Genomic DNA, 144,179 nt, shown 5'->3' with positions numbered 1-144,179 from the left:
ATTTCTGTCTTTTAGTTTTTACTTTACATTACACAATGTAAACAATGAGTCAAATAATAAATTATGAGAAAAGTTACAAACTACTTTGATATGAATGAAAACGAAAGCACAGCATACCAAAACCTATGAGATGCAGCTAAAGCAGGGGTCAAAGGAAATGTAGAGCTGTAAACACACATTAAAAGATCATAAAAATCTCAAATTAACAATCTCAACTTCTAGCTTAAGAAACTAGATAGAGAAGAAGCAAACTAAAGTTAAGTCAAGCAGACAATAAACCAGGATTAGCAAACTAAATCCAAATAACAGTAGTAATGATACCATTAAAGCAGAAATTCATGTATAGAGAATAGAAGTACAATAGAGAAAACCTACAACATCAAAACTGGTTTTCAAAATGATCACTAACGTTAACAAATCTTTAGCTAGACTAACCAAGGACAAAAAAAGCAAAGACTTGAGTTTCTAAAACCAGGAATGAAATGGGGGCACACTATTGAATGAACTAAAAGTGTTGTAAAAGTTGATACTCTGGAAAATTATGAGAGAACGAATTAGTTAACCTTGATGAAATGGACAAATTTGTAGACACTACCAAATCTCACTCAATAAATACGTTTATATAAAATATGACTCAACCTATAGTAAATTCAGTGATGAACTAGAATTTGAAAATTTTCCACAAAGGAAATCATAGTCCCAGATGGCTTCTTTGATGAATTCTACCAAACATTTAAAGAAGAATTGAGGCTGTGTGTGGTGGCTCACGTCTGTAATCTCAGCACTTTGGGAGGCTGAGGTGGGCAGATCACCTGAGGTCAGGAGTTCGAGACCAGCCTGGCCAACATGGTGAAACATCATCTCTACTGAAAATACAAAATGAGCTGGGCATGGTGGCGCACATCTGTAATCCAGCTACTTGGGAGGCGAGGCAGGAGAATCACTGGAACCAGGGAGGCAAAGGTTGCAGTGAGCAGAGATAGTACCACTGCACTCCAGCCTGGGCGACAGAGCAAAACTCCATCAAAAACAGACAGGCAAAAAAGAACAAAATGTATTTGCATGCGTGACTACCAAATACAAATTGTTTAAGATATCTCACACACAAGTTAAATTCTATTGTATCTGCATTTGAGTCTGTCATTGTACACAATGAACATGAATAATAAAACTCAGACTGATAATTTGAATTTAAAATTTTCTTTAATGATATTAACTAGCAAATGTAAAACAGCATGCCAAGTTAAGAGGAAGACTGTGAAACACAGAAAAACACTTTATAATTTAGTACTTTCAATGTCACATTTTCCTGCTGTTTGAAGAGGGGCCCCACATTGTCACTTTGCCTGACATATCAAGGTGCCTGCTCTGACCGAAGGAGGCAGACATAAGAGCCGCATACCACAGAGTCACAAGAAATGTGTGGACGGACAACAGTGCAGATCAAAAGGCAGCTCTCCCTCTTTCACGTTTCTAGAGCACATTAACGATATTGTTTGTACGGCCTTTGCCGCATTTTGGGTTGAATTTTGAATATTTTGTGCTGCTTCTCCATGTTCCACCACCTACCTAAGTTCCTGGAGATCTGGGTGTGATTCAGCTCCTTGTAATCCCCATAGGACCTGCTGTAAGAGCGGATTCTCAACAAATGCATCTTGAAATTTTTCTCCCAAACCAGACCTCAGAATGCCTACTGAGGTTTCCATCTGCGTCCCTGATTTGCTGTGGTGCCTGGCCTGAAGTACATCACAGGGCAGACACTCAGGCTGTGTGGGCCCACTCTGTCTTCAGAGAAGGCTTCATGGGAGCTGCCATCGGGAATAGAGAGGGAGGACACCAGTTCTCTCCAGACCCCCTCCTTTCTGTTCCTGATGAAAATACCTCGGTTTTTCTCTGAAGAACTTAAGCCTCTTTACCCTCACTGCATGTTCAGGCTGAATTAGTTCCTGCCCCAGTTCTAGCAATGGGCACAGCACCCTGGCCTGGCCGATCAGCATAACCCATCTCACACCCAGAGAAAGAAGACTGATTCAGGAATGGGCATCAGACCCAGTTCTGCTTACTCCTGTGGCTTTTGTTGGTATGAATTTGTCCACTGGAATTAAAACTGGAAAGATAAAAACCATGGCATTGGAGCATGGAGTGGTGGTGGCTATAGAGAAAATAAATGTCTTATTAATGCAGACAACAGAGAAGGAAGCAGAACTAAGTGATGGGGTGATACGGAGTCCTGGAGACCCTCAGACTCCAACTTGGACAAAAATCATCACAACCCTTTCAGTTCCATGAACCAATAAACTTCTTTTAAGGAAGAGGAGGCTTAAGCCAGTTTAATTTGGGTTTCTACTACATATAACCAAAAGACTATCTTTTTTTTTTTTTTTTTTTCCAGTACCAGTGGGGCACCTATGTGGCCCAGGCTGGTTTCAAACTTCTGGCTTCAAGTGATCCTCCCATCTCAGCCTCCCAAAGTGCTCCCATAAATTATTTCAGGAATTTATGGTAGACTCGCCAGTACCCACTGCTTCTCTGATGTCGGTCCTTCCCACCAGTATCTTCAGTGGTGTCTTTATCTCATTGTCTAAGGCCTAGACAGGCCTCTCTGCAGGACTGCATTCAAGACACACACCACTTGCCATTGTGTTCTTCCTGGAAATTAAACCACTTAAGGAAACTTTGGTATGCGAGCTCTTTTGGCGCTGCCCCACATTTACCCAGGAAACACAGCTGTGGACAGAGGTGACGTCAGGCTATTCGGTGACGAGCTCCCTGCACATTTCTCGGGAGGTGGCAGGTAGCTTCAGATTTTGTCTAACAGCACATCCTGGGAAGACACTCAGCCTCACCTTATCCCCTCAGAACAAGTTTGGAAACAAGATGCTTCCATGGGTGCAGGGAAGGCTTCCAAATGTGAAATTTCTTTTATAAGTCTTAGGCATCTCGTTAGTGCCTAGTCCAGCTGATACCAAAAGGCTGCAGACTTAATTATGGCAGAGCCAAGTTGGCAGTCTCTATCTTCCAGAGTAGCAACAGGGTTTATCAATTTCTCTCCAAGAGTGAAAAGAATCGGGCCCTGTGCTGATGATCCTTGATCGACTTCTGTGTTAATTGGCAAACAGTACAGTTACTAATCACATAAGAGTATGAGCTCATCCTGGTGCCAGAAAAATACACTCTCAAAGGTCCATAATCACACCCTGGAAATCCCATTTCTCTTCTTTCTTGCCAAGTTTTCAAAGAAACATCATAGAAGAGAAGAAAACATGACTTATAGGTGATGTGTTTGAAAATACAAGAGTTTCGAAAATTCAGAAAAAGCTCATTCAGACTGACTAATCCCTTTGATGGGAAAGCAGGAGGAGGGGAACTTCCGAAGAATGTTCTATGTTGACACTACCTCACTGAATAGTAATTTAATAAAGCCCCCGTGCTGCTCAGTGTTAGCTCTGGAGCCACCAAGCGTCGACTCCCTGTAGGTACACCCCCTACGAGCTGTGTGACTATGGGTGAGTGACTTAACCTTTCTGTGCTTCTGTCACCACATTTGTTACATCACATGGTAATAGTATTATCTACCTGAACAACAGGGTTAAATACACTGGACATGCTTATAATAGTGCCTGGCACATAGTGAGAGCTATAAAAAAAATTAACGTTTTATTATAATTAGCCTCATTATAACACACAAAGGGCAGGAGACATAAGTTCCATCCTGTTAGATCACAAAGGTCTTCGTGCATCACTCTGCTCAGAGGACATCATCAGTCTCTACATTGAACAAAAGCATTCCATGAAATCAAAAGAAGACTTGGGATCATAATTCCTAAGGTCTCAAGACCGAGTTAAATCACCTCAACAAAGATATTGCAACTCAGGTCCTCTCCTTTTTGAAGCTTTGCAATGGCAGAACATTCACTGGGGATGTTTTAGCAAGGCTGGGTGTGGGTGGCTACTCTTAGAGGAGCTCACTGTATCTTGGAATAACTCTAATATTCATTCATTCTACATACACATTGAGTATCTTTCGGATGATAAGTATGGGTGAATAAAATGGACGTGCTCTACCTGGTGGAACTTAAACTTAAGTGAGGGTTAAAATTATAGAGATATATACCCCTACATGTACATACTAACTCATATATAAGTAATATTTCTTGACATAATAAATCATTATGCAATGCCTTTTATAAATATCATCTTATTTTCTCCTTCCCAAAACCTCACAGTAGAATTACATTATACACATGTTTAACAAATACGTCATTTGATTATATGATCTCGGAACAAAAGGAAGAATGAGAGAAAAATAGAATTACTCTCTGATCCCCCGACACCCTCTAAAAAATTGGATCTTGCTCTGTGTTGTAACAGGGAGTTTGGAGACAGCCCATGCAAAGAGAAACAGGAAAGAGTATTTCTTTATATTGCGAGTGTTTAGGGATTCAGGTCCTGGTAATCTCAGAGGAATATGACAAGTGCTTTCCAAGGGTTACCTTGACAATTTGCAACTTTTGCACTATATGGTCACATTGGAGCCAATATTCCATATAAGAATTAATTCAATTTTATGATTATCATCCACAGTTTACAGAGAATGGAAATGAGGCTCAAAGACTTGAGATGATATGGCCAAGATCAAAGAGTTAGAAAGTGGTGGGGCCAGGATTGGACCAAAATGCTAGAGTTTGAAAGTCTAGTCCTTAAGCTATGTTTGGATCTGGGATACTTTTTTCCTTCATCATCTCACTATGTTGCCAGGCTTCTTACACAATTATTTGCAACCATGTAAATCTTTCTAACCTCTCCCAACAATAGCATTTGTACTGATCTTTTTCAAAGTTCTCTATTAACTTCTCAGAAATTCCAAGCACTATTCTTGCCTACTTTTGATACAGGGAGAAACTATTTCTTCGTGTTAAATATTTTCTGTTTATCAACAGATAAATAGAAGAGTGGGCCTAATCTTTATACTTATTTTTGAGTAAGTACTTTACATATTATTTGTGTAATAAACAAATTGTGTGTGTGTGTGTGTGTGTCAATACAAGATAAAACAAAATAAAAACAAGTCATAATTCATCCAGAAGGGCTAATCAATCAAATCAAAATTTGAATTCATATGAGAGTTCTAAAATCTAGCTCTTCACCCCTACATCATATGGTCCCTCCCAAATTAATAAGACAGTAACAACACCTACAAAATGGTTATTTCTAGACATTTGAGTCAAAGACTTCTAAGGAGGGTCCAAGCTAGAAATCACAAAGCAGATCTGTCTAATTAGTCTACCTTGCCTTCTTGTCCGTAAGCTCCCCGTGACTCCCTTTGGTCCTGGGCAGGAAGAATATTGTAAGTGTTATTTGGCCTGCATTAATGTCATGGATGATTGAGGGAAACTTGACACCTCTTTCTGTCTCATATGCACCTTCATTCATTGAAAAATGAAAGTATTTTTTGAGTTCCTGCTGTGTGCAGCACAGAGAAAACAAATGAACTAAGACTTGGTTTCTGTTCTTATGGAGTTCAGATCATGAGAAAGGATTAAAAAAACAATTAACCAAACAAATACAAAAAATAATAATATGTAAGTGCTACAAAGGACTTAAATCATATCACTCAACTTTTAATGAAGCCTTAATTATTTGTCAAGTTGTGTATTAAGTAATGTACATTCATTATCTCTTGATGATACACATTCATATCACTATACAAAGCATATTAACATATGATGATAGTGCAGCACTGAGCACAGTGTCTGGTACTTTGTAAGCACCTCAGTAAGTAATCAATTTTCTTGTTATTATCTCATTAATCCTTATGGTATCCCTTTTAAGAGGCTGGTATTGTGGTACTCGTTTTATTAACAAAAGATTGAAGTTCAAAATAATGATAACTGCCTGGTGGCGATTATAGACTTTACCTTTTGAATAAAGTAATGGGTCAATTTTATGCGTTAACTTGTCCAAACTATAGACCCCAGTTGTCCAATTAAACTCTAGTGTAGGTATTGCTGCAGAGGTATTTTGTAGATGTGATTAAACTCTATAATCACTGACTTTCAGTAAAATAGATTATAGCCAATAATCTGGCTGGGTGAGCCTAATTTAAGAGCTGAGCAGAGGTTTTCTTGAAAAACAGAAGGAATTCCCCATGTCCCGCAGCATCAGTTCCTGCAGAGGGATTTGTAGTTCTCCTTCCTGAAAACCTGCAAATGGATTTTGGACTCACTTAGACAGCCCCTACTTTTGCATAGGCTTATTCCTTGCAATGTGTCTCTTAAATATGTGCATATCATACTGTTTCTGTTTCTCACCACCTGACGGATACAGTTGAAATAATGGCTACTTAGTGGTACAACCAGATTTGAATAGATACTCAAAAGTTAAAGTCCATAATTACCACAAAACAATTGCTTCATCAGTTATTTCATAAGATACAAAAAATTAAAATTTCATCTTATCTAAAAAAGAGTCTTCAAAAGTCAAAATTAAATTTCAAAACACTTGATTAAGCAAAATGTCCCAAAATAGCTGATTAAATGTATTTTACGTAATGTGAGGTTGTAAGAGTGGCAGAAATATCTCAGGAACCTCAAATCTCATAAACACTGACAACAAGGCTTATAGTTTATTATATCCTGGATTCTGCTGTATGCAAAAAGTCTCCAGCATAAGAATCAACTCAGAGGTTCATTTTCTTTATCTGCCGTCAGCTGGCATCCCCACGCCAGTCTCTGGATGTGTCTCTCATGATATTTTGTTTTCCTCCCTTTGCCTTCAGTTCTGATTTCTAAAGCTGTGAGACAGCTGTAAACGTCAGTGAAAGAAAACCTAGGGTGTTTGGCTCAACTCAAATGATAATTTGCCATCCCAGTACTAGGCATTAGATATCTCTGGAGCCTGCCTGGCCCAATATTTCAACTCTATTTTTGTGTCCCCTGATAACATACTAACATCTTGGTATATGCTTTCAAAACTCAAATACCTGTTGTTCCCTGAAGAAAATGAAGAAAGTCATTTCAGATAAGATAGTACTTGGTGAAAAATGCAATAAAAATTCAGTTCAGCTCAATGCATGACTTTTATGTCAAGGGGTTGATAGCCAATATGGGGAAGAGTGGAAAGTGTTTGAAAGATGCTTCCATTCTCTCTCTCCTTGTGGGCAGCGCATGCCCATCTGCACCGTAGAGAAACTAGGTAGTAACTTCCACCTACTTGACCCCCCTTGGGGTCACTACAGGGGAGATTCCTGGCCAATGGCTTGATGTTTGGCTCAGCAAGTTTTCTTGATCAAATATATCTGCAAAATATATGCAACAAAATATAAAATCGGTGTGTCTTTAACCTCTCTGTGGAAATCTTGGAGCTAGTGAAGCAACAATAAAGATAAAAGTTTATTCCGTAGAGAGATGGAGGAAATACACCAAGAAAAACTAAAGAGACCATAAGGCCCATGAAATAGAGGTCAATTTAGTGTCCAGAACATTAAGAGTGGTCAACCAGTGTCCACTGAAAGAATGTGAAGTCATCAAACAGTGCTGTACTAACCACCCCTCAGAAAATTCCCTTTTCTTAGTACCATCTCTATGGAAATAGCAACAGGGAAAGCATGGTCCTGCCTGCCCTGGAATGCTGACTGGTTTATAGGCGAACACCTGCCCCAAACTAGGCCAGTCCATGACAGGAATGAAATTTAGGCATCCAGTCTCTGTCTTAGCTTTAGGCATTGAGTCTCTGTCTTAGCTTTCTTCATGAAAAGAAGGGATATAAGCTTGGGACAGTTGGTGGTCATTGACTGAGACATGCAGTGAGAAAGAGAGCTTTTCTGTAGCAGAAAGAAGCAGAATAAAAGCATTGGTTCCAGCTCATCTTTAAGGGAGGGGTGGCTAATTTCCTGTCCTTGCTGTCCACAAGACGCTCTAACATTATCATAACTAAAGTCAACGCCCTTTTCATCTTGAGTCCTCCGGGAGGGTTGCTGGCCTGAAGTCTCTACAGCTTTCACATAATCCTGAAGAATTTAAGGCACCTTCCCTGGTCACATTTTTCACATCTAAGCCAGAGATCAGAATAGACCCTACTACACTCCCTGCGGCACATCCTTGGCCTCACTGCTGGGAAGGTAGAGGGGTCATCATGAGAGGCACTGAGCTAAGGGTCATAGATGAGGGTTCAACGCTCAGTTACGCTGCATGTTTCCTGAGTGATCCCATGCCAGCAAATCAGCCGTCTGACTGGTCTCCTTTTCCTCACCTCTAAAATGAGGAGTAATACTATGTCCCACTGGGGTTCACAAAGATGAACAGCACTTTGACCAAGACGAAAGATGAGAGGATGGAAGGCGTATTAATCTGTTCTCGTACTGCTATAAAGAACTACCTGAGACTGGGTAATTTATGAAGAAAAAAGGTTTAATTACCCCAGTTCTGCAGCTGTCCAGGAGGCATGGCTGGGGAGGCCTCAGGGCAGACAGTGCTGGTGTCTCTTCCCTTTTTATAAATAGAGTAATTCCAGCAGGAGGACATCACTGTCATGGTCTCGCCTAAACCTAATTATCTCTCAAAAACCCCATCTCCAAATAGCATCACAGAGAGGGTTAGGGCTTCAAAATATGATTTTTGGGAGGAGACGGTTCAGTCTATGGGATGGGCCAAAAGGGAACAGATGAGGGTCCCTCTGAAAGGTCCCCTTTCTTAGAGATGAGAGACAGAAGACACAGAAGACAGACAGAAACTCTCTTTGTGGTAGGTTGATGACTGATGTCCACACTTAATCCCTGGAACCTATAAATGACCCCTTAATGACAAAAAAAAGGCCTTCACAGATATGATTGAGTTAGGGGTTTTGAGATGGCATGACTATCATAGATTATCCAGGTGGACCCTAGATTTAATTACATACATCCTTAAAAGAGGGGGGCAGCACAAGATTTGACAGACCAGGAGAAGGCCATGGGACTATAGAGGCAGAGACTGGAGAGAGCGACCCTAAGCCAAGGAATGCTGCAGCCAGCAGAAGCTGGAAGAGGTGAGGAAGGATCCCCTTTAGAATTTTCAGAGGGAACACGGCCTTAATTTGGGCCCTGAAAAGCTGATTTTGGGTTTCTGGCCACCAGAACTGTGAGAGGATGCATTTCTGTTGTTTTAAGTCACCTAGTGGGTGGTAATTTGTTATAGCAGAAGCATGAAACGAATACACCATCAGGCAGAGAGGGATGGAGACAGATGACAGCAAACACATAGCTGAGACGCAGAGCATGCTGGAGGGAGAAAACAGAGAAACAGGAGAATAGAGGAGAGAGTGGAGGGAGAAGGTGGAGAACACCCTGGTTTCAACATGAATCGGTTGTGCATTTGTGTGCCCCGTGTTTCCACTCATTCTGGGTGGGGGGGGTCCTAGTTACTGACAGACCCCAGCAACTACACTGAATAATGAGTGCACACGTGCTCATCTCTAATTCCTTCCCTGTATGTGAATCTATTAGCACTTCAGTCAAGCTCTGCCTAATTACATCCGTAACCTGCTAATACAACCTTCTTTGTTGACTAAAGGAATCATCTTCTCCAGCTTAGGCCAAATTAGAATTTAATACAACACCAAGTTGCCACAGAATGAGGATGCAAATAGCAGTTATTTAATTAACACCTAAATCTGATTAGACGGCTCCACTGAAAGAAATTCTCTGGAAGAAAAACCCACAATAGTGACTTCATCAAAGCATGACTAAAATCTCATGTGCGGTCACTGCAAGCCAGGTTTTGGCAGGTCCTCGAGTTAGGATAGACCTGGCTGGAGTCTCTGGCTAATTCTCAATCCCTTGGATAGATCTGTTTTCTGGGTGTTTGGAAAGGAGATGAGAATGGAGAGGGAGACAGAGACAGAAACTGACAGAGAGGGGAAGACAGACAGAGAAAGAAAGAGTGAGAGCCTACGCGCCTAAATAAGGAGTCAAAGGCAGATAAACAGAAAGATAGAAAGGTACCAAAGACACAGGCAGAAATTATAACCATGAATGAAAACAAAGACAGAACAAAGCAGAGACAGAGAACAAGCCGGCGAGAGAGACAGCGGCACCGAGATATCCAGGTAGGGAGACAGAGGGACAGGGAGAAAAGGAAGGCAAGGGAAAGAAGGACAGGGTAGAGGAGGGAAGGAGAGAGGTGAGGGAAACTGAGTGGGGAAACCAGAGTGATCTTAACAACAGAGACGGGAAGTCCAAGAGAGAGCAGAGAGATAAACAGACAGAAAGAAAGAAAAGCCAACCACAGCACAGAGAGATGAAAAGACAGATGACTGGATACAGGTGAGCTGGGAAAGGAGGATGTCTCCAGGCTGAAGGAAGCCTTGAAGCACAACGCACTCACCCTTTGCCCCGGGTCTGCCATCATTCGCTCATCCACTCCCAGCTTCCACCAACAGGTAAAACTCATCTCAGGAGATTGTCAAGTGAGGACAGGTTTTTGCTGTTGTTGTTGTTGTTTTAGAAAACATCTATGGCTCACACCTGTAATCCCAGCACTTTGGGAGGTCGTGGCAGGCAGATCACTTGAGGTCAGGGGTTCTAGACCAGCCTGGCCAACTTGGTGAAACCCCATCTCTACTAAAAACACAAAAATTAACCTGGTGTGGTGGCGCCTGCCTGGAGTCTCAGCTACCTGGGAGGCTGAGGCAGGAGAGTCACCTGAACCCAGGAGGCAGAGGTTGCAGTGAGCCGAGATGGCACCACTGCACTCCAGCCTGGGTGACAGAGTGAGACTGCATCACAAAAGAAAGAGAGAGAGAGAGAGAGAGAGAGAGAGAGGGAGAGAGAGAACAGGAAAACATAAAGAAGGCTCTATGTCAAAGATGGGCAAATCTGATAGGAAACCTTGCTTTTGTTCCCCAAAGCCTGTGGAGTAGCTGTCTTTCAGAAAACACTGAAATAAAGTAGGAATGGCCAGAGTCTATGAAGACTAGATCTCATTTCCTACTGATCACTTCCACATTGACCCACCTATTGGAGAGGGGCTCTCAGAAAGAGTCTGGAAGAACTATCCTTTCTTTGTGTCATTCAAACATTGCAAATTAAAGAATGGAGAATGACTTGTTTTTCTTCTATTTGATAATTATTCACCACCTATTTTTTTTCTCCGAATGAAAGAGCAAGGAGACATGCCTATTGAGTCAGCTTAATATACAAATTAGATGATTTGCTAAATTATGGTAATCCAAAGCCACGCTGACGTGCTGCAGCAGCGTTTCAGAGTCCTACTTCAGGGCAGGAATATGTGTGAATTGACCTGACAGCAGCAAGGCTATTTTTGATTTCTCCTGATGTATTAATGCTCACCCCATCATTTCTTGTCCCGCATCTTAGACCACACAGTAGGCTCTTTTTCCAAGGTGATGCGAGACAAGACACAAGCCAATCAGTTGCTGGCATTTGTCTTGCTAGAAAAACACATACAGAAACCATGATGGGTCACACCTGTATTGAGAGAAAAAGCTTAATCTTTCTCATTCTCTAATAAGTACCCCAGTAGTCTGGGGAAATCATTTGGTTTTCTATTTTTGCAAAGAATTCTTAATTTGCAAGACAACCATTTTCTGGGCCCGCTTATTGCTAAGCGGAAACCTGACAGTCAATAACATATTGTAAATATCACCATGACGGGCCGGGTACGGTGGCTCATGCCTGTAATCCCGTGCCTGTAATCCTCTCCCGTTGGGAGGTGGAGGTAAACAGATCACGAGGTCAGGAGTTCGAGACCAGCCTGACCAACATAGTGAAATGTTGTCTCTACTAAAAACACCAATAATTAGCTGGCATGGTGGCAGGCACCTGTAATTCCAGCCACTCGGGAGGCTGAGGCAGGAGAATCACTTGAACCAGGGAGGCGGAGGTTTTAGTGAGCCAAGGTCCACCGTTGCAATCCAGCCTGGGTGACAAGAGTGAAACTCCCTCACTAAATAAATACATAAATAAATAAATAAATAAATAAATAAATAAATCATCATGAAGGTTGTGTGTTTGCTGCAGAAGGGTCTGTTCCAGAAAATGATTCTTGTCTTGTTTCTCTTCCCCTTCTCCTCCTCCTCCTCCTCCTCCTCCTCCTCCTCCTTCTCCTTTTGAAACAGGGTCTCACTATGTCATCCAGGCTGAAGTGCAGTGGCATAATCATATCTCATTGTAGCCTCAAACTCCTGGGCTCAAGGGATCCTCTCGCCTCAGCCTCTCCAGTAGCTGGGATTTTACTTTTATAATTTTTTTTGCAGAGACAGGGTCTCACTATGTTGTCCAGGCTGATCTTGAACTGGGCTCAACTGATTCTGTCTCTCCTCGGCCTTCCAAAGTGCGGGGATTGCAGGCATAAGCCACCATGCCTGGCCTCCTTGTTTATTTCCATGAGAGAAAAAGGATGTAAACTTTACTTTTTCCTCTGCAGTGCTGCCAGAGCTGTGTTCTTCTCTAAAATGCACCACTGGGTCTATAGGGATTGAGATCCAAGACAGATGTTCTCTAGCGCCCTGCTCAGGCCCTGCACAGATAGGTGACCACTGAACAGTGCTGATGACGTGTGGACAGGACTCTGAAGACCTCCTGCAGAGAAAGAAAATGAGACTATTTACAGATCCCTGGGAACAGAATGCCGTAGCAGCTCAGCAATTTATTCAGGTTACGCTGCTCCCGGAAACAAATGCCTCTAAATTCCATCTGGAAGAGGAGCCCTGGGATAATGGTTTTGGATGTTTGATTTGAGCTGATCCTGTGATGAGATAGAAAAAAAAAAAAAAAAATCCATGCTTTCATTTATTAGATCAATTTAAGGGGTGGCTTTCTTGATCAGGAAGGCAAGTGAAGCTTGAGGGAGAGTAGACATAAAGTTACTGAACTCCGTAATTTATACCAGCAATGCTCAAAGAAATTGAGGGTGCCCGGAGTTAATCTAATTTCCATGTTAATGTGTCATGATGGGATTTAGAAATGACTCTCAAAAATGGCGCTGTAAATGTCGAAGCTCACAGGGCCATGTAAACCCCACGGAACGGAAGACCGCTGAGTGACTCCTTATTTCAGGAGGGGAGCCTTGGGCCACGTCTCCGAAATCATTGAATTTACTTCCCCGTTGACAGACAGGAGCAGAAGCCCAGGAAACCTGGCCGCCTTCCTCGAGGGTTACCAGCTAGAAAATGAAACTCACACTGATTGGCCTCAAATTTATTTCAATGTCTTCTCACTCATGAAGGCAACCAAGTATTAAATTTTTCAGACTTTTGTGTAATTTGGCAGGAGACCCGGAAAAATGATATTCATAATCCCTAAATCCAATTTAGTTGCTGCTTTGTTTTACAAGAAGTCTTCATTTAGATTTCTGGTTTCATTCAGAGAAACAAACCAGTATTGTGTGTGGACACAGGGCCCCGTCGTCTACGCTTTTGCAAAAACAGCTGCAAGTAAACCTTTGTCCCAATGAAGTCTGTGATGCACCAGTGACAGTAATCCTGCCCGCCTGTCCATGGCATGGCAGGCCTCTGAAGCTGCCTGTGCAACAGTGGGTCGCACAGCCGCCTTAGCAGGTCAACGGGAAAGGGGTGATAATTCCCTCTAAATAGATGAGGAAATTGAGGCAGAAAGAGGTCATCTGGTTTGTTCAAGGTTAGGCATGAAGCTCTGTCAGAAGGTGAACCTAATTCTCATAACTTCTAGGACAATGATTTTTTCCCCTCCCTCCCCCATCTTCCTTCCTTCCTTCCTTCCCTCCCTCTCTCCCTCCCTTCTTCCTTCCCTCCTTCCTTCCTTGCTTCTTTCCTTCCTCCTTCTCCTTTCCTCCATTCCTTTCTTCCTTCCTTCTTTCCTTCCTCCTTCTCCTTTCCCTTCTCCTTTCCTCCTTTCCTCCCTTCCTCCCTTCCTCCCTCCCTTCCTTCCTTCCTTCATTCCTTCCTTCCTCCTTTCTTTCCTTTCTTTCATCTTTCATCTCTTTCCTTTCTTCCACCTTCCTTTATTTCTTCTTCTTGCCTTCCTTCCTCCTTTCTTTCCTTTCTTTTCCTTCTCTCCCTTCCTTCCTTCCTACCTCCCTTCATTCCTTCTTTCTCACTCTCTGCTTTCATCCTTCTTTTCTTCCTCCTTTCCTCCTTTTCTTTCTTCTTCCTTCTTTCCTCCCTTTCTCCCCTTCTTCCTTCTTCTCTTCCTTCCTTCCTTCTGCTACTGTGACTATTCAATATAAAGTTAATATAAATCATTAAACACATCAAACTTGTGCTTTGAACCATCATGTTTATCATTCCCCCTGCCTGAGACTATCTTCCCCCAGACCTTTGCTGGCTGGTCCCTTCTCACCTGACTGAAGTTCAGATATCTCCTCCTAGGTGGGCTATCCTAGAGTAGTCATCCCCTCTAAATGGCCCCCACTAAAACGGCCCCCTCTAAAATGGCCCCCATGCACCCCTGCCTCTCTATCCCTTTACTTGGTGGTGTTCTCTCCATCGTATGTGTCATAATCGCAACTTCTCATGTCTGTGTCTGTTTCCCAATCCAAACATCAGCTCTTTGAGGGCAGGGACTGTCTCCCTCATGGTGGCTACTGTGTCCCCAGGCTGAGAACAGTGCCTGACCCAGAGTGGTCATAGCAAAGCCTTGTTGAATGTATAGATCCAAAGATGAAGGTTGTTGATTGAATAATGAATAGAGGAAGAACCAAAGGAAGAAAATAAAGGAAGGGAGGATGGAAGGAAGGAGGGAATCAATAGCTTGGCACAGAGCCTGGCATATAGTAAATGCTCAATAAATTCCAATCATTGTTATTGTTAATAATAATAATCTTACCCTACATCCTCTTCCTGCAGGTTTTACAAATTGCTCTGGAGACCCAGAGTCTCTCCTATATGTAGTAGAGTAAGCACACTGGTTTAAGCACACTGTCCGGCTGTGGAGGTGGTGCCTGCACACTGTCTCAATGTGTAAGTCACGAACAACCACGTGTCCTTTCCCAGAGAGATCAGCCTTGCTGGGGAACAAGTCCTCAGGGGATTTGACCTGTAATAGGGTCACAATGGGACCATGCTGAGATTCCAAAGACCCTCCTCATCTTGCCACTAGCTCCTGCCTTTTCAAAGCTGCTCCTGGACAGACACCCATGCTTATCCAATACCCCACCTGGGCGGGAATATCCACTTCCTCTCATGTCTGCTGGAGGGGGCTTGGGGTTTCTTACCTGACATAAGGGAGCTGGAGCCCCTCATCCCCTGTGCTGAGGGAGGTGAGTGTCAAAGCTAAGACGGCAGTGGCCTTGCCTTGCCCCCTAAATGCATGACCACATTAGTGACCAGCCTATGCTTTGTGGGACCCAGGCAATACGGAGATGCCAATGTCTGGAAACAACCCAGAATTGATTTAATGGGAATAAAAAAGATTTATATTGTGGGTATTAAAACATGTTTCTATGTGTGCTAATTTGTATGGACATAGTGTTGCAGTCTTGGGCATGTCTCTCTCTCTCTCTCTGTCCTCTCTCTCCCTCTTTCTCTCCTCTCTCTCACCCTCTCTTTCTCCTCTCACTCTTTCTCCCTCTCCTCTCTCTCTTGCTCACTCCCCCTCTACTCTCTCTCTCCTTTCTCCCTCTCTCTCCTCCCTCCCTCTCTCTGTCACTCCCTTTCTCCTCTCTCTCTCTCTCACTCTCTCCCTTTCCTCTCCCTCTCTCCTCTCTCCCTCTCTCCTCTCTCTCTCTCTTCTTCTCTCTCTCTCTCTCTCTCCCCCTCTCCTCTATCTCTCTCTCCCCCTCTTCTCTCTCTCTCTCTCTCACTGTTGCTTTCCTACTGGACAGTACCACGCTATAGAAAAAGCTGAAAAAATATTTGCATTATCCAGAAATATGTTTACTAGGAGGCTCCTGTTGGTTAGATGGTTAGAATAAATTCAGACCCACACCGTGGTGAGGAAGACCCCATGACTCTTCCTCTCTCTGTCCTCCTACCAGTCTGGCTCAGCCCAATTGACTTTCTGTGTGTTCTCCATACCAGTTGAGGTTACCGCTACCTCGAGGCCTTTGCACATGTGAGTCCCTCTGTCTGTAATGCTCTCACCTCCTGATACTGGCTTGAGCAACACCAGCATTCTACATCTGGGTCTCTGATCCCACGCTGCCTGCTCAAACTCCCTTTCTATGACCACTTGCATAAAGCAGCCCCTGTCCAGTAGCCTAGTGGTCTCTTTCCCAGTGGCCGATTTTATATTGTTTTCTCCAAAGTACTCATCACCATCTAAAGGCTCATGGACTGCCCATACTCTGGAAAAGAACCATAAGGGAAGATATAGCATTTGTCTGGATGGCTCCCGGTTGAGAGCCAGGACCTTAGAACACTGCCAGGCACAGAAAGTGGATCAAGATTTGATCGATGATAAACAGAAGAAATGCAGGCAGACTACATGGGGATGAATCCATTCACAGGTCATTCGATGGGTCAGCCTACTGACTGAGTGATCTAGCATCTACAGTTCTACCGTGACTTGAACCTAGAGCAGGCTCTTATGAAAATGTTCCTTCTAACAACTGTTTAAAAACAAACACAAAAAAAACCTAACCATGCCAGTAAGTTTCCCAATAATTTTATTCAATTATTAATTTATTTCTTTTTTTTTTTTTTTTTTTTTTTTGAGATGGAGTTTCAGTTTGTTGCCCAGGCTGGAGTACAGTGGTGCGATCTCGGCTCACTGCAAGCTCCGCCTCCTGGGTTCAAGTGATTCTCCTGCCTCAGCCTCCCAAGTAGCTGGGACTACAGGTGCCAGCTGCCATGCCCGGTTAACTTTTTTGTATTTTCAGTAGCCACATGGTTTCACTATGTTGGCCAGGCTGGTCTCGAACTCCTAGTCTCAAGCGATCCACCCGCCTCGGCCTCCCAAAGTGCTGGGATTACAGCTACGAGCCACCGCACCCAGCCAGGAATTTTATTTTATCTCCCTACCATCTGAATTATGGGGAAATGAACTCTTTTTCTTTTTTTTTTATTTACTTTTTTATTATACTTTAAGTTCTAGGGTACATGCGCACAATATGCAGGATTGTTACATATGTATACATGTGCTGTGTTGGTGTGCTGCACCTATTAACTCGTCATTTACATTAGGTATTTCTCCTAATGATATCCCTCCTCCTTCCCCCTACCCCATGACAAGCCCTGGTATGTGATGTTCCCTGCACTGTGTCCAAGTGTTCTCATTGTTCAATTCCCACCTATGAGTGAGAACATCAGTGTTTGGTTTTCTGTCCTTGCAATAGTTTGCTCAGAATGATGGTTTCCAGCTTCATTCATGTCCCTACAAAGGACTTGAAGTCATCCTTTTTTATGGCTGCATAGTATTCCTGGTATATATGTGCCACATTTTCTTAATCCAGTCTATCATTGATGGACATCTGTGCTGGTTCCAAGTCTTTGCTATTGTGAATAGTGCCACAATAAACATACAGGTGCATGTGTCTTTAAAGCATCATGATTTATAATCCTTTGGGTATATGCCCAGTAATGGGATTTCTGGGTCAAATGTTATTTCTAGTTCTAGATCCTTGAGGAATTGCCACACTGTCTTCCACAATGGTTGAACTAGTTTACAGTCCCACCAACATTGTAAAAGTGTTCCTATTTCTCCACATCCTCTCCAGCACCTGTTGTTTCCTGACTTTTTAATGATCCCCATTCTAACTGGTGTGAGATGGTATCTCATTGGGGTTTTGATTTGCATTTCTCTGATGGCCAGTGATGATGAGCATTTTTTCATGTGTCTGTTGGCTGCATAAATATCTTCTTTGAGAAGTGCCTTTTCATATCCTTTGCCCACTTTTTGATGGGGTTGTTTGATATTTTCTTGTAAACTTGTTTAAGTTCTTTGTAGATTCTGGATATTAGCCCTTTGTCAGATGGGTAGATTGCAAAAATTTTCTCCCATTCTGTAGGTTGCCTGGAAAATGAACTTTTTTTCTTGTTTAGTAGGTATAGTGCAGGTATCTGCAGTTTCTCCTTCTAAATCGAAATAATACATGGCCATCTGTGCCAATGAATTCAGATCACAGAGAAGTCACCTCAAACCAGGCTCTACCTGGTTGATTTAGTTCTTTTGTAAAAACATAAGTCACATTCTTTGTCTGACTGTCAGTTTTGCCTCAGGGTAGACTTTGTGGTTCTTTCCACCAATTTCAAAGACTTCTGACACATTTCTCAACTCTAAATTTACTGGTCACTTCTCTTGAGGGGAGGATAAAACAGCCCTGGCTGCTGAGTTACTGAGTCACAGACGGCAGAGCAGACGGAAAGATCTAAGCTGATCTTGCGTCACCTGGCCGGTCCACACTCCTGCAACAGCCTTTGACGCCAATGCCAGAGGGGTAAGGAAGTTGCAGGAAGACAGGTTGGAAGCGATGGATCCAGGTAACAGATGGAATCAACCATCTGCAAAGAGTCCTGTCCATGAGAAGGTCCAGGTGGCTTCAGGACACAGAGTCCAGGCTCCACTTCCCCTGAGGGTTCTGCAGACGAGGAGCTTTGGTCAGTGGCCCAGCCCTCCATGCTCCTCCCTCGTGGGCTGGAGGCTAGGCATCATCCAGGTCTCTGTCCGCATGTCCCCCAGCAGGATCCTCCCCTCACTCCCTCACCTGCCCGCTGTGAAGCCAACTCCACCTCAAGTGAGTCTCTACCTTCCCATGCTGTGCTATTCCCATCACATCGTTTCTGTCTCTGAGATGATCTAGCTTATTTTCTGGTCAATTGCCTGTCTCTCACTCTACGTTGTGAACTCCATGGGCGTGGAGGCCTGGGCCACCTCCCTTAGTGTGGTATCCAGAGCATTGGGCACAAGGCCTGGAGTTAGTAAATGCTCAATAAATACTTGTGGGAAAAATAAGTGGAGCCAAGTCAGCCCAAAGCCAAGTGTCCTTCTCATCTCTGCAGATACAACCTTACGCAGGAAGGTCAACCGATTGGTGTCCTAAACAAAAAATCTCCCAGTCAGTTATTAACACAGATGATATAGAACAGACCCTGACTTTTGCCTCCATGGTACTTACCTGCTTGCTAACAGAGATCAAAAATTGATCAGATAGAAAGTGGAAGTCCCTGATGGCAGAAAAGACGGAGTCTCACAGAAGTAGATGAAAGAATGGGGGTTAAACATAAGACAAAATCTCCTAGAACTATACATAAGCACACACACACACAAGGACAAGGATTACCCACAAGTAGCAAGTTGGTGCAAAGGTAATTGCGGTTTTTGACATTATTTTAATGGCAAAAATCGCAATTACCTTTGCACCAACCTAATACTTACAAAATTGGTGAAATCTGACCAGGCTCCGTGGATTGTACCATGTCGATTCTCTTTTTCTGACATTAAACAAGGTGTTACCACTGGGAGCCTGGATGAATGGTATACAATATATATATATTTTTTGTATTTTCCTCTGAATCTATAATTGTTTCAAAATAAAAAGTTAAATAATGCATAATGAATACCTGTACCTTGTAGAGAGGGGATAGAGCAAGGTTATCAAGTATAAAAAGGTAATAAAGGTATAGCAACACCAACCTCAAATTTTCTTCTCGAACTGGTCTCAAAGACTTAAAGAGAACTGAGTACAGGTCACTCTCTTACTGTCTGATTTTGTGTTATGCCCCACTGTAAAATGGACGGCCTGAAATTATCATGCCATTAGGGCTATGTGTCTTCCACTTTGGGAACTTTAGACTATAAGGTAAAAGTCCACTCTCCTCAGTCTAAATTTCATGGCTTTCTCCAGCAGACTCCATTCACCCGACCTGTTCATTCTGGACCACCATGGTGAGGCTCCCTCTTTTTTGCATTCTCACGTAGACTTGGACTCTTCCTTGGCAGCGCTTATTACAACTGCAAACACAGGATCCAGTGTATCCCTGGTTGATGATCATCTACCTCCCCCATGACAGTGCAAGTCCCACGCAGTAGGGACTGTATTCTTTGTTCCTTTTATGCCTCAGGCATGTAATAGGGGCCCAGTCAACGTTTTAGAAATATAATGGAATTAATTACTGCCCCAGAGTAGCTCAGAAAGCAATACATTCAGTGACCATGTGGCCATTACTACCCCGTCTATTACATCTATGAATTAGACAAAGGCATCCCTTTCTCAAAATACTTTACGCCCATCTGTTAGCAAGCAAATCATCTGCTGATTTGGCGAGGACAGGACACTGCATTGCCACCTGCTACTAAGCTGCTTTGCTAGACGCTCAAAGCTACACCACCTACGATGAGAACAGCACCATTTTGATCATGATGCATCTGTATAAAGCACAATCTATGGCATCATTTTGGCACATCCGGGTGTGTGTTCAGGTGGATATTGGCTGGGACGCTCAAGCTTCAGCAGGTTGGGGGACATCCATGGTCTTCAGTTTCTCTTCATCCTGGGAGTTGCCTGCCCAGGGTGCTCCTCTGCTCTAGCCAGCCCAAACCCCCAGTGCACCCTTCCCTGACCCTACATGGGATGAAAACTCCATTACGACTTTTGCAAGACCTGTATAAATGTCACGTTCTAAGGCCCACAGAGGATTAAAAACTATATGAGTAAAGGAAAGAAAATAGTAAAGCTACTAAACTCTAAGTTAACCAACATCCTGAGAATTACGTAGTTGCTCAAAAATAAGCAGGGCCCAGACCTTGCAAAGAAAAAGACTCAGTGACTTTGTGGGCAAAGTGAGCAGGAAACAGAAGGAGTCCTTTCTGCAGGGCCCTAGGCACGGAGAGGAAGACTGAGAAGCCAAGACTATTGGTTTAGAAAGTGTTCATTGTGTTCCTCCCCAACGGGGTTACAGCAGATCTTGATCTGCTTATTCTAGACCAAGGTTCCCAGCCCACGGCACATTGGCAGAGTCTTGAGATATTTTTGGTTGCTAGTTTTCAGAGCAGGGGAATGGCACCTAATGGGCAGAATGCAGGGACACCAGTAAACATCCCCAAACCCACCGAACTCCCTCACCACAAAGAATTATCCCCCCCAAATATCAATAGTGCTGAGATTGAGAATCCCAGGTCACGAAAGCTCTAAATTTTGCTGAGCTGACAGTGAATGTACCAAGGGAAGGGGGGACATTGCCCTTTTATCCATAAAAATGTCAGTGTAAGGGCCAAGCAGACGTCCTCCCCTACCAGTTCTTCTCAGTGGCTTGGGGGGAAACCCACAGTCACTCCTTTCTATCAGCTGTGCTCAGTCTTCTACACCATGGCATGGATGCTACAGGATAATGACATTATCCACTATTGTAATCATTTTTTCATTGCTATTTGAAGAGAAAATTGCATAGGTTATTATATCAGATGGTATATAAAACGAGTCTGGGGTTCATATAAAATGCAGTGTGCCAAGAACTATTACTACAAGTAATGTGGGAGGAAAAATGGGAGGTTATTTACTATTCAAGAAGCCGGGCATGGTGGCTCATACCTGTAATCCTAGCACTTTGGGAGGCCGAGGTGGGTGGATCATTTGAGGTCAGGAGTTCAAGACAAGCCTGGCCAACATGGTGAAACCATGTCTCTACAAAAAATACAAAAATTAACCAGGTGGTAGCGGCATGTGTGCGCCTATAATTCCAGCTACTCAGAGGCTGAGGCAAAAGAATTGCTTGAGTCTAGGAGGCGGAGGCTGCGGTGGGCTGAAATCACGCCACTGCATTCCAGCCTGGGTGACAGAGTGAGACCCTGTCTCAAAAAAAAATAAAATATATATATGTAATATATATCATATATATTTAATATATATGTAATATATATCATATATATTTAATATATATGTAATATATATCATATATATTTAATATATATGTAATATATATCATATATATTTAATATATATGTAATATAGCATATATATTTAATATATATGTAATATATATCATATATATTTAATATATATGTAATATATATCATATATATATTTAATATATATGTAATACATATCATATATATTTAATATATATGTAATACATATTATATATATATATTAGACAGAAAGAGAAATATATATATATATGAGCCACAGGGCTCATCCACCCACTTCCTTCCATCTTCACTCAAATGCCACCTTTCCAGAGAGAATTTCCTAGGACTTTCTCTAAATTGCAAGCATTTCTCTTACCCATTTATATGCTATCCATTCCTGGCTTCATGGTTTTTTTTTTTTTCCTTTTTAGCACTTCTCATGATCTAACATACTACTTACGTTACTTATGTGTCTTATTTTGTGGCTTCCTATAAAAATCTAAGTCCCATGAAGACAGGGATGTTGTTGTTTTGGTCCTTGTAAAATTCCCAGTACCGAAAGTCATGCCTGGTATAAACAGGTTTTCAAAAAATATTTCTTGAATGAATTATTGAGAAAAGGATTGGAGATTTTTAGTTATGTGGCCTTAATACACCTACTGTTGCTAAAAAGTTCAAAATGTTTGAAATATGTATGTCCTACTTTTCAAAGGAATAAATATCAGGAATCAATAAGCACAAAAATTCTACCTTAGAAGTGATAGAGAAATACAAATAAAAACAAGATAATATTTTATCTGCCAAATTAGCAAGTATTAAAATAAATAAATTGGTACTACCCCGTTTCAGTGTGTATAAGCATTTTCTACACTACCAGTGACAACATAAATTGGCTCAAATTTTCAGCAAAAATATTTTGGTAATGTATAGCAAGTTGCTAAAATTATTTACAAAAATTAAACTAATCATTTAATTTTAATAAATAATCTAGGGAAATAACAAGACAGGAGGATAAAGACATATGAAAATATTTATGGAAACTGCTTAATATCAAAAATTGAGAAAGTTTTTTTAATTCACAAAAATAATTGGTTAAATAAGTTGTATTTCAGAAATGTAGTAACCTACTCTGGTCAATAAAACCCTGTGTATAAGCTTATTGAGGGGTGTAAGAAAAGCTAAAAATAGATTCTTATGGTAGATTAAATGTTGCTACAATTCCCTGCCTCTTCCTGTGTTTACACATGCCTTCAAGGTTGTTCAATCTTTTATTTTACTCCTGGCACACTGGATGTTCTAAATCAAGAGCTAATAGACCACTGCTTATATTTGAAAGAACTGAATAGTCATTGATTAGTCCATTCTCAGGCTGCTCTAAAGGAGTGGTCCAAAACTGGGTAACTTATAAAGGAAAGAGGTTTAATTGACTCACAGTTCTGCATAGCTGGGGAGGCCTCAGGAAACTTACAATCATGGTGGAAGGGAAAGCAAACACGTCCTTCTTCACATGATGGCAGAAAAGAGAAGTGCTGAGCAAAATGCCAGAAAAGCCTCTTATAAAACCATGAGATCTCGTGAGAACTCACTCACTACCACGAGAACAACAACGTGGAGTAACCGCCCCATGATTCAATTACCTCCCACTGGGTCCCTCCCACAACACGTGGAAATTATGGGAACTACAATTCAAGATGAGATTTGGGTGGGGACACAGCCAAACCATATCAGTCACTAAGGCCAAATTGAGGTGAACCTGGCCTTTCAACAGAGGTAACTAAAATGGAGAGGCTCAGCAGGGTGCTAACCCCACACAGCAAGTCTGTAAAGGGATGAGAAGAGGTAGAGTTGTCTCCCAGGTCAGTCACCAAGGCCTCCTTCATATCTGTGCTTCCCCTGGGTCTTTTAGGTGATGTCACAGGGTGATTCAGTCTCCCTGAAAGGTTCTAAAAGCACTGCGCAGCAACCCAAGGAGCAGGCTGACCTGACATCCATTTCCATGGAGGGGACTGCTTGCCCGTTTCCCATATTCTCTCCACAATAGAGCAGAAACAAACAGAAGTTTCTCCTGCTGGTGATGCCATGAAAACAGAAACAGAAACACACACTCCACAGTGAAACCAGTACCTTACACTGCAGAATGTGAGAGGGCAACAGAGGACACGTGGACACAACCCTCTGAAGCAGCCCAGCAGGGGCGCCATGGAGCTAGTTAGGCCCAGAGAAGCACTGGTTTCCATTAATAAAGGAGATCAACCTCAAAACAAAACCGCTTGGCAGCTGAGTCAACATCCTGCCTGCTAGCACAACAGGCGCTATTCATCTCCGCATTGAGAGCAGCACGTCACGACAGGATGCCAAGTCTATCTTCAGCAGTGGTGCTCCTGTTTATAGTTTATAGAAAATGATTTATTCCTGGAAACGTTCTAAGGGCTACATTTCCTGTTGGCTAAAAACATCTTTCAAAGGAATCGTAACTAACAATAAATGCAACTGACCACCAAGCCTTTGCTACCCAGAGTTCCCTAGTACTTCACTCAGGTCAATTCAGGCCACACAGAAAAACCAGCTCAGGGGCTGTGGGCTGCCCTTCAACATGATCTTAGCGTTTCCTCTGTCACCACCTGTTCCCAGCCACCATCACCCTCCCCTGAATCTGATGGCAGCCTGCAAGGTAGCTACTCTCCGTTCATTCTTGCAATCCCTCATCCCACTCCCCATACAGCACCTAGACTTCCAGTTTCATTTTTTTTAATGTACAAAAGTGAGATAATGTCACTCACCTGCTAAAAACACTCCAGTGACTTCCCACTGCTATTGGAAGAAAATCTAAACTCTCTCTATGGTCCTGGGAAGCCCTGCGTGATTGGCCATCTGTGTACATCCCTAATCTTCGTTCGTAAAAATTTTCCCAACATTCAATGCATACGAGTCCCACTGGCCTTTCTCTAGGTCCTGAAACATAACAGGCTCTTTCCTATTATAGACCCACACAGACACGGACCCCACGGCCTTGAGTGCTATTTCCCCTACACCCTTCAACTCCTCACCTTGCAGGACTTCACTTCGATGCCAAATTCTTGTAAAGCAGATCTTTTTTTCCAACTATAGATCGTAATCCATTATTGAGTCACGATCCCAAAATAGCTGGTATTCATGAGCAACGTTTTGATGACAGAATAGCATATTGTTCTTAGAGGTAAAGAGTTTAGCAAATAAAAATAAATACTTTTTAAAAGAAAAGAATACTGGAGGTCGTTAGAATTTAGCCTCAGTAGCCATATCTGTCCAGTTCTCCCCTCTCCAGAACGGCCTCCCTAGTCACTAAGGTATTAGTGCTTTAGATGCTCCGTGTTGCACCCCTCCGTCAATAACTGGGTATATAGAATTGGCTTTCCATTCCTATGACCTCAGGGGATCAAGAAGCTTTAGTGATGGTGACTGTCAAACTTGGAGGGCCCCTCAATGTCAGAAATACACCAGACGGATTGAAGATGGGGCAATCACACACATGCACACACACACACACACACACACACACACACCTCAGCAGCTGCTGACCCTAGTTTCCAGCAGATGTTTTCTGCTATTTATTCTCTGACACACTTGTGGCTGTCATTAATGCACAATGACTCCTGTTTTCTTGTCTGACTAGGCTAGAAACAGCCAGCGCCACACTGTATGAAGTCTTGAGACAGAGCTGTCTCTTCCCTATGAATCAGAAGGCCTCTTCCCACTGCCTGTTTGACCTTAAGGAAGTCACTTTTGGCTCTCAGATTTTCTCATGGGAAAAATAAAGGGGTTGCTTTCTGAGAACTTTTAAGTCCCTTCTGTGGTAGGGACTTAAATATAGATATAGATTCTTCTGGTCTATTATTTTCATTTCAATAATGTGTTTTTTCATCTTCCCGAATCCTCAACAAGTCAGGACATTTTTAGTTCAAAATGACAAAAATTTGCATTTTAAAAATGTAATATTTAAGTTAAAAAGAAAAGAAAAGGAAGCCATTGAATCTTATACATGAAAAGCCCAGGGGTAGCTCCAGGGACCTAAAGCGAGTCCTCAGAAAACTGTTCCTCTCTATTTTTTCCCTCTACTGTACCATCTTTTGTGTTGATTTCCGTCTTGAAAACATTCTTCTTTAGTAGACGCAGGATGGCATTTAAAAGCTCTGTAGTTTCAAGACAAATCCTGGGAAAATTCTCACTGAAGTCTTTGTGATTAGGCGATCATTTGTGAAGTGACTTTGGTAGCCGCAGAAATAGAATGCGTGGATTGGATGGACCGGGCATCGGCCCCACCCAAAGCTCATAGTTTGGGAGTCCAGGGGAGATGGTTCTCCAAGGGAAAATTGGTCTGGGGTGGACTAAAGGGAGAATGTATGTGTTTTTCTTTTTCTTTTCTTTTTTTAAATTTATTTATTTATTTTTTTAGATGGAGTCTTGCTTTTTCATCCAGGCAGGAGTGCAGAGGCACGATCTTGGCTCACTGCAACCTCCACCTCCTGGGCTCCAGTGATTCTCCTGCCTCAGCCTCCTGAGTAGCTGGCATTATACAGGCACGCGCCACCATGCCCAGCTAATTTTTCTATTTTTAGTAGAGACAGGGTTTCACCATGTTGGCTAGGCTGGTGTCAAACTCCTGACCTCATGTGATCCACCTGCTTCCACCTCCCAAAGTCCTGGGATTACAGGCACGAACTGCCGTGCCTGGCAGAGAATGCATGTTTTATAAGCAAAACAATAGCTGCCACTCCCAGTGTGTTCTAGCTGGAGAATCAACCTTCACGATCACCTTCCCCATTTAAAAAAATCTATCCACAATGATCTATGGATCCTAGTTTACTGGAAGCCAAACTTGGTGATTACAATTCTGAGCCACGCAATCATTTGACCCCAAGGTGACATTTAATTCAAACCTTTGTTTACTTGTTATATTTTGTTTTCTCTCAGTATTGATCTCTTGTCTGTGACGGGTCTTACAACCACTCTGAGATTGGGTGCAATTTTCTTGATTTTTTGGGCCCTACCTACTCCTAACTTTCACTCTCTTTCCTGATCCCAAGATTTTGTGCTTAGTGTTTTTCCTGCCCCTTCTTCCTTTTATTCAGGTCTTTGCCCAAATAGCATCTTCTCAGAGAGTCCCTCCTGGTGTACATAAAATTGTGGTTATTTCCTGGTTAGTTCATCCTCACTGTTGGCTTGACCTCCTTAGCTTCTACCTCCTGTCACAATATATGTGTTCACCTGTCTGTGTTTCTATCGTGTGTCTGTCTCCTCTTTCTTCTGGGTTCCTTCATCTGGGATCTGTGGATGGAATTTAGTTCTGTGGAATTTCGTTGACAAAAGGGAAGGAATCACAGTTTTCACTTTCATTAAATCAGTTTTTACTTTCATTCAGCATTTTCTTCAATTATGATTATGGTATGATTCGCAGTCTACTGCTCATACTATTAGGTTTGTATTATTGTGTAATCATAGGCCAGTGTCTTTATCACCAATGCAGACTGCACACATTTCCATGTTATTTTAAGCTTAGCAGATGATTTGAAATAACAACTTTTTTGCCACTGTAGAGAAGATTCTGAGGTACAACCTATAGTCTCTGTAAGGCCTGCAGCAAGATTAGTGCCCAGCTGCCTGGTGTTAACCTAACCGTTAACGCACTTCCATGGACTTCCCTATGTTACTTCCCCACTTCCCTAGAAAACTACTTTTATGTAAATTTTTGTCTTAGAGAACTTTTAAAAAAGTACAAATAAACCAGGTCATCTTACCCCACAGAGTATGATGTTATATTGTCATTGTCATGTGAACTTTTATCAGATAGTTCACGTAACAGGTGCGATTTATTTTGAAATACAATGAGACAAAACTAAACTGAAAAACGAATTAAAAAATCTCGAAGATCTGCAATCAGATGTTTATGTCTTCATAGTTCCTAGGGGGTAAGTTGTTAACTTTTGCATCAACTTATGACCCATGAAATTGACCCTAAGTGACTCAAGTGGGCTTAAACCCCTGGCTATTATCAGCGAGCACTCCTCCAACATAGAAAAATGAACACTTTTTTTTTTCTATGTGGGTTCACTTTACATTTGAAAAGTATTTAACATAAAATTTTACTGTATCATGATCTAAGACTCTATGGAATCATTCAAACAAAACAGATGTTGAATTGGTACATATAGCCCCAAATTTCTCAATAGACTGGATATAAAGAAACTCAGAGATACTTGCAGTCTCAAGAATGCAGACTCACAGGCTATGGGTGAGCCTCTGTCCCCTGTGGGTGGATTCCATCCACCATGCAGAGTCAGTCTATGGATGGTCCTCTCTGGGCCCTAAATGCGTCCTTCAAAGGAGCCTGCCCCAGGGCATGGGAACATTAGAAAGATGGTACCTGGGCTATGACGCGAATGAAGAGAGAAATTAGCCATTAGTAGTGAAGGAAAAGCAGGCTTCAGGCTGAAAGAGGAAGAACTAGAAACAGGAATGGAGATGTGCCATTAACAAGGCAGGAAAATAATAAACAGAGTGGTATTCAGGTGCCAAGTGAAGAAGGGGTTTGAAGAATAAAGGGATCATCAAACCCCGTTTAATGCTGCTGGAAGGTCAAGGCAAAGATTTGTACCTTTGACATTCAGACCTCACCATCAAAAATGAAAGAGCACAACAAGGCCCTTTGAAAATATAGATCTCAATAACAACAAAAAGGAACATTATCATTATACATTTGACAGGTGTTCGCTCTTTTCCTGAGTTCAAAGGTGTTCAGTTAAGCCTTCAGATGGTGGGATGAAGCGTCACTGGGTCGACACACAGGGGCAAAGTCTCCAGGTGGAGATAAAATGAAATGACACGTTGGGATGCCAGAGACCACACGTCAGTAGCTGCCCATTTCAATCGCTGTGCTGAGAATTCTCACCACTCTTGAAGAACCCGGGCAAGGCTTACTGAGGCCTCTGACTATCCAAGGTGATCTGGAGAGAAAAGGACTTCAGACCTCACTATCTCATTGGAAGTGTGTGATTACTTTCACCCGCAGGCCAGCTAAACTCCATATGCACATGGACCGAGGGTCACTCAGCCGGCCTCCTAAAGGCTCCTCAGTCTGCCGGCCTCCTGAAGGCTCCTCACTCAGCCGGCCTCCTAAAGGCTCTTCAGTGAAGGATGTCCCTAAACTGGGGTCACGTTTCATTTTATGGAAATTAAGTAGATGTACAAGTTAAACTTGAATGCCAATTTTTAAATAAAAATTTTATAATAGAATCTATTTTTGTTATTTGAATATCAAGTTTATTCTTGCAAAAATGTAGTCACCTTTCTATGAAGAAAACTGGTGGCCAGGTGCAGTGGCTCATGCCTATAATCTCAGCACTTTGGGAGGCTGAGGCGGGCACATCATGAAGTCAAAAGATGGAGACCATCCTGGCCAACATGGTGAAATCCTATGTCTACTAAAAATACAAAAATTAGCCAGGCCTGGTGGCAGGTGCCTGTAGTTCCAGCTACTCAGGAGGCTAAGACAGGAGAATCGTTTGAACCTGGGAGGTGGAGTTTGCAGTGAGCCGAGATAGTGCCACTGCACTCCAGCCTGGCAACGGAGCGAGACCGCATCTCAGAAAAAAAGAAAAAGAAAAAAAAAAAAAACCCAGAAAACTTGAAACTCGTTAGTAAAAATGATTCTGATTTCACTGAAAGAATAATAAATCTACCTACTGAAGACCTGTGTTTTTCAGTCCTGATCTGCTGCTAAACTAGCATGGCAGAGAAAGCAAAATCCAAATCCTGGCTCTGCCAGTTTCTGGCTGCGTTGCCTCGGGCAAATCACCCTCAGCTTTCTCAGCTGAACAATGGGGATAATTATATCTTCAATATGGAAAGCCGAGAGGATTTAAAGAGAAAAAAGATGTCAAAGACACAGCACAGGTGCTGGCACACATTAAATGGTAGCATTGAGGGCAACTTTGTGGGTAACATCATACATTTTCAGGTCATCTTATTCCAAAGTAGATTTTGGTCTTTGGAATGGGATGACCTGAAATGGTATCAGGTTGCTGGAGTGCTATATGATTTGTAACATGTGACAATGAGGAATTTCACTTGCCTGCTTGACCTTCTAGAAATTAAATGGCTTAAAGAGCTTGAAGAAACATACCTAACTGTGAAAAGATGCCTGAATATAGCATCATCATTTAGGGTATCTTGCAATGCTTGGACCCTCACTCCATGCTAAGCACCATGCTAAGAACTTTACATATAGTAGTATCTCATTTGATCTTCCCAATGGCAGTGTGTGTTAAAGATGTTTATCATACCCATGGCTGCAGGGATAGGGATATTAGCAAAACATGATTTTTAATTTTTTTAGTTATAAAGGAAATTTGTCATGAACTTCACTCACTCAGTGTGTGTGGATACATTTGTTCCCTGAAGAAGTTAAGAAGAAAAGAAACAGATGACAAAGTTGAAGCATATTCAGTTTTTAATAATGGGGAATGAAGTGACCACATCTCAGCTATATTGATCAATGGAAGAAGATAGATAATTAAATTTTCATTCAACATTTGAAAAGTGTGTTCATAAAACAAGGTATACCATTTATTAATTTAGAATTTGAAGTAGTTTTATATGTAAGAAAACCCCAAAATAACAGTGGCTTAAGTAAAATAGAAATCTATCCCACTCTCATGTAAAGAAGCCTGAAGGTGAAAAAGTCCAGGACTGATACAACAACTTCATCGTTATCAGGAAAAAAACCCAGCGTGCTTCTACCTTTATCTGTTGCCATTCCAGCCTGGAGCCTACATTTTCAAGGTTCCTTATTGTCCAATATGGCTGCTGGAGCTCCAGCTATCTCATCCAAGTTCAAAGTAGCAGAAGGAAGACAGTAAGGAAAGACAAAAGGGTTAATTTGCAAACTGAATCAACTCCTTTTATTTAGCCACTCTGAAAGCAACCCATACACAACCACCAATATTAAGTTACAAGGCCATACAGGAGATGCTAGGAACTTTGAGAACATAACTGCCCCACAGGAAATCAGGTGTTATTAAAGAAGTAGAACATGGTTATTGTGTAGACAGTTGGCCATCAAAAGAACCTTGAAAAAATTACACAGTTAGTGCTCAAACAGAAATTTGAAATAGATGATCTCCTGCTCTTCCACCAAAGTTGTAATAAAATGTTAAGTTCACTCTGTGGACATCTGGACCAAAAAACAAACAAACAAACAAACAAAAAAACAAAGTCAGGTGCCCTCCTCCTTTTCCCATCCTCCTCTCCTCCAAGGTTTCTACTGTTCTCCTCTGCACCACTGCCTGAAAGTGGTGTCCGGTCACTACCCTGAGTCCATCAAAGCTTCATGAGTCTGCACTGGGGTTTCCTGTTCACGCCTTTAGAAGACACTGGATGTCACAAAAAGTCTCCAGTACAGAGGAAGCAGTGATGACATGGAAGAGCCACAGTGCAATTTCCCTGCAGATTTTACCCTTAATTAGGATGAAGGGTGTGGTAAGCCTGATAACGGCCCCCAAATGTGTCCACATCTTAGTCTCCAAAACCTGTGACGTTAACACTTTATGTGGTAAAAGGAACTTTGCAAATATGATTAAATTAATAATTTTGAGACAAAGGGATTTTCCTGGATGATCTGGGGAGGCCCCCAGTATTCACAAGAGTCCTTATATGAGGAAGGAGCAGGAATCGTGTGGAGAAGGCTGTGATGTGATAGAGACAAGGCAACATCAGCCGGAGGCAGAGGCTCAGCCACGAAGAGAAGAGAGCAGAGTTCAGAGGAGAGATCTGAAGACGCCGCAACGCTGTCTCTGAAGATGAAGGGAAGGGGCCGTGACCCTGCACTCACAGGAGGCCTCTAGAAACAGGGAAAGACAAAGAATGAATTCTCCCCTAGAGCCATCAGAAGGAAAGCAGCCCGATGACCCATTTTATATTTGTGACCTCCAAAGCTGTAAAATAATAAACTTGTGATGTTTTAAGTCACTTAGTCTGATGATTTGGCACAGAAGCAATAGGATACTAACATAAAGCGTATCTCAAACGTGGCACAGATGACTCTGCAGTTGGTGCTGGATATAGTTGGGCATCTGGGTCAGGTAGATTTGCCATCAAGGGCATATTTGTGGTTGACTACCGTGTGGCAGCTAGCTTTCCCTGAGCAATGCCAGGTGCCCTCTGCACCCTGGTATCACAGGCTAGTGCAACAAAACTGGCCTTGAGGGAGTCCTAGAGAAAGGAAAGCACACAGAGGAATGTCAAACAATAATAAAAATGATAACAGTTACTTGTCATAGCCACATGTGTTGGATGCTTGCAGAATGCCAGGGTTCTTCTAAGCACACCCTGTGCATCCCCTCACTTGATCCTCAGCCTTGGGGTAGGTGTTGGAATGTGTCCATTTAATAGAAGAGGAAACCAGAGCACGGAGAGCTTCAGCCACTAATATGGTTTGGCTGTGTCCCTACCCAAATCTCTCCGTGAACTGTCAATAATCCCCACGTGTGAAAGGCGGGGCCAGGTGGAGATCACTGAATCATGGGATCTGTTTCCCCCATTCTGTTCTCATGGTAGTGAATAAGTCTCATGAGACCTGATGGTTTCATAAATGGGCATTCTTTGACACATGCTGTCTTGCCTGTTGCCATGGAAGATGTGACTTTGCTCCTCATTCACCTTCTGCCATGATTTTGAGGCCTCTACAGACATGTGGAACTGTGAGTCAATTAAATCTCTTTCCTTTATAAAATATCCAGTTTCAGGTGTGTCTTTATTAGCAGTGTGAGAAGAGACTAATACAACCACCTCCCCAGGGTCTCAGAGCTAAAAATGTGCTAAATCAAATTCAACCCACTGGTGTCTGATTCTAGAGCCAGGGCTCCTTGCTTCTGTGCTGTGTGGTTGCCCAGGGATGGGCTCATCTTCTTCCCCTGCCTTCATTCAGTCATGCAAAATGCAATTGCCCCACACTTAGAGGAACAGAAGGTGGAAGGCAAAGAGATAGTGTAAAAACTAAACACAGAAGAGAAAAGAAATGAAGCAAAATGATGGGGAAGGAGGGAGTTAGATGGAAAGAACACCCCTCAGGTTACACCAAGGATCGGCCTCAGAGCTGAAAAATGATTCTGAGAAACAATCTTCTCCTTTTCCCTTACAACATACAATATCTTCGCCTCTCCACACTTACCTGCAACTGTAGTTTAAACAAGACTCATGGAGGGGCTCCAGACACACATCAACTCTGCTATTTAGGTCCATATCCATGCCTGGAATGTTGTGCTTTGACTTCCCAGGATAGAAAATGCCTGTGTGTCCCTCAAGACCTCATTGCCTAAGGCCTGGCAGAATGACTCGGTTTCTTTCTTGCCTCCCCAAGCCCTACCCTAAGTGTTCCCACAGCATGTGGTCCCCATGGTTCTCCAGCTTTTCCTGGCTGGACTGGAAGCATTCCTTTTCATGTGACTGCTAATGCATCTAGTCTGGTGGGTTGTCAGACTCATCTATTTCCAGTGCCCATTACCTCTTATCTTGCCCAGGGTTGGGATATAGGAGACACACAATACATAATCATTACGTTCTAGCATTTCCTTCTCATTGCTGCAAGGATTTCAAGAAGTAAGCTGTCTGCAGAGTTAGAGCTGCAGTGAATGGTCCTGTGCCTGCCCCCACAGCCTCTCACCTGACAAATGTCCCAGCAAAACCACAACCCCCTCCCCACGTACTAAGTTCCTTGAATGCAGTAAGAGAGTAAATAGGGCTAAAAGCAGAAGGGATTACATTGTTCTTTGTATCTCAATTTGTGCACCTTTTCCCCACCAATGTATTTATCAAATATCTACCATGTATCAAGTACTATTTTAAAGAACTTTATTGAGGCCTACCTGATATAAAATAAAATAAACATATTTTAACAGATAATATTTTTTAAGTTTTCATGTGTATGTAAACCTGGGAAACTATCACTACCATCAAGATAATGGCCAATCAAGAAAACATGCTGGTGAGGCTGCAGGGAAAAGGGAATGCTTCTACACCGTTGGTGGGAAGGTAAACTAGTTCAGCCACTGCGAAAGCAGCCTGGAGATTTCTCAAAGAACTTAAAACAGAACTACCGTTCCACCCAGCAATCCCACTACCGGGTCTATATCCAAAGGAAAATAATGTATTCTATCTAAAAGACACACAAACCCATACGTTCATTGCAACGCTGACATAGGATCAACCTCAGTGTCCATCAACAGTGGATTGGATAAAGAATATGTGGTATCTGAACACCATGGCATACTATGCAGCCACAACATAAAACAAAATCATGTTCTTTGCAGCAACATGGATAGAGCTGGAGGCCATTATCCTAAGTTACCTAACTCAGGAACAGAAAACCAGATATCACATGTTCTCACTTATAAGTGGGAGGTAAACACTGAATACACTTGAACACAAAGATGGCAACAAGAGACACTGGGGATCACTAGACCAGGAGGGAGGGAGGGAGAGGGCCATGGCCTGAAGCATCACCTGTAGTTGGCAACTATGCTTACTGCCTGGGTGATGGGATTGCTGGGACCCCAGGCCTCAGCGTCAAGCAATTTATCCATGTAACAAACATGTACATATATTAAAAGTTAAAATTTTAAATATATATAATGACCAAAAGAGCTCGTTTGTCACCCTGAGGTCAGGAGTTTGAGACCAGCCTGGCCAACATAGTGAAACCCTGTCTCTACTAAAAATACAAAAATTAGCCAGGCTTGGTGGTGCATGCCTGTAATCCTAGCTACTCAGGAGGCTGAGGCAGGAGAATGGCATGAATCCAGGAGACAGAGGTTGCAGTGAGCTGAGATCGTACCGCTGCACTCCAACCTGGGTAACAGAGCAAGACTCTGTCTCAAGAAAAGACAAAAAGGTTCATTTGTGCCATTTTGTAATCCCTCCTGCTCACCTCTCCCTGGAGTCCCCACTCCCCATCGGCACACAGTTACTGATCTACTTTCTTACACTGTAGATTTGTTTGCATTCTCAATGATTTTTAAAAATGCAATCATACACTTTCTGCATAGCTTCTTTGATTTAGCATATGTCCAGATCTATCACTATTACAGCATATATCAAAAGTAACTTCCTTTTCATAGCTTAGTAGCATTTTGTTATGTGTATTAACTTTTTTTTACAGCTTCATAGTATTAGTTATACCATTATTTGTTTATCTAGTCACCTATTGATGGGCATTTGAGCTGTCTCCAGATTCATGTTAGTTCAAATAAAGCGGTTAAGAACATTCATGGAAAGTCTTTGTATGAACATACAATTACATTTCTCTTGGGTAAATACCTAGAGGTAGAACGGCTTCATCACAGCAAAGTTATATGTTTAATTTAGAAAAAGTGGCTATACTATTTTACCTTCCACAGCAGAACATTCTAGATTCTCCAAATACTTACCAACACTTGCAAAATCTTTTTTAAAAATTTAATAGATTTTTTTTAAATTTAAATTTTTAAAAGGTGCCATTCTAATTGGTATGTAATGGCATCTCATTGCAGTTTTAATTTGTGTTTACCCAATGACTAATGATGTTGAGAGCATCTTTCTGTGTTCACGAATCCATTTGCCGTCTATCCATTTTGCTATATGAGATGTTTGTTACAAATGGTGCCCTTTGAACTGGAGCTCACATTGAAATTACGGAGCAATCAGCTGCAGCCTGGGAGGAGAAAGCTGAATAGATTGGCAGTAACACGAGAACGAGCCTTGTGGTGAAAAATGTAAGTGGCTTCTATCCAAATGACTTCTTAATTGTTAGTCATTTGCGATGAATGAGCTGTTCTGCCACTAACAGGAATGGGCTGTGTGTCCTGCCTGCGATGGTGACAATTGCTGGGGCATGGTACCAAAATGAGCAAAGCCTTCCTAATAGAGGTCATTACCCTCCTCACCGAGAGGCAAAAAGACTACACAGGAAGGAGCTGGAACTCCAGCGGTACCGGCTCTCCGGTCATTCACCTCCCGACTGGCTGAGTGATCATCACTGGAACTCCAGCGGTACCGGCTCTCCAGTCATTCACCTCCTGACTGGTTGAGTGATGATCAGTAAATGCTCTCAGAACTCCGGAAAGAGCCAGATAACAACCTGAGCAAAATCTCCCTCTCCACCTGGGTCCCGGAGGTTAAGACGGACAAGGTGATCTACAAGGTCACCATCCAAATCAGGCACGATGAACTTTTATCCCATGAATTTCAGCTATTTGAGGCAGGGGTAAATGTGAAGGAAAGGCAGGTGGGTGGGTAAATGACAGAAGCCAGCCTGGTTGGGGTGGAGGGAGCCACAGAGCTAAGTATCCTGCTATGGAGAAGAGGGCAGTGGTCGAAGTGTGGATTCTGGCCAGCACTCCTCCTTTATTCTCTCAGTGGTGTCATCTCCACTTGGCAGACAGAAAAGTAGAAGCTCAGAGAGGCTCAGGGATTTGGCCAAGGTCAGACTGCCACTACCTTGATGTCTGACCTTGGCAAGTTCTTCAAACTCTCTGCCTCAGCGTCCTTGCTTATAAAATGGAGACACAATAGCACCTATTCAGGAGACTTTTGCAGAAGCCTCCACGAGAAAATACATGTGTGAGTGATGATCGTGGATAATCTCCAGTATGATGGAGGGAGGGTCTGGGGTTTCTGTTTATTGTTACCAGTGAGTAATGTAAATCCACTTTTGCTGAATGTTTTCTTTTCTTTTTTTTTTTTTTTAATGTTAATCCATAATGCTTGACTCCAAATAAAATTCCTAAAATCAAACCTTGAAAATTAAGTCAAAAATAGAAAACTATTTAGTGGGCCAAAAGATGTTGTGTCGAGCCCACAGGTTTACAGATTGCAATCACATAGGCGTGCCATGTGGAATGAGGCAAGCTCATAATTTTAGTTCTCCAGTAGTAACCACATTCCTGCCACTTTTCCTCTGTTGCTGACCATGTGTTTACTAAGTGCAGGACTCTCTGATCAGCACCACTCTTACTCTCTCAGAAGCATCACAAATTTGGTAGACGAGAAAATAGAGGCTCAGAGAGGTTCAGGGATTTGACCAACGTCACACAGCCAGTAAGTGACTAAGCAGGGATTTGAACCTAGACCTAGCAGTGTCCATATGGACTCTGCTCTGGAGCCTCTGCTCCTGCTCTTTCTGTGGACTATCTGCTTCTTCAACCTCCCTGCTTGGGGACAGATGATGGCCAAACTAAAACTGGACCATATGTCTTCACGCAGTATGGAACAGCCTGGTGAGGTGTGGACAGACATAACCCCAGGCAGGAGGGTAAGCTTCCCACCTTGGCCCCTGCTGCCTTGAGTGTGGGGAAACAGCCAGCGATGGCCTGGGCTAAGGCCCAGGTAGCTCATTTTGTCAATGTTTCTGCTTAAGCATCATTGAGTAAAAGCTGTTGTTTGTCCTACTGACGAGGCCGTTTCGGCTTGTGTATGTCCTTGTCGAGGTCTAGAAGTCCCATTCAATTTAAATCTTGCAAGGTGGCTCAAAATATTCTCAGTGACTCTAAGGATATGATTTCGCATCTTCATCAGCATTCCTGCTGCAAATTCCCAGGTAGGCATTGACCATATCAGAGTTTCCTCATCCTATCAGGTGATACTCAGTGTTCTAAAAAGTCAGTGACTTATTACAAGGTCTCTCTCTCTCTCTCATAATTGGAGTCAAGGTCATAAGACTGAATCAGGCAGGATAAAAGTGGTGGTTGGTGCATATGTGACTTGAGCAGCTACAGAGCTGAGCCTACTTGTCAATGATGATGCCCTTTCCTGGGGGCCATTTCAATGGCAGGATGTCCACCCTAGGATGTCTGGAATGCTCCTGGCCAGCCACAAAGCATTTGGGCTTATTAACGATGTAACACGAGGCAGTGGCGATAATGATGACCTTAGTTCCAGGGAGACTTAGCTTCACATTATGTTTCAGCCTTGGTGTCATCTTGGAAAAATAAATTTTTATTTGGTTTGTTGGTTTGCTTTTGCTTTGAGGGACTTATTCTGTTATAATGCTGCTCCTTACTGAGATATATATATTTTTCAATTTCAAAGCATTTACTGAATAGGTAATACATGTACCTAATAAGACAAAGAGTGTTAAACGGCCTGTGTATAGAGAAACAGATCATCTTATGCTGGTAATGCTTCATTTCTTAGGCATTTGTTAATTCCATGAATGCTCATTTGCTGTTATTTTTTCAACACTTATTTGGATTGTGTATATTCTTATGTATATATATATACTGATATATATATACCTATATAAGTGTATATGATATATATAAGTATATATATAGAAGTATACATAAGTACGTGTGTGTATATATATACACATAAAAATATATATACATATATTTTTTTTTTGCAAATTCATACTGCCAATCTTGAATCTTAGGGCTCTAGTTTCCATCTTCCCTTTCTTTTTTATCTTTTCAGGAACAGCCTATTCATATACAAATATACATACACTCACACACACTCACAGACATGTAAAACACACATGTACGTAAACATAGCCTACCTTTTACACAAACAGCAGCATATGAAACAAAGTGGTTTGCACTTTGGTTTCCACTTGAACAAAATATATTGGTGGATGTTCCATATCAATAGACAGAATACTCTATCTCATTTTTAGTAACCATTGTACTGGTATATGATTACTTATTCCATATTTTACCCAAGATGTCTCATAAAGGTAGAAATTTTGGTTGTTTCCAAATTTGCTACAAAGAATAATGCTAGCTGGGCGCAGTGGCTCACCCTTGTAATCCCAGCGCTTTGGGAGGCCGAGGCGGGTGGATCACAAGGTCAGGAGATCGAGACCATCCTGGCTAACACGGTGAAACCCCGTCTCTACTAAAAATACAAAAAATTAGCCGGGCGTGGTGGTGGGCACCTGTAGTCCCAGCTACTTGGGAGGCTGAGGCAGGAGAATGGCGTGAACCCGGGAGGTGGAGCTTTCAGTGAGCCGAGATCCGGCCACTGTACTCCAGCCTGGGTGACAGAGCTAGATTCCGTCTCAAAAAAAAACAAAAAAAAAAAAAAAAAAGAATAATGCTGTGATGTATATTATTGGAGATGCACATCTTTGTCCTTGTAATTTAGACTATCTGTGGGATAAAAGCCTAGGAGTGGAAATGCTGAGTCTCTAGTATACTTCCTTTCAGCTCACTCCCGGGCTAGTTCAGCTCTCCTGCCGAATGTCTCAGTAACCAACTGAGCAGATCCTCACTGTCTCCACCCACACCTGACAGAACATATTAGGTTGGTGCAAACATAATAACTTAGCAGATTAAGGTAGCCTGGTTCATATATCAGCAAAAACAGCCCCTTTTTCACTTTCCATAAAGCTCTCACCACTTCCAGGAATACCACAAAAACATCTTAAAGCTGTTCTAATGGGAAGACATTAACCAGTGTTGTCAAGGGTGTGGAAAAACAGAAACACTTATCATTGCCGTGAGGAGAGTTTATCTGTTTCTGAAAACATTACACGGCTATTTACCAAATGACCCAGCAATTCCACTCATAGGTATCTACCCAAGACAAATGAAAACCATCAGTGCACACATTTGCACAAGAATGTTCATAGCTTCATTTTTCATCAAAGCCAAGAAGTGAAAACAATTAGATGTTCACCAACAAATAAATAGATTTAAAAATCTGTCGTGTATCCCCACATGGAATGTTATTTGGCCGTGAAAAGGAACAAAGCACTGACACATGCTACATATGACACGGATCATGACATGGATGAACCCTGAAAACATGATGTGAAAGAAACCAGATACAAGAGAACACACATGATTCCACCAATATGATACATTTATAAAAGGGAATTCTAGATAGAGAAAATAGGTTAGTGATTGGTAGGGCCTGGGAATGGGAGCAGGGATTAATTCCAAAAGAGTTTGAGGGAGTCTTATTGAGTGACAAAAATGTTGTAAAATTGGATTAAGATGATGATAGGGTACCTTGGAAAGTTTGCTAAAAATTGTTGTGTTGCACACTCATGAATACCAGGCACTCGTTAGGCTACACAGATGAAAAAGATACGATGATCTCTTCCCTCCCAATGCTTCGGATCCAACAAGGACCTGAACAGCAATGAATATTCCAAAGTTCTTTATTTATTATTTATGGACTCGGGCTGATATTTTAAAGCATAAAGATTTCACAATGAAGAAAATGGAGCTTTCAGACTGGTCTTGCAGTCTTGGTAAGTCTCCCGTACTATTTGCACACACCCACATGACAGAAGCTGGGTGAGGCTGAGTCGTGGTGCCCTTGTTAGTCGGAAAGCAGCCTTCCAGTTCCCCAGGCTCCCCTCCCTCTCCCCTCTCCTCCCCAGCCTATGCACACATTCACTTTAGAAACCTAGTCTCCTGGAGACATTTTCAGGACCTTTGACTTATGTGTTCTTGGCTCTGTGCCAGGCATCATGGGAGTTGTGTGACCTTAGAACACCATGGCTGGCATTGGGAGGCAAATGACACCACAGGTGACCAAGGGTAAAGACGCAGGTGGGCGTTCTTTCCACTCAAGCTTTCCATGTTGGAATTCAAATTTCTATTTTTCTTCCAGGCGATGTCTTCTCTGCATTTATAACAGTTTCATTTTAGCTTTATCTCACTTCTGTCTTTATCAGTTTGGTGTCACCTTGCAATGAAGAAGCATGCAGATATGGCCTCAGTTTGGGGGAGTCTGTTCAAGACACCCTGTGCCTTCACCCCTTGGTAGGTCAGAAGGACAGCACAGTCAGGGCAAAGCTGACCTCTGACAAGCAGATAACAAAGGCAGCCTTGCATAGCCAGACACAGCCCCTCTCCCTGCAAAAGTGAACCGGCTTCACAAAGCTGCCTCTTAAACGGGAGTTCTGAACAGCCCACAGGGGACATCCAAATGGGAACTCTGATCGGATGTGAAAATCACGAGGTGGCTGCATAGCTCTCTCAGAAATTAGACTGTGTTCTGTCCCATTAGGTTTTCTACTGCCTGGGCAGCTCATTGTGCTGAGTAACTGCCTTCATCTGCAAGCTCCCGTCCTCTGGAGAGAGATCAGGACCTTATCATCATCAGCTATGAATGAGCTGCCTCATCGGCCAAAGGTAAATATTTTCCAGAGGTAGTGATAATTCTGGGGAGATCAGGAAAGGTTACCAAGTCAGTCCCAAGGTCCACAGAGGCCCCTTGCATGGTCTCTTGCAATTTTTCTTGCTCCTTTTCTGCTGTCAATTAAAAACTCTAGTTTTCTTCATGTAATTTTGAAAAGGTTATTTTCCTCAAGGATCTCAGGGTCTTAAGCTTGCTATTTAATTGTGGAGTAAAACCTAAGGTAGATTGTATTTACCAAAAAGGCTGTGAAGACACGTTTTATATTATCTTGATGTGACATTAATGCTCTTCCCATCCCAAAGTGAGGTCTACATTTCATTTCTCTTGAACTTGGCAGATCTGGGACCATAGTACAAATTATTCTATGTAACATGTGAGGTGAGATCACAAGAGGAAACACAACTTCCACTGGGTCCCACTTGGGACCCTCACTCTTGAGATATGGCCACCATTCTGTGAGGGACCCCACACCACATGAGGAAGCCATATGTAGGCGTCTGGCCAATGGTACTGGCTGACAACCAACAGCCAGACATGTGAGCCAATGACCTTTCAGATGACTTCAGCCCTGACTATGAGGTCATTCCTACCTCCCACAACTGTCCCACGTTCCTAGCTGCGGCCTCACGTCTTGTAAAGCAGAAAAACATCCATGTCCATCATTCACCTCAAATTGAAGACGCATGAACTAAATAAATGATTGTGCTTGTTTTAAGCTACTAAGTTTTGTGGTAGTTTATTATGCAGCTGTAGATATCCAGAATGAAATCCCTCGTTTCCTATTAAAGCGATGTCCTTAGGAAAGGTGGAAAAGTCTGTAACTGGGCAGAACACACTTCCTAAAGCCCTATTGAGCTCACAGATGCTGAGCTCTGGGCACTGCTCATTGCTCAGGTCCAGCCAGAATCCCAGAGCCTGGGGCACAGGTCTCAGTCAACACTTGCTGAGAAAATGACTGACTGTTCCTTAGAGCTGCACAGCAGCTTGCAGTTTATAAGGCAGAGTAGGACTTCCCCATTGAATTCTGCAGACTGATCACAGGGTAAAGTCCCTTCTTCTCCTCCATGATTATATTAAAATGATGGAAAATAATAAGAAAGTTAAAACCAACCATCAACAGATCAACACCACCAAAGCATTTTGGGAAGAAGAGAAGCAGAAGCAGATGAATGCGTGACAAGGTGAGTGATATGGTTTGGCTGTGTCCCCACCCAAATATCATCTTGAATTGTGGTTCCCATAATCCCCACGTATTGTGGGAGGAAGCACTAGAAGATAATTAAATCATGGGGTTGGTTCCCTCCATGCTGTTCTAGTGATAGTGAGTGAGTTCTCACGAGATCTGATGGTTTTATAAGGGGCTTCCTCTTTCAGTTGATACTCATTCTCTCTCCTGCTACCCTGTAAACGGGTTCCTTCTGCCATGATTGTACATTTCTTGAGGCCTCCCCAGCCATGAGGAACTGTGAGTCAATTAATCCTTATTCCTTTATAAATTACCTAGTCTGAGGCATTTCTTCATAGCAGCATGAGAACAAACTAATACAGTGAGCTTTGTATAGGATAAATACAGACACAAGACTAAATGACTGCAAAAGCTAGGATTCCACCACAGCAGGCAAATATTCCAAATGTTAAACAATTAATGCAACTAATGAAGACATAGGGTAAAAGAAGTGGGAAGACTGCCAACTCCTTCATCTTTTAAAAAAGAGAGCCCATCCATACTATTATAACTAAAATTAAATCATGGAATTTTAAACAATAATAGCATCAATAACAATTATAACAATGACTCTAGAAATTGAATTGCTTTTTAGCATAAACACTTTTTGTACCCTTAATGAAATATTTCTCAAAACCCATATCTACTGTAGTCAGTTAGACTTTGTTTGTAGTTGAGTAATGTCACTTCAGATTCTTGGTCTCCTGTTAAATGTAAGTAAAAATAAATTTAGCACATTTTCATCAAAAAGTGCATTCAGAGTACAAGTTGCAATTTTATAATGTACTATTGTCATTCATTTGATGGTTTCTTTATGTACCTCATGCTTAGAATGATGTCTGGAATGATGAAGATGGTCTGATATTTAAAATAAAAAACTTTAATGATTTTATGATTTGAGATTTTTTTTGTTTTCATGCTTCTACACATCTTGAAATTTTTATAAGCAGCATTATTTTTAATAAAAACTGAAGTTATTACCAAAACACATAGGGCCTTATATCTCCAAGGAGTTGGCAATGGTGTTGGATGATGGAAGCTAATGCACCTTTAAGGCTGCAAGCCTCCATGTGACCATCACTGAGCTGGTGGACGGGGAGGCTCCGGCAAGGAGACTGAATTTATTCACATGCTGCTGGTGGGCTGGAGAGGTGGGGAAAGTGGAGGGGAGTAAAGAGTGTAATCCAGCATGAAATCCACAAGCAGGGAGGGTCAGATGAATGGCTGAGTGCTGGCGAGCAGGGCAGACATCACCGCAAGGTTGACGACAGTAAGTGTCCATCAGCCAACGAGTGAAAACATAAAATGTGCATCCCATAAAGGAATAGGATTTATCCATGAAAAAAAAGGAAGCACCAATACATGCCGCAACATGGATGAGCCCTGAAAACATTATGCTAAGTCAGACATAAAACATTATGCAAGAAGTTAGACATACTAGCCACAGATGGTTTGATTCCACTGATGTGAAATGTCTGGAACTGGCAAATTTACAGAGACAGAAAATAGATTAGTGGTTTCCTGGGCCTAGCAACAGTGGAGGATGGAGGGTTGGGGGGAAATAGGTACAAGATTTCACAATGATGAAAATGTTGTAAAATTGGTAGCAGTGATGATTGTACAACTCTGTGAATGTAATAAAAATCACTGAATAGGTGAACATTGAAAATAGGTGAATTGTATGGCATGCCAATATATTAATAAGTATACATATACACATATTTATATAACAAATATGACTATTTGCCAGAGATTTGCAGTAGAAAGGGCTTAACATAATTTTAAATATCTTCTTGAGAATAGGTTTTAATAAAAGCCACTAACAAATGCTAGAATCGGGAATATACTATGCAAGGTATGAACCCCGAATATCTGAGACAGGCCTCAGTTAATTTAGAAAGTTTATTTTGCCAGAGTTGAAGACACACCCGTGACACAGGTTCAGGAGGTCCCGACAACATTTGGCCAAGGTGGTGAGAGCACAGTTTGGTTTTATACGTTTTAGGGAGACATGAGACATCAATCAACATATGTAAGATACACATTGGCTCATTCTGGAAAAGGCAGGACAACTCAAAGCGGTGAGGAGGCTTCCAGGTCATAGGTAGGTAAGAGACAAATGGTTGCGTTCTTTTGAGTTTCTGATTAGCCTCTCCAAAGGAGGCAATTAGATATCCATTCATCTCAGTAAGCAGAGGGGTGACTTTGAATAGAATGGGAGGCAGGTCTGCCCAGAGCAGTTCCCAGCTTGACTTTTCCCTTTAGCTTAGTGATTTTGGGACCCCAAGATTTGTTTTCCTTTCACAAAGGAAGTATGTAGCAACTGGTTCCTGCACCTCTTGGAGGCAGGGTGATGCAGACACAGCAGCTATACTCAGCCTGGGCCATGTGCTTGGAGCTGGTGTCTGCTCTGATTGGTCAGTGCTCCAGACATTCTTCTCTTAATCATCTTGAATATCAATTTTCTTAAATGTCTCCTTCTCTCCCTTTTTTAAAACATATAGGCCTAAAATGAAGGGAATCATTCATTTCCATTCTCTTACTGTGCACCTAGTATTTTGTGAATTAAATACTTTCAATCTTTCAAAATACCTGGTGAAGGTATTTGGGGTAGGATTTGTTTTACCCATTACAGATAAAGAGCCTAAGGTCACATAATCCTAAGAAAATTGTCTAGGTTTTAGCGCTAGTCAAAAGAGAGCTGGAATTTGAACTCAGGCAGTCTGAACACATTATATTATTATGCTTCTAAGGAAATTGAAGAATAGCAAGACGGACACAGAGCTACAATCATCATCTGTATTCAGCAGCATAGAAGTCAATAAAGTCTCTTGAAGGCAAAGAGTATGCTCTGGCATTTCCGAGCAGGTGTCTCAGAATTGGAGGGGTGGGGAGCAGAAATTTAGAAGCAATCCTTTGTCGTGTCTCTCATAGACAACTTGGTATTCATGACTTCATGTTGTGATAAATAACCAGTTCACCCAACAACAGGGATGGTGCTTATTTTTTCAGAGGACCTTATTGTCTGAGAACACAGCAAGCTGGGGATGTTCCCACCTGTAAGGGCTACAAAACAGCAGCCAAGCACCCTCCCATCATCCCTCTCCCCGTCATTCAGCACTCACCACTGAACAAAACAGAATGATTCCAGTTTACAAGTCTGCTGTGGAGGTGACTGCAATAGCTGCTTTTGAAGTATATCATAAATATTAATGGTGTTGACAGATCTCTAAAAATTTGTCACGACCTATTCTTGCCACAGAAACACCCAGAATTCTGTTCATGGCTGGTAAACATCAGTTCGTTCTTGAACTTTGATGAGATGCAGGTCAATTGAATGAAATACCTTTATCTTTTATTCCTCCCTCTTCTTTTACATTTAGTAATAAAAGTCTGCTGTCTGGGATCAATCCTTTTGTACTTCTATATTTCTGAATGTGTGCTAGGAGATGTCATAACATATAAATGCCGTTATCTGGCAATCGTAGTAATAGGCTAACTGAAGATGCTTGTCAGTGTCATCGGCCATAGCACTCAGCTGTGGGTGGCCGCCTTGCATCAGGCACCTTGGAAGGGTGGCCACTCTCTCAGCAGCAAGTGCATACAACCTCATTTACAAAGTGTCTGGCTTTCATCTTATCCAAGAAAGATGGTGATTTCTGGTCATCTGCACAGTGTATTCACTGGGCATGCATTCTCCTTGAAATCTGCAATTGCTTCTTTCGGGTGGGGACATGATGATCAACTAGTTAGAACAATCGGTACATAACTATGAGGACATCTGTTTGCAAAATACCTTGCTCCTTCACTTTATGCAAAAGCATGCAGCATCCACTTGCCTCAAGTTCATTCTGGAAGCTAACGGCTTTCAAGCAGGCTACCCTGGGGTTCACAGCTTCAAACAATACTGATGATGTTGCTTTGGGAGGCATATTATAAAATCTTACAAAGTTAGAGATAATTAAAGATAACTTTTGAAGATATGGAAATCTATTTCTTGTCCTAATAAATAAAAACTAATCACACTACATAATGTGAAACAGTACTGTTCTTAATCACGATGAAGATTTATCAACCCATGGGAGTCAAAGTTCTATATTTCAGAGGTCACTGGAAATTTGAAAGGAGCAGGAAATTTGGCTAATTCCATCATACAATTCAGATCCAAGAAAGCAAGACAATGATACACCTGCTATCCACTCAATGCCTGCACTCAAGGCAGACATTGTTAATCAATCACACACACTTTCCATCAGACCAAATTTATCTTCTGAATTTTAACTTTTAGTTTAGGTTCAGAGACAGGTGCTTCTTTATAGCAATGCGTGAACTGACTAATACACTCATTATGCTATATTCACAATACTCAGTTATTAACTGTGGTCAACATAAATGAGGAGGGCTAAGTGTAATCTGTAGAGTAAATTAATGGACAGATGAACAAATGGTTTTATCCTTTCACAAGAAAGATGGAGAAACAGGCCTAAAAGAATGAATCCAACTTGCCGAAGACCATATCCCTTTCTCAGACACTCAGACTCCTCCCCGCATCCATTCAGACATTCTCTTACAGAGTGTCTTATTCTGTTTTGGTTGTTAACCCAAACCAAAATACTGGGTGGCATAAACACCAGAAATTTATTTATCACAGTTCTAAAGGTTAGAAATCCAAAATCAAAGTGACTGCCAGTTCAGTTACTGGTGAGGGCTCTATTTTTGACTTGCGGACAGCTACTCACTGTGTCCTTACATGGAAAGAGAGAAAGAGCAAGAGAGGAAGACAGAGAGAGAGAGAGAGAGAGACAGATTTTTAGTCTCTTCTCATAAGGACACTAACCCATCAGATCAGAGCCCCCAGCCTTTTGAAGTCATTTAAATTTACCTCCTGATAGGCCCTATCTCCAAACACAGTCCCACTGGGGGTTAAGAATTCAATGTATGAATTTGGTGGGTGGGTGCTATTCAGCCCACAGCATTGAGAAAAGAGAAGTCATGACTGCAGGTTCCATAAAAAGCAATATCACCAGCCGAATCACTTCCATTCTTCCTCTTCTCTCTCTAATTGCTTCAGCCAACATTTCAGGACAAGAAGGCCTCAGGACTGTCCCATCAATCACTGCTCCCCAAGCTGGTGCAATAAATGTTACCTAATGGCTGAGCACATAGGAAGCCACTACAGGCTTAACCTGCACCCAAAGTTCCTTGCCCACCAGTTCCCATTCCTGTGCTGGATGCCGGAAGGAAAAAGGAGACAAAACCACAAAGTGAAATGTCAATTTCACAAATTCTCAATAAACAGAATTAGTGCATCAGGATATGGACAGAGAGCAGCCACATCAACGTGTAAAGCCAAACAAGCCTGCGCCAAGTTCTTGTCTCTCCATCTCCAGCCCTGGCCGGCATCACACGATAGGAGGCAGGTCTGGGGAGAGGAAATCACACATATGCTGCCAGACATTGGATGTGTAATTCACTCTCTAAAAGGCAGGAAGCAACATTTAGAGGAGGTTGTAAGGAACAGACAAATACAAATTTCAACAGAAGCCTTTGGAGGGGATGGAGGCAGACAGATGAAGGACGGATCTGTCATCGCTGAGTCTTAACTGGCAGATCACAATTCTGGCAAAAGTGCCAAAGAAAACCGTTCAGTGCCCCATTCCTGTAAGGGGTGTGGGGAGGGAAAGCAGGACGCTTTCATAAAACATGAATACCCAAATTCCCACAACGATAGCCGTTTTCAATCAAAAGGATTCTTGCTCTTCCTTGATTGTATTTCCCCCTTTTCTTGTAACTTTCCTGCCATTCCATGTTTTCAACTTGGATCAATTGTCATTTTGACAGCTGTCTTTAGAGTTCTCTTTTTATCTGGACCATGTGTCACAGAAAAAAAATATATATATTTCTGTTTCTATTCTGACCCCTTTAAAGTGGTCTGTGAAGTTTTGTGTTGTTTCATCCACTGTGGGCTCAGAAAAAAAATCCACTCTTCGGCTCTGATGCAACCTACAGAGACAGGCTGGGTAGCTGAATCACCAAAACAAGTTGTTGATCCATCAAGTCAGCTAGATAGGACACTTTACTAATGGGGCTGAACTCAATTAGCTTCACTTGTCCCCAAGGCCCAATCATGGAGCCCCCCTCTACTCCACTGAAGGTCTCTAAGGGCCATTGGCCCTGAGAGAGAAGGCTGTTGTCTACACTGTTCTTTTCCTCTGGAGAAGTAATTTGAGATTCCTGGTTTGCAATGGCATTACCACAGTATATAATGGTACCTTACCATTACCACAGTATATAACAAACTAACTAACAAGACCTCTCTTAGGATGAGAAAAGTCCAAATCAAGATTTTGGTTTGTTGTGTTGTGGCAACATATTTACAGGTGAACCTTACTTTTTACCAACCCTACTAGCTTGAAGTTTATGATTATTTAAATGGACTTGGAAACTTTTAGCTAGATTTGTATTTGAATCCCACTTCTGCCGGGGAGTAGTTCTTTGACCTCTTCACAACTGAGTTTTCCCATGTGTAAAGTGGGGCTGACCATATCTAACCTGTTATTATGAGGATTTAATTAGATAACAGGTTCTCAAAATTGACTGTACATTGGAATTACTTGACATGACATAAAAGCTGCTGATAAATAATTCTGCTTTACCTGGTCTTGGCAACAGCCTAGATTTTGGTAGTTTATAATCTTCCAAAAGATTCCAATGTAATGCTAAGCTTGAATGCCAGTTGATTAGATAATACATGTAAAGCACTGTTTTTCAGCCTTAGATTAGAATCACCTGAAGTGCTTGTTAAACTGAATTGCCAGACCCACCTTCTGAGTTTCTGTTCTGCAGGTCTGAATGCACGTGTATCTAAAACTGTGCCCAGGTGATGGAGATGCTGCTGATCCAGCCATCACACTTTGAAAAGTGTGAAATATGATGAAAATAACTCCTCCAGAAAATATAAAAGAAAGAAATAACTTTCAATTCACGTTGTGAAGCCTGTAGTACCTTGACACCAACACTAGATAAAGATAGTGAACACAAAAATGAAACTAGACCAATATTAATCACCACTATAGATGCAAAATATTTATTAAAAGACATGACAAAAACCACAGTTACTTTCGTACCAATCTAATAATTAAATATTTGCAGATAAATTTCAGTAATCTATATGTGATTATACACCTAGAGCAGGTGGGATTTATTCCAGGCATGCAAGGCTGGTTCAATATTTGAAAATCAATCAATGTGATCCAGTGATAAAGGGAGGTTTCCGCTAGCTTGAGAAAGGAGTTACAAATAAAAAAATAGAATGACTTCTGCCATGCTGGAGTGGAATTAGAGCTATCAATTTGAATTCATGGTTTTATCATAGAGGGGTGACAGTATAGAAATGGGTCAAGTTGTACATGTGCATAGACATGCACTTGCACATATATGCATGTGTGTATGTACATAAATACCTCTATTTTGCACTTATTCTCCCTGAGAAAGTCTAGATTCAATAATGTTCAATAGTCTAAACCCAGAAGACAGCATCTGATTGGCTGAGGATGGGTCACATCTTCACTCCCTACCCAGTGGAGCATGAGAAACATTGACTTGCAACCCTACCAACATTGTCTATGTTCAGAAGTAAGTGTCCAAAAGGAAAATGGTAAACTGCTTCCAAAGGAAGGGGATATGGATGGGGGGTTGGCTGAACCCAACAATACCCTGTTCATGAGGCATGTCACATGAGCAGACTTAAGGTATGAGGAAATATTTTGAGGGGATGTCTTCAGAGTAAAAAACCACACTTTTTCTTTTTTAATTTCTTTTGAGATAGGGTCTCACTCTGTCACCCAGGCTGGAGTGCAGTGGTACAATCACTATAGCCTCGACCTCCTTGGCTCAAGCGATTCTCCCACCCCAGCCTCCCAAGTAGCTGTGACTACAGGTGCACACCACCACACAGGCTAATGTTTTTTCATTTGTTTGTTATTGTAGAGATGGAGCGTCACTGCACTGCCCAGGCTGATCTGTAACTCCTGGCCTTACATGATACTCCCATCTTAGCCTCCCAAAGTGCTGGGATTATAGGCTCCAGTCACTGTACCTGGCCTGTAAAAACCACACTTTTCTAAAAATAGCTACATAGAAATAGACTCCAAAATGTCGATTATACTATATTAATCTACCTTCTTGGTCTTAGGAAATTAGACCAAAGGTGAACCACCAGCCCACTGAGAGACATCCACTGGTCAGCAAAAAGCCAATCAGATGCTTTGCCTCAAGAATTTGAATTGAGAAGTGCAAAGACTGATGTGGAAACACTGGGTCTTTATTAATGACAGAACATTAGTAAGAGGCTCCAGGAATTACTTCTTCCCAGGATTTTAGAGCTACTCTCGGCTTTTGTCTGTTGTTGCCTACTTATTCAATAACTTTTGATTTCTTGAGCTAATCCAAAATTTTTAATAAACTCCACTTTTTTATGTACTAGTATGACTGGGCTCAATTCTCCTCCAGGATTCAGGCTCTCCCTGTACCAGAGTAAGAGTTTTATGAAGATTCCCCCTATCAGCATAAGTAGATGAGAGTAAATTACTCTCGTCTTCATCTTCATTTTAAAAGAAAGAAAATTAAAAGTCCAGAGTGCCCACATAATAATGTTTAAATTTTCCCCCAATGCTCAAACATTTTCTCCACAAGGGAAAATGTAAATTTATGTGCTAGAAGAAAACCGCGCGCGCGCGTGTGTGTGTGTGTGTGTGTGTTTTTCCTGATAAACCAGGTGAAGGAAAGAGTTACCTACTTCAGTTCAATAATTCTTCTGAATTCTCTCTCATGAAGCAAGAGACTGGATTGAGTGAGAAAGCAAGAATATGTACCATAAATCAGAATAACTGCATTGTTTCACTATCTCTTTGGCTCAGTTTTCTTTTTTTAATTAGGGGATTGTTTTTTGCATTTAAAAACCTTTTATAATACACTCAGCCTCCTCTAAAAGATAGTAAAATATATATCATTCTAAAAAGAGGGATACAAATTCAAGTTTGATTCAAAACTCAATGAGAAATATGGAGTTGAGGTCATTACCATATAAATTATAATTTGTGTGGGGTTGAAGAGAGACTGGTTCTGAAAGGAGTCATAGTAAATCATAATTAGAATGGCCCCCCGAGTCTGATTGTAAGTGAGCAGGCATCCTCTTCTGAAATATACTCAGTGTTCCACATGGAATAAATTCCTCTCCACCACAACTATAAATTTGGGTGAAGATGAAGATTAAGTTTTATTATATTCCACACAAATCATTTCCAAATCCTAAAATGATTCAGGTAATTAGGTTGAATTCTCAGACTCTTCCCAATCAACTGGGGCTATGTTTGTGAGAAAATCAAGTTTTCAACATCAGTGGATCATAGAAGGTATGTGTTTCAGCAGGTATCTAGACCTGTGTATTAAGTCCTTAAGTTTTACAACTTTTTCAAACACGCTTTGTTTTTAAAAATTTTTCTTTTACATTTTTTAACTAAATAGGTTCCTTTTATAGTTCTTCTTTTTACTCCATTTTTTATTACTCATTCTCCAAATCTTAAATGAATTATGATTGACTTACAAAGATATAGAATATATGACATTTTTACATTCCCAATCTATAAACCAGAGCTAAGTCAATTTATAGGTACTTCATATTCAAGATTTATGAAAGTGATATTGAAAAAAGTTTTAATTAATGACACAAATAAAACCATAATGTTCTGGAGATATTTAACTCCAGCCATCTGCTTGGCACAGGAAGAAATAATTTCTTCTCACCATCACAAAGAAATGTACAGAGAAAATTAAGATATTTTTCAATCTTTCTTCTTGGTCTGGCATCTATTTATAGACAATCAGCAACTTTGAACATGGAAGCTGTTAAAATAAAGAGAACTAACATTTATTACTTGCTAACTATGGGTCAAACATTGTGGTGAGTGCTCTGGATACTTCCGTCTTCTGATGCACCTTTCCTCTGAACACATATAAGAGAGGCATGGTGGACATCTCTACAGCATTCATGCGCAGCCCTGCCCATTTCTGTTTCAGTGTTACAAACACTGAGGTAGTTTGCATCACTGACCTCAGTTCTTACCTCCTTTGCCATGGGGAGATGTGGATTCATCCCACTAAAAGGCCCCAGTATTTGCCCATTTTCAAATGGCTATAAAGAACTACCCAAGGCTTGGTAATTTATAAAGTAAAGAGGTTTAATTGACTCACAGTTCTGCATGGCTGGGGAGGCCACAGGAAACTTACAATCATGACGGAAGGTGAAGGGGAAGCAAGGCATGCCTTACATGGGGGCAGGAGAGAGAGAAAAGGAAGTCACACAATTTTAAACCATCAGATCTCATGAAAACTCATTTATTATCATGAGAACAGCATGCGGGAAACTGCCCCATGATCCAGTTACCTCCAACCAGGTCCCTCTCTCCACACATGGGGATTACAATTCCAGATGTGATTTGGGTGGGGATTAAAAGCCAAACCATATCAGCCTCTTTGCTTGGCATTGAAGCACATGTCTTGCTTAGGCCAATAGAAAGACAGAGAGGTGTTGAAGTTCCCCTTTATACCCATGAGCGTTCTGATTGCTCACTCGGGCCTCTCCCACCTCCTTGGGAATGTGCTGCTGGGCTGGCCAGCTGGTGCCAGAGGGAGTTGAGGGACACTTGAAGCAGAGCCACCCCTAGCAGGAGCACAGCTTATGCCAGTGGGGACCCACAATCAGAGATGGTTGTGGGATAATGCATTAACAATAGCAATATATTCTTAATTTGAAATAGTCACAAAATAACCAACAGTAGTAAGTATAGTACAAGGAACTTTTCCCCCCGGAACCAAGTGAGAATAAATTGCCAATCTGATGTTCAATCACCCCAAATTACTTAAGTATTTCCTACAGTAAGAACAAAACCTACAAAACTTCCAGACAACCATTACAATCAGGAAATTCACACTGGTATGTTACTGATATATAAAAATCAAACTTCATTCTAATTTCACCAAAATTCTCAATAATGTCCTTTACAGCAAAGGAGCTACTTCTGCATTACAGGCTGTTGATAGAAACCTTTGGGTTGTTCTCTATTAGGGTTTTTAGGCTGGTGGAATACAAACCCTCTGATGCTGGTCATCATGTTTCTCAATGCATGAGGGAAGCTTGACAAGGAAGAAGCTGGCACACAGAGTAGGAGAGCTCAGAGGTGGAAAAGAAGCAGCGTCCTAGCTCTGAGCCCATGAGGTAGTAACTTCACCTCTCAGCGCCTCTGTTTACTCAACTGTAAAATGGATGCAGGAAGGACTGAATGGTCAGTCATATTAGCAAAATGCCCAATTCAAAATAATGTTCTATGTGTTACTAGTTATTGATCCTTAATGTTCCTCATGTAATCTAAGTAACCCACAAAGCCACAGAGCCACCATGCACACAGAAAAGAAGAAAATCCAGCCTCAAAATATTCTGATATTTACTGTAAATTAAAATGATTAAACCAGACATTTCTCAAATCAAAAAGCTAAATTTGAACTTTAATTATCTAGAAGGACAGTCTCCTGTGACTTATTCTGTGTTGCTAGATGAGAAAGTTTTCTGATTAAATCAGTTTTCCATTGAAACAAAAATATCAGTCTGAGAGGGAACATTAAGCTTGTCACTTAATACTTTTGATTTACATAACAGAAATAAATAAGTGTAAATGTGTTGGATCATATTCCTTTCGGTAACTCCATTAAAATATTTATTTCTAAGTTAAATTAATTTAGCTCATTTAATTTTTATTGCATTTTGATGAGTTCATCTATTAAAAAAACCTTACTTAAGCTTTAGAAATCAGTGTATTTCATGAGCTGAAATTTTTTTAAAAGGCTTCCAAGTTTGAATGCATGGCCAGGTCATCTTAAAATTCAGCAAATTGTTACTTTCTCAATGCCTGGAGTGTTCACTAATATCTCTCTAGGAACCCAAATTAATGGTGTCCATGCCACGTGTTCCAACATCACCTTAATGTTCCACTACCTTTATTCCTTTCCATTTTCACAAATGATTTATCAGCACTTGATGGCATCAAAGATTTTAGATATTTCTTAACTTCCCCTCATCATGGAAGACAGAAGATTCATGATTCCACAAAACCTAGATCTCCCCTGTCCCTATTAGCATTTTTTGTTTAATCTGAGCTCTGCAGAGTACAAATGGTTGCATGAACCACTTTGTCGCACATGATTTGGGCAGGAAGCCCCCATGCCATACTACGACCATGTCACATCTTATCACGTACTGAGCATACCAGAAGGATTCCATTTTACAGAGCTGACACTGGTCTTTGCCCATGAGATGGCAGTTTAAAAGATAGATCCAGGCTGGGCGTGGTAGTTCATGCCTGTAATCCCAGCACTTTGGGAGGCCAAGGCAGGTGGATCACCTGAGGTCAGGAGTTTGAGACCAGCCTGGCCAACATCGTGAAATCCTGTCTCTACTACTACTACTACTACTACTACTACTACTACTACTACTACTACTGCTACTACTACTACTAATACAAAAAATTATCTGGGCATGGTGATGGACGCCTGTAATCCCAGCTACTTGGAAGGCTGAGGCAGGAGAATCATTTGAACCCAGGAGGCAGAGGCTGTAGTGAGCTGAGATCACGCCACTGCACTACAGCCTGGGCAACAAGAGTGAAACTCTCTCTCAAAAAAAGATTAAAAGTTAAAATAAAAGAGAGACCCAAATTCTTTTTGAACTCATTCTACAACTGTGAACATTGAACATGCTGGAAAGAGATAAACAGTCTTCCGGCATATTTGATCCATCCCAGCCATTGACCTGCCCATATATTTCTACCTTAGCCACACAGCAGTGAATAGACTGTGAGAATAATGATTTGTTTAATTATCAAGCATTTATTGAGAACCAATTGTATACCAAGCGTGTATCTAGACACTAATAATGCAGCATTTAGGAAAACAAGACCCCTAAAATCATGGAATTTATTCTCTTTTGGAATGAGACAGACCACAACCAAATCAATGCATGTCATGTCAGGAGAAAATAAATGCAAATAAGCCAAAGCAAGCAGGATGAGGAAACAGGGGAGAAGGCAAGAGTTATAACTTTAATTAGGGTGGCCAGAGAAGACCTTATGGAAAAGGCGCCATTTAAAGTAGAGAACTGACACTGATGGAGAGGAGGATGAAGACAGCAGCACTGACAATGACCACAGCTGTCCTTTATTGTATTCACCACTTGACATACATCATCTAATTCTCACAACAATCCTAACAAGTAGATTCTGTTATACTTCCTATTTCAAAGGGAACACAGAAGTAAAATTATTTTTTTCAAGGTCACGTAACTAGTCACTGGCTGATGATGCAGGAGACTAGAGCCATCATCTCTGCGGAGAGTGGCCACTGCTGCATCCCTCTTGTGTCCCGTGCCCCTGGAGAGGTGAGACTCAATATGGCCTTTTCCACTTGATGGAGAATTAAAGACCTGGACCTTCCCTGAAAGTTCTTACAAAGAGGCACAAGAGGTTCTGTCATTCAAAGGTGCTATTCTGCTCACTACCTTTGCCCGCTCTCACATTCTCCTGGGGCCCAGCACAAATGTAACCATGAAGGGCTTCCTGCCCTTGTCATGGTTAGCTACTGAGCTGAGCCTACACAGAGAGCTAATAGTTACAAGCAGGTGGATCCAGGCTTTGCAGGGCCTGAAGAGTTTATAATTTACGAAATATGTTTTAAGAAAAAGAATACAAAACTATGAACACAAAATAAGGTGTACAAATATTTATTTGTAAATCATAAAATAATATCTTTATTAACATATAAGAAATATCATAAGCATTGTCTATTTTTTTAATATGCTAATATTTTACTTATTAACTGTCTGATCCACCTTAATAATTTTCTTACTTTTGACTGAATACTCTTTGATCTTTTTGCAGATTCAAAACTTGTAATGACATGTATGTTTTTAGAACTGTGGTCGAATTTTGGAACACTTCTAAAAAGTTTCTTTTGTAGGTGTGCTGCAATATGAAAATATTTTCCATAGACCAGCAATGGTCAGATGAGCCAGCGAAGTGAAACCAATATGGTGGTCATGGTTTTGACAAAGCATTTGTTTGAATCATGGACCAAAACAGAAGGAGCTCATCAGCTGGCACCAGGTATTGAAATGATGGCAACCAGACTCTGATGCTTCCTTGTTGACTGTTTTGGAGTGAACTGAGTTGGACTGGACATTGTTATTGATTGGTACAGTCCTAGACACCAGTTAGACCCATCAATGCGTAATATATTCCTTCATAGAGTCAATGCCTTACCAGATGAATGTGTGAAATATACATTAGCTGTATTGTTCTAACTTATCTTTATTAACATCAATCTTATCGGCATTAGGTAGAAGTGTTGAAACTTTTCATCTTAATACTCTGTTGAAAATTCCATGTAAATGACAACATTTAAATTGGATATTTTTTCAAGACAATTGTTGATATCTGGGAAGGACTCTAGATACAAGAATCTTTAAGAAGACTGGAGCAGAGATGCCATCTCACGCTAGTCAGAATGGTGGTTATTAAAAAGTCAAGAAACAACAGATGCTGGCAAGATTGTGGAGAAATACAAATGCATTTACACTGTTGGTGGAAGTGTAAATTAGTTCAACCACTGTGGAAGACAGTGTGGTGATCCCTGAAAGATCTAGAACCAGAAATACCATTTGATTCAGCAATGCCATTACTGGGTATATACCCAAAAGAATATAAATCATTATATTATAAAGATACGTGCATGTGTATGTTCATTTCACCACTATTCACAATAGTAAAGACATGGAATCAACCCAAATGCCCATCAATGATGGACTGGATAAAGAAAATGTGGTACATATACACCATGGAATGCTATGTATGCAACCATAAAAAAGGAATGAGATCATGCCCTTTGCAGGGACATGAATGAAGTTGGAAACCATTATCTTCAGCAAACCAACCCCGGAACAGAAAACCATGCACTGTACGTTCTCACTTATAAGTGGGATCTCAACAATGAGAACACATGGACACAGGGAGGGGAACAACACACACTGGGGCCTGTTGGTGGGTGGGGTCAGGGGAGGGACCACATTAGGAAGAATAGCTAATGCATCCTGGGCTTCACATCTAGGTGATGGGTTGACAGGTGCAGCAAACCACCATGGCACACGTTTACCTATGTAACAAACCTGCAGGTCCTGCACATGTACCCCGAAACTTAAAATAAAAATAAAAATTAAAGAACGTTGGAGCAGCCGAATTTTCTTGTTCATCTGTGTGTTCATAGCCACTGGATGGTTACACTGGGAAACCAACAAGGAAGGGGGGTGTGCTAGACTGGCAATGATGGAAACAAACCCCAGAAATCTGTTGGGGGAGAGGGTCATAGAAACATTAATTAATTAGAATTGGCCTCTGAACAGCATGAGGCTGAACTGTGTGGGTCCACTGATACATGGATTTTCTTCCACCTCTGTCACCCCTCAAACAGCAAGACCAACCCCTCCTTTTCCTCAGCCTCCTTAACGTGAAGACGATGAGGATCAAGACCTTTATGATGATCCACTTTTACTGAATGAAGAGCAGCATAAATTTATTGTCTTTTCCTTATGATTTTCTTTATAACATTTTCTTTTCTCTGGTTTACTTGAGTTTCTTTTATTATCCAGCTTGCAGAACACAGTCTATAATACACATAGCATTAAAATATCTGTTAATTGACTATGTTATTCATAAGGCTTCTAGTCCACAGTAGGCTATTAGTAGTTAAGTTTTTAGGAAGTCAGAAGTTACATGTGGATTTTTTGACTGTGCAGGGGACAGAAAGGTTGGTGTCCCTAACCCCCAAGTTGTTCAAGGGTCAACTGTACATACACTGAATTTATGACAAGATAGTATGAAAGAAAGCTAAGCTTATATTTAAAAAATTAAGTCTAAACCCTGGCAACCAGTAAGTGGCACACTTCTGAAGTGGCGAATACAGAAATCATTGAAATTTACAGCTGAAGATACTTTGAGAAATCAGTACGTTCCCACCTCAGCAAACTCTCTGCCATTCCCTCTGCCTGAAATGTATTTACTCCAAGGTTTCTACAGCTGAACCTTTCTCATTATTTAAATTGTCATTCAAATGATTTACCATCGTCAGAGAGGTGTTCCTCCCAAAGCCACTCCCCCAGCACTGTCTGAATTGTATTATTTGATTGTATTTTCATCATCAGTGTATCCCTAGTTTATATTGCTAATTTGTTTATTTATCTATGTGTTTGTTGTCTTTTCCACTGGGATATAAGCTTCTAGAAATTGCCGCTGTTTTCCTAACACCTAGAATAATGTTTGGCACATAGTAGATATTCAGTAATAGGGTGAATCCACTTATTCTGTAGATGAATAAGCTGAAGGAGAGGAATGTTAACTTGTCTACAATTATGTGAACACCCCAGGGTCAGAACTAAGCCTCAGAATTAAGAGGCTTCACTCCTGTTAGATTCAGCTTTCCAGATCCCGATGAAACAACTCAATATCTGGATGTATAGCGGTGGATATTATTCTGATGTTTTCGAGACATACAAATATGGGAAAAAGTATAATTATGTTTGTTTTGAGTGTGTAGTCAAGTCTTGTCACCTGGGGAAATTTAGCATTTAGACTTTTCTAAAGCATACACACTTCAACTCCAGAAGAGAAGTTGGAAATGTTTTTCTTACAAAGATGAAATTAGCAATTTAGAAAATGATTTGAAAGGTAAAGGCATTTCACAGTATTGCCAAGAATAGTTTGCAAACCTCATTAATACTAACTTGGAAATTTCCACCTTCTACTCAACAGTAAAACTATTGTAATTAAGTCAGAGCTTGTCTATGTTACTTAGGAAAATAAGTAATTGCATTATGCCCTTGAGGGATATTGCTAATTTGACTCATTGAACTAATACTCTTGCAGTCTTATCTGAAGCTAAATTTGATAATCAGATGCCTGTGCTTAGGACAACTGACTGCCTTCTGTAAAAACATATTACTGCTTCAGCCACACTGCCCAGTGAGCTGAGGCAGCACAGAAAACCAATATCTGACATATGATCAGGTTGTCTTTAATTACAAAAGCAAAATGCCAATCTCTTGAGGCCAGGAGTTTGAGACCAGCCTTGGCAACAGAGTGAGACCCCAGCTCTCCAAAAAATAAAAAAGTAATTGGGCATGGTGGTGCATGCCTGAAGTCCCAGCTACTTGGGAGGGTGAAGCAGGAGAATAGCTTAAGCTCAGGAGTTCAAGGTTGTAGTGAGCTATGATTTTACCAGTGCACTCTAGCCTGGGCTACAGAGCAAGATACCATCTCTTAAAAAGAAAAAAAGAATGAAAGAAAGAAAAAAAAAAAGAAGGAAAAACAATGCCATGAAATCAACAAACAGGACTAAGCAACTCCTACATACCGACTCTGTGAGAAACACTGGGACTCCAAGTTCCTCACTGCAGAGCTTACCAAATATGAATATCATAAAAAATGAAAATATAGGCTCAGAACCACAGTGATATCACAAAATATGGGATCTGAGAGCATGAAAGGGTAATTTATTTCAATATTTAAACTAGCTATGGCAAGCACAAGGGAAGTCAAATCCAGCCTTTTGCCCAGTTTGAGGTTAAAGAGGTAGGTGACCCAGCCAGGGATCTAGATGACGTTTGACTTTCTGGACTGGTCAAAAAAACAAGTTCAAGACCAACTCTGGTCTTGCTTCTGCCCAAGGCTTTCCAATGTCCTGTGTCCTGGTGAAGATGATCTCTGGGGGTAGAATGAGTTAAGCCAGTTTCTGATAGATACATTTTACCATTAACATTGGAACAACATCTCAATGAATGGGTATCAAGATTATTTATCTAGGAAGAAAGAAGAACGAAATAAATAGCCCTGAATTCACCACCCCCCTTCTAATTAGATTTCTCCCAGTGAAGGAAAGCTTAAGGAAGGTCATGACTCAGAATCTCCTTTCCCACAAAGGAGCAGTTGAGATTTCAGTGACCCTGCCTACGTGGCAGTGGACTTTCTCAGTTACTAATTTTCCTATGAATGCACAGTTAAGGTTTCTCAAGACTAGGCAATCACAATTATGTACAGAGGAAACTGTTTTCATAAAGAAATATGAAAAGTGCTCAGATGGACGAAGGGAATATCTATAAACAATCGAGAGTGTCTTTATCTTTAAAAAGTGAAAGGAATGTGATTCTGAAATGCCCATCATATTGTAAACACATCCCATTACCATCTATTTCTATTATGATAATATTGATGAGGGGATATAACAGCTCAGAATGTTGTGATTTCTCTAGTCACTATCGTGAATTTTGGCACATTATAAATATACATTGAAAATTCATCCACTAACAAAAACCTACTTGTTACCCAAGAAAAATGTGGCAACCATTCTAGGTCCCGAGATGATTGGAAGAGCTATTGGAGGGAAGCTGTATTTAGCTCATAACAATAGCTCAGTTACTTTTTGCTATACTTAGTATTTAAAAGCTAAATTCTTACTTTACTATCTTTAAGACAGGTCAGGCATGACACTCCTGAGAACAGGTTTAAAACTGCTATCTCTATCGGGAGCATTTAGCTTTGCAGAAGAGAACTCAGTCCTGCGACACAAATTCTACTCTTAAACCTGGCTAGTTAGTTCATTAAAATTGAACTCTGAGCCTTTTGCAAGAAGACTTAGATAGCTCCACAAAAGGAATCACCACCATCACTGGAGGCCTGATTCACAGAAGACTGCCTGCTAACAGTGAGACGTTCAAGCCCTTCTTGCAGAGAAGGAAAGCATAATTTTCTCAGTGAAAACCGTATTTAGGGAGTTCTCTAGGGTCATCTAGTTTCTTCACTTCCTGGCGCTAAAATTAATATATGATCATAGCTCTGTCAATGTCCATTCTGAGCTCCATGAAGACACAGAGATGATGCTCAGTCTCCCTCATTTATACATGCTTCGTAGGGTGATCCCTCCTCATACTTCAGTTCTGAGGTTTACCAACTCTTCAGGGAAACTGTTGACTTCTTTCCATACTATATCGTGTTTTTCTGTTTTACATTCTGGAGTAATCTTTTGTTACACTTCTCAGCCCTTATCATAATTCAATGTTATTTTAGTTTAGTTTAGTTTAGCTTTTATTTTATTTTACTTTATTTTATGTTTTTGAGATGGAGTTTCGCTCTGTCCCCCAGGATGGAGTGCAGTAGCGTGATCTTGGTTGACTGTAACCTCTGTCTCCTGAGTTCAAGCGATTCTCCTGCCTCAGTCTCCCGAGTAGCTGGGATTACAAGCACCCACCACCATACCCAGGTAATTTTTGTATTTTTAGCAGAGATGGGGTTTCACTATGTTGGCCAGGCTGGTAATGGACCCCTGACCTCAAGTGATCCGCTCACCTCAGCCTTCCAAAGTGCTGGGATTACAGGTGTGAGACACCGCACCCAGCCAATGTTTTACTCTAAAATAATTTTAGACATCTAGAAAAGCTGTGAAAAAATAGCACATGTCCATATATCCCTCATCCAGTTCTCCATTAAAGTTAACCTCATATACAACCATGGTACAATGATCAAAACCAGAAAATTACATTGGCGTATTACTATAAATTATCAACCCTAATTGATTATCACCAGTTTTTCTGACTAAAGCCCTTAGCCTGTCCCAGAACTCAATCCAGGGTCCCATACCACATCCAGCGGCTGTGTTTCCTAAATCCCCTCCGATCTGACAGTTCCCCATTTTTTATGTCTTCCATGACTTCAGCATAATTCGAGAGTACTTTGCAGTTATTTTACAGAAAGTCTCTTCAGTTTGGTTTAGCTGATGTTCCCCCATGATTAAATTAGAATTCTGCATTGTTGGCGGGAAGGTCACCAAGGTGATCCTGTATCCTGTTCAGTGCATTATGTCAGAAGGTACATGCTTTCAGTACAACTTATTAATGGTGGTGCTATTCTTGTTCCTTTGCTTACGGGTCTATCTTCATGGTCTCTCCACTCCAAAGTCACTATTTTTTCCCTTTGCAAATTGATGCATGTGTTGGGGGAGATTTGAAACTATGGTAATATATTACAGAAGAAATGATTTATTTTTTTAAAGAGATCCAGATTTGGCCGGACGTGGTGGCTCATGCCTATAATTCCAGCACTTTGGGAGGCCAAGGCTGGAGGATCATGAGGTCAGGAGTTCAAGACCAGCCTGGCCAATATGGTGAAACCCCGTCTCCACTAAAAATACAAAAATTAGTCAGCATGGTGGCGGGCGCCTGTAATCCCAGCTACTCAGGAGGATGAGGCAGGAGAATTGCTTGAACCTGGGAGCCGGAGGTTGCAGGGAGCAGAGATCGTGCCACTATACTCTAACCTGGGTGACAGAGTAAGACTCCATCTCAAAAATAAATAAATAAATAAAGAGATTCAGATTCATATGTAAAATATAATAAGTTTTTTTTTTTTTTTTTTTTTTTTTTTTTTTTTTTTTTTGTCAGGCTCTCACTCTGTTTCCCAGACTGAAGTGCAGTGGTGTGATCTCGGCTCGCTGCAACCTCCGCCTTCCAAGTTCAAGTGATTCTCATCCCTCAGCCTCCCAAATAGCTGGGAATACAGGCACATACCACCATGCCTGGCTAATTGTTGTGTTTTTTGGTAGAGATGGAGTTCACCATGTGGGCCAGGCTGGTCTTGAACTCCTGACCTCAGGCAATCCACCTGCCTTGGTCTCCCAAAGTGAGGGGAATACAGGAGTGAGCCACTGTGCCCGACTGAATCTGGATCTTATTACAAATTTATTATATATATTTTACATATGAATCTGGATTTTATTACAATGTGTGTGTGTGTGTGTGTGTGTGTACCTACACCCTTGGAGTTACCATTTCTGCTTCCCTTCTTTTTTTTTTGTGCAAATCCATACCACTTTTTTTTCTCACTGAAAGATGACCTTTACAATCTCTTGTAGTGCATTTCTCCTAATGATAAATTTATTCAGCGTTTGTATGTCTGAAAAACAGCTTATGTTGCCATAATTATTGAAAGACATTCACTGGGTAGAATTCTAGCCTGACAGTTTATTTCGTTTGTTTTTTAACCTTTTTAACCTTCAGTGCTGTAAGGATAATGTTCCCTGCCTTCTCACGTGCAATGTTCCCAATGAGAAATCAGTTGCCTTCCTTGTCTTTGTTTCTCTGTTTATCATGTATCCTTGTTCTCTGGTTGCCTTAGCGATTGTTTTTATCATTGGTTTCAACAATTGGATCATTATGTGTCTTCTAGTGATTTTCTTCACGTTTCTTGTGCTTGAAGCTCATCGAGCTTCTTGGATCTGTGAGTTTATAGTTCTTATTAGGTTTCGGAAAATTTTGGCGATTATTCCTTCAATTACCCACACTCCCTTTCATTCTAATTGCATTGCTGAAGTTTTTATACAACTCATTTAAGTGTTATTCATATATATCATACGTATACACAATCATATAATCATATGCATGTATGTTTATAGTTCTTATTAGGTTTCGGAAAATTTTGGCGATTATTCCTTCAATTACCCACACTCCCTTTCATTCTAATTGCATTGCTGAAGTTTTTATACAACTCATTTAAGTGTTATTCATATATATCACACGTATACACAATCATATAATCATATGCATGTATGTGTGTATATACATAGACACAAATACTATGTATGTGTCTGTATATAAATATTTATATATAATTTTATTTTGTATGATTTCCATTGCTGTGTGTTCAGGTTTACTAATCTTTAATTCTGCAATATCTAAGCTGCCATTAACCTCAACAAGTACATTTTCATCCCATTGTAATGTTCATTTTCAGACATTTGAATGGAGACTTTTAAAATATCTTCTATGACTTTATTAGCTTGCAAATGTTTGGAATACACTTATAACTATTTTAATAGTAATAAGTAATAGTAATACGTAACAATATAATCATTGTCTGCTAATTCTAAAGTTCTGTGTCCATTTTGGCTTTCAGTTGATTGGCCATGTTTTCTCAGCATGTCAGGTTATAATTTCTTGCTACTTTGCATGCCTGGTAATTTTTCAATGAATGCCAAATGTGTATTTTATCTTGCTGGGTGATAATTGTTTTGTATTTCTACAAATGTTCCTGGAGATTGTTGTGTGAAAAAGTTGTTACTTTGAAATAGTTTTATCATTTTATGTCTGGTTTTTATATTTATTAGGCAGCAATGGTGTGATGCTCAGTCTAGAACTAATTATTCCCCAGTGCTGGGACAAGACATTTCTGTATCACTATTCAGTCTCCATGACTCGTTAGGTTTTCCAGGGTATCTAGTGGGAATAGAGACTATTCTCAGCCATGTGTGAGTGTCACCCCTGTACTCACTAGTCCTTTCCGGTAGTTATTTCTGTAGTCCTGGGTGGTTTTCTCATATCTTTGCATTGGTCCTCACTGCTGAATAATCAGGGGGTCCTGTTACATATTTCTGGAGATTTCTCCCTGTACTTCTTCTCTCCCATACTCTGCGAACTGTAGTCCTTTTTGTCTCCCTGGACTCCATCTGTATCTCTTCAATTCAGGGCATCCACTGGCTTTCCCCTTTATAAACTGGGATCTTGAAACTCCCTAAAGGCAAGAATCTGGGACCGTCGTAGGATTTACCTGTCTTGTTTCCCTTTCCTTAGGGATTACTATATATATTAACTGATGTCCAGTGTCTTGGAAATTACTGTTTTTTATATATTTTGTTTCTGTGTGCTTCAGTTTTGTTTCTTTTGAAGGGTAAATTCTGTCCATATTACTCCATTCTGGCTAGAAGGATGTCTTCTTATCATAATTGTAATTAATTATTTATGTCTTTAAAAACAATATATACTGCCAGAATTATAATGTCTTGAACACAAGAACAATACCTGAATTTGCTCAGCAATACACACTATAACTCAGTAGAGGGTGTGGTGCACAGGAATACTCATTAAAAAGAACTGAATGAATCATCAACAAGATAATACATGATTTCATATCTGTTTGGGAACTTAAGGTTCCTGATTAAACATAGTCATTTATCAAATCGAACCTAGCACTTCTGATTTAGGTGATGATTTAAGTTGATGAACATCTCTCGTTTTAGCCAACTTGGTATCTGCTTTCTCTTCTTCTAATAAAAGTGCACTGATTTTCCTGTGGCAAATAACCTCATCTTCATTCTCTGTCCATGGGGGCGGACATTCTCTGAAATGGGGGTGATAGCACTGCCAGCTCCAGGCATAGACTTGAAACCCAGAAGGAGCTAATCAGTGCATCCCGTTCTGTAATCTCAGTGAAAAGAGAGACAAAGAACTCAACTGGGTCAGTGAAACTAAAGTGTATACTTTCATAGCTACGTTTTACAAGAAGAGCTGTTTTTGCTGAGTATATGGAACAAGTTGATTGGCATCCTGGAGCTTCTAGGGACCTAACTTACTGCAGCAAGGAAACATCATAAACCCAGATCTGGGCATGTAGACATCATAATAATGCTATTTCAACCTCTGGAACCATATGAACTTCTTGTCATGTGAGCTAATACATTTTCCCTGTGTATTCCCTGGGCTTTTGTCACTTGCAGTCTTAAATAATACACCAAATGAAGCTAGAGAATATTTTGAGATGATATATCAACTCTTTCTAAACTACGCTGTACACATAGTGAAGGGTAAGATGATGTAAGAGGAGGTAGAGATCACCATGGATGACGCACCAGTCAGCTACTACTGAATAATAAATCACCCCAGCATGGAGGGCATCCATAGTAAGCACCTGCTGTTAGACTCGCTGGCATTCACACCAGTCAGGGCAGCTGTTTAGGCTGCAGGTCTATGCACCTGCGGGGCAGCTCTGTGTTGTCTGTCTCCTTACTCTGTAACAAGCACACGACCCGCAATAGCAAAAGAAAAAGCCAATCAGACAACAATAGTTCATCCCTCTATCCACCATGCTTGATAAATTTAATAAGCCAATGCAAGTAATATGGCTAAACTCAAAGAAGTATTCTTCACCCATCAGATGATCAAACATAAACATATGGACAAACCCAACATTAATAGAATGAGGCTATGTCTCCTTCCATACAGATATAATAGAAGAGTAGAAGAAACGCTTGAATATTTCAACGTAATCTAACCTGTCAGAAACCCTCAAAGGAAGTGAGGCTGCATTTTAGAAGGTGTACAATTATTATGTGTCCATGAAACATAAATAAAGTAAATTTTTAAGACTCCAATAAATGCTGAGGTAGGAAATCTATCTGTTTCATGAGATAACTGACATCAGGCCTCAGGAGAAGCAGGAATGCTCAGCCACTCAGCATGGTGGGCAGGGACCCTCGCTGTCACAGCGTCCTCATCAGTCAGGGGTATTTTAATACATATGTTTTATAGTGGTCAGATCAGGGCGATTAGCATCTCCATCATCTCAAATACTTATTATTTCCTTGTCAATATCCTCCCTCTAGCTGTTTAAAACTGTATATTATTGTTAACTGTAGTCATCCTACAGTGGTATAGAACACTAGAAATTATTCCTCCTGTCTAGCTGTAATTTTGTATTCTTTAACAAATATCTCCCTATCTCTCCTTTTCTCCAATCCTTCCCAGCCTCTAGGATCTTCTGTTCTACCTTTTACTTCTATGAGATCAACATTTTTAAGCTTCCACAAATGAGTGAGACAATGAGGCATTTAACTTTGTGTTCCTGGCTCATTTTACTGAACCCAGTGTCCTCAGGTTCCACCTATGATGCCGTACATGACAGGATTTCATTCTTTTCATGGCTGAATAGTATTCCATTGTGTATATACAAATTTTAAAGAAAATGTGTATATATACATTCGATTCATGTATATACATGGATAATTCATTCATTCATCTACTATTGGACACCTAGACTGATTCTGTATCTCAGCTATTGGAACTAGTGTTAGCAGGCTCTTCAATAACCCAAAGTTCCAGGCTCCACCTGAGGCTGCTCCAGGGTCAATTCACACCATCATGTTGAAAATTTTTATCACTCTTTTCATCCACATAAAAAATTATTATGACAAATACTTAAAAAAGATGCTTATAAATTATAATGGTAATTCACATTGGATAAGGACCTATCATATGCCAGCCAGTGTTCTGAGTGTTTTTATCTGTATCAGTCCTCTCACGAGCTCTGTGAGTTAGGCCCTACTGTCCTCCTCCCCATTTTACAGGTTCAGGATGTAAAGTGGAGAGGCCAGGGGCCTGTGGGGAGGGAGCTGCCTAGGTAATGACTGGGCCAGGGCACAAGCACAGAGACTTACAGTCATGTCTGTCTGCTCGACATAGCACTGCAGTACTAAAGACAGGAGAGAGAATTCCTCCACGAGAAACGGAAGATGGCCAGGGACTCACAGTCATGTCTGTCTGCTTAACACAGAGCGGCACTTTTAAACACAGGAAGGGAAAATTCCTCCACGAGAAACAGAAGATGTCCAGGGACTCACAGTCATGTCCGTATGCTCAGCACAGCACTGCACTTCCAAAGACAGGAAGGGACGATTCGTCCATGAGAAAGAGAAGATGACCAGTCAAGATTTGAAAAACTATTCAGTCTCCAAAGAGAGAAGAGTAAACTTGGTCATATACCATTTCCGATTTATAAAATTAGAAAACAAAACAATAACAAGAAAAATAGAAAACGAACACACACAAAAAGCTGCTCTGCAGGAGTTCACAAGGAGAGAGGTCATTCCGCAACCCCTTCCGCACTGCGGGTAAGTGCAATGCGAGCTTCAGAGAAAGTCCCCTCATTGTTCCCACTCACAGGCCTGGACATCTGAGCCAGCCACCTTCTCTGCACCACAGGTGACTACCTGGAGTTCAGCCATGAGGAATGTGACCTGAGCTTCCTCTTCCTGAAAAAAACCTTTGTTTACTGAATTCTTCCATCCTTATCCTTTTGCTTACTGATAGAAAAAAAAGAAAAAGAAAAAAGAAAAAAGAAAAAGAAGGCCTATAATAATCTCTATGTTTTCTCATGGCTCCCATAAGACTCACAGGTGACTTTTTTTTTTTTTTTTTTTGAGACGGAGTCTCGCTCTGTCACCCAGGCTGGAGTGGAGTGCAGCGGTGGGATCTCAGCTCACTGAAAGCTCCACATCCCGGGTTCATGCCATTCTTCTGCCTCAGCCTCCTAAGTAGCTGGGACTATAGGTGCCCGCCACCATTCCTGGCTAATTTTTAATTTTTATTTTTTTGTATTTTTAGTAGAGACGGGGTTTCATGGTGTTAGCTAGGATGGTCTCGATCTCCTGACCTCGTGATCCACCCGCCTCAGCCTCCCAAAGTGCTGGGATTACAGGCATGAGCCACCGCGCCCAGCCACAGGTGACTCTTTTACTTACCTGTGACAGGGCCAAACACAAACCATCCAACGTCTCTCTCATTTCCTGAGTGATTGGCTGAGACCAGAATTGTCTCCCTGAAACTCTAAAACTAGGTAGACACCGAGGTAAGCATTGCCTCTTCAGCTAAATGATTGAGACTTGCCATGATTAGAAAATAATCTCAGCTGTTAGTCACTCTCTTTGTAGCTTATCTCCTCTTCCCTACAAAAGGCTAAGGCAAGACCAACCTGCTAAGGACTCTGATCTTTGGATGTGGGATGCTGTCTCTGTGCACTTCCCCATATAAAATCAATTTCCTGGCCGGGCGCGGTGGCTCAAGCCTGTAATCCCAGCACTTTGGGAGGCCGAGGCGGGTGGATCACGAGGTCAGGAGATCGAGACTATCCTGGCTAACATGGTGAAACCCCGTCTCTACTAAAAATACAAAAAAACTAGCCGGGCGTGGTGGCGGGCGCCTGTAGTCCCAGCTACTCGGAGGCTGAGGCGGGAGAATGGCGTGAACCCGGGAGGCGGAGCTTGCAGTGAGCCGAGATCACGCCACTGCACTCCACTCCAGCCTGGGAGACACAGCGAGACTCCGTCTCAAAAAAAAAAAAAAAAAAATCAATTTCCTTGCATGTTTGCTTGTCTTTTTCTTTGACAAGTTTTTTTTTTTAACAATCAAGTAATCCTTCACCCTACATCTTCTTCTCCTGTTATTTATGGTTAAATCAAATAGTAACTGCTGCAAGCTGCTTTCTGTCCTCTGTTGGAGCTGTTGGATTGGTCCACTCACATTTGCCATCATGTTCCTCCCCACCCTCAACTCTAGTTTGTTCTCTGGCATGTTGCGCGAGGTGTGGCAGGATGGAGACCTTGTGTTTGCAGATTAATCATGTACAGATATTCTTCATCTCCATGCACACACAAAAAAGTGTTCTCTCATTTTTTAAATGCATGTCTCTTTTGGCCCTCCCTTTTGAAGTTACATTTAAAAAATATGACTATAATAGTTAGCATGTAGAGAGTCCTTACTCTGTGCCAGGCACAGTAAGAAGTCCAGACATGGATGCTTCTCTCACTGGCACACACAGCGTCATGGACACTGGAAGGGACACAGACTCCTCTTACAGAGAGAGGGAGCAAACAGTCTGGAGCTGTAATAAAGTCTACCACACAGCTCAACCTATGCTGTTGATCAGTGCTGCCCAGCAGCAATACTCCCATTTCTATCCTGGGCCCCTTTACTTCTCCAAGCTACCATCGATTCCTAGCCACAGACTGAACAAATGTACGTACCATCATAGGCCACCTGAAACACCACGACATTCTCTTAAAAAAAAAAAAAAAAAAAAAAAAACCAGCAAACCTGAATAACTCAATAGGTTAAAACATTCACTGCACATGTAATAGGCTGCTAATAAGCTTGCTAAGCACATATTTCTGCCATTAGTGGAGAGGGCCCCCATAATCACCTGGGGAGGGAGGGAGGGAGGGAGGGAGGGAGGAAGGAACGAAGGAAGGAAGGAAGGAAGGAAGGAAGGAAGGAAGGAAGGAAGGAAGGAAGGGAGGGAGGGAGGGAGGGAGGGAGGGAGGCAGGCATGGACTGATATGAAGGAGGAGAGAGAAGAAAAGGAGAGAAAAGGTAAAAGAAAGGAAACAGGAAAAAGGGGGGAAAGTATAAATTTAATTTTTCAATCTTCAATATAAAATAGATATTATAAGGGGAAAATCAGAATTTATTTGACTGAGGCTCATGTCAGAGTTCTGATTGGTTTTTGTTTTGAATTATGGGTAAGAATGGAGCTGTGGGGAAATGCTATATATTTTTTTCTCATGCTTAGCTGTTAATTTCATCTAAATGGAGACAATCTATCCATGCTACTCTAAATATTTATTTGTTTCCAAATTATTCACAGGCCCAGAGAAGCCTCAGTAGCAGTTACTGGTTCCAAAAGAAACGGAGTGAAGTGGGGTCGGATGACCCCAACAGAAAAGGTGGTGGCTACCTTGGCAGAAACCCCTGTAATGGCCATCTTGTCCCTGCCATGTCCTTCTCCCATAAAGAGGAGAAGTGTCATTTCAGATGTCAGCTCCTGTACAGTATTGGACAGAAACACTGGATAAAGATAGAAACATTGGAATAACACCGGTGTGTCATTGAATTAAAATAAAACAAAACAAGACCTGGAGCCAACCACCTCTGAAATGCTTGCTATGCAATATGATAAGCTCCTACAATCTCAGCCACTTCTACATCCTATTCTATGTATGGGCAGGAGGGAGCTCCGGACGCTGAGCAGACCCTTGAGCTGTTATGCCCCTGCTCCCTGGAAATCCCATCACTTCCCTCCCCATAACTTTCTCTTGGCTGAACTGCACCAGTCAGACTTCCCAGAAATTCAACTTTGCCAATGAGCAGGTTGGGATTCACATGTTGACATAATGAATAAAAAATGAAGCAGATTAGGTCGAGTTAAAATAAAAAGTCATACAGATATCATTAACCTAAAAGTTTAGAAAATTCTGCAGGGGTAAATGACCTTTGGCCTAGGTAAATTAAAAGAATGTAGTTTAGCTTCTTCATCATCACTCATTTCAATCAACGTCATCACATTATACAGAGACATGTACGTGGGAATTGGAGAAATATTTACCATCGCTCGTTCCATGACTAACACGCAGGATATGGGCCGAAGATCTCAGTGTTCTGGGTTCCCTTCTGCAGATGCACCTCATATCTCTCTCAGAGTCTCCTGTGGGCCCCACCTGTCCGGCAGGTCCCACAGGTCAAGGCTCTCCTATATTCGGTGGGTCACAGTCATGTGAAGAATGGGGAATGGCTGGCTATTTGATGTGTTATTCACAGAAAAAACAAATGGCCAGTAAACGTGTAAGACAAAGTCCAACTTCACCAGCAGTCAGATAAACATAAATTTAAATGAGATTGCATTCCATGCCTATCACATTGTTCAAAATAACCAAGACTGAAACCAGGAAGTGAGGATAAGAGCATAACAGCTAAAAGTTTAGCCAGGCGAGGTGACTCACACATGGAATCCAGCCTTTGGGAGGCCGAGGTGGGCGGATCACTTGAGGTCAGGAGTTCAAGACCAGCCTGGCCAACATGGTGAAACCCTGTCTCTACTAAAAATACAAAAATTGGCCAGGTGTGGCTGTGTGTACCTGTCATCCAGCTTCTCAGGAGGCTGACGCAGGAGACTCCGGGAGCTGGAGATTGCAGTGAGCCGAGACGGCACCAGTGCAACAGGGAGAGGCTCCGTCTCAAAAAAAAAAAAAGGAACTGAAAATTCTCCACTTTGCCACTTTGCTCAATCACTGATAAGAAGCACTTGGCAATGTTTAACCAAGCTGAAGACGCACATGCACGCTGACCCAGTAATTTTATTCCTAGGTATATTTAAGTGCACATAAGAAAACATGTCTGACAGTGTCCACTTAGGAAAGAGCCTCAGCCTCAGCCTGAGCTGTCTGGGTATATCCAGTTCCCATGCAAGGATCTCTCAGCTAGCTTCTGTTTCCTGTGGCTTGGCATTAGCTGTACGGACACTTCCAAGTTTGCTTATTTTCCAGTGTCTTCTTTTCCTCTCATAATCACGTGATTCTCACCTTCAGTCCTCACACTTCCTCACAATGAGCGTTCACTGAAATATTTTACATTAAGACCTTCTCTGCCTTTCTCACCCAGTGCATTGGGTCTTTGCATGCATCAGCTTTTAAAATTCTTATCACAATATTTCAGGCCTTTTGTACATTATATTCTAGTAAAACGATTCCACCCAAAGTTGTCACAATTCAGAGATTACAGCTCCGTGTGATGTTTTGTTAGAAATATATTCATATATTCACTTTGTTAGCTGTCAAACACACCCCCGAGCCTGCATTTAACATCTCATTTGATAGCATAATTCAACACAAAGGATAAAAAGAAACGCTATGTATTTACATTATGGAATGGATTTTTACAGTCGTATTAGATAGGCACACACTGCCACGCCAAGGCAAAGCTTCCTGCACCTCTAACACCATAATCAAGGTCAAATAGGAAAAGGGAAGGAATAGAACCAAGGAGAAAGAGGCATTGGAATGTGAGAACTTCTCCTAATTATGTAATCCTGATTATATGATTACTTTTTCTTTTTTCTTTTTTTTTGAGATGGAGTTTCGCTCTGTCACCCAGGTTGGAGTGCAGTGGTGTGATCTTGGCTCACTGCAACCTCTGCCTCCCAGGTTTAAGCGGTTCTCCTGCCTCAACCTCCTAAATTGCTGAGAGTACAGGCACACACCGCCACGCTCAGGTAATTTTTTGCATTTTAGTAGAGACAGGGTTTCACCGTGTTGCCCACACTGGTCTTGAACTCCTGAGCTCAGGCAATCTGCCCGTTTCCCTAAGTGCTGGGATTACAGGTATGAGCCACCATGCCTGGCCCGTAATTACTTTTTCTGAAGCAGTCTCTCTTGTACTTTCTAAAAATAATGCAGAAGTTATTCTCACAAAACAAAGGTGATAACCACCATCTGTGTTGGTATGTCAACTTGAAAACATCAACCCTTGATCAAATAGTTTAAGAAAATATGTGCCCCATGCCAAATCCACAGATATTACTGTGATGTACCCAGACAGTGATTTCTGAGGGCAGGGAGCCATGCAATGCAGAGAATCCAACAGATGCCACCTGCAAAGAGAAGGGCTGACCTATGGCTGCTTACCCATCACTCATTCTCTCACACCTCTTCCTTGACCACAGGACCTGCTCCCATCTATGCAACCTAATCATGTCAAATATGCACTCCCCAGAGTCTCTCAAACTAGGACCCACTGTGTACCAGTGGGATCTAAAGAGAAGACTGGTGATAGGATTTGTGGAAAGGTTTTATTCTTTGGTAAAAAGACATAAATGAGGAGAAAGATGCCTTGTCTTGCCTTTGGATATAAATGGTTGAGTTTGTGGTGTCTGGAAGAGCTGCAGCTATATTGTGACCGTGAGGAAACAAGCTGGACTATGACAGCCAACGCACTGGGCATAATGGAAGGGAAAGATAGAAACATTGGAGTAATGCTGGTGTGTCACTGAATTAGAAAGAACCTGGAGACAACCACTTTTGAAATGTTTGTTATGCAATACGATAAACTCCTATAATCTCAGCCCACTTTTACATAATATTCTACTAACTGCAATTGAAATCATTCTAATTGACACACGAATCTCACATCCTCTCCATGTATTCGCAGTTGAGATTTGGAGGATGCTTAGCAAGTGTATGCAGGTTTCCAAAAGCCCTGTGGGGATAAAAAGTCACCTCAAGAAATCCTTTCTGGTGGCTGTCATGGAGTGTTACCAGGACATTGAGACTGGATTATTTAGTTTCATACCTTCATCAATTGCTATCTGCCTAGAAGGCTTTGACCATTCAACCACAGTAACTTTATATTCATTGGAAGAGATCTTCAAAAGTGGGCAGAAAACAATTCCAGATAAGATTTTCTGGGGTCACCAAAAATGTGGCGCTCCCTAATTCCATTGCAAAAGGAAGTTCCAACCCAACCTACCTGCTCTCACTCACTCACTTATACTTTCGTTAGACAAAGCCTTTGTGCCTAACACTGTAAAGCTCAACTTTTTAAAGAAGTAAAGAAAAAAAAAAGAGAACAGGTGATAAAAACACAAGATGATCAGTACTAGGGCCTCAGAAGGAGAGCTAAGTTTGGGTCTCACCGACAGGTATGAGGTGTCAATCTAAATAACAAACAAAGAGAGGTGCTGAAGATTTTGAGTTTAATCAGGAATAGCAGGGCCTTGCAATGCAAAACATGCCTGGCATGGTAACCATGGGTGCATTCAGGAAGGCAAAGGGTGACAAGGGTTTTTAAAAGTAAAATGAGGAAGATTACATAAGTTGTTTAAAAATAATCATCCTTGGCTACAAGAATTAATCACAGGGGTGGCAACAGCCCGAGGCTGCTGGGCAGATGTCCCTGCAGGAGTGTGTTGTGTGCAAGGATGCAGTGGCCTTGGTGCAGGGCTGTGGTTTCTGGCGGTCTCCTGAGATGGTTCTGATTATCAGCTAAATATGCATGAGGGGCTCCTCTCATGGTTTTCCCTGGCTCCATTTTGTCAGGGTTTGACAGAGTGAGTATTTTAAATCTGACAGCTTTCCCAAAAGCAAGGGAGGGACACGTCCGGAGTTGTGCATTATACAGACCCCTTAAACAGCCCCATGCAAGACGCATGCCAGTCAAAGGAAAGGTGGCAGGGGTAAGAAGAGGGATGAGAAGCAGAGACTGTCTAGATCAGGCTGTTGCCATAGGAATGAGCGTTCCTTCTGCAAGTTGCATGTCTTCATGGAAGACTACTCCAAATGAACTCTCTCCACTTTCCAGGGAAGTTCAACTCTCAAAATTCTAAGTGGCTTCTAAACTGGAGAAACGCAGACAGCTTGCCAGCCTCATCAGGCTTAATACTGTGAGATATGAGATGTGTTCCGCCTTATCTATAGTTTATACCTCAGCTGTGGTATTTACAAAACAATTGCAAGCAAGTACTAAGGGGTCATAATCCAATAGCTACCCAAGCCCTGGTTTTACACATTAAAAAGTGCATTCACCTAGGAATGGCTGAGTAGGGCTGACACAGGAAAAGAACAAGATGAGCCTGAAAACTTTTGGGGGAACCAAAAAATAGGGAAAGACTAAAAAATGATGGAGATTCGTCAACAGGACCCGAAAGCCAGCTTGAAGGCACTGCCACTGGGCAAATGCAGAACCAGTTAAGCATAAAATAATGATAATCAAGGAACAGAAACTGCCGAATACAGTAAGAATGCATGAGCCCATCCTGGTATCAATGGATCGACTGATGATGTCTTAGTCAGCCTGGACTGCTATAGACTGAGTAGTTTAACAACAAACCCTTATTTCTCATGGTTCTGGAGATGGAAAGTCCTAGATTAAGGGGGCAGCTGATCCCTTTCAGGGGAAGCCTCACTTCCTGTCCCGCAGAAGGCCAGCTTCTCACTGTGTCCTCACAAGGCAGAGAGAATGAGCAATCTTTCTGGTGTTTTTTCTTATAAGGACATGGATCCCCTCATGAGGGCTCTGTCCTCAGGACCTCCTCTAAACCTGACGGCCTTTTAAAGGCCCCAACTCCAAATACCATTGCACTGGGCATGAGGCCTTCAAAATACGAATTTGGGGGCAACAGAAACATTCAGTCCATTATAGAGAGATAAACAGTAAATAAATACATGGAAAGAAGGGAAAGATTCTCCCTGTTGTAGAAATCAAGAAACCTTTTATTCTGATGAATGTTGAAGCAGTGGTGGAGTTAGAAGATCACCATGTATCGAGCATTAAAATTCAGTCCAAAAGAGTCATCTGTGGATTGGAAAACGATTCAATTTTCAAATTCACTCCTGTGACTCTTCACAGGATATTTATTATTTTGTTTGGGAACTGGGTCTCATTCCGTGTCGCCCAGGCTGGAGTGCAGTGGTGTGACCATGGCTCACTCCAGTTTCCACCTCCTGGGCTCCAGTGATCCTCTCACCTCAGTCACCCAAGTAGCTGAGGCCACAGGCATGTGTCCCCTATGGGATAATTTTTAAATTTTTGTAGAGACAGGATCTCACCACGTTGTCCAAGCTGGCCTCAAATTCCTGGGATCAAGTAATCCTCCCATCTTGGCATCCCAAAGTGCTTGGAGTACAGGTATGAGCCACCATGCCTGGCCATGGGTGTTTATATTGTCTCAAAGTATCTTCTCAAAAGATACATACTGATGACAAATAATACATGCTAACCTGATAGTGGATAAACCTGGCACTCACTGCCTTAACCGAATGACCAAGGTGAACATCTCTGGCGACAGGACTGTTTACAGCATTCACAAATGGAAAAATACTATAAGCATTGTTTTATACTTCACTCTTTTTTTTGAGACAGGGTTTCACTGTCACCCAGGCTGGAGGGCAGTGGCACAATCATAGCTCACTGTGGCCTCAATCTCCTGGGCTCCAGTGACCCTCCCACCTTGGCCTCCCAAAGTGTGGGATTGCAGGCATGAGCCACAGTGCCCAGGCTTACTTCGCTTTTTTAACTTGGCCATACACCTTAATTATTCCTGGATAATTTTTCCCTGGAGATTGTTATATTTCAGCAAATGCAGAGCTACTTCATTCTTTCTAGTGGCTGTATACTACCCCCTAGTATGGATGGTACACAATTTTTGTTTGATTTATTTAATACAAATTACATTTATTTAACTTGAACAATGTAATGTTTACATACACACACACACACACACATTGTGAAATAATTACTCCATTCAAGCCAAGTGACATATTGACATATTCATTGTCTTATGAAGTTACCATTTTTTCTTTGTTGTGAGAACACTTAAGATGTACTCTTTTAGCAAATTTCAAGTTTACAAATAGAGTATAACTACCTATACATAGTTACCATACTGTACGTTAGACCTCTAGAATGTATTCCTCATACATACTTGAAATTTTTCATCCTTTAACCAGATCGACCCAGTTCTTCCCTGCACTTGACCTAGTAGCCATCATTCTACTCTTACCATGAGTTAGACTTTCAGAGGCGCCACCTGTAAGTGAGCTCATTCAGTGTATTTCTGCTTCTGACTTATCTCACAAGCAAAATGTCCTGAAACGTCCGTGCTTTACAAATGGCAGGATTTTCTTCTTTTTAAAGGTGAAATAATATTCTGTGTGTGTGTCGGGGGTGGTGGTGGTTGTGTGTGTAAACAGAGAGAGAGAAGTAATGTGATTGTAATAAGAGTTACATTTGTGGAATATGGGTGAAGAGTAACTGAGAATTCTTTGTACTATTCTGATAACATTTGTAGATCTCAGATTGTATCAATAAGTTGTATATAACATATAATATCTATGTAAATAGATATTATATTTAATATATAAATATAACATCTATGTAAATATATATTATATATAAATCCTATATACTAATAATATATATCTACGTAATTATATATTACATATAACTGATATATATATGAGACTTTCTCCTGCCTCTTACAGCATTTCTGTTTTTCCCCATGTTAACTCTCAGCTGTTTCCTGTGGAAAATAAAAAGTAATATAATGGCATAATAATACTGGGGGTGCCTAGGAAGAAGCTGTGTGGCTGAAGCTTGCCCAAGAGCAGAGGGCCTGCATCTCCTATTACACCAGAAGCACCGATTTCCCAAAACAGACACCTGGTGTTGACAGGGATCTTGCATCCCACATCCACTCCCAGCACCTGAGGCTGTTTCTGCTCACCTGCTTGGTGTCTGGGTGATGGTCCCCAGAGGCGAGGGTGGCACTTGTCCCATGCCACCTTTATCTCTTTCCTGCTGGACTGACCACTGGTCTTGGATGCTGATTCTCAGGATCATTATCTTCTTACTTGCTGTTGCCATAATTCTGTTGGATGGAAAAATACACACACACGTAGGTAGGTAGGTATGTATGTATGTATGTACATGTGTATGTACCTATATACACACACACCTCTGAGTTTACTTTCATTTTTATTTTGTTCCTTCTCTCAAAATATAATAGCATCATATATAAAAATGTATATATACACACACACCATACACACGTACATATGAGGCCACACGGATATATGTACATACAAGTAGGTAATACAAATATTTTTATATTTGTTTGTATGTGCATGCATATGTGTTATGTATGTATGTATGTGTACACACACACGCGCACACACACACACGTATATATATGAAATGAGATAGCGAGAGTGTATGCACCGTTGAGCCAGTCCCCAAGGAGAAAGATACAAATCTCTACCTTTCCCTTTGGGGAGTTGGGCTAAGGATTTTGGTCAGTGCTTTTCCTTTACAAAGCACCTTGTAGCCCCATCATTTTTCCAAGGTCATGCATTTTCTATTTACAGATATTGACTGGGAAGAAGATCCCTTTCTGCTTCAGGGTCTCCGGTGTGACATAAAACTCACTTAACGCATCTAGGATGTGTTGGTGTGATGTGAGCCCTAGGGGAGTCTCTGGGTGCTGCAAGGCAGAGCTGGGGAAGCCATGCTTGCCTTGTCAGTTCAGGGGCTATGACAGTCAGAGAAAGCAGGCAAATGCTGAGCATACAGGTAAGGAAGATGATGGTGACCACACACTTGAAAGAAACACAAACAGTGTTGTGGGATAATGTGGACGGTTGATGCTTGGGTATAAAGTATGCAGACCTCCCTCCTGTGAGGAAGATCCAGGAAGGGCAGGTCCTTCTGCCATAAAGAAGTGACACGCCAGAGCTCAAAGTCTGTACACGTGGCACTTAGTACCTGATTCTAAAACTATGGCCCCTGGGTTATGACAGAGGCCTCCTGATGACTGCGGGAATTCCAAGGGCAGCCTGAGGACCTGCCCCAGTGCTGTGGATGTGTCTGGAGAACCATCAGGGTGATGGCAGGGCTGTGGAGTGCCCACGGCTTGCTGTGCCTTAATTACATGGAAGTCCTACCCCCATGACAGGCTGGACTTTCAGGGGCATAAATCAAAACTACAGAGAGTTGGCATGGTTTTGGCTGTGAAGGTGATCAATTCCCTTCTGCTTCCCAGAGGCCTGTGTACCAGTGAGAAATGTCCCGTGAGGCTCTGGGCACCTCTGCGTTTATTTTAATTATTATTTTGTTCCTTTTACTACCAAAATATAATGGCATCATTCTTTGTGTACTTGCAGACAGAGTCCACTGAAGGCAGGTGGCAAAGCCTCCCTACAAGCTGCCCTTCTGTGCTGTATTTTTCAAATCCACACAGAGAGCAATGAGATGGGTGAAATCTCTTTGGAGATCGCAAAGCTCTTTGGCACTTGCAAAGGCAGAATGTTTCTGCCTAGGGATGATTTTCAAAGTATTTAACAACTGGCATGGTGGGCCAAGAGCTGAGAGTTGATTCTAGATCCACCTGCTGTGCTGGCCACTGACACTTCTACTGATGGCCTTGCGGAGTTGGGTGCAAGTATCCCAGAAGTGGAGCCTCACAAGGAGACAGGAGATGATTGGATGACACAGCCGGGCACCTGGGGTAGCAGCTGCCACCCAAAAGCAGCACAGATCGTCCACGTGTGCTTCCGGGCGGCGTCACCTGAGGGAGGCTGCTGCATTTGAGTAGAGGCAGGGGACAGCCCAGGGTGACTTCTAGGCGATTCTTCTTGGCAGGGTTATTGTCCACATGATGCTAAATATGCCTTCCAGCTATCTGCTGCTGAAGTCTCAGTTATGCACCTGCCTCTTTACTCTTTCTAGATTCCAAATGAAAGTCGATCCCAGTAGCCACCCAGGGGCTTGCCTTCCCGAGGCATCTTGGTTTTCTCTCCTGAAACTTCACTGGCTCTTGTTCTCTATCCCCACCTTTAACACCCACCCCACAACATGTACCCTAGCACTTTACTTAGAGCTAAAAGCTCAAGCACAACTGCTCTTTTTTTCCATCTTCACAGCAAACATTTCTGCTTCTTATGCTTTCCTAGAGAACAGTCACTCCTCCCTGCCCAGGAAACTCCAAGGCAAGAGACAGATGAATCTCAGGAAGAAAAATTGGCTGCCATAGCAACTTGGAACATATGGAATTCTGACACTTTGGCTGGGTACATTTTCCAGGAAAGAGGGTCACTCCAGAAATCAGACCCTCTTTCCTTGTGGCTGGTTGCATCTAGAATTCCAAGGATAAATTCCTCCCAAAGAGTGATGCTCAAATAGGAACATCATTTGGAAAGAGCGCAGCACAGACAGACCTTCGCATGTACCAAGGAGCCCACATCTACGCAGGAGAGTCATTCATCAGCTACCGCAGCACTGACCCACTTTTGGATTTTTTGAAAAATAACTTTTCTATGTTTTCTTCTTATTATTATTATTAATCCATTCCAGCAGGTCTCAACATCAAGTTATTTTTTTAATAAAATGCAGCATTATTTCATCACTCACCACTCAATAGTACAAAAATCAAACAGACACATATCCATTAGAATGGCTGAAAAGAAACTAAAAAAGCAGAAAACATTGAGTGCTGACAAATATCTGAGAGAAATCACAAATATCGTCATTGGGAGGTTAATTGGTACATTTATCAAAATGTCTACTAAAGTTGAACTGGGATTTACCCCATGTGGCAGATAGAATACTGGCCCTCCAATGATGTTCTCATTGTACCCGAAGCCTGGGAGTGCGTGATCTTCCAGGGTACAAGGTCTCTGCAAAGGTGACTAGCTAAGGACCTTGAGATGGCAGATGATCCTAGGTTATCTTATTGAGCTCAATGTCATCACAAGGGTCCTTGTAAAAGGGAGGCAGAAGGACCTAAGTCAGAATAAGGGGAGGTGATGATGAAAGAGATGAGAATGATGCACTTTGATGTTGGAGGAAGGGGCCAGGAGCCAAGGAATGTGGACACCTCTAGAAGCTGGAAATGACAAAGAAACACAGTCCCTTAGTGCCAGAAGGAAGCAGCCCTGGCTACACTTTGTTTTTCACCTTGTAAAGCTAAAGTTCTGGCCTCCAGAACTGTAAGGTAATACATTTGTATTACTTTAAGTTACAAAGTATGTAGTAATTTGTTATACTAGCAATAAGAAAGTAATATGCCCTCTGACTCAGCAGTTCAAACTCCTAACTCTGAAACAAACAAAACAAAAAAACAAACCCCAAAACTATACCCAAGAGAAATGCATGCAGGTGTTCACCAAAGACACCCACAAGCCTGTTTGCCCAAACTGGAAATGACTCCAGATGCTTGTAAACAACAGAACAAACAAATATAATACGATACAGTCATATAATAGCATACTGTTTAGGAATAAGAATGACCAAACCTGCAACTATGCACAATAGCACAGATGATACTCCTAACAAAGGTATCATGTTGAAAGAGGGAAGTGATAAGTTTTGGCTGTGTCCCCACCAAAATCTCGTCTTGAATTGCAGTTCCCCAACGTGTGGTAGAAAGAACCCGGTGGGAGGTAATTTAATCATGAGGGTGGTTACCCTCATGCTGTTCTTGTGATAGTGAGTGAGTTCTCACGAGATCTGATGATTTTATGAGGGGCTTTTCCCTGGCTTCACTCTGCACTTCTTGCTGCCACCATGTGAAGAAGGACATGTTTGCTTCCCCTTGCACTATGATTATAAGTTCCCTGAGGCCTCCCAGCCATGCTGAACTGTGAGTCAATTAAACCTCTTTCCTTTCTAAATTTCCCAGTCTTGGGTATGCCTTTATTAGCAGCATGAGAATGGACTAATACAGGAAGTCAGACACAGAATAGAACAAAGTAACCTCTAAAGCTGACAGAGCTATGCCATGGTGTTGTAGTCAGTACCATGTTACCCTAAGGGGGAGGGTCATAAATAGACATAGTCATGAGGAATGAGTCTGGTATTCTAGTAATATTCAATTTCTTGCTCTGAGTGTATCACTTTGTGAAAATTCATCAGACTGTACATGTATGTGCACTTTATATTATATTATAAATGCACTTTTTGCATCTATTTCGGGGTTCAGTAAAAAGTTTACAAAAACAGACACCAAATTTTAATATGGATTCAAGTCAAAGACACAGGTCACTATGGCTCCACCTCTGTGCAGGCTCAGTGGGAAGCCTGGTGGTCAGGTGCAATGACACTATTTGAATCCCTGAAGGGTCTCTTCCCTTCACATCCCATTATCCCTACACTGTTGAATTTTGGGTTTTTGGGTATCCTGGAAACCTTGAACTTGCCTATGATGGAGGAGGGGGCTGCTTAACAGAGCCTCAGAACCCAGGCGGGCATCCCTGTTTTTGGACCAAATATGGGCAACCTGTTGGCTGTCAATGAGAGGTGGGCCTCCCCAGAGAATAAGGAGAAGGACATCAGCCAAACCACAGTCTTCCCAGCTCCCTGACAACGGTGATAAGAGAGTGAAGGGCTCAGACTTAGAGTCTACACTGCACAATTCCCTCCTCTTATTGCAAGACAACAAGACTTTTATTTAGCCTGGGGGAAAGCAAAGAAACAAAACCAACAACTCACTTCATGAGGATGCATCTGAATTTTTATGCCTGATCCTTGGGTCACCAGTGTTTGAAGTGCCTTCAGTCTTTGTTGTGTGTTTTGCACTCAGTGGGTAAGTCCAGTTTTTGTTTGCCTTGGGAAGAGAAGGGAGGAAGAAGAGCACCAGTTAGAACCTTAAAAGAGGCAATATGAAAGGACTTTCCACTCATTCCCAGTATTTAGCATTCCCTGAGTGTCCAGTGTTGTGCATGTGGCACTTGGGAATAGGCAGAGGAACAGGCTCTGTCTAGACCAGTGGGTCTCAAATTGATCTTGCCACAGGCCATGAGTGTGGATCACCTTCCCTAAGTTCCTGCTTTGCGGGAGAAAAAGAGCTTCCTAACACAAGTTCAATGAGCAACTCCTGCATGGTAAGTACCTGTCCAAGCACCACACATTTATTAGTTGATTTAATCTTTACAAGACACCTTAACTTCTCTGAGTCTCAATTTCCTTGCATTTAAATGGGAACTATAACAATGTCAGCTCCGAGAAGTTTTTGTAATGCGACAAAAATAGCTTAAAGTACAGAAGGATTGGTACATTTTAGGTTCTCAGGAAATTATAGCTAATATTTTAATTGCTCTATAAACTAAATGCCACATATAATCCAGAGACAATACACGCAGTCTCAGCCTTCTTCTCTCTGTGAGTGTCCTTCGGAGCATAAAGACTTCTGTAGAATGTCTTTGGTAGAATTGCTTTAGATGTTTTGTTGGTTTATTTGTTTTTGAGTCATTCATGCAGCGTTTATGTTTCTTGGTGTGACTGGCTTTTCTTGCCAGACATCTCTCTACAATCACTTCTGTATGGTTTGAAAAGAGTACTTGATTTCACTCCTAAGCATGCACTTGATTGGTTTAAGTTACTGGTTCTCAACTGGAGGCAACTTTGCACACCCCAGGCATTTAGCAGTGTCTGGAGACAATTTTGGTTGTTACAATTGTGGGGCTGCAACAGGCGTTAAGTGAGTAGAGGCCGGGAGTGCTGATAAACAAGCTACAATGCACAGGTCAGCCCCTGCACAAAGATTTATTTGTCCTCACGTATCAATGTCATGAGGTGGAAAAGTGCTCGAGTGAACAATCTACTCTTAACCCTTTAAGTGAACAGTACACTAACATCTACTAGACATGTTTTCTCAGAACTTATTTGGAATATTTTCTGTACAGCCTCTTGCCACTTGCATTGTGTTTTCATCTCCCTGGAAACCCCACCCGCCCTGTCTATACTGGCATGATTCATTCACTCATCGCCTTCAGATCATTGGGCAAGTGGCGCTTTCTCCACGAGGCCGGCCCTCCCCACTCTCCATCATTTCTATCCTCCATTCATGGTCTAGTTCTCTCTTCAGTGCTCAACAACAACATTCTGCACAATTTTACTCTCCTTTTTTCTTATCTCTGGTGTGTAAGTCCCGCCCTGGTGCCGAGAAATGTGCCTGGCTCATGAGGAACTGAATAAATATTGTTTTAATGATGATCTATGAGATGGCAGTGCTCTCTGGACACCTTGCGAGTCTGCAGGTAGAGTGACAAACTCTGCTAGGTTGCAGAGGACTGAGGAGGTTCTTCATATGCAGGATTTCCAACTCTAAAACACGACAGTCCCAGGCAAACCAGATGACTAAGTCACTCTAAGGACTCTAAGGGTTCAAAGTTCAGCAAGAGACGACTAAAAACCACCAAGACTGGGGAAGGGGAGGCATGAAAATGCTGCCTACCAGTGGCCATCACACCTTCAAACATAGCAGAATAATTTGGCAAGCTGGTTGTATTAGTCAGGGTTCTCTAGAGGGACAGAATATATATATAGCCTAGCCTCCCAGCCTACATCTTTCTCCTGTGCTGGATGCTTTCTGCCCTCAAACATTGGACTCCAGGTTCTTCAGTTTTGGGGACTCAGACTGGTTCTCCTTGCTCCTCAGCTTGCAGACAACCTATTGTGAGACCTGTGATTGTGTGAGTTAATACTTAATAAATGTGCCTATATATCGCTTGCATTATATGTATTAATATATAATATATTATATAATTATATATTATATATTATATGTTTATATATTATATCATGTGATTATATATTATGTATTATGCATATTATAACATATAATCATATGGTTATATATTATGTATATTATAATATATAATCATATATTATATAATTATGTATTATATATTATGTATATTATATATAATCATATATTATATGATTATATATTATATATTATGTATATATAATATATAATCATAATATATAATATATGTTTTGTATATTATAATATATAATCATATATTATGTAATCATATTTTTATATATTTTATATAATGATATATTATATGATTACATATTTATAATGTATAATTATATATTATATAATTATATGTAATCAGATATTATATCATTATATATAATAGGATATAATATATATATTTTTGTAGCAGGACGAGCCACAGACAAAACCCCTCAGACAACCGGTTAAAGAAGGAAGAGGCTTTATTTGGCCAGGAGCGTCAGCAGACTTGCATCTCAAGAACTGAGCTCCCTGAAGAAAGAGTTCCTGGCCCTTTTAAAGGCTTACAACCCTAAGGGGTCCACGTGACAGGGTCATGATAGATTGAGCAAGCATGGCGTAAGTGACTATGTCCACATACGTTAGCGGTGGGGGCAAGCAATGCAAGTATTTCTCCATACCATTGTCTGTGATCTATAGATAGCAACAAGCGATTAGGATGGGGGTTAATCTTTAATCTACAGACCTGGCTGGTGGCTCCAATCATTCTGTTGTTTTTCAGCTTTTACTTCCTCCATCTGTTCGGAGACAGGAGATAGTAAGAGAAATGGCCTCTCTCCTCATTCCCTCCTTTGAGAACCTCACTCACTAGTGGGAGTTCTCACTCTCATCCTCGCTATCTAGATCTTCCTGTGAGACAGATTGATAGTAATTCATGTAATACACTTGTGCTGAGGTCTTTTGATGAACTAAGGTAGTAACAAAACCTTTTAGTAACTGGAGAAATATGCATAACATATAGAGGAGTGACATGCAGGTTCCTAACACTATTATTATTCCTATTATAAGAATTTTAAATCCTCCTAGAGCTGAAAATCATTTTCCAAACAGGGATCCAGGATCAAATCCATGCCAAACCTGCACATGTGCCAGCTTTGTCATGTCTCTAACTATATTTTTGACTACTTGTCCTTGATCATCTATTTGCAGACAGCAATTGGTCAAGTTGAATTTTTCAGACTCCTTCTTCAGCTGCCAGCAAATAGTCTAAGGCCAATCTATTCTGATAGATGGCATTTCTCATTTGGGTTTCCTGCCAGGCTAAAAGAGTCAAAGCTCTGCCAGTTTCATTAGTGATTATTTCTAAGATGGCCTGTAACCATATGACCCAGTAGAGCATGTAGATGGGGGTTTGGTACCCCCATGAGCCATTTTGTGTCCATGTGGCGCCTATAGTACTGAATGATTATTTCGGGGTATCACTCCTCATCTTTCCAATTTCCTATAGCTATGCTTCTCTTTTCTCAGGAGGCATAGACAGGGAAACCTAGGAGCTCACCTTTTTTTTACAGGCAGTAGGAAAAGCATGACTTAACGGTGCCAATGACACAACTACCTGCCCATTGGTCAGGTAACTTGGTGTAGGCTCTGTGCCCATATATCCTGTATAGCCCAGCGGGAGTCATCCAGTCTCGTTGAGATTCTGGATGGGCCCAAACAGTCTGTAACTTGGGAAATTTGCTGAATGGACTCTTTTCAGTGCAGTTGAGACCCCACCAGGTGACTGTCCCTGTCATGCTGTTATACAGCTTTTGTTCTAGGCAATTGAGCCTTCCCACAGGGATGGTGAAGTTCTTCCCCTCTCTACCTACACAGTATTGTCCAATAATCGAGGTTTTCAAGACCCAGAAGTTGCTAGTTTGGGCCTTCGGTACCAGAATTATATCAGGAACTGGATCAGTAGGCACCAATTCTCGGGCTTCCAAAGGCCATCGCTCTCCTATAGTGGTTCCCAGGACCGGTCCTACCATATTCCAGGTGTCAGGACTCCAAGCACTGGTCCCTTCTCGGTGTTCAGCCACTGTGTTGATCCTCATGGGACCTGCCCTGCACCACTCTGACGAGGCATTCCACCAGGGCAAATGCCTACCCAGGCGTGCTCTTAGGATCCATGTCGCTCAAGCTTGCCAGAGTCCCCCGCAGGGATGCACTGCAGGGCAGGCTTAAGCCACCTAAGGGGCTGCCTCGACTGTCCATCAACCACCTCACTTCTCAATCAGGAAACCAAGAAATGTAGCAGGATGAGCTGCAGACAAAACCCCTCAGACACCAGGTTAAAGAAGGAAGAGGCTTTATTCGGCTGGGAGGTCGGCTGACTTGCGTCTCAAGAACTGAGCTCCCTGAAGAAAGAGTTCCTGGCCCTTTTAAACGCTTACAACCCTGAGGGGTCCACATGAAAGGGTCATGACAGATTAAGCAAGCATGGGGCATGTGACTATGTCCACATACGTTAGCAGTGGGGGTAAGCAATGCAAGTATTCTCCAAACCACTGTCTGTGATCTATAGATAGCACAAGCAATTAGGGTGGGGGTTAATCTTTACCCTACAGGCCTGGCCAGTGGTGCTGATCAGTCTGTTGTTTTTCAGCTTTTACTTCCTCCTTCTCTTCAGAGACAGGAGACAGTAAGAGAAATGGCCTCTCTCCTCATTATCATATATATAATATATAATTATATCCTATTATATATAAATATGTTATATATAATTATATCCTATTATATATAATATATAATTATATCCTATTATATATAAAATATATTATATATAATTATATCCTATTATATATAATATATATTATATATAATTATATCCTATTATATATAAAATATATTATATATAATTATATCCTATTATATATATATTAATATATAATGCAAGCAATATATAGGCACATTTATTAAATATTAACTCGCACAATCACAGGGTTCCACAATAGGTTGTCTGCAAGCTGAGGAGCAAGGAGAACCAGTCCGAGTCCCAAAACTGAAGAACTTGGAGTCCAATGTTTGAGAGCAGGAGGCATCCGGCACCCGCTGGAAGACCAGGCCAGTCTAGCCTTTTCACATTTTTCTTGCTGTTTTACATTCTAGCCATGCTGGCAGCTGATTGGATGGTGGCCACCCAGATTAAGGGTGTGTTTTCCTTTCCCAGCTGACTGACTCTAATGTTAACCTTTATTGGCAACACCCTCACAGACACATTGAGGATCAATACTTTGCATCCTTCAATCCAATCAAGTTGACACTCAGTATTAACCATCACAATGGACAATCATACAGATTTCTGGACCCAATTTCCCCAAGATTCTGATTCAGATTTTCTGGGACAGGGCCCCAGAATTGGTATTAATGTATAAATCAACAGCTCCTCAGTGGGTAGTCTGGATAGGCCTTCAGACTACTCCTAAAGAAATTCTACTTGGGACTAAACCCTTCACCAGACACAGTCCATAAAATCGCATTTTGCCAAGGAGACTATGACAAAGTAGCATCTGAAATTCAGCAGGCATTCTGAGACAGCCCCAGCCCCGGGAAGTGAAGCACTTTCAGGATGTGATTAATGACACCAGGCGAGACACTTTTAATTTGGATTCTTCAGCAAACCGAATTCTCTGTGATAAATTAATCACGAGGAGAAAGAGAGAGGCGTGCAACTCCCCCCAGGGAGCCAAGAGGCTGGCAAGGCTCTCTCCACAGAAAGCTTATTCCAGAACAAGACGCACAGTGTTGGGGGAAGGTTCCAGAGAGCCACACCCAGAGGAGAGGAGGCCCAGGGCACCAGACTCACCTGCACGCCTGCGGAGAGCAAAGGGGATGTCTCTGCATCCCACACTGCCAAGGTAGCCCCCTTTTCTAATCACACAAGCACTTGGCTCTTGGAGATGCCTAGTTTTGGTTTCTGAAGGATGAAGTGAACTAGAATCATCTTTAAAAAATTAATGCTAGAAAAGCATATCCACTAGGAGTACACATGATAAAGTACTCATTTTAATTCTGAATATTCAGCCTGTGAAAGAGAAACTCTGTGTACCTGCGAACTTTTCCAAATGAATGGCCGGTGACATCTCTGAGATTTCTTGCCCTTTCTTTGTTCATTCACTTCTCTTTTCGTTCTTCTAAGAAAGCTGAACTCTAAACAAATTTGTACCTTGAGCTATATATATATATGTGTGTGTGTGTTTGTATAAAATGTTAAATTTTTAGATATAATATAAAATCTAATAAATATATAATGTTAATTTATACGGTTTTTCTGTCAAAGGTATATACGTGCGTGTGTGTGTATGTATATATGTGTGTGTGTATGTATATTTATATACACATACATATCTTTTTCTAAAGTATCAATTTAATATTATTGTATGAAATAATTATTTCAGTTTTTCTACTAGTAGAGCTGCCATGGAGTTTTTGTTGTTGTTGTCATTTAATATATATCCTTTTTTAGAGGCCGGGTCTCACTCTGTCACCTAGGTTGAAGTGTAATGGAATGACCTTGACTCACTACAACGTCTGTCTCCCAGATTCAAGTGATCCTCCCACCTCAGCCTCCTGAGTAGCTGGGACTACAGGTGTTAACCACCACACCCGGCAAATTTTTTTATTTTTGATGGGACAGGGTTTCCCCATGTTGTCCAGGCTGGTCCCAAACTCGTGAGCTCCAGTGATCATGCGACCTCGGCCTCCCAAAGTGCTGGGATTACAGAAGTGAGCCACCATGCCCGGCCAAATCTCTACCATTTTTTAATGTGGTTGGTTCTTGTCGAGTTTTAAGACTTGCTTTCTGTATTTTTGGATACAAATCCTTTGCCAGATGTGTTTTGCAAATATTTTCTCCCAGTATTTGACTTTTAAAAAATTCTGTTAACTTTCTGAAAGCAGAAGTTTTAATTTTAATAAAGTCAAACTTATCTTTTTTTAATGAATCATGCTTTTGAAGTGTTATCTAAAAACTCATCATCAAAGGCAAGTTTGTCTAGACTTTTTCCTATGTTATCTTTTAGAAGTTTTATGGTACTCTATTTTACATTAGATCTAAGATCTGCTGTAAGTTATTTTTTGTGACAATGGTAAGTACTGTGTGCATCTGAATTCTTTTCTCCAGCCCCCACACCACTTTCTTTTATGCATAGAATTGTTCCAGCACCGCTTGCTGAAATGACTCTTCTCCTGCATTTGTTCCTCTATCAAAAGTCAGTTGATTCTATTTGTGAGAGCCTATTGCTGACTCCCTCTTCTGTTCCATCCATCCCTTTGTCTTTTCTTTCTCCAATACCACAGTCTAGATGACCTTTGGGGCTTTGGGGCTTTGGGGCTTCACAATGCCAGCAGCGTCGGTCAGCTCACTCTGTTCTTCCTGGGCACTGTATTGGCTACTCTTGCTTCCTGGCTTTATGGCTCCTGGCCTCCTGGCTTCCTGGCTTTATGGCTTTATCTGCCCCACGTAGTCACATTGGACATTAATTGTGATTATCTATATTTCCCTGTCTTTCCAGATTTGGGAGTAACGGTGCTGTAACCTAAAGTCTCTGATGTGCATAATAAAAGTTGTGGATTTTCAGTTTGTTGAGCTCCTTTCTTGTTTTATGAATGGGAGTGGTGACTTTTAAGCGATTCCCATGCTGGAGGTGAAACCAGCAGTCCTGGATGTTGCATTCAGAACTGAGCAAGCTCACTGGGATTGGACAGCAGATTCTGAAGATGAAACCTAGTTTTGGCTTTTTTAAAAAGCAATGTCAGGCTAGATTGATCGTATGCAAATGGAATTCCGCCATTTTATCTTAGTTCATACTATATTTTATGCTTTTTGTTGGCAACAACATTTCTGAAATAATTTTTATAATATGTAAAATTTACATACAGAAGAGAAATAAATGAAATCTTCTCTTGGTGGCTTTTAGGGTCAGAAAATTCTATTAGGTATTGTATTAATCTGTTCCATGACAGAAATGTCTCATCTGCTATCCTGAATTTAAACCATGTTACATAATGTAATTTGCTCCCTGTGTTTTTTTCTGAAACATGAAGCCTTCATAAAACAAGATTCTTCCATTGGAAAACATTAAAAAAACAACTCATTTTCATTTTTTTCATTTATAACTTCAGATACAATTCTTTCTTTTTTCTTTTATTACTATATTTAGCAGCCAATAATTATAATAAATTATTGAGCAACAAAAAATCACAGATCGATTAGCACAGTTTCACATACTTGGCAAGCAGGGAAAAATCCAGGCTGAAATGAAAGGGCAGGGGCACAACACTGATAAGAACTGGAACCATCAATTGAATCTGTTTTAGTAAATTATTTTGACCTTTGGAAATCTTCCAATTGGTGATCAAATCTCTCTCTCTCTCTCTCTCTCTATCTATCTATGTATCCACACACATAAATGTCATAAAAAGTAGGATGGGGATGACAGATTCTGACCTTAGAATTAACAAGACACTTCTGAATGAAGAGATACAAGTTGTAATGGTCATCTGTTGCTTCATAAAAAATTACCAAACAATGAATGCCTCAAAGCAACACACACTTAACATCTCAGCCTTTCTGTTGGCCAGGAGTCTGGGTCTGGATTAACTGGATCCTCAGCTCAGGGTCTTGTTGGATTGCAGTCAGAGTTGCAGGACTGTATTTCCATTTGAGGCTCAAGGAGCCCTTCCAAGCTCACATGGCTGTAGGCAGAACTTAGTTCCTGTGATTGTAGGACTGAGGTTCTCAGCTCCTAGAGGATGCCAACAGTTCCCCATCACGTGGCTTCCTCTATAGGCAGTTCACAATACAGCAAGCATAGCAGCACGCTTCCTCAAGACCAGCAGGGGATTGGGTCTGCTTATGTATACACGTGTGTGTGTGATTAAATAAATTTACATATGTAATATATAATGACATGCTTGTATGCATTATAGAGGTGGATAGATATAAATATAGATTTCTCTCTACACAAATGATATATGTATGTGTGTGATATCATAAAAGTAATAACCCATCACCTTTACCATATTCTATTAGAGCAATTAATAACTCCCAAGCCCCACACCCACTCAAGGAGAATATTAATTAAAGGAATGAAAAGGAGGCAGGAGTCACTGGTGGTCACCCCCCTTGGCTTATGCCATCACATGTATAAAATAGCGTTTTATCACTTCCTAAAACAGTATCAGCCTATACCCTTGATCCATGAATTAACTGTTGGATCTAGCCTCAAAAGGCAAGGTCATTCAACAACACTGCAGGTACTGTCCTGGGTGCTAAAAATCCAGGGGTGCCTTCTCTGGCCTGTTCTTTGTTCTCATGGTGCTGATAGTCTAACTGGGAACTCAGGTAATAGATGCATAAGTAACTTTAAAACATAAACACAACTGAAATTATTTCAGATGGACAATAGTACTCTGAAGATAATAACAGTGGATAGTGACTCAAAAAGGAGCTGAGGTGGGATGTTCTCAGAATGTTGAGGGAAATGATCCCAGGAATGGAAGTGCTTAAGTTGAGACCTGAGAAAAAAGGAGAAGCTGCAGGCTGTGGTGGCTCACATCTATAATCCAAGAACTTTGGGAGACCAAGGTGGGTGGATGGCTTGGGATCTGGAGTTTGAGACCAGATTGGGCAATATGACAAAACCCCATCTCTACAAAAAAAAAAAAAAAAAAAAAAAAGAAAGAAAGAAAAGAAAAATTAGCCATGCCTGATGGTGCACACCTGTAGTCCCAGCTACTTGGGAGGTTGAGGTGGGAGGATCACCTGAGAACAGGAGGTGGAGGTTGCAGTGAACTGAGATCACACCACTGCACTCCAGCCTGGGCAACAGAGTGGGACCCTGTCTCAAGAAATAAAAATAAAATTAAGAGATGAGGAGAGGCCATTCACAAAATATTGGAAGAAAGAGGCTTAAAGCCTGATAGCACAATGAAAACAGTGGTGATACGGAAATAAGTCTGGTTTTTCAAGAAGCCAACAGAAGTCCCTTGTGACTGTAAAACAGTGAGAAGGGATAAAGGCATAGGAGGAGAGAGGAAGAGGAGGTGATGGTTTTGAAGAAATTCTTGTCTTTGGGAGCATTCAGCTTGACATTTTACTCATAGAAAGAGCAGGTCCTTTCATTCACAGGCAAAATTCCTGCAGATTTTCAGAGAAAAATATAGTGCCTTTCTATATTTCACTCAATGAAAGCTATAAATAGCATCTATAAATCATCACCAATTTCCAAACCCAAGAAATCTAAAATGACCAGCTTCACTGGCTGATCATTTAACTTTTCACCTCTGGAGAAAGTGCTTCTGATATTGATCCTGACATTCAAACCTCAGGGCAGGAAGGAAGCTCCTCTATCAAAACCCAATAAAGCACAATTACTGTGTAAAGGTGTGATTTTCTATTTGGATAAAACACTCAAATACACTTATTAAGTAGTACATGCAACAGCATTGCCACGAGGGAAGAAAAATCATAGCTAGAGACTCTGAAGGTACCTGGCAAATTTTCTTATACTGTGTTACAAACTTATTTCAAGTCAACATATACTTAATGAGTGCTTACAAGCTGACAGTCCTGTGCTAGGTGCTGTGGACACAGACAGCCCTAAGTCAGAATCCTGCATGCAGAGAGCTTACCATGGGAGAGAGGGCCATGCATGTGTGAGGTGTAATATACTAGCTCAAGGGCTAGCCTAGAAGTTTACATAAAATAAGAACAAAAAAGAAAAGTTATTAATTCCCTGCAAAGAGAATTGTGAATTTAGAAAACTGAGATAGAAAGGATCCCAATTTTGTATAATTAAAAAAGAAAGAATACCTAGGTTTGCAATTTTAGAGTGTACAAATGACACCATTCCATAACTCATTACCTTCCTGCTTCTCGTTAAGGAAGTTTTAAAATCCTTCATCTATAATAAATGACAGTGATAGTCACCTTAAAACACAATAGAGGCAGAACCTTTTCTTCCTAATAGAGCTTACATGGAAATGCCTGGCATGTTCTGCATTTGGAATAGATTGGAGGAAATAGTCTTGGAACAATGCCCTCCGGACAGGAAAGTAACAAGACAACGTGTCCCCTGCCTTTCTGTTTAGCCCAGTCTCTTTGAATTTCCTGAAAACCACTTGTAACACAACTCATTATAAAGCAATTACAAAATATTAAAGAGGCAAATTGAGCCAGTTCCCCATAATCCACTGACACACAGCAGATACATTTTACACATTATCACACATACACACACACAGCTATAAAACTCACACAAAGTGATGAGAGAAGGAGGCAGCTATCCAAGGGTTTCTCGGAAATCCACGAAGTACAAAGACGAATTCTTTCAGACTCATAAGCAAGAGGCTGACACTTGCCACCTACATCACCTAAAACTCTCTCCTAAGTTTCCCAGAGCTCTCTCCTCCTGGGTCATATTGAGCACCTCGTCCTCAGTCTCCCAGCAGCACTCTGGGATCTGCCAGTCAACTTATCACTTTCTAAAACTCAAGACTGGTGTCCTTGATGTAACCTTTCATTACTATTAGAGCAAAGGTCAAACTATTTAACTTGGCCTCTGAGGCCTCAGCTCCTCCGGCCACTCCTACCCTTCCAATCTCCCGCAACACTCCCCTTTGTTCTCTGCATCCAGCCATACTTTCCCCCTTTTTTCCACCCCCACCCACCTGTCACCCTTTCACTGGTTGGCTCTGTCAGTCCTTCTGCTCTTAGCTCATGTGTCACCTCCCTGAAGAAGCGTTCTACACCTTCCAGACAAGGCTACTGTATTAATCAGTGTTTTCTAGAGTGACAGAATATATATATATATAAAACATATATATAATATATAATATATATATATATATATATAATATATAATATATATATATATATATATATATATATATATATATATATATATATATATATAATATATATATAAAATATATATATATAAAAGTTTATTAAGTATTAATTCACATGATCACAAGGTCCCACAATAGGCTGTCTGCAAGCTGAGGAGCAAGAAGAGCCAGTGAGCCAGTTCGAGTCTCAAAACTGAAGAACTTGGAGCTCAATGTTCAAGGGCAGAAAGCATCTAGCACAGGAGAAAGATGTAGGCTGGGAGGCTAGGCCAGTCTAGTTTTTTCACGTTTTTCTGCCTGCTTTATATTTTAGCCACACTGGCAGCTGATTAGATGGTGCCTTCCCAAACACAGATTAAGGGTGGGTCTGCCTTTCCCAGTCCACTGACTCAAATGTTAACCTCCTTCGGCAACACCCTCACAGATACACCCAGGATCAATACTTTGCATCCTTCAATCCAATCAACTTGACACTCAGTATTAACCATCACAGCTACTATGGCCTTCTTGAACACTCCCTGTCTTAGAAACATGCAGCCCATTCAAATTTTTGTGTCCAATGCCTGTCTTAATGACCAGAAGTGACTTCCATAAGGACAGAGACTACAGCTGACTCACTCCATTCATACCACCTAACAATGCCTGGCACATGGTAAGCGTTTCATCAAACTTAGGCTGGAGAAATGAAAGAAGGTAGAGGGGAAGATGCAGACAAGACTGAAAATGGTAACAAGATCTCTGGACAGATAGATGTAAATTTAGTATCCTATGTATACAATGTCTATAACTAGGAATTACTCTATACATTATATAAAGAATTTCTGCTAATCATTGAGTGCAAGAGGGAACGCTTAAACAAAACCTCCAGTGAATATGAGTAAGCAACTGCAGAAGGGGAAACATATAAGGCTAACACCCACATGACAAGGTCTTCAAACTCATCAGTATTTATAAAGTGCAAATTATAAAAAAAACAAGATATTATATGACAATTTTTAATCAGGGCAATTCACGAAGGCAAATAATGCCAAGGATTTCCAGGGATGGGTGGATTTTGGCATCCACATTTGTTGTTGACTTGAACATGGGCTAGCTCAGCCCTCTGGGGAGAAGCCGGACAGTTCCTACTCTACTGAGCGCACTCAAGGCCTATTAAATAGAAGCCCCCACACAAGTATATGTATCAAAGCAACCCTCCAAGTGAAGTGCCTTTCCCAAGATCATGGAGCTGGTGAGTAACAAAGCTTGGGTTTGACTCCAGCAGCCTGGCTCTAGAGTCCATGTTCTTGGCCACTATGCTATGCAGACAGGGAAAAGGTTAGCAGAAATCAACATCTAATACTCTAAGCAAAGCCTGTAGAACACTGAGTTTGCCTCTGAAATGTTCAGTTCTCAAATCACAATATGATATGAGACTGGTACGTTCTATAAGATGAATGACAATAGTTTTTCATGGCTATAGGGACTAAGAGTAATTATGCTAATGGATGTCTCAGAGGAAAATCTTTAGAGACACAAAGGCATTTACACGCACAAACAAGATGAACTTTATTCAGATGCTTCCTACCCAACCTTTAAAACAAAGAGAGGGGGGTACAACACAAAAGCGCATTCCAATAAAAGCTATTCTACAGGGAACAAAGCAGTGGAGTTCCAGAGAAGCCAGTTGCTGCTGGATGGTAAGACTTGACAGAGACAGAATCTAGAACATGACCACAGAGAATAGATTGTACAGTTGGCCCGTCATATCCTTGGGTTCTGCATTCATGGATTCAACCAACTGCAGGTGGGAAATATAGTATTACCAAAATGCAGAACTCACATATGTGCAAGGTTGCCTCTAATTCCTGCCCTTAAGAACTTTTTTTTTTTTTTTTTTGCAAAACCTCTTCCTAAGAGCAGCTGAATTCTTAATAAGAGTTAAGAAGCATAGTTTGAGATTATATATTTCTGACGAGCTTCTAGGTACATGCATATTCTATACTGAAGGCAAAAGCACGAACCTTAATTTAAGACCCAGTAGGAAGTACTAGTTATTTCTTTCATGATTTCTACAATGGCATTTATGATGAGAAAATCCTTCCCCTAGGCAAGATGGTGAAGTTTAGTTTTATGTGTCAATTTAATTGGACCACAGGGTGCCCAGATATTTGGCCAGATGTTATATTGGGTGTGTCTTCAAGGGCATTTCTGGATGAATGCACATTTGAGTGGCTGAACTTTGAGAAAAGCAGATTGCCCTCTCCAATGTGAGTCGACATCCTCCAATCAGTTGAAGAGCTGAAAAGAATAAAACTGTTGAATAAGAAGAAACTCTCTCTGCCTGACTGATTGAGATGGGATATTGGCCTTTTCTGTGTTTCGGTTTTGGACTGAAACATCAGCTCTTCTTGGTTTTCAGGGCTGCCAACATTCAGACTGAAACTTCTACTATCAACTCTCCTATTTATCAGGTCTTTGAACTTGGACTGAAACTACACATCCACTTTCCTGGGTCTCCAGTTTGTTGACTGTAGATCTTGGGACTTCTCAGTCTTCATAACCATATGAGCCAATGTCTTTCATATATATATATATGAGAAAGTATATTTTATATATGAATATATATATTTATATACATATATATTTTTATATATGAATATATATTTTTATATATGAAAATACATATATGCATTTTATGTGTGTGTGTATATATACACACATAAAATAGCATAATATTATATATATTATATATAAAATAAGGAGTTAGCTCAAATTATTGGCTCTGTTTCTCCGGATAATTCTAATAAAGATCAGATATTCATATTCACATATGTGAAAAATGTATATATATAAAAAATATATTCTTCTAGTGCTGTCTCTTTGTGTGTATGTCTAGCTAGCTGCATATTTTAAATTTAGCTCTGGAATTCCTTTAAAATTTATTTTGGCATATGATGTGAAATGGGAACATGATCATAAATCACAGACTGACATCTGCTGAATTTTGTCTAAATTCAACAAGCAGAGGAATGATTCCTTCCTGTAAAAATTTTCAAAATTAAATTGAAATATTTAGTTTTTGGCACAGCAGTTGCACTCTAATTAACATGCATCTCTCAATCTCCATTTTAAACCCAGATTTCACTCAATTATCATACTTGCGTAAGTACTGACCCTAACAGTGTTCTCCCAAATTGCCAGTTATTTTCTCCATACCATGTTCAAATAACTTGTTGCTTTCTCCTTAAATCATACTGGATTTTATAAATACTAGCATCTGCTTTCAAGTGGTGTATTATGTTGCATTGATTTGCGCCTCTAAGTGCTAGTACCAAGACAGTTTGATTCATGTAGTCTTACAATATGTTTTACTATATAGGAGTATTATTGTCTTCTCAACAACCTTCTTTATCATCGTTTCATTGATGGTAAAATTCCTTCTTCTTAAACATTAACTGTAGAACTTTGGTTAAGCTCCTTCTGCCAACAATAAATTTAGATTTTCATCATAGATATGGGTGTGAATAGTATGATGATGAGTGTCTTTGGTTACATTTTAATGCATTTACAAACATAAAAGTTACATCACATGCAACTTAAAATATCGGATGTTCTCTTTTCTGAAGACTCCATGGCCATGAATCCATGCATTCAGCTCACATCTCCACAGATACCCCACTAAATACCACCGAAGTATCAAAACAAATACTTTTCAGCAAACAGTGTAAGATGCAAACCACCAGCAGGAGGAAGTGTTTATCTAAAACAGTGGAAGATGGAGAGTGGATAAAGCTGTTAAAGTGTAAGATGGAACAGAGACAAAAGACACCACAGTCTGGAGTAAAGTGAAGATGCCAAGAGGGTCCTCTTTGGAATCCCACAGGGGCCCTTGATTCCGCATTGGCAAATACAGTGGTAGATGGGAGAGAAAACTGCAGTTGAATGCAAGGAAACTGATTAACATTTTGTGTATAGAATATTCATCTCCATTTCCCTACCTCCCCTCACTGAGTAGAAGATAGAATGCTTTATATTTACCTCAGTGGAAAAGAAAGCAAAGGAATCTTCCCTAAATAAATTTAGCTAACCTCCAAATGCCAAGCTTTCCAGTGTGGTTGCTGATGCTGGCATCTTGAAAAGAGATGGAGGTGGCACAGGAATTCTGCAATCATTGTGGCCCGAAGTTACACATTCAGCATGGTGGTGTACAAAGCCAGAAAGGACCTAGATCCTTGATGGCTCTCTTGAATAGCCCTGGAGCCCTTACCTCTGGATTCTTCATCATGTTGAAAATTAACAAATCTCTACGTAGCTAAGCAACTGTAGAGAAGTTTTCTGTTACTTGCAGCTCAAGACAATTCTCAGTGATATATTGGAAGGTAAATGGCAGCAAAAGTATGCTAAATCCTTCGCTTCTATAAATATATTTAGGGAAGAAGTAGACGTGTTAACATTATTTAGTGTTACAGAAGTAATTACAAAAAGAAGTAAAAGCAGGAGAGGTTAGATGTGCCTGCTTCTGGACAGGGAGCAAAGTGTAGAGAGGGACTGATGGTCATCTGAATTTATTTATTTTGTAACTGACAGATAAAAATTATAAGCCGGGCACGGTGGCTCAAGCCTGTAATCCCAGCACTTTGGGAGGCTGAGACGGGCGGATCACAAGGTCAGGAGATCGAGACCATCCTGGCTAACACGGTGAAACCCCGTCTCTACTAAAAAATACAAAAAACTAGCCGGGCGAGGTGGCGGGCGCCTGTGGTCCCAGCTACTCCGGAGGCTGAGGCAGGAGAATGGCGGGAACCCGGGAGGCGGAGCTTGCAGTGAGCTGAGATCCGGCCACTGCACTCCAGCCTGGGCGACAGAGCCAGACTCAGTCTCAAAAAAAAAAAAAAAAAAAAAAAAATTATATATATTTATTGTGTATAGCATAATGTTATATATATATATATCTCTTATAGAATGGCCCAATAGAGTCAATTAACATATGCATCACCTCACATTTCATTTTTTGTGGTGAGAAGACTTAAAATCGACTCTCAGCAATTTTTGAGAATACATTGCTGTCAACTATAGTCACTGTGTTGTACAAGAGTTCTCTTGAACTTATTCTTCCTGCTCTATTTTTACTGTATGTGTGTATTACTTTAACAACAGTAGAAAACATATTTTTTGTTATATACAAACTTGTATTCTAGATCTATATTTTAAGCAATCAATATATTTGAATTATGAAAAGTGAAGAGGCTAGCCAAGATGCTCACCTTAAAACCAACACCTTCAGCCTCTACACAATGACAAAAGTAACACGCCCCTGCAGAGAGGTCCAAGATTTCCCTTAGAAAGCAGTTCTTAAATGAGATTGAAATGCAATGTGATTAAGCACTATAATAAAATAATTCCAAGTGTTATGAAAGCAACCAGCTGGATCAACTAATGACCTAGAGAGTTTTTAGGGAACATTTCGTGGAAGAGAGAACATTTGCACTGAATCTTGAGGATTAAGGAGGAGTTTGCTAGTCAGAGCAAGGACAGGCAGAAGACGTTGCAGAAAACTTGGGCCAGTCTGACAAAAGCACACAAATGTAAAAGGCCATAGGGCACTGCAAAAAAGACGTTGAGTATCTGACAGGAAATTTGAAGGAGGTGGCATCAGATATAAACTGGGGTAGGAAATAGGTTGAGGCCAGCTGATAAATAATAACAAATCCACCTGTAAGCCACCAGCACTTTCTTTTCTTGCTCGCTCCTCAGTTGGTGTCCACACTGTGATATTTGTTTCAGATGTACAGTTACCCCAGTACCTGCCCAGTATGTCATCTCGTGCTGCCTCCTTCTGTCTTATAACTCCTCCAGAAACATAAATAAAGCAAGGACAACGAACCTGGCTTTCTCTTTTGGGGTCAGACAAATGTCCCGGACACTAGAGGGATCTCATTTAGGCTTGTTATTCGAGACATCAAACATTGAAAGCCAATAATCTGTTTCTAATTTATATCTCAGGAGGAGAGGAGACTTCCTTAAACTGAGTAGAATTCATCTATGTAAATATAAAAAATAGCCACGCAGGTAAATTTATCACTGGACAGCAGGTTGTGATTAGAAATGTGGTGAAATGGCAGAGTGAGGAATCATGTTTGTGGCAGAAACAGTTTGCTGTATACTCAATTACCATGTATGTTTCTGCAAATTATTAAGAGGGGCAGTTAGGGCCACTGTCTATAGGGACTGCTTCACAGCCTCCCTAGCTTTGCTTTCAGATGTGGTTCTAGTTGTAACCAATGGGGTGTGAGAAAAAAAAAATGTGTATCACTTCCAAGTTACATGATTTAGATGTGTCTACACATCTCTCTCTTTCCCTCCACCAGCTGGGGAAGATAATTCCAAGGCCCTAGGCCATGGCAGAAATTAAGACAGGGGAGTAAGTCACCTGTCAACCATCATCAGTGATGTTAGCTCATTGTGTGTGAGAAATAAAACATTGAGCATGGAAAGCCACTGAAATGCTGAGGTTCATTGGTTACAGCAGCAAGAATTACTTAACACAGTTTTTAATTGGTACAACTATGACCCTTTAAACTGATAAAATGTTGAAATAAATCACACAGCTCTCTTAATCAACACTGCAGTTTCATGGGCTAAGTGGAGATGAAAAAGCGTAATGTGAAATCAGAGTGAAGGGCTTTGAAGTCGATGTGTTAGATGCCCACAAGGATCCAGACATGAAACTAGCAGGCATTACTAAAAATAGGAAGTAGAAAAATTAGACCTTAATCTAATACAAATTTTAATCATTTATAGGCAATATCCGCTATTGAGCAGGAGAAAATTGTGTACACCTTGTTCCCATTTCCATTTATATTTCTTCCAAATTGGACATTTCAGAGATTGTTTAAATAATATCAGAAATGTGCTAATAACTCAGGAAACTCTGTTATTAACTTATTAGGGGCAGCTGAGACTTATAACAGAGGTCAAAAATAAATCCATGTTGGAAAGCTAAGTCTGTCATCAACTCATTTATCTAGTGAGACAAATCACTTCGTGTCTCTGAAATTCAATTTCCCCCTTGTCACATGGGATCTACTTCCTAATATCCCCCAAGAACACCATGAAGTAACTCAACTATGTGCCCCATAAACATATGAGTCAGCTCAGATAAATGTCATACTCAAGTTCATTTACTTGGGGATTCGAATTCAAACTGGCTTTCATTCACTCACTCTTTCCATCCATCTACAAGGATTCTTCCCATTGTGATGAAACAAAAAATTCAATTCCAATGAGCTTAAACAAAAGTTAATGACAGTCATAAATGGCATGTCTAAGGATAGAGTGGCTTCCAATCACAGTTGAAAATCAAAGTTCAGAAAATGTCATTTAGACACTTTTACTGAACTCGCAACTCTGATTTCGATGGTGTCAGATCCTTATTCAATCTCCTTTTCGTGGGAAGAAAAATATCCTTCCATTTCATGTTTGATTTCCTTCAAGTTCAGCAAGAACTAGTAAAAACTGATTTTCAAGAAGTACCCAAAAAATAATTTTGTGAATCTCCTTATATCACCAGATGGGTTATGTGTTCATCTTTAAACCAATCACTTTAATTAGGAGGACAGAATTTGCTGATGAGCCCAGCCATGGTCATATGACCCACCCTGGGCACCTGAAGTATATCAGTTTTCCCCGATCCACAGGCTGGGCAAGAAGTGGATCCCCCAAAGTACTCATCAGAGTATTTTTGTAACAAGAGAGCAAGAGATGTTAGGTAGAGAGATCAAAACCAGTATAAATGCCTACTCAATGCATTGCTCAAAGCAACAAAATGTATCTAAAAATATAATTATTCAATGGCTATCCTATTTACAACCTAACAAACCTGTTGATGTCGAAAAAGAAACACCAAGAGTATACCCCTGATGGTACAGACACAAAGGCAATTGCCTCAGAGAAAAAACTTACAGTTGGGATTCAGCAGGATATTTTCAAATCACAAGATAGAGAGCTTGAGCTCAGTACTCACAAAAAAATCAATGCCCAATTGCAATCGAGTACCCCTATTTTCCTAAGAAATAGTTTAGTTATTTTTTAATCATATTCTCTTCTTTTCTCCTTTCCCCTTTTCCCACTTGCTGCTTCCCACTTCCTACTTGGTCCCTTAGAAATGAAAATACAGCCTTTTGCCTCCTCCTTCACCAGACACTTCTTAGAGGGCAAGATCATCTATCTCCTGAAGAGCTAACTGTCAATTTACAGACCCAATCATGCCCGTTGTGGAATATTCACTTCCAGTTCTCGGAACTTCCAGCCTCCGGGAGGGTATATCAAAAGCATGTCTGCTTAATCATTTTTACATCTTAACTTCTGCCTAGGAAGGTGCCAACTCAACTGTCAGGTAGATTAGCCACCGAGCTAGCAAGAGGAACCTGTCTGTTGCTCACTTACCCTCACTACCTTATGGAAGTGTTTGCTTTCTGCTCCAAAAGGGAAATGGCACGTTTACTAACTCATTTCATCCTTAAAGATGCTTTGTGCCCCTTCCCCCCAAGCTAGCTTCAGAATAAATTTACTTTTTTTATACCTGACTTCACTCTGGTTAATTGGACTCTGCATGTGGCAAGCAGCTAACCCGCTTTTTGGTTACACATTGAATGTCCAATATTCTTACTTTAGATACTGAGTCTTCATCAATGATGTCAGTAAGACAGGGATATTGTAGGACGTATCCATAAGTTACCCAACCAGGAATATGGCCCTGTCCCTGCCCCAGCTCCCTGCACTTAGCTGGCATGCATGTTGGATCTGCGTGGTTACTGTTATCTTTGGTGGGTGCCTGCATTCTAAGGTTCCCCACAGTTCCCACCATTCCCTGTTGCCCACCTTCTCCCCTGGCCCAGCCCACTTCCCTCATTTATATCTTGTTCTAGCCTTCTCATCATACTGAGAAGTCTGCCTTAGATGTGATCAACACTGAAAAAAAATGGGGCTGGGAAATAGATGTGGGTTCCTCATATTTCACTTGAGCAGAACCAGGGTCAGTTTATAGTCCCTGACCTGACCTTCCTTCCTCTGTAAATAGTAACACACCAGTAATCCTAACTAGCTTGAGGGGGTTAACATCATGTAGGGAATATTGTGCATCCTTTTTCCCAATGCAGTCCATTGTTTTCAAGCACATGAAGGAAAGTGAAACACACGTTGCCTGGCGATGTGACATATTCCTAGAGAACATGTTTTAATGATTCATTGAAAGTATGTTATCATAGTCATATCGATGGCATGCATGTGAATGGGTATTTCTCAAATGCCCAAACAGCACAGTGTCAAGTACCGTCAACATCCCTTCAGCATTTATGCTTACACGACTAAATTGCTTGGTCAACCCTTTTCTTCAAAGTACAAACATAACTTTCTTACAAAGCACAAACTTAAGTGTAGGTCTCTATGTGAATTAACTTATCAAGGCAACAAAAAGTCAAGGCTGGGAAAGAACAATAGCGACAACAAAAAAAAAGTGAAAGACAAACATAGCCATGGCCTTGAGGGATTTATGATTTGGAAAAAGAAAAAGTTATTGTTGTAAATAGATAGATAAATGATAGATAGATGATAGATAGATGAAATATAAACTAACAAACAATAAACTGTTTGATTAAAGTTTTACAAATTAAATTGTTTGATTAAAGTTTTACACATTGCCAGAGTTCAGAGTAAAGAAGAGATCAATATTGTCTGGAGGTTATCATGAATGTATCATCAGCAGAATCCAGTAAGTGAAATGTCACTGCAATAACTAAGAATTATTTATTATATGCTAGGCATTGCTGAAACACTTTGCATTTATTAATTCAATTCATCCCTAAAGAATCCTGCAAAGTAGATACGATTTTACAGAAAAGGAGACTGAGGTAAAAAGAGTTAAGTCACTTGTTTAAAGTACAAGGCTAGTGAGTGATGGGGCCACGATTTCAACCACCTGGTTCTAAACAAAGTCCATTCAATGAACTAACACTCTACTGTCTCCTTTTACCTGCGAGAGATCCTATCCACTGTCCTGTTTGTCCTGACATCCTGAAGTCATTGATTTATCTTTCTTTCTTTATGACCTTATTTACAGCAGCTGGTTCTGGATTTTACTCAAATCTGGATGCAGTAATTGCTTTCTATAAAAAGTGAGAAGCAGAAAATCTCTATAGATTTATATATAATTACAGGGGTCTATATACAGGACATTGTCACAGGGGATGTGACAACCAAAGTGAAGAGAGATGTGAAGACGTGAGGCTGCTGGCTTTAAAGAGACCATGAGTAAAGCAATTAAAAAGAAAAAGTCAACTCTAGAAGCTAGACAAGGCAAGAAAAGGAAACTGCCCCAAAAGCCTCCAAAAGGAATCAGTCTTGCCAACATCTTGGTTTTAACCTTGTGAGATGCATTTCACACTTCTGACCTCCAGAATTGTAAAGAATAAACTTGCATTGTTTTAAAGCAGGAAGTGTGTAGTTATGTGTTATAGCAGCAGTGGGAAACTAATATGTTATGTTGCTTTCATCTTTCTGTTTTTTGGTTCAATTGCTGGCCAACCCTTTTCTATTAGTACAGAATTTAGAGGGACTTGCTTGGGTATATGTACATCCACAAGACTGGCTCCCTGAGGTTGGCAATGCTTTGTCTCTTCTTAACTACACATCTCCAAAACACCAAGCAGGGTCTCACCCACTTCATGCTCTCATACCAGTAGTTGACTATGCAGGTAAGTAACTCAGATGAAGAAAAAATGAGAGAGCTGTAGGTGAGGTCACATCAGCATTGACAATACCTCTTGGTTTGAATGGCTTGGAAGGCTGCCAGATGACAACACTACATCCAACCAGAAGTCACTGAGCTAAGAATTTTCTTGAGCCCATTAAAAGCCAATGGCACCCCATTCATCCAGCCCGTCCTTTACTTTCTCATTCTCTTGCCAAATAGCGTAACAGAGCCCCTCGTGGGTCCTTTCTGACTGGTCCATTGACTTTCCTCCCAGCAATCCCCTCAGAAAATGAACTATCTGAATGGAACCTCCAGTTCTTTTGTTACTGTTGTTTTTGAGTCAGAGTCTCGCTCTGTCACCCAGGCTGGAGTGCAGTGGCAGGATCTTGGCTCACTGCAACCGCTGTAGATTCAAGTAGTTGGGACTACAGGCACGTGCCATCATGCCCACTAATTTCTATATTTTTAGTAGAGACAGGGTCTCACCATGTTGCCCAGGCTGGTCTCAAACTCCTGACCTCAAGTGATCCTCCTGCCTGGGCCTCCCAAAGCACTGGGATTACAGGTGTGAGCCACCAAGCCTTGCCCACAAGCTCCAGTTCTGAGGCACACAGGGCAAGATCCCCTGAAGCCAGCAGCTGCATTCTCACCTCTCAGGGGTCTGCTGAGAGCATGGTGATTTTTTTCCATGGTGCTGTGATAATTCCTTCCATAAGGTAAAATAAAACTGCACTTTGGGTCAACTCAGGTAGATTTTCTCACCTGGAAAATGTAGGCTTTTACCTTCCATTGACAAGTAAACTTAATGTTTTGTCCTAAATATTTTGAGGTTGCCGTAAGTCCGGAGGCACAACATTTTCCATGATAAAGGTCTGTAGTTAACATGTAATATTGAAAACCACTTAGCTTTGTATGTAAAAATGATTTAGTTCCTGATGGTTTCCTTATGAAAAAAGGGGGCTTCTGAATTTCTCATATGACAGATACCAGGTAGGTAAGGCTCAGTGAGAAGAGTCTCTTTATGCTGATGGTGAGCCCTTGGTGCTCCAATGTTAAAGTAAAAGGAAAGAAAAAGACAAAGGCAGAATTACTAACAGGACTCTTGGGAACTGAGTTAGGCCACAAGTAGTTCACGAATGAGCAGCAGAAATTTTGAACTCCATTTGGTTTGAAATGTCATCTTCCTTCTGAGAACTGCCAGTAAATGATGCTACAAGTTCCATCGATGATTATCTCTAATGACAATTTGCCAAGTTAAGCATGAGTTGAAGGTGTTGTCTGTCTGAATGATGGAACGTGTAGTGTATTTAAATGGCCTTTTACTTCCTCCTCTCTCATTCAGGATTTGCTCTCTTTCTGTGCACAGACCTGACCCAAGACCCACACTTCTCTCATTTAAATTCTCATGTTTCCTTCCCCTTCCTTGGGTAAACCAGCCAAGGAACCTGAATCTCTGCCCCACTCAGGCCTTGCATCCCTTTGGCTGTGGACCCAGGATCCACCAAAACCCACATACAGAAAGGCTTTGGGCAAGGTTAGCCACATCCCCCAAAAGTATGATTCCCCAGACGTCCAGACGAGGGTGCAAGGAATGAAACCTTTTGCTAAGGTGGAACCACTATGCTAACGCAACAAGGTGAGGAGATCAAGGACCCAAGAGCTGCCTGAGTTGTCCACACAGGGCCACAATCCACCAGAAGCAGACCACCTCCAGCTGAGAGCCAAGCCTGCTCACAAGTCCTGGGGTTGAGAGGAGAACTCCCCCAGTTACAAGGTTTCCTGGCCCACCATCTTGGAGAGTGGAAACTCAGCCAGGTTTATGGGAATTCCCAGAAGTCCCGCCCAGGAACTTCCACTGGCCTCTCATTGGCCAGACCTTGTCAGCTGGCTGCACTGCTGGGAAACATAGCGTTTTGTGTTTCTTGGTTTGTTTTATTTTCTTTTTAGCTGGGCCCATTAGCAGCAGGGTTCTGCAAGTAAAGGACAGAATTGTTTAAACTGGCAATACAAAGATTTGCTGAGAGTGAAGAGCAACTGGGAATCTTGACATTCTTTTTACAACAACAAAAAAATTTACTTTTGTACCAACCTAATACATCAGTTGGAGAAAAGGTTGACAGTTTCTTACATGCTTAAATTTACACTTATAATATTGCCCAATTATTCTGCTCTTAGCATTTGCCAGAGACAAATTAAAGCATATGACCACATAAAGATTTGTCCATGAATGTTTGTAGTAGCTTTGTTCATAACAGCAAAGCCTAAAAACAATGCAATGTCCATGAACACATGAGAACGTAGACAAATGGCGGTAAATCAACTCCCAGCAACAAATACTACTCTGCACTAAAAATGAAGTGAGTCACCAATTCACGTATCAGCAGGATGAATCTCATAAACATTTGTGAAGTGGAAGAAGCTAGAAACAATATGCTGTATGAATCTACTTACATGATAGTCCAGAAAAGGCAGATCTAATGTATAGTGACAGAAAGCAAATTGGTGTTTGCTGGGTCTGGAGTCTGTGGGAGTATTGACTGTGAAAGGGAATGAGGAAACTTTCAGGATGAATGGAGTATTCTGTATGTTGATTGTGATGGAGTTTGAACAGGTGTATGTAGTTGCCAAAATGTATTAACTGTGCACTGAAAATGGATGTGTTTTAATGCATATAAATGATATCCCCAGATTTTTAAAAAAAACATACATTTGATAAACCAAAAATACACAGTATACAAATCCACTCCAAATACGACCACTTATCACCACCTACTGCACTCCCACCATAGTCTAATTCAACCATCACCTTCTACCAGGATAACTGCAAGAGCCCTCAACCAGTTGACCTACTTCCACTCTTGGGCCTTGGTGCCTGATCTCTCCTAGAAGCCAGAGTGAGCCTTTAGTGAACATGTTATGTCCCTCCCTGGCATAACATTTTCCAAATATTTCCTTGGGATTAGAATAAAATTTGAAGTTCTTACCTTGGTATATCAAACAGGATTAAACTGAGCTGTGAGTCATAGGAGACCCCAAAATGCAGTGTCTTAAACAAGAGAGGAGTTTCATTTCTCTCTCATGCCACTGTAGCCTAGAGGCAATCAGCCCAAGTCTAGTCCCAGAACCCCAGATCCTCTTCTCTTGTTGCTTCACTGTGCTGAACTTCCATTCCTAAGCCCATTGTGTGACCCCAAATAGATGCTGGTAATCCAGTCATGACACCCACATTCTAGCCACCAGGATGTTGGAGGGACATGTATCCTTCCATTAAGAACATTTCAAACCAAACACTGCATGGTCTCACTTCTAAGTGGGAGCTAAACATTGGGTGCACATGGACATGAAGATGTGAACAACAGACACTGGGGACTACGAAACGGGGAGGGTGGGAAGGGAACAAGGGTCCAGAAACTATCTATTGGCTGCTGTGCTCATTACCAGGGCGATGGGCCAGTCATACCCCAAACCACAGCATCACACAACACACCTATATTACAAACCTGCACGTGTACCTCCTGAATCTAAAAAGTTTAAAAAAAAAAATCAAGGAAATTTGAGGCACCACTCTCAGCCATATCAAGTGTCAATCACAGGGATACCTGCCTTATGAGGAGTAAAAAAAGCTGGAAAATATAATCATTATTCTGTCAAGCTAAAAAGGAAGATTCCTATGCTGACGAAGAGAGGAGAGAATGGATACTGAGGTGGGGAAACTTCAGCATCAGCCACACATGTCCTATCAAGGTCCACATGGGTCTGACCTTGATCACTTTCTTCCGACTGCTCTCCCTCTGCTTCAGCCACCTGGCCATCTTGTTTCTCCAGCACATCAAGCTTAATCCAGTGTCACTCACCCTCTCCTGCCTGGACAGCTTCTCCTAAGTACTTACAGCTCTCCTTCCTCTTTTCATTCAAGTCTCTGTTCCAAAGTCAGCCTTCTCAAGGAAGCCTTCGGAGCAACTCACTCAAAATAGCTCCAGGTCACTCACTATTCACTCGCCAAGCTTTAGTCTGAAACTTGCTCCTAAAGATGCATTTTACCTTTTTGAAAATTACAGAAAAGAGGCCGGGCACAGTGGCTCAGGCCTGTCATTCCAGCACTTTGAGAGGCCAAGGCAGGCGGATCACTTGAGGTCAGAAGTTCGAGACCAGCCGGGCCAACATGGTGAAACCCCATCTCTACTAAAAATACAAAAATTAGCCAGGCATAATGGTGGAAGCCTGTAGTCCCAGCTACTCAGGAGGCTGAGGCAAGAGAATTGCTTGAACCTGGGAGGTGGAGGTTGCAGTGAGCCAAGATCCTGCCACTGCCCTACAGCCTGGACAGCAGAACAAGACTGACTCTCTCTCTCTCTCTCTCTCTCTCTCTCTCTCTGTATACACACACACACACACACACACACACACATATGACTCCCAGCAACAAACACTACTCTGGACTAAAAATGAAGTGAGTCACCGATTCACGTAACAACAGGATGAATCTCATCAACATTTGTGAAGTCTGGCCAACTGGCCCCAAAGGCGCCACGACTCCTAGCAGGACCCGGCCATCGGAGCAGAGGAGCCCTGCACGGGGCTCCAGGTGCACCTGCGCCCCCTCCAGATCCCCAAACTCCAGGGTCAGCTCCCTCCACCTGGACACACCCAGAGACCGAGGTTGGGGGGAGTGGGGGGAAGCTTCCTAAAAGCAGAGCACCAGCGCCACAGACGCAGCTCCTGCCTCACCTTTGCTGTGCAGGGCACCCAGCACTGGGTGCCGCCCGGGACCGCACGTCCGGAGGGAGTCCTGAGACTATATATGCACACATATATGGAGAAGAGGCCCGGGTTTGGTGGCTCAGGCCTGTAATCCGAGCACTTTGGGAGCCCAAGGCAGGTGGATCACTTAAGGTCAGGAGTTCGAGACCAGCCTGGCCAACTTGTTGAAACCCCATCTCTATTAAAAATACAAAAAATTAGCAGGCTTGGTGGCACATGCCTGTAGTCCCAGCTACACAGCAGGCTAAGGTGGGAGAATCGCTTGAACCCGAGAGTCGAAGTTTGCAATGAGCCGAGATCTCACCACTGAGATCCTGCAATCCAGCCTGGGCGACAGAGCCAGACTCGGTCTCAAAAAAAAAAAAAAAAAAAAAAAAAAAAAAAAAAAAAAAAAAAAAATTACAGGAAAGGAAAATTCTCCTGACCCCTACCAATTCCCCCCTCTCAAATCATGTTTATAAACTTGTATACTTGGAGGTCCACGGAGAAACAGGGCACTCTTTCTAAACCATAGAGGGCATATTTGTGAAAATCTGGGTCTAGTTGGGAAGCATCAACTTCAAAGGCTATGGGTTTCCAGGGAACTCGAGGCTGTGCGTGAGGCACCCAGGACAGCAAAAGCAACTTTTCCGTTTCTCTCAGCAATGTTCAGTCCCACGCGTGCATGGCTGTGCTTCAAGAGCTCTTAGGTGGAAAGGGTTCCAGGAAAAGAGGATGTGATTCCCCACTCTGAAACCCTGACGGGCACCCGTGTCTGGCAGGGAATGGCTGTAGGGATGCTGCGCAAAGGTTCCTGCCATTTTCTATCCGCACAGGTGATCTGAACTGAGGCAGGGTAGGTACCCAACGGTTGGAGCCGAATTGAACCAGAGACCGGGCTCTCCCTCGTTCTAGTACCACAGTTGGGCTGACCTAGCGATAGGAAATGGGACACTGTGGATCCCAGGGTTTGGGGACAATCTTCAGAACCTTTCTCTTACCCACATCCTCTTAACTACTCTCAGGCAACACCTTGGAGACGCTGGAGTCCCCAGCTGGCCCCAAAGGCGCCACAACTCCTAGCAGGACCCGGCCATCGGAGCAGAGGAGCCCTGCACGGGCGCTCCAGGTGCACCTGCGCCCCCTCCAGATCCCCAAACTCCAGGGTCAGCTCCCTCCACCTGGACGTACCCAGAGACCGCGGTTGCGGGAGGGGTGGGGGCGCTTCCTAAAAGCAGAGCGCCAGCGCCGCAGACGCCGCTCCTGCCTCACCTTTGCTGTGCAGCGCGCCCAGCACTCGGCGCCGCCCGGGACCGCACTTCCGGAGCGAGTCCTGAGACCCGCCCACCGCACACCCGAGGTTCCCGCCGGCCGCCCACACCGCTGGGCGGCCCCGAGAGCAGTCGAGTCGGCAGGATCCTGCCGCTCCACATCCGTGCGAGGTTCACCCGGAACCGCTGCTCGCAGTGGGGCCGGGACGGCGTTTCCCCGACGGCGTCTGCAGCGGGTGCAGCTGATCCGCCGCCGCACCTGCAGACCCTGCCCCAGCCCAGCCCCTCTGCATCCCCCACCCCCACCCGCAGCCGCCCCAGCCCCAGCCCCGCCTCGCCTTTCCGGACCCGGCTTTTCCCGCTCCTGGTCCCCTCTGCCTCCAGCGATGCCAACCACCGGCTCCACCACCTCCCGCCCCGCGCAGTCCCCCGAACCTCCCATTTGCCCCGCAGTCCCCCACTTCCCCTCCGGCGCCCCCGCCCGGGCGGGTGGAGAAAGCCCCCAGCCGGGAGCAGAGACTGCGCGGGGACTGAGCGGAGGGTCCGGGATCTTTCCAGGGCCCCTGTGGCAGTGCTGGAAGAAGAGGCGCGGGGAGAAGGCGGCGTCTCCGGACGAATCCGCTCCTCCCGCTGAGAAACTTCGCTGTGGCCACCGCTTTCTTGGCGCTGGGCGGCCGGCGTTGCAGCCCTGGGCAATTCCGGCCAGATCCCCAGGGAGCAGAGACAGAGTTGGACCCTTCACCCGGCCGAGGCCCGGCGGGGCTGGGGCAGCATTCTCCAACCCCCAGCTTATGGGGCACACCCTGCTCTGGCTTGACTGCTGGGAACACCTGGGGTTAAGAGGCCCATGAGGCTTAGTATAGAAAGATCTATTTGTACATGGGGCAGGGGTGGGGGGCGCGGTCCCAAGATGCAAAAAAGTGGGAGGAGATACGCGTGAGGTTAAGTGGCCCATGTGGATTAGTATGGAAACATCTATAGTGACATGCGTACATGGGGCTGGCATAGGGGGCGCGGTAACAAGATGCACAAAGAGCGGGGAGAGATACATATGCCACACCAGAAACTTAACAGTGATGACCTCGGGAAAGGGAAAAGGAATAGGACATAGGGATAGAGGAACATTTTATTTTTCAATCCATGCTTTTCCTGCACTGTTTGATTTCTTTCCTCAGTGCACTTGTGTGCAAGTGTGGGGGGACTCAGGAAAGCAAACATGAGTGCCCCAGACTTGTCCCTGCCCCTGTAGTCCTTTCTGTGCAGAATCAGGCAGAGGGGGCCTGCGTCCTCTGCCCTGGCCCCTCGACCTTTCCCTCTGATTTTTAAAGCTCTGTCTTCTCTTCTGTTCTTCCAGTGGCATCTGTTCAGGTTACTCATGCAGGGGTCTCACAGGCCCTGGGAGGGTCTGGGCCTCCTGAGGGCAGGATTCTGATCCTCTTTCCAGAATGCTACAGATCAAAAGCCATCTCTTGGGAAATCAGAAACCTCACAAGGAAAGTCTCAGAGTCCAGCTGCAACCCCTTCTCCAAGACAGTCGTGCCTGGCAGGCCCCCCACCTCTTCCCATCCTGCCCACCGGGCCCAGGCAGGTCCTGCTCCCACCCTCACTGTCTCTGTCCAACATCAGAAAGGAAGCCTGACTTTCCTATTTGTCACCAACATTCCTGCTTATCAGAATACTCCAGAGGACGTCCTGAGCCCCAGTGCGTTAAAACACACACAAAAAAGAGATCAAACAAAGATAAACAACAGAGAACGATCTAGAAAAAATTATAAATCCGTCATTCCCCCCGCCCCAATCCCTCCCCGTCCACCAAGCCTGGACACACTAGAGAAACATGAACCAAGCCTAAGGGGGTTGGAAGTCAATTTGAAGAGCTCTCCCCAGCTAGAGAGAGCTTCTCCCAGCTTCCTGGGGCTGGAGGTTCAGGCTCTGCGGGCAGCCCCACTGGTTTTCACAGTCAGCTTCAATGACCATGACAGGGAAGACTGCTGGGAAAACTGGCCAAGCTAAAAAGTAACGAAATTGTTGGTTCTGATAGGCCGGACTGCAGCAACTTCACAGAATTATTTTGTTTCTGGAAATGAACTATATTCATAATTGCCCAGTTCTTCATTTCATTTGGCTACATAACCTGGCTTTGAGAAACAGTCATAAAATAAACCCTCACGGGGTTGTAGCCTTTTAAAGTGACGGGGTGTTTTCTTCTATTTTGTGAAGCCCTAGCGTGACCAGAGAATAAATGCACTTTAACTGTGTTTAATTTCTGAGTTGATGAGAATGGTAACACGTCTTATTATTTATGGCTGATGAACCAGAGACTGTTTCACCCTCCACTCCTCTAACCAGGGAATATAAATAAAAATTTTCCCCCAAAATGTGTCCTCCAACTCTTGCTCTCTGTCCTCTTTAAAATCTCATGAATTTCAGCTCTCATTCCCCTGCCCCGTCATTCTCCTTAGCTGAGAATAGTGAACTCTCAGCTGCAGAGGCAAATGAAGGCCCTGGACTAGAATTCCATTGACTGAATAAATGAAGCTATAGCAGCCTGGCTGATGTCAGGAGTGAGGGGGTGGGTGGGACAAGCACCATTCCCTTCTGCCTTCCCTTCTCACACCTTCCTATTCTATATTCTATACCACTATTGAATAATTATTAAACATGCATAGATGTATTTTTTTCTTGTTCACATGTTGAAGATAGTGGCTGCTCCATGACACTATGTCCCTGAGTGACTTCGTGGAGCAGAGGCCCTCTGTATGCCAAGAGTGAACATAAGGCAGTAAAAGGAAACAAAACAAAATGAAAACACTTTTTTCATTTACTTTAATCCACTGCAATTTGTGGAGAGAATATTTGTTATTATAGTACAGTACACCAGGGATTTGGTGTATCTATAATACATAAACTGATATACTTCAGGACTCAGATTTCATTATACTCACTTACCTACCTTGGTTTCCTGAAGATTGTCTAGGATTTCCTACAAGTTAATTACTAAATATTGGAGTAATATACTTCTCATTTCAATGGAGTAGTCATACTTGAATAAGTAGTTTCTGGGTGATTATTATAAGTAAGCACTGGGTGAGGTACATGCAGTAAAGGAGGTTAGGGACCTGCACAAATACCTGGGATACATTTCAGACAAGGGCACAGAGTGGAAGCTGTCAGAGTCCAGAGAAGAGAAGGGTGGCCACGTCCCCTCCCACCTAGTGCTCTTTATTAACTCTGGTTATATTTCCATTCCTTAAACAAGCCAAGCCCAATTCTCGCTCATGGCCTTTGAACTTGCTGTTCTGTGTTTCAGGAATGCTGTTCTTATCATCTTCTTTTTAGCTTAGATGTGACTGTCACAGTGAGGTCTCCCCTGGCCATCCTATGCAATGAAGGGCAAGGACATTATCTTGCTCACTGCTACATCCCCAGAATCCGGCATGTCCATGGCACATATCAGACACAATAAATATTATTGAAATGAGGAAAAGAAGATTATTTTTGAAAGTAACTTTTAATTCAAAGCTTTGGTGATATGAAGGTTTTAATGGTGGAAACGAAGAAGATGAGAAAATGGTGTTGCATAGCAAATTTATGGAAAATGGAAACAAAAACATGAGAGATCACAGAAGTAAAAATGTTTGTACCCAGTCAACCAACAAACCATCAGGCAAAGAAATAATCAGATTTTCCAAATATCAAAACCTTTGCCATTGGTCTGCAAGCATATAGAAGAGATAACACTTGGCTTTCTAAAGTTTAGTGCTGTTGAACTCATTAGAAACTGAATTTTGAATTTATAATAAGAATTAATGCAATTCAAATGCCTGTCATGTGAAGTATGACACAGCTCTTAATTTTTAATATTATTCTGCCTTTTAGATGCATCCCCTGGAGGAACAGATAGGAATTTAAGACATGGCATTATTTATGAATATTTAACTATGTGGCTAGCTACAGAAGAAGCAAAGACACCAATGATTTTTGCATGTTGTACTAGACAGAATAAAGAACTCCAAAGATGTCAACATCCTAATCTCTAGAACCAGTGAACATGTTAACCAGTATGGCAAAGGGGACTTTGCCATTGTAGTCAAGTAAAGAATCTTGAACTGTGGAGATGATTCTGAATTATCTGAGTGGACCCAATGTAATCACAAATGTCATTATAAGAAGGAGGTGGAAGGATCAGAGCCAGTGAAGATTCCAACACAAAAGCAGAGGTAAGAGCGATGCAAGTGATGGCTTTAAAAATGGAAGGGGGCCATGAATCAAGAAGTAGGGGCGGCCTCCAGAAGCTGGAAGAAGTAAGAAAATGGAATGTCCCCTATGGCCTCCAGAAGGACGCAGTTCTGCTGATACCTTGATTTTAGTCTGGTGAGCTGCATTTTGCACTTTTGACATTCAGAACTGTACAATCATGAATTTGCATTGTTTTAAGCTACAAAGTTCATAGTTATTTGTTACAGCAGCAAGAGGAAACTAACACACCTGTGAGGAGTCATTTCCCCTGATATGGTGTGGCTCTGTGTTCGCCCACCCCCAAATCTCATGTTGAATTACAATCCCCAGTGTTGGAGGAAGGATCTGGTGGGAGGTAATTGGATCATGGAGACAGACTTCCCCCTTACTGTTCTCACGATAGTGAGTGAGTTCTCATGAGATCTGATTGTTTGAAAGTGTGCAGCACTTCCCCCTTCTCTCTCTTCCTCCTGCTCGAGACGTGCAGGACATGCTTGGTTCCCCTTCACCTTCCGCCATGATTGTAAGTTTCCTGAGGCCTCCCCAGCCATGCTTCCTTTACAGCCTGCAGAACCATGAGCCAATTAAACCTCTTTAATTTACAAATTATCCAGTCTCAGATAGTTCTTTATGCAATGCAAGAACAGACAAATATCCCCTCCACCCATCGTCTCAGGCTCAGGTAGCTAAAGAAGCTACACAGCTAGACCGATGGCTTCCTGCACCTCCTTAATACTCAGTGATGGTTGATTTTTTTTAAAAAAATGAGATACAAAAAAAGTCTGCCAAAATTGTATTATTTTGGCACTCGGAATGATGCAATGACTTCTTTTGTAATTTATATGTTGAATAGCTCTCCCCTGTAATTGAATCACGGTGGGAAAATGAGTTCTTTGTTAATAAACAGTGCCTCTGATCTCATGGATTGGCATTTACTTCTGAAAACGAAGAGAAAGAAAGAATGGCTTAGATTTCCTCATCTGAAGATGAGGTTCTAAGCCAAAGTTGCATGCAAATTGAGGTGACTGGTACTGAATTCAGCTATTATTAAGATTTTTTTTTCCTTGGGAAGAAATATTTGATTATTTTTTGTCTCTTTGCCACTGACTTCAATGGATTAAAAGCTATGATACCTTCTGGGGTGGCCCTCCTTCACTATACTTTCAATAAACAGTGGTTCTCTTTAGAATAATTCTTAAAGGGGCCCAGGAGGATGTGCTTTGGTCTTTGTGATGAAGATCACTTCCCAGTACAGTTCAAAACAATAGGCTAGGCAAGGTGGCTCACGCCTGTAATCCTAGCACTTTGGGAGGTCGAGGCAGGCAGATCACCTGAGGTCAGGAGTTCAAGACCAGCCTTGCCGACGTGATGAAACCCCCGTCTGTACTAAAAATACAAAAATTAGCCAGGTTTGATGGCGGCAGCCTGTAATCCCAGCTACTTGGGAGGCTGAGGCACAAGAATTGCTTGAACCTCGGAGGCAGAGGTTGCAGTAAGCCGAGATTGTGCCACTGCACTCTAATCTGGGCAACAAAATGAGTCTCTGTCTCAAAAAAGAAAAAAATAAAAGCAAAAACAATAAAACACAGGCAATTGGATTAGGAACATGGTTGATGAGTGGATGCATTGGTATTCTTTGTCCACCTTCCCTGTACAAAATGCACTGAAGGTACGTAACTTATTAGGTGGAAGGTAATGCCGTTGTTTCAGTTAAGTTGAATCAGCAGAGCAGCTATGAGTATTATAGAATAAGATAATTATTATAGGTATAAGTCTTTTACAATGGTGAGTGAAGCAAAAAATAAGGGAATCGAATAGGTCATTGGAAGATCAGAGAAAGTTCACTAGCAAGGCCTCTGGAATGATTGGGCTGTGCGCTGGGACAAAGGAACTTCCAGGTGGATGTGCTGGAGGTTGGTGGGCATCCAGGAAGCCACACACACCCAGCTGCTGGAGTGAGACAAGGAAGGGCAGGTGGTGGAAACAGCTGAAGAATGGCCACTTCTCTGCAGTGACTGCTTCTGCAGGTGTGCAGCTCAGCTGCCAGTGCTGAGTCTGGGGCTGTTGGTCAGTGGGGCTGGCCCTGGAGTAGAGACCTAAGTATGCATTTCATGGTGAGGTCAGGCTGGAACCTGCTGCCACTTCTCTGTGCGTCTGTCATGTCTTCTAGACATAATGAACTCTAGGGACCAGTAGGCTGATCCTTCCTTTCTGTTTCACTTATTGTGTCTGGATTCCTCTTCTGGCCAATTCCAACCTGGGAATTACAGGGAAGGGAGTTCCAGGAAAGACGATCCCAAAATTAATCAAGTTGACAATGTAAAAATAGCCACCATCATCATATAATCAAAGTTTAGAAACATGACATTTCAGTAAAATGTGAAACCCCTCTAATGGAATATGTGGAGGGAGCTGCCGCCTTTTAAATGAAATAAGGTAAACATGAAATGGATTCTTTTTTTTTTTGTAAGGATGGAATTATGGCATCGTATGGCATCGTATATTTTAGCTGAATTCCCAGGATGCTCTTGAAAAGTAAGATGGAGTTTAGAGACACCTGATCAATTTCAGGAGCTCAATGTCAAGAAAACAGTAAAGCAAATACACCAACCAGGCTGCACAAATAATCACAATGAGTGAAGGATGTGCTTAGGTGCTGCACATCAGCTAAAGACCTTGCTTTCCATCAGGAGCTGTCTCAGATAAACGCAGAGAACTGTCCCCAAACGCCTTGCTCCTGGAGCTGTCTATCTTTGTGAGACAGCTGGCATTGCAAGAATGTGAATCTCAGGGGGAGAAAAATATAAAAAAGTAAGAAATATTTGATTTTGTTGTCAACTGCCAAGAATTCAGACTCAGGGAAGAAAACAATAGAAATTTTGTCTGTGCACTGACATGAGGAAAAGGCCACAGCCTTCTGACAGATGGGGCATTTTAGCTTGTAAATAAGCATCAGAGTTGCTCTGTGTTTTAAAATACCATCAAGAGCTGTAACATGGGGTTACATGTGAGATTTCATGGGTCAGATGATATGGAAAATCATTAAAGAGGTCAGAAGTGGTCAGATTCTTTGGTTCAAAAAGAACTGGGGGTGACTGCAGAAAAAATAACAATAATGAAAAGCCAGGAGATAGCCGAATACAACACTCATAGTTGTTGCTAACAGTTCAAAAGGCAGTAATTGATTCGGGATAAAACAGGCTTCATTTTATTGTAATAATATTAACAAATAACCACAAGAAGGATTTGCTCTTACTTCTATGTTTTTATTAGCTGTAGAACATGGGGAGGGATACCTAAACTCTATTTTATTTTATTTTTTTTTTTTTTGAGACGGAGTCTTGCTCTGTTACCCAGGCTGGAGTGCAGTGGTGTGATCTTGGCTCACTGCAACCTCTGGCTCCCAAGTTCAAGCGATTCTCCTGCCTCAGTCTCCCAAGTAGTTGGCATTACAGGTGCCCACCACCACACCTGGCTCATTTTTATATTTTTAATAGAGACGGGGTTTCACCATGTTGTCCAGGCTGGTCTCGAACTCCTGGCCTCAAGTGATCTGCCCACCTTGGCCTCCCAAAGTCGCAGAATTACAGGCATAAGCCACACAATATCTAAAATCTTTAAGCCTTGTTTACTTCAGCTCTAAGACAGGAATACTACTACTACTATTTCATAAGGTAGACATGAGCATGAAAGGAAATGATGATGCAAAGTGCATAAAAGAGTATGTGGCACAGAGTAAATGCTTATTAAATCTTGGAAAATACTATTATTATTTGTCTGAGCATTGTTCAGACAAATTCATGATGATCTGAGTATAAACTCCATAGCAACATTATCATTTTACTTAGACGTCAGAGTGAGTCTTTTATGTTTTATACAAGGTGTATTAATTTAAGTTCTCCCTAGAAGTGGCAGCCAAGAAGGGATTTGAACCACCAGAGATCTACTGGGAGAAACACCATAAATGGAAGGGACCTGAGAAGGGAAAGAGACTCCTCAGAATGTGATGCAGGGCTGACTCCTATGAAAGGTGGGGAGGCAGGACAGGGGACTGGACAGAAAGCAACTCAGCAAAAAGGACAGGGAATCCTCAAGCCCAAGTCCCTGCAAAAGGAGTCTGTAGCTCGCAGAAAGGGGCCTGCCTTAGCCCTGGGGCCATTGTCAGTCATGATCTGGGATCAGGTCCAGGAAGCCTGGTCTCTGAAGCTATGAGGGGGCGGCCTTCAGTCAAGGAGGTGCTCAGGCCGCAGAGCTGAGCGGAGCATTTCCAGGCCTTCACGGCTCCCTGGCGGTGCCACATGGGTCCACCTCTCCATGCACGTCCAGGAATCAGCTCTGCCCTGGCTTCATAGGACTCTCCTACAGAGGGGAGTGCGACATCCACATCCCGCGTTCCTGCAATTGACCTCGGGGTCAGATCAGTTCTCATCCTCTCATCCCCAACATGTACGCTAACTGCCCCTCACCCTTAGTGCTCTTCCCACATCTCAGCAGCCCACCTGGTGGCAGGACTTGAACCTTCCTTCCTGAAACATCAGAGTTACTGCACATTTTCATTCCCAGTTAAAGTGGGACAAGGGAGAAGTAAGAGGCAACTCAGATGCACCACTGGGTCCCACACAGACTTCTCCATATGCTTGTCTGTAAAAGCCTCACCTCTTTCTGCCATTAAGGGTCAATTACTCCACTGTGATGGCAAATTTTCTTAACTCCATCCCTGGACACAAAGGACCCAGCATGCTCTGGTGGCATCTTCCCTTGTAGTCCCTGAGACTCTCCCTGTGTTTCCTGGGGGAACAATGCACAGGAACAAGCTGCAGGTGAGGCACTGACACAAACATGTTGGCTTCACGAGGGCTGAGTCCACATGCCGCGATCACCCATCCGTGCCCTCAGACCCGCTCAAGCTCAGACCCAGACGTACCTTGCTCCTTACAAAGGACAGAGGCTGGGACCTTCAGAGATGAACGCTAGTTCTGAGAGAACCCAACCACCATGAACATTTCTGGACACATGGCCACTTGTTTCCAGTGGTCCGGGGTTCTGTCTACCGGGGCCCAATACGAGCTGCTTCTTTGAAAATGGACGGGATGCTGCTTGGGTGGTGTGGACTTGCTCCAGAACCCCACGGGCCTGTGCTGTGACTCTCCTGTGGGAAATTCCCCCACGAGCACCTCCAACACTACAGAGTCCACCTGGTGGTTTGACTCAAGCATTAGGGCTGATGGCACCAGCCCTGTACTAACTGCGGTGTTCTTTCCGGTTGTCTGCAGCCCTCAAAGCTGGCAGCCCTGCACATCACATGGTATGTGGGCTGCAGCAGTATTGGGTGTAAAACCTGAAGAAGCCCACCAGGCACTGCGCTTCCTTCCTTGTGGTATTGGATGCAGCAAGTTGCTGTTCATGTCAGAGAGGACGTCCTGTAGGCCTGTGACCACTAGGCCCTGAGTCCTTGCACTCTCTGGTGCACAGGGGCCTTCCTAAGGTCCCCAGTACACTCATCATGTGTTACGCAATCTGTCCAACCAGAACGATGTCTGGAATCAATCAATGCAAGGAATTCATGTGATATTCAATGAGATGCACAGGAAGGCAAGAAGTCTGTGGACTCTGGGGAGTGTGAGTCTAGCCCCAAGACAAGAATGTAAGTGGGCATTGCTGTCCATCTAACATGGATGCAAAGATTTTGTGTGTGTGTGTGTGTGTGTGTTGTGTGTGTGTTCTGAGAGCCATGCCGAATCTATTGAATTATGTAGGTTGCAGTTGAAATGGGAAGCCAAAGCTTCAGAGTGTGTGCCTGGCAGTAGAATCCCTGCATCTGTGGGCATTTGTATCTTTAACTTTCTGTGTTGTCAAATTGCTCCCCGAAGTGCTTGTACCATTTGGCAAATTGCACTCGAGGTTAGAAGGTTTTTCAACGTTCTGAAATGGGAGGATTTTCCAGCAGCTTGTCCTTGTGTATCTTAGTGTAGGGTGACATACTGCTGGCTTGGTTTTATAGATCTGCAGTTCATGTTTTGTTTTTCAGAGAAACACTCATCTTTATGGCTCACCATTTAATTTCCCTGCTGTCAAGAGGCAGAATTAAGTTATTCCTCTTTTTAAAAGAATGATATAAGTAGGGTATAATGAATGCAAAATGCTGTAGTTAAACATCAGCAGATAGGCTGATGGATAGGCTGTCACTTAGATGATGCTATTAATGGAAAGAAAGTGATATTTAATCATTTGCAAAAAAATAAAAACAGTGGTGATGGATTTGGTGTACTTTGAGTGACTCACCACGGCAAATTGTTATGTTCCAGTTAATAAAGAGAATAAAAAGGGCAAAGCAGAGAAAGTCTTTGCTTTCAAGTGCAGGCCAGGTCTCCTGAGCTGTTTAAACACATGAATATTTGCTGATTCACTGTTATGGGCCAAATTGCATCTTCCTAAAATTCCTAAGCTGAAGTCCTAATACCAAGTTCCTCGGCATGGGACTATATTTGCAAACAGGGCCTATAATCAGGTAATTAAGGTAAAACTAGTATAGGACTGGTCTACTTATAAGAAGAGGAGAGTAGTGTGCAGACTCACACAGACAGAGGGACAGTCAGGCAATGACACGGGGAGACGACAGCATCTGCGAGCTGCAGAACAATCAATCCCGCTGACACCCTGATTTTGGAATTGTAGCCTCAAAAACTGGAAAAAACAACTTTCCATTGTATAAGCCAGTTGGTCTGTGGAACTTTGTTGCAGCAGCCGGAGCAGGACAATACATTAGCATTAGTAAGACTACAGCCTCTTTTATCCGGGTGGCAAATTGGTAACTCATGAGCCTATTTTGTAGACCTGCCCGGTGTTGTTATTGCTGTTGTTTTGTTTTGTTTTAAATTTGGACTAGCACTACAAAATCAGAGGTGGGTGTGGTGGTTCATGCCTGTAATCCCAGTGCTTTGGGAGGCTGGGATGGGAGGATCGCTTGTGGTTAGGAACTCAAGACCAGCCTGGGCAACATAGCAAGACCCTGTCTCTACAAAAAAAAAAAAAAAGTAGCCAGGTGTGTGGTGGTGTGCACCTATAGTCCCAGCCGCAGGGGAGGCTAAGGTGGGAAGAGCCAGGGAGGCTGAGGCTGCAGGGAGCTGTGATTGTGCCACTGCACTCTAGCCCGAGTGACAAAGAGAGACCCTGTCTCAAAAAAAAAAAAAAAAGTCAGGAGATTTGTAATAAAAGATAAAAGCACAGGTTTCAGGCTACACTTGAAAAATGAGAAGATCTGTCATGTGGGTCAAGGCTTTGTGAATGGCCATGACTCCTGAAGTTGACGTGTACTACTGTCTCCCCGGCAACAGAGTTGGGTGTTAGTTGGCATTTATCACTGAATATGCAATGGCTTTATTTTTTATTTATTTATTATTATATTGTTATTATTATTATTATTTTGAGATGGAGTCTCTCTCTGTCACCAGGCTGGAGTGCAGTGGCAAGATCTCGGCTCACTGCAACCTCTGACTCCCTGGTTCAAGCAATTCTCCTGCCTCATCCTTCCGAATAGCTGAGATTACAGGCACGTGTCAGCACGCCCAGCTAACTTTTGTACATTTTTTAGTAGAGGCGGGATTTCACTATGTTGGCCAGGATGGTCTCGATCTCCTGACCTCGTGATCCACCTGCCTTGGGCTCCCAAAGTGCTGAGATTACAGGCATGAGCCACCACGCCCAGCTGGCTTTTTTTTTTTTTAAATTTATAAGATAGGTGAGTTTTTAATCTCACCAATTATTAGCTATGTGTCCTTAAGCAAATTACTTAAACTCCTTGTGCCTCAAATTTTCTCATCTTTAAAACAGGAAAAATATTGTACAAATGTTTACCATTCTTTTGTGGCTGCCATAACAACTTGCCCCAAACTTGATGGCTTAAAACAAGAGTAGTTCCCCATGGACTACTATGCAGCCACAAAAAGAATGAGATCATGTCTTTTGCAGGGACATAGATGGAGCTGAAGGCCATTATACTTAACTAACTAACACAGGAACAGAAAACCAAACACTGCATGTTTTCACATATAAGTGGGAGCTAAATGATGAGAACGCTTGGACCCACATAGAGGGGAACAATACACACTAGGGCCTATTGAAAGGTGGAGGGTGGGAGGAGGGAGAAGATCAGGAAAAATAGCTAATGGATACTAGGCTTAATACCTGGATTATGATATAGTCTGTATAACAAAGCCTATGACACAAGTTTACCTGTATAACGAACCTGTCCATGAACCCCTGAACTTAAAAGTTTTTAAAAACATACACACACACACACACACACACACACACACACACACACCCCAACAGTAATTCTTTCTCTTGCAGCTCTGGAGTCCAGAAGTTTAACCTCAGCTTCACTGCACTGAAATTAGAGTATAGCCAGGACCACGCTCCCTCCGAAGGCTCTAGAGGAGAATTTGTTCTTCCCTCCTCCCTCTGCCAGGGTGTGGGCATTCCTTGGCTTGTGGCCACATCACTCCAATCTGCCTCAGAGGCTGCATGGCCTCTGCCTCTTCTACACGTCAATCTCTGTCCCTTTCTTGTAAGCAGACATGTGATGTCTCCTAGGGCCTGTGTTAGTTTCCTGAGGCTGCCATACAAATTACCACACACTTGGTGGCTTAAGACAAACTAAATCTATTTTCAGAAGTCTAGAGGTCAGAAGTCCAAACTCAAAATGTCCACAGGGCCATGTTTCTGCTGGAGGCTCTAGGGAAAGGTCCTTCCTTGCCTTTTCTGGTTTCTGTCAAAATTCTCTGTGGCTGCACCTCTCCAATCTCTGTCTCCACCTTCTCAAGGCCTTCTCCTCTTATGACAAGGACACTAACTGAATTTGGCGTCCACCTAAGTAATCCCCAGATCAGCGCATCTTGAGATCCTTCACTTAATTACATCTGCAAAGACCCAATTTCCAAAGAAGGGCACATGCATAGGGTCCTGGGATTAGAATATGGAGATGGCCCCTTTAAAGCCATTATCAGCTTATTGCATTACCCGGTAGGGTTGGGTAGATTACACTATTTCATATATGTACACGAGATTACACTGTTATAGTATTTCATATATGTACATGAGATTACACTATTATACTACTTCATATATGTACAGCATCTGGCACAGTGTGACTCATAAGTATTGACTGAATATATATTGTTATCATGCACATCTGTCCCAAAAGTGAAGAGAAAATAGACACAGTGATATTATGTTTTAAGATAAATGAGAAAGCACATTTTTCTGTAACACAGAATAATACTTTTGTAAGATTAATGCAAACAAAATCTGTATATTTGTATTAATTTGCATGTAACATGGAAACAAAAGTTTTCATGTTGAAAGAAACAATTTAAAACACTTATTAGAAATGAACCTTAGGGCTGGGTGCAGTGGCTCATGCCTGTAATTTCAGCACTGTGGGAGGCCTAGGCAGGCAAATCACCTGAGGTCAGGAGTTCAAGACCAGCCTGGCCAATGTGGCAAAACCTTGTCTCTACTAAAAATACAAAAATTAGTTGGGCATGGTAATACATGCCTGTAATCGCAGCTACTCAGGAGGCTGAAGCATGATAGTCACTTAAACCCGGGAGGCAGAGGTTGGAATGAGCCGAGATCATACCACTGTACTCCAGCCTGGGTGACAGAAGGAGACTCCATTTCCAACAAAAAAAAAGAAAGAAAAGAAAAAAAGAAATGAACCTTAGTACCACTGTGACACACAGAAAAAATATGTGGTGAAAAATGTAATCAATAGATAAAAGCACTTAGATTTTAACAGAGTTTCTCTCTAACTGCAAATAGGCTGTCTTTCTTCTGTGGAAATGTACCCGTGTGTTACGCCTGTGAATCTGTCTCTCTCTGTGAGGGTATCTGCTGTTCCTTTGAGGTGTCTGAGTCCCCTGCAACCCCCACCTGCCATTGGGCAGTGTCAGAAGCAGCCCAATGTGGTCTGAAAAGAACTGACTCGGATTCAGAGAAAAAGGGCTGTTTCACAGGGAGATGTAGCCAGGGATCGGAAGGCAGAAAGCTGGAGTCGGTGGCGGCTCTTCCATCTCGCATCAGTTGTATGAATTTACTCAGATGAAAGACTCTCTGATAGCTCCTTGGTGAAAGAGATTCAGAAAATCGAGATTTTGTTGCAGGTTCAACGAGATTAAATGAAGTAAAAAATAAAAAGCAACCCAGCCTTTGTAAATTTTGTTCTTTTTAAACAAATTACTGCATATTGACAAATCATTAGTGTATGTATGTATGGGACACAAAGGGATGTTATTATTTATTTATTTATTTGTTTATTCATTTATTTGAGATAGAGTCTCGCTCTGTCACCCAGCCTGGAATGCAGTGTCATGATCTCGGCTCACTGTGACCTCTGTCTCCCAGGTTCAAGCAATTCTCTTGCCTCAGCTTCCGCAGTAGCTGGGATTACAGGCACGCACCACCATGCCTGGCTAAATTTTGCATTTTTAGTAGAGATGGGGGTCTCACCATGTTATCTAGGCTGGTCTCAAACTCCTGGCCCTGAAAAGGTGGAGACAGAGATTGGAAAGGTGCAGCCACAGAGAATTTTGACAGATCCACCTGCCTTGGCCCCCCAAAGTGCTGGGATTACAGGCGTGAGCCACCACACCTGGCCAGATGTTGTAATATATGTATATAATATGGAATGATGGAATTAAGCTAATTAACATATTCATCAGCTCAAATACTTATCTTTAGTTCTGGAGATTCTGTCCAACTGAAACTTTATACCCTTTGACTCTCTCCCTAGTCTGCCCCCCGCTCCCTGCCAGCCTTTTGGCTACATTCCATCTTCCTTCTAGGAGTTCAGCTGTAGCCAAATTATAGATTCAACTTATATGTCCATCAGCAGATGATTATTTAAGAAACTGTGGTATGTATACACAATGTAATACTATTCAGCCTTTAAAAACTGGGCAATTCTGTCATTTGTGACATGGGTGAACCTGGAGAACATTATACTAAGTGAAATAAACCAGGGACAGGAAAACAAATACCATGGGTTCTCATTTATCTATGAAATCTAAAATAAGCATTGTTCTTCTTTATGGTTTCTTCCCTCAGCAGAAATCGACCCTAAAGACTTGGAAGAGACTTGAATCCAAATGCAGAATGTTATTTTTCGTTTCAATTTCTTCATCATTCATGAAGGCAAAACTGATGTTTTAAAACTGAAAACACCCAATTAGGTAAATGAATATAGATCTTCAAAGAGAATCGCATGCCATATTTTGTTTTTTTTTCCCCCCAGAAACCCCTTTGGGTTCTAATTTTACCTGCATCAAAGACAAAAATAAATTAAGCAGTCACTTTGACAAAGGCCCAGACAACAACAGAGTAAGCCTTCAGTAAACAATCTTCTCAAAAAGATAAACCAGGAGTTCTGTTTAGGAGTAAGGACGAAGAGTCTGATGAAGGACTTTTTCCTGTCTGAGTCGAACCAAAGGAGGGGTTTTTTTCCACGGCAGCTTTTTCATAATCATGCATAAAATCAAAGTCTGTCTTGTAAAGGGAGTGGAGTTTCAACCAATACAAATGCATATCTTTGTGTGACTATAATTTGAGTTTTGGCAGATGCTCTGTGGATGTAACAAAGGAGATCGGGGGGGGGTCTGTGTTGGCCCCTGGTCTCCATTTGGCAATTCTTAGACACTGGATGATTCCTATGAGTAGGTGGTGTGGTAAGGAATTTAACCATGTAATCTCCCCAGAAAGAGGTGTGACCTCGGTCCTCGATTTATGTCATGCCTGATAGGAGTGTCTTCATTTAGGGTAGCAACTAGACATACTGCTTAGGGTGGAGCTAGCCACACCTGAATGTCCTAGGGTTGTGGCTGACTGAGACAGAAAGACTAGTCATGTGATTTAGGGGGGTGCTTTGGGTTGTAAGCTATTGGGCAACGTGAAGATTAAGTTCAATCAATCATGATGAAGCCCCAATAAAAACCCTGAATACTGAGGCTCAGGTGCCCTTACCTAGTTGACCATACTTGTGCATATTGTCACACTTGATGACAGGAGGGTAAAGTGCCCTGACTACACAGGAAAGCACAGTGAGAGCTTCCTGGGAACCCTTCCAGACTTCATGCTACACACTTCTTTACCTGATTTTGATCTGTGTTCTTTCCCTTTAATAAACGGTAACTGCAAGTCGTGAGCTTCAGTGAGCTTTTAGTCCTTCAGGCAAATTATTGAATCTGGGAATGGTTTTGAAAACTCCCAAACTTACAGTTGGTGTCAGAAGATAGGATGATCCGAGGCAGGACTGTGATGCCCCTTAAACTTGATTTCTGGCTCAAAACTTTGCCATTTGCTAAACTCTGCACATAGGCCAAGTGGTAGATGTGGCTGTCTGGTTTCTTCATGTAGACCACATCCAGATTTCCAAGCATAATTATGAGTTAGTGATTATCTTACCTGCTGATCAGCACCTCAGATCTTGAGGGACCTCCCTTGCTGAGAGAGTCACACTGAGAACTGAGTTCTCTGAGCAGCATTTTGGGGAGCTGTGTCTGCCTTGGGTGATACAGCTGGGAGTGCTGCTATTATTGTTTTTCTTGAAGGTAGGAAGTGGACTTCTGTTGGCTACTCTTTTACACATAGCAGGAGACCCATGTGTGAGGTGGACTGTTTCTTGTGGCTCCAGAGAAGCTCACCATTGTCAACTGTTGTGGGGAGAAGAGGGCTGGTTGTAATTTTCAGGTCTATAAGTGAAACAGTTATGAGGCTTTCTTTGGTGTTAATTTTGTTTGGCACAGGGAGGAATTGTAGGATGGCCTCTTTCTCTGTGAACTCCAGTGAAGCCAGAGAACTTCATGAGGATGGGGAATATGGGATGGCATGTTGATTTGGTCTCTTCTGTGATTAAACATCAATCCCTGAAAGACTCTTAAGTGGCAGTTCTGGGATTTTTCCTGGGAAGAGCTGACATAATTCTCAATAAAGGGGGCTTTAGGGAGCTGGGTAATGACTACCTCTCTGGGTATTTTTTCCACTGTGGGTAATAGTTCTTTCTTATGATGGAAAGTGAATTTATTTTACATTTAAATGAAAATAAGTCATAATTCAACATTTGAAATTAAAGCACATTTATTACTAAGGTGGTTACATTTTTCATTGTGAACAGATGCCATTAAAGTTTAATTTACCACTAAAACTGCAAGAAAAACATCTATTACCTGTTAATAATGGTTGTCTTTATTCTATTTGTTTTCTCTGGTGCCTTGGTGACAATAAAATAGAAGACAATTGTGCACTGTGAAATGGAGCTGAATTGAAAGGAACAGGGTTCATAAAAAGCATTTTTCCCCATGGGAGAATTGATTGAAGTTGTCATTCCATTAGTTGGAAAAAGTTTCCTCTATTTATGGTGTTGGCTGGCTTGGAGAAATATCTTTTCTGTGCTATGATTCCTTTTTTCTTTTTTCCTTAAATAAGAGGCAAAGTAGTTATTTTCATTTGCATCTATAAGTCTTGGGATCTGTAACTGAATGCAATCATTCCAGTGATTGAAGTAGTATCTCATTTTAATACATTCTGTGCATTTGAAATCTTTTTTAAAGAATTCTTTTACCTGTGCAATTTTAAAAGTAACACAAGGTACCATATGACCCAGCAATTGCATTTTTGGTCATTTATTCCAAGGAAGTAAATACCTACATGCACACAGAAACTCGTATATGAAAATCAATAGCAGCTTTATTCATAGGATTCAGAAACTGAAAACAACCCAAATGTCTTCTATACTATGGAATACTATTCAATAATAAAAATGAAATAATTATTGATGTACACAAAAAATGAGATAAATCTAAAGGTAATTGCATTGCATGTGAAAAGCAAATCCCAAAAGCTTCCATACTGCATTATGCTTTCTATATGACATTTTTGAAGTGGTTGTCAGGGATTAAGCATGACCATGTTGGAGAAGGTGGGCATGGCTGCAAAAGGGTGGCATCCTTCTGTGGCAATTAAATTTTACTTGACTGTGGTGATGAGATTTTTCTTAACTATCGTGGTGAATATACAAATGTATACCTAAAAAATTTCATAGAACTAAATATGCAAAGACACACAAATGAGTATATGTAAAATTGGCAAAATTTGAATAATGTCAATGAATTGTATCAATTTTCCCTTCATTGTGGTGGTATTTTACTATAATTATGCAAGATCATATCATTGGAGCAAATTTGGTTAATGATACATGGGGTCTCTCAGCATTATTTCTTACAACATTTTATGAGTGTATAATTATCCCCCCAAAAAATAAATATATAGCTGCAAAATTGGGAAGCACAAAGTATAGAGAATTAATGTCAATATTTTATTCTAACCCAATTCAATATCTTTATTCCATTAATATATATCATACTTGTGTCTTGGGAATATTATCTCCAGACTTCTTGTTATGAAAAATAATAACTTACTTTGTTGTTTAGAATATGTTTAAAATTTTGTATTACATTACTTGAAGGCCAATCATCCTCATGGGTCCACCTGCTTATCTTGTAAATCTTCACATGATTCATTCCTCATAGTCCTCATTGAAATTGACAGTCTCTCTCCATTATAAAATGATTGCAGGATTTTGTGCCATAAAAAAACAAAAAAAAGTAATGAGTAACCCATGTCCCAAACTACCTGAATATGTGTCTTATGTTGTCCTGTTCTCTGTATGTTCTCAAACATGGCAGTCGGCTGTCTCCAGAGTGAGTGATCTAAGACAGAGAGTGGGCAAGAAAGAGTGAGCCTAAGATGGAAGATGTGGTTCATGCAACCTCATTTTGGAAGTGACACCCTATTGTGACTCCCGCCTTTTACTATTGGTCACACGGAGCACTTCTGGCACAAGGCGGGAAGGACTACCCACGAGGCTGTGAGCATGGGGGGCCACCTTGGAGGCTGGTGCTCATGAAGTCAAGTGTATGAAAGTGGATGTGTAACCTGTTGCATGCCACACAATAGGACTCTCTGCCAGTGCAAATAAGAAGGAGGATTTTTATAAACTATGATTTTCAGAAAATACTGTAAGTAAAAAATCTACCTTTTGTGTAAAGAAGGAATAGAAAATAAAAAACAATACATGTGTCTGTTTACTAGAAAAAAAATGCACAGGAAAGTAAGTCAACCAAAATGAAATTGGTTACTTGGAAAAGGTGAGGTTGGAGTGGGCAGGTGGAATAGGAGAAGGAGTGAGACAGTTTTATACTTTCTTGAATAAATTTTGACTTTCGGAAGCACAAAAAGTCAATAAAGATGGGAAAGGGATAAAAACATAAAACTGAATATAAAATTACCAGACGATATATTTCATATGAATGCTATAACACTGAAGGGAATCAACCAAAACAAAACTAATCAGCATAACTTATGAACACAGTGTTTCACTATCCACTCACAATCTTTAATCGAGTTAATAGGTTTGTTTTATGTTGCTGTTTTTGTTCTAATCTTCTGAGAACATTTTGGAGTATTACAGAATTGAACAGAGAAGTGAATGTTGTTGTTATCATTGGGAGTCAGGGTTTTGACTACGGAATGAAGAACGCACCGATATGGACATGGGAAAAAACCCTGTGGTAATGCAATATAATTTGGATATTGCTATAAACTCATAATTTCCAAATATACATGTATCTGCACGTATATAAGTACATGTGTAACTATGTATGTAAAATATGCGTGAATGTGTATTTGTATGATGTATGTCTCTATAGATGTAAATAGGTATATTGATACACATATTTCCTCAGTCTGCCCACTAAAAGGCCTAAAAAGCAAAGCTATGGTCAGTATAGATACTCACACTTTACACTCTGCATTTGGTCTCAAATATAATTCTCCTCTGAGAAGAATTGCACTTCCTCAGAGAAGTTGCTCATTACAGGACTGGGCCAAGATAGGTATAAGATAAGCTCAAAATAACATGCTGTACCTGAACATAAGAGAGTGCTGGAAAAAGTGGTGGATGCATGTCTCAAGAAAACAGGAACAAGCTTGAAGGGACTCTTACTGGCTAAATGTAGGACAAAGGACTTCATCAGTCCAGATAGGATAGATAAATAAAATAAAGTTAGATAGATTAGATAGATAGATAGATAGATAGATAGGATAGATGATTAGATTGATATATAAGATAGAAGATAGATAAGATAGATGATGATATAAACAGATAGATTAGATAGGTAGATGATAGAGAATATAATAGAATGATGAATGGATGAATAGATAAGATAAATGATTAGATTGATAGATAAAATAGAAAGAAGATAATATAGATGATGATAAAATGATATAGATAGATCATAGATAGAATAGAATAGAATAGAATAGAATAGAATAGAATAGAATAGAATAGATGAAGCAGGAAGCCATCATTCTCAGCAAACCAACACAGGAACAGAAAACCAAACCGCATGTTCTCACTCATAAGTGGGAGCTGAACAAGGAGAACACATGGACACGGAGGGGAACATCACACACTGGGGCTGGTCGGGGGGCCGGGGGCAAACAAGCATGCCACATGTACACCTATGTAACAAATCTGCATGTTCTGCACATGTGTCCCAGAACTTAAAGTAAAATGAACTAAAATAAAATATAAATCAAATAAAAAGAATAGATGGATGAATGGATGGTTAGATCAGATAGATGATTAGATTCATAGATAAGAGAGATAGAAGATAGATTTGAAAGATAAGATAGGTAACAGATAGAAGATAGATAATAGATAGGTAAAGAAGGGGTGCTTACTTGCAGCAGAATGCCAGAGGCCTTCTGGTAAAAGTGCAGAAAGTGCTCGAGTTAGATAAGCAAGCATTTTGCAACCATCAGAGTAGCATCACATCAGGCAACAATGATTAATGTATGTGAGATCCAGGGGGAGTTTTAATAAAGAGTACGATATTTGCCTGGTCATAAGGTGTCTCCTCACAAATTTCTTATTAATCGGTAGAGGAGTAGTGATAATAAGAAGAGAAATTGGAGAATACCCTCCGTGACCAGGTTATCACAACTAACATCTTCCCCGAGGGCCAGATGCACATCGTATATGAAGGACCCAGCACAGCCTGTAGCGTATTCCAGCTAGCAGTGCATACCCTGAATTACATCTTGAGGGAAATCAGAGAAACCACCGAAAGAAGTGGACAGTTCAGCCATCTCGGTACCTCAGCTACTTCGACCTTCCTGTGTAGGCAACAGGAAAGACCAAGGCATGATAACTAAAAAAACTCAGGGGACAAGGCATTCCTGCCATGCAGAAGTTTGTTTCTCGCTTAAGCAAACATGCTGGTAGGTGTTACAGGGAGACAGAAAGCAGCCCATTCGGGGTGATCTTACTGAACTTTCAGTTTACCTGTTTGTATCTGAGGATGTTCTATTTCTTTTCCTGTATTGCTCTTGTACTAGCGGATGTGATATCTTAGTTAATGCTTACATTAGTCATGAAAGAAACTGCAGAATAGCTCTAGGATAACAGGTGAAATGTTAAAGACCATGCAATGATTCTTTATCAGTCTGGGAAGCTAATAAAGGACCTGGAAGTTTTATTTTTGAACATCTACACAGAACTGCATTCATTAAAACGTAAAATATACTTTACCTTTCTAAGATGTAAACGTATTGGATAAAGTGAAAGATGCCCTGTGTATAAAAGAAGAAACGAACAGCTTGGGTTTCATAGAACACACCAGAAAATGAATCGATGACTCAAGGGACTTCTAAAGAGACTTCTCATTGGGGGTGTGGACGCTGGAAGGGAATTTGGAGAAAGTTTTGCACATTTTAGGAGTGGGAACAATAGGGTGGAGATAAATGGGGTAAGTGGAAAGATGAGAAAGGCAGGGCTAAGGGGAGAGAAGAAGAAGAACGTAGAATGTTGAGAGTCACAAAATAAAAGTGGCAAACACAGTGCTGACAGCTGAAGGAACAAAACTGAAGTCAAGAACGAAATGCTGATGAAGACGAATCCTGCCACTTAGTGTAACATTTGTGGGCATACAAGGTTGCACTCAGCGACTACAATAAATCATTCGACTTTCTGCCCAGATGGAGAAGACACAGTGGTCCTTCCTAAAGGGGGTAAGAGAAATTGGCAACACTAGGTTTCTGCCTAGAGGATCAAAACTCTTACCAAAGAAAATAAGTGTGTGTGTGTGTGTGTGTGTGTGTGTGTGTGTGTGTTTGGGGGTGGGGGGTCCTAATTTTATCTTTACTCTTCTCTGAGTTTTCTAAAAGTTTCACAGACTACATTTGCACATGGTTCTCCCAGGATAGACTATTTTCTTTTTTACAGTATGCTAAATTCTTTAAAACACCAGATATTTGAGGCAATGGGAGACCCCTTGAGGTGTGGGTTCCCAATTAATTAGCTACTTCCAGCCTCCCTGTGGAGGGCGTAGCTCTTAGCAGAAAGGCGATGGGTCCATCTCATGCTTAAGCTTTTGCTTAACAGTGCAGAGCTTTCCAGAATTCTCCCCAATAGTGATCATTCTAGGAATAGAGAAGAGAGGAACAGAGCACCCAGCTCCCCACCACTGGGTACACAGTACACAGTGAGAAACAAACCCTTGTCCCAAAGCCACCTGAATATTGTGTTTGCTGCTGCGGCACCCCTGAGCCTATTTCACTGACACAAGTTGAAAAGAAGCCAAATGTGCTTCTGGTCTTAAAAAGGAAGCCTGTTCACTCTGATGGTAGTTTCTTTTGCTGTGCAGAAGCTCTTTAGTTTAATGAGATCCCATTTGTCAATTTTGGCTTTTGCTGCTGTTGCTTTTGGTGTTTTAGACATGAAGTCTTTGCCCATGCCTATGTCCTGAATGGTACTACCTAGGTTTTCCTCTAGGATTTTTATGGTATTAGGTCTAACATTTAAGTCTCTAATCCATCTTGAATTAATTTTCGTATAAGGAGTAAGGAAAGGATCCAGTTTCAGCTTTCTACTTACGGCTAGCCAATTTTCCCAGCACCATTTATTAAATAGGGAATCCTTTCCCCATTTCTTGTTTCTCTCAGGTTTGTCAAAGATCAGATGGCCGCCATCAAAAAGGATGAGTTTGTGTCCTTTGTAGGGACATGGATGCAGCTGGAAACCATCATTCTTAGCAAACTATCACAAGAACAGAAAACCAAACACCGCATGTTCTCACTCATAGGTGGGAACTGAACAATGAGATCACTCGGACTCAGGAAGGGGAACATCACACACCGGGGCCTATCATGGGGAGGGGGGAGGGGGGGGAGGGGGGAGGGATTGCATTGGGAGTTATACCTGATGTAAATGACGAGTTGATGGGTGCAGCACACCAACAAGGCACAAGTATACATATGTAACAAACCTGCACGTTATGCACATGTACCCTACAACTTAAAGTATAATAATAATAAATAAATTAAAAAAAAAAAAAAAAAAAAAAAAAAAAAAAAGGAAGCAGCTTTCCTGGAAAGATGGCCAGGATGAATCCCCAGACCGTTACAGGTAAACCTGCATTTATGGATCACCAGCTGTGTGCTCCTAACTGTGCATTTTCCCAAAGCTTCCAAAACAGTTCCCAGGGAACAGTCTAAAAACGCCTCCTTGCATGAAGGATTCAAGAGGCTGCAGGGGCACTCAGTGTCGGGGCCCTGCCTCTGGGAGCCGGGGTCTAGGGGGGTCATCCTGCCTCCGCCCTCTGTGGGGCTTTGCCTGCTGAGGAGCCTTCAGTGCTAAAGGGAAGAGGGAGGTGCAGGGTTTTAGTTGTTTTAAATCTGCCTTGTTACTTTCTTATAGGTTACTTCTGAGTCCTGGGCTGCTCCTGTCTGGCCACCCACCAGGCTGCATTGGGTTCTGCTTATCCCAGGCCTCCTCCCTACAGTCTGTCTGTGCTACCCTGGAGGCAAAGACCATGTCTTGTTCATCTCTGTGTCCTCAGAGGCTGGCACATGGCAGGGGCTTCAGAAAGACCTATGGACCCCCAAACTTACATCTGAACTTTGTGAATTTTATTTGTTTTCTGTAGCAAAATGTATGATTGCCAATTTTTATTAAAAAGTCTTATTTCTCTTCTGGCTGGGCGTCTGGAGCTCTCCTGTCCTATCTCCTTTGTGATTTTCTCCTTCCCGCCCCTGGAGACACACACTCTCCCCTCCCCACTTCAGGCAGGTCTGTCTGGAGACGGTCCTGGGTGGGCTCTGCTGCCTGCAGCCTGCCCAGCTGCCCTTCGAAAGCTCAGGCTCCTTCTGTGACTCAGGGGGGCTGTTTATTCACTCGCTCTGATGATAACTCTGCGTGTGCAGCAAGTGGCGGGAAGCTGATGGATGGGGAGCGGCCCAGGAAGTGTGTCTCAGCTCCTTCCTTCTCTCCACCTCCTTCTCGGGGATTCCTAGTTTCTCCCCTAAGACTGTCTTTTTTTTTCTTCCGATTTTGCTTGGTTTGAAGATTTTCTTTCCACCTCATGTTTGCCAATTTCATTCCACCATTTTAGCTCCTAATCGGGGTGGAGGATGAACTGGTCCCCCGTGCTCAGAGTTGGAATTGGGATCTGCATTCTGGGGTCTCTTGATCTCTTTATTAAGCACAGCCAGCTCTTACAGCTCATCTGGAGTAATTAGCTTCATCCAGAATGTTTGCATTTCGTTTGGGTGGGACTCTTGCAGGGGCCTGGGAAAAGAGAAAGAGTAAAATGCAATTATTTATCTCCCAAGAGACCAATATGCCAGGAGAGGGTTAGTGAGAAGAAGGAGCCATCGACCTGACTGGGGAGATGACTGTACAGTGACACAGAAGCTGCCAGGCCTCTCCAGGGGCAGGACTGAAAGAAGAGCATTCTCAGGCGAGGAAAGGGCAGAGCAAAGGCCCACACACAAGCAAGTGCCAGGCAAGCATCATGAAAAGTCCCACAGGTGTGCACGTCCAGGTAAGCATGATGCAAAGGTCTGTGGGTGTGCACATTCAGGTGTGCTTGATGCAAAGACCCACAGGTGTGCACATCCAGGTGGGTGTGATGGGAGCATCAGGAGCCAGGCCTGGACAGGTGGATGGGATGAGGTGACTCAAGTGTCCTACTAACGGAGACCCAAGCCCGCTCTGCACATGCGTGGGGTGGGGTTAAACAGAGCTATGGCAGGAGGCAGGTCGGGGTGATGCCTGGTGGGTGTGAAGAATGGGGGGCAGAGGCCTGTCATGAGGCAAGGTGAGGAAGGTGTGATGAGGGGGAGGAGAAGGCAGATTCCAGAGAAGGGTCTGGCTAGAACCAGCGGGACTCAGGGACAGAGTCTGTGTAGGAGGTGGAGCCGAGTACGAGGCAGTGGCGTCTCTGAGGCCAAAAATGGGGGCATTGGGTTGGAACCTGGGACACAAGTCCTAGTCACATGTGTTGTTATAAAGTGTAGCTCAGCAGCTTGTGTCCAGGATGGACTCAATGGCCAGCCTGGCCCCCACTCCTGCCATAAGCAACTAGGATCCTGAACAGAAGCCAGGAAACAGCAGCTTTCGACACCTAAGCAGGCAGCACAGGTCTGTGATTCTAGAGAGAGAAAACAAACAAGGCTGGGACCCCAGGCAGCCAACAGAGATCATTTGGTTTGGGTGGGGCCTTGCAGGGCCTGGGGAGCTGAGAGCTACACAAACCCAGAGCTCCCTCAGGGCTAGGGGATGCCCCGTTCAGAGCAGGCAGGTGGAGATCAGGTCACACGTGGAGCCGGCTCAGGATCCCTGGAAAGGAGGCCCACATCTATGGAGCAGTGTCCCTCACACCTGTCTCCGAGGACAGCCCGGGCTGCGAAGCCAGTGGAGATTGTTGGGCCTGCACCTGCTGTCACACTGGGCAGCGTTGTCAGGGTCACCCACCTGGACACTCATTACTGGAGCATAGATGAGTGCAGAGGAAGGTGGGTCTCCTGGGTGTCCAATGCCAAGTTCTTTCCAAGGAAACAGGTTTTCTTTGAAGCGGTAAAGCAGACTTTATTTTTTTTTTCTTCCTTTTACAGTGCAAGGTCTTTTCTTTCTCATGAGTGCAGAGGGGGTTGGGTGTCCTGTACCTCCTGGGTGTCCAGTGCCAAGTTCTTTCCGGGGAAACACGTTTCTTTGAAAGGGTAAAGCAGACTTTATTTTTTTCCTTCCTTTTATAGTGCAAGCTCTTTTCCTTCTTATAAGCATAGAGAGCTTTGTGAGGTCGTTCTTTGGTGTAATATGTGTATGTCTGTGTTCATGGGTTTCATCCTGTCTGTGGTAATCGTAATTATGATAATAGTGGCCTAAGGCTCCCGGTGCCCCAACCTCATGCCTGCTTCTGTTTCCTGCTCACACCTCGGCACACCAGCCCCTCCTCGCTGTCCCCCAAACATACCGTGGCGTGCTCCTCACTGCCTGGAGGCCTCGTGCCTGCTACTCCCAGTGCCTGGAAAACACAGGTAGCCTCATAATTCCCTCCTCGTCGCCTCATCTTTAAACCATTTTACACTGAGCACTTTGGTGACATTAGGCACATTCACAATGTTGTGCAACCATCACCCCTATCTAGTTCCAAAACATTCCATCACTCATAAGTAAAATCCACAGCCATTATGCAGTCACTCCATCCTTCCCCTACCCCAGCATCCACCAACTGCATTCCTTCTGGATGGATGTGCCTATTCTGCACATTTCCTATAAACAGTCATGGGACATAGGATCCTTCCTACCTGACTTCTCTAACTCAGCGGGATATTTGCCAGCTTCCTCCACATTGTAGCCTGTGCCAGCGCTTCATTATTTATCATGGCTGCCTCCCTTACAGAGCCAGAAGTCCCTCCAGGAACTCTGGCCCTCCCTATCCCTTTCTCACTCTATCTTTTTGCTCTGATGCTATCTGCTAATCTAACTATTTCACTACCTGCTCATGAGTCACTGTCAGCTAATCTAATGATTTCAGTTATTTATCATGGTGAATGTCAAATTTTGCCCCCTAGAACGGAAACTTCACAGGAGCAAGAAACACTGCTTAACTCCACCGCTGCATCCTCAGTGCCCCAGACAGTGCCTGGTGCTCCGTGGGCACTCAACCAATAAATTTGTTGAATGAATGAATGATCAAATTATATTACTGGGCCTTGCCAAGTGCCTGAACTGATGTTATCTCCTTTGTAGCTGAGGAACCCTGGGTTGCTAAGGTCACCCAGGTAGTAGGAGGTAGACACAGATATGAACTCAGGTAGAAATGCTCTGAATACTTATGTGGTCACTATGATGCTGCTGTGCCTCACTGTGAACTTGTATGTTCCTCTCTGTGCATCCAAGCATACATAATACAAAGGCCCACAGGTGTGCACATCCAGATGAGCATGATGTAAAGGCCCCACAGGTGTGCACATTCAGATGAGCATGATGCAAAGGCCCACAGGTGTGCATGTCCAGGTGCGTGTGATGGGAGCAGCCGGAGCTGGGCTTGACATACAGGTGGGAATGAGGTGACTCGAGTGTCTTCCTAATGGAAAGCAAAGCCTACTCTGTGCATGGCGTGGGGTGGGGGTTAAACAGAGCCATGGCAGGATGCAGGACGAGGTGGTGGCACAAATATTGATTGAGTGCTCCCGTGCGTGTGTGCATGTGTATGATTGCGTGAGTTCTGAACCTGCTTCCTTTCTTGAAGCTCTGCTCAGCCAACAGAAACCTCTCACTTCTCTGAAATTCTTCAGCCCTAATGCTGGCTAGGTACTGTGGCCTCCACTTTTGTGCTGTCTCGAAGGCGTATTCATTGCCCACGCAGGCGCCACACTCACTCAGCTGGACGGTTAGTTCCCTGGTATAAGGTGGTGAGCCTTTTATGCTTTCGTTTCTGCCCCAGAGGTATATGGGGATTGCTAGGAGATCAGCCCGTGTTTTCAGATTGATTTCTGTGAATTTCATTTCCTCCTCTTCTTCGGGAAGTAGGGCCTGGGAAAAATCAAAACACTCACTTGTGCAGTTGCTAGAAACCTAAGACGGTTTACAAAAGCCACCACAATGGCATACTGAGCTGCATCATCCCTAGACCTGGTGGTCTTTGTTCTTTGTTTTCTTTTCATGCTGTGATCACACCTGCGAGCACAGATGAGGGGCTTCGTGGATGGGCAAATGCCCACCTCCTTCCATAACATGTTCCTCCCGTGCCTGGCCGGATCCCGGGAGCCCTCCTCAGGCTCTGTGCTAATTGCTACTTCCCACGTGGTCATGTCTATGTGGTCTCAACAGAAGGAGGGACTGAAATGGGGGCAGCTGGGAAGGCCGCCTCACCCTCAAATAGAGGAACCCTCGGCTTTACATGGGGAGCCATCAGCATGTCCTTGGCGCAAGTGACTCTGGAGTCCCTGCGAGTGTGAACTGCAGCCTCTCACTGTTATCCCGTCTGCTTGTCTGAGGCCGTGCTCACCAGGGCACATTTTCTAAAGCTACTAAGCCAAATACAGAATTTCTCCTGCCGTTCAATGCATTTCACTCTTGAACAGTACTGCTAAGCCATTCGAGTACCTGTGACCTTCCTGTTCTTAGCCCATGGCACAGATTAAAAGGAGGAAATAAACCTGAGCCAATTCCAGACCACTGGGGCCAGCATCATCAGTGCATGGCATTGGGTTGAAGGGAAACCACTTCTTTTGAGGACCAGCTACAGGCTGGTCACTCTCAAAGCATTGGCCAGGAAGGAGAAGGAGCTTAAATTTACTCTCATAAAATCTAATCTTAGCCATTTTCGGTATCTTTTAATTCTTTCTTTTTTAAAGATCCTTCAACATAAAGGTTTTTTTTTTCCCCCGAAAGTTTTTTAAAGGCTTTTTAGAAATTCTGCTTCTTTCCTTAAGGTAATTCTGTTTTCATAAAATGAATTTTCTCACACATCCTATAATTTTCATTAATTAAAAAAAGAGAAGGGGCGTGGGTCATTGCCCCCAGAGAATAATGTCAGAATAATCTGAGTTGTAAGATAGTTTACTGTAAAAGGCTTCCTAATGCATTTGAATAATAAACTTTTTCAGGAAGGTGATCTCCGTGAGAAACAATATCAAAGTTAGATGGAATACTTGGCAGAGGAGGCCCTGGTAATACCCAGGAGAGCCAGAGCTGGGAGGCTTATGGACCTTCTTTAGGCGGGGCTGTGAGTCCTCCCTGAATTCAGGGAGACGAATTTGGAGGCTGTGAGTCTGACGGGAGGAGGAGATTCTCAGAGACAGGGTCAGACCCACACATGCTCGCTGTGGCCAGGCTGATCACAGGTAATGAGACTGGAGGGCTGGTGCTGGCCCGGGGAGCCCCTGCCCCTCTAACCGGGAGATGCCCTCAGCTTCAGCTGACGGTTGCCGCAGAGGGATGTGGGGGCCAGGACCACACCAACTTCCGTTGATTGTTTCAAGAGAAGTCAGACATCTGGATTTGAGGTAGAATCTCTCAATTTTTGAATGTTGACACTTTAGAAACACCATGCAGGGCAACAGAAAATACATCTTCATTCCAGTTTGCAAACTTCATCCTAGAACTGGTTGTAAGTAGCCCTTTCTCATCATCTGCCAAAGGCACTTTGGACTCTATTGTGTTCTTCTCTCATGAACCTCAAATGTCCCATCCCAGTCCTTACATCCAGGGCGTTTCTTCCTGGCGCTCCCAGGCCAACCTCGCCTTCTTCCTCTGCATCCCGCTGCTCTCCTCACCTTGAGTCAGGAGAGCTGCTCCCAGCCTCATCCACACGCCTCGGTCCTAGGCCTCACTGTGCTGTTCCTCTTGTCCCCCATATGTCCTACTCTTCTGTCTGCTGACACAAATCCCACCCACCCTTTAACTGCAGCCCAGTTCCAGCCTCTTCTGAAAAGTCCTCTTCCATTGAATTCTAAGTTCATTTTTCCTTATTATGTGCACAAGGTGGCTCGATTGAAAATACACTGGTCTCACGTTCCCTTCTCTGGTGTTTTACTGCGTACTCTCTTTAAGAAACAGAAACCCAACTCAAATGGCTTAATCCGTAAAGGAAACAAATTGACTCACAAAAAAAAATTTCAAGGGTACATCTAACCTCAGGCATAGCTGGATCTAGGTGCTACATCTCATCAGGAATCTGCTTCTCTGTCTTTCAGTTTTGTGTTGGCTTCATTAGTTTCCACTGGAGTAGCAAGATGACTGTCAGCACCTGCAGGCTTTTGTCCTTTTGGTTCTGCAGTCTTTGGAGAAAAGAAACTTCTCTTTCCCAATGATTTCAGGAAGACCTCAGCTTAAATCTCATTGGCCCAGGCTTAGTCATGTGCCCATCCCTGAACCAATCACTGAGACCAACAGAAAGGAATATGTTGATTGGCCTGGCTGGCTCACATGACAGTCCCAGGAATTGCAGATAGTGTCAGCTCCATCTGAGCCACATGAACCAAAGTGTGGAATGAATAAGTTCGCAATGCAAAAATTGGCATCTGCTGTAAGAAGAGAGGAAAAATGATGCTCAGTTGGCTAAAATTAATCTAAATTTAAAAATTCCACCCTTCAGATTTTTCTAATCTCTTAGGTTTCATTTAGACTATTTATTTGTGTTTGTGTGTATATTTGTGTATATATCTACATGTATGTGTTGTGTGTGTATATCTACATTTTCTTGAGTAGCTATTCTTTATAAGGTCCTGTGCTGGGCTGTGGGTCACTGTGGTGCGAAGGACAGGTGCAGTTCTCATCCTCATGGACACATTTGGTGGTGGAACTGTGGAGAAAGGATTACCCAGATAATTAATTAGCCTTTCAGTGGTATTTTGAAGGAAAATACAGGAAATTTTAGGAGCACTAAAGAGGGAGATAGGATGGTGACTAGGAGGCTAAAAATGACTTTTTTTGAAGAGGTTATCTGAGGATATCTGAATAACAAGTAGTCATCACCCAAGAGAAGAGTGGGTGAGGTGGGTAGCTGAACATTCTCTACATGTGACCCCTGAACTCTGAGTGGATGTTGGCATGTCTACCAGTGTGATAGAGACTTATCAATACATTTCCGTAGAAATGCCTAAGGATGGTAATCACCAATGCAATTTGGTGTCTTTTCCTTGGAAGAAAACTTGATTGACTCCACTGCTCATACAATTCCATTTATTTACTTATATTAGTGTGGTCAGAGAGCCATAACAAAATACCGCAGACTGGGTGGCCTTAATAACAGAAATTTCTTTCTCACAGCCCTAGAGACTGGGAAGTCCAAGAGCAAGATGCTATCAAGATGGTTTTATTCTAAAGCCTCTTCTCTTGGCTTTTAGGTGGCTGCCATCTTGCTGTGTCTTCACTTGGCCTTTCCTTGGTGCAGGCTCAGAGAGAGAGGACTCTGATGTCTTTTTCTCTTCTTACAAGAGCATCAGTCTCTTTGGATTAAGGCCCTAACCTTATCATCTCATTTCATCTTTGTAATCTCCTCAGAGGCCTTATCTCCAAATACAGTCATACTGGGGTTGAGGGCTTCAACATATAAGTTGAGGGAAGGGGGACAGAAATGTGCAGTTCATAGCAGTGCCATACATTCATGTAGGTTTTTGTTCCTAGTTAAGCCATACACAAAACTTCATGCCAAAGACCTGAGGGTCCATGCTAATGAGTTGAAGAGCTAAGCTTAGGGATGGAGGTTGAGACCCAAAAACCTAGAAAACTAGCTGGTCCCCAGGCTCATTGAAGCTTCCAACTGCCTTAAAGGTTGCAGGGTAAGAATTTATCTTCCAAATATTAAGGACACTAAAAGCAATTGAACTACTTCTGTCTTAAATGAAGCTTCTACTTGATACTTCTAATCCTCTCCTGACCCCGACTACTTTAGTCAAATCCTACTTGTGAAGCAAATGGGTTTTCATTAGTGGCAGGATATTTTAAAAGTGCAATATTTGTAGTCCTCCATTAGCCGAGCATCCCTTGAGACTGGGTAGGAATTCACATCGTGGTCTGAATTGCTACATCCTTTTATTGCCGCAGTCGAAACGGATGGCAATAGGGGTATGCTCACAGTGTGACGTGCTTCTCTTCTCCCTAAGCACGCCATTAGTTATTTATAGATGGCCCCCTCTTTGTGCTGATAGCTTTTTACATTTTTCATTTATGAAATCAATTTTATTTCTGTTGTATTTTTCCTGTTTAGGATTGTGATTGCCTGGACTGACTGTCTTTGGGAATCCATGACTGCACATTTGGAGAGAGATTAACAGAAGGAATATGCAGTCACTTGTCACAGAGTCCTTGGGATCTCAGCAATCCCTGGTTTGACAGGAAGCTCTGGAGTCATGACCTACCTCAAGTTTATCGTTGCTGGGAGGAACAGAATTACACAGATGGTGAGTGAAAGGCAATTTATTTCTTTTATCCTTGTTCTAGGAAAGGCTCTGTTAATATCCATCCATTTAAAAGGTTGCCCCAAACCCAATGGCAAATAATATTAACCTGATAGCAACTAAAATCCTTCTCAGCCAGGGGCCACATCTGCTCAGAGTAGGACATCAGGGAGCCTTCAGCAGCTGTGAGACGAGAGATGACTGGACTCTGTGGGCTTTTCTCTGACTCAGTCTAGAATGCCAAATGTCTGCTTGGGAC

At 42.1% G+C, this 144,179-nt stretch overlaps 1 long non-coding RNA gene across 1 annotated transcript; it reads right to left on the bottom strand.

The window, feature by feature from the left end:
- Window positions 1-31,463: 31,463 nt before the first annotated feature.
- Window positions 31,464-111,483, bottom strand: LOC126930968 (uncharacterized). Its single transcript, XR_007717736.1, has 4 exons — window positions 111,378-111,483; window positions 82,705-82,819; window positions 77,945-78,088; window positions 31,464-31,631 (listed from the first exon to the last, which is right to left on the bottom strand). It is a non-coding gene; the product is annotated as an uncharacterized LOC126930968 (long non-coding RNA).
- Between the last annotated feature and the right edge of the window lie 32,696 nt (window positions 111,484-144,179).

The sequence above is a fragment of the Macaca thibetana genome, chromosome 11 (assembly GCF_024542745.1).
Source record: "Macaca thibetana thibetana isolate TM-01 chromosome 11, ASM2454274v1, whole genome shotgun sequence".
In the NCBI taxonomy this organism is placed as follows: domain Eukaryota; kingdom Metazoa; phylum Chordata; class Mammalia; order Primates; family Cercopithecidae; genus Macaca; species Macaca thibetana.
Note: the sequence above shows the minus strand (reverse complement) of the source record. Positions and strands in the feature narration are given on the sequence as shown.